The sequence below is a fragment of the Agelaius tricolor genome, unplaced genomic scaffold, assembly GCF_023055355.1.
Source record: "Agelaius tricolor isolate 1412-34295 unplaced genomic scaffold, bAgeTri1.0.p SCAF_30, whole genome shotgun sequence".
Lineage (NCBI taxonomy): Eukaryota > Metazoa > Chordata > Aves > Passeriformes > Icteridae > Agelaius > Agelaius tricolor.
This window is the reverse complement of record NW_027269290.1, coordinates 7,256,680-7,381,182: the sequence shown is the minus strand read 5'-3', so window position 1 is coordinate 7,381,182 and position 124,503 is coordinate 7,256,680. Positions and strand designations below refer to the sequence as shown.

Below are 124,503 nucleotides of genomic sequence, written 5' to 3'. Positions count from 1 at the left end.
AGTGCTGGCTTGTGTTACTGCCTGTGGGGGCTGCTCAGGGCTTCAGTGAGATGGGGCACAGGAAAAACAGCAACTACAGAGAGGGGATCCTGAGAAAACAAACACTTCCATAGAAAAACCTGCTGGTGGATTAAATTAACTGCATGTCTGCTGTAGGCTGTGAGACAATTAGTGAAGGTATCTAGATACACACATATCCCTCTCATTGCCACATCTCCATCTTAAAGCTTTAAGCTAAAAAGAGCAGGAGTTGTTTATTTCCATATTTTCGGATCACACTCTCCTTATTCCCTTCCCCTCTTTGTGTCCATGGAAATTCTCCCACTTGCCCCTCCCCTGAGGCTCATTCATGGCTCTGATGGCAAAGTGCAGCCCTTCCCTGGGGCTGCTCAGCACCCCCCAGAGCCCCTTCCTCCTCCTCCTCACAGCCAGCAGCCTTTCTGCACACCAGCCCCACTGTTCTGAACCCACCAGTATCTGTGTCAGTGGAAAGAATGACCTGAGCTATAAATGTGCCCAAGCCAGCCCAATATCTTCATTAAGAGGATTGGAGCAGCATTAATAGGAAACCATAGATTCTCTTATCCTACGTGCCAAGGCCCAGATGGATTTAAGCTGCTCATTTTTTGGAACTTTTTTGGGGGTTGGTTAGGTAAGAAGAGCCTCTCTCATGGAAGAATACTGGTTAAGAACCTGGCTGAAAATTGAATTTGATATTGCAGAACAGTGGAGCAATTCATGCTGCACTGTCAGAGTGGGGTTGGTCTGAATCCACTCACACCTGCAAGTGACCCAGCAGAGGTACTGTGTGTATATATATATATATATATTTATATTTATATATTTTTATATTTATATATTTATATAGTCATATATTTATATATTTTTATATATTTATATATATACATGCAGAGATTTGCAGGACTATAACACAACCTTACACCTTTACATGTGAGGATACCCAGGCAAGGTTTGGTTTCACTTAAAAGAAGAGCAAAGAGAGGACAGAGACAGCACAGCAGAAGGGCCAGAGAAGTTGCCAGAAAATTTGAGACTGTTCTATTTCAGTTAAAGCATTTATATCTAATGATATTCTTGTCCATCCTCGTGCCTAGAAGAATGCAACACAACAATGAACCCAGCCCTTCCTTCTGGAAGTGCTTCAGCCCCTGACTCGGAGCTGCCTCATCCACAGCAGAGCAGCTGTGGGGCTGCCACCAGAAAAATAACAATAAATCCATCCCCCCTTTTTCCTCTTCACTCGAGCTACTGGAAAGGAGTCTGTGGTAGCCACAGCCATGTTCATTATTGATTTTATAGCATTTTTGGGATTATCTTGGCTGGTGAGGCCAGGAGCTCTCCCTGGGTCACAAAGAGCCCCAGGCCACAGAGGGGCTGCCAGGACAGGGTGGGAAGGATTTGTTCCTTTTTCCTGCAGCACAGCTGGGGAGTTGGGGATGTGCTGGGGTGAGGCCTCTCCACCATTTTGTGCTGCTCTCCTGCACGGAGCTGCCTGCTGGAATGTGAGTGCTGAGAGCACACAGCAAGACTCCACATGCCCAGGACATTGTCTTGACTCATTGCATAATTTTGTTTTGCCTTATGGGAACTTGGTGATCTGTTCCCAGGAGAGAAAATGGTTCCTTTTTGTTTGATGACTGCAATCTTCTCCAGCTGGGAACAAAGGGCTGCAAGAGACCTGGAGCACAAAGCCCAGCTGCTGCTGTTGCAGGTATCATGACATACAATCGTGTTGATAAAATAGTGATGTTTATTTGGCACTGAAATAAAGCAAATCCCATAGCTCCTGGTATGAAAATTCCTCTGCACATCCTCTGTGTGCTCTGCAGACTCTGCTGGAGGAGCTGCTGCCTCAGCCAGCAGGATGTCCCTTCACAAGGTACAGTTTATCAGCCAAAAGATGTCTTAATTTGATTAAAAAAATGATCCAGATAGAGGTAAATATAGGCAGAGAGAAGTAAAAATAAAAATAATAATTTCTAGAAAACACCACAGTGCAGAGGCTGGGGCAGTTTGTGTGCCTGAAGGAGCAGGATCAGTGCTCGGTGTGCTGTGCCAGAGTGAACACTTTGGATGATCAGTGACAGACAGGTAACACCAGACTGCACATCCTGCCTCATGAGTTATCCTGCATTATCACCTCTGCAGCTGCAGAGCTGGGCAGTTTCCCAGCCAAGAGCATGGAAAAAGATGTGCAGCCGCTTTCCCGTCAGCTGCCTACCCCAGCGTGCTGCCACACGCCTCAGCACGGGCTGGGAGAAACTCAGGAGGAAAGCAAACCACCAAAGCCTGCAGAGGGCTGGGCAGACTCATCTGCTTGGCATGTGTGTCGGTGCTGGGAGCGCAGCAGAGGCTGTGGCAGAGGCAGCAGGGGCAGCTGCCTGCCCTGAGAGCTGCAGAGGTGATAATGCAGGCAGGACTGGACCCTGCTCCAGGCTGAGGCTCCCAGGCTCAGCAGTCCTCACCCAGCTGCTCTGCCACATTGCTCCGTTTTTAAATACCTGCCCCAGGACCCCTCCTGCAGCTTGAGCATCTCGAGTGTCCTCCCAGCGTGCCAGGCAAGGAAGGGCAAACCCTGGCCAGGCACTGCCAGCCCTGCCCTGGTGTCCCCCTGCCCAGCAGCCCCCACAAGCACAGCCAGCCCAGAGCATCCTGCCCTTTTCCCTGTGGGACAGAGGTGTGGACAGCAGGAATGCAGGAACTTTTGTGCTGGCCTGGCTGAGGAGAGATCAAAGATGCTGCAGAGCTTGCCCTGGAGTTCAGCCCAATATCTGCCTGTGCCTCTTCCTGGCTGCTCCCAAAACTGTCCTACCACTGCATGCTTTACACAGCAGGAATAACAGGGGTGTTTTACTCCAGGAGCTGCTGTCCCCTGATTTACACATCAGGACTGGTCAGGTACCACTGAGGGAACCCCTCTCACCCAGCACAGAGAGCTCTGAGTGTCACATCTGGTACTCTGCTTATTGCCAGGAAGATTTTCTTATGTGCTGACAAACTCCTGCATGTTTCCTCTGAGTGGAATTCCACGCTGAATGAAGCCTGAAATATTTACCTTGCACTCGCTATCCAGCAAGGCAAACTTGCCCAGAAAAACAGTGAATTGTTTTGTCTCTGTGTGTGAATATCTCCAAGATTGCGTCCAGTTCCAGCCTCTTGGCCCAGGACTGAGCTGTGGGTGTAAGTCAGCCTTCCCAAAGCCAGGGCTCAGTATTTTCCACAGTGTTCAGGGTGAGAAAGGAAATTCCCATTTTTTTTTCTGGTTCATTGAAACTGAAAGGTGAAGCACTGTATGATCCTTGAAACCAAGATTCACCACTGAGTCACGGTTCTCCACCTATGAGGAAAATAAATAAGACGCGAGGCTGGAGGGCAGGAGCCTGCAGAGGGACCAGGGAGAAGCTGCTGAGCCCCTTCCCAGGGGTAGGTGTGACCCAGAGCGGGGATGGCGCCAGGGAAGAGGGAGGTTTTTAGTTTTTATGCTTTTCAGAGAAAAAACTGTGTGCCTGTGGCTTTAATCAGAGCTCAGTTTATGGTTTGGCCTCATCATTGCCTGGATATGGATTTATACAGATGGATGGACGTAGGAGAAGAGCAAACGTACTCAGGTTGTGGTAGGGGAGGTTTAGATTGGATATTTGGGAGAATTTCTTCACAGAATGGATGGACAGGCATTGGAGCAGGCTGCCCGGGGAAGCAGGGAGCCAGTGGCCCTGGAAGTGCTCAGAACCCTGCGGATGTGGTGCCGAGGGCCACGCTCTGGGGGTGGACCCAGCAGCGCTGGGTTAATGTTTTAATGTTTGGACTCGATGATCTTCGAGGTCTTTTCCAGCCTTCATCATGCCGTGATTCCACCACTCAGCTGAGTATGCTTTGAACTGCGAAAAAGCCCAGGAACCTAAAGCTTTCTTCCCAATATATTTCATTTAAAAGGCAAAGATACTCCGCTTAAAAGCAAACTTCCTTTCCTAAACACTCCATTTACCAGGGGGGAAAAATAATCCCGTTTGGAAGTTTCCTAAATATTCCGTTTGACAGGAAAAGGGCCGTGGCAGAAGGGCGGGGGTGCGGGGAGCTCCACTTGTCCCCGAGCGGGGTTCGGGGGCATCTGCGGGAGCGGCGCGGGGCGGTGCGGGCGGTGCGGCTGCGCGGAGCGCACCTGGGCAGGTGAGAGGCGGGGCAGGTGAGGGCCGGGCCGGGCCAGGTGAGGCGGGGCCAGGTGAGGGCCGGGCCAGGTGAGGCGGGGCGGGCGCTGGGCGAGCGCGGCTGCCGCTGCCCGAGCGCCGCTGCCCCACGCGCGGGCCCCGCGGGGCGGCCCCGAGCCCCCGCGGGACGGACCCGCCCCAGCCGCACGGACGGACGGACTGACGGACGCACAGACGGACGGGGTGAGCCGTGCGGGGATCGGGCGGTACCGGCTCCGGAGCTGCTCGGCCCAGGAGCCGCCGGGCGCGGCCCCGTCCCGCGTGGGGCTGCGGGCGGAGCGGGGCCGGTGCGGGGCTCGGAGCGGGGCCGGAGCGGGGCTCGGTGCGGGGCTCGGGCACCGCGGGGCTCCGTGCGGGCTCCGCAGGCTGCAGCGCCCGGCCCCGGGGCGAGGGCGGCGGTGCGGGGGCGCCGTGCGGGCCCGGGCGCAGCCGGGAGGGCAGAGCCCGCTGCGAACGCCAGTTCAGCGCTCCTTGCCCCCGGCTCCGCGGGCAGCGCCGGGCTCGCCCCGGGCTACGCCTTCCTATGGCTGTAAAGCGAGGCCTAAAGTTAGGGCAAGGCTGGTGTGTTCCCCCCACCCCCTGTAGTGGTCGGATCGCAGCTGTTACACCCCAAATCCCCACGCTTTGTGTTACAACTCGCGCCCCTTCCAATTTCAGGGGCTGCCCGGCTATGGCGGGGGCTGAGGTGACCAGATTGGCGTGTGCAAACTGGGAATCAAAGAGTTGATCGTGTTCGGGTGTGCTGGGGACAGCAGGGGGGCGGGAGGCAGGAGATGTACGGAGCTGTGAAATGCGGGAGCCCCAGGTTCCCGGTGCAGGGAGGTGATTCAGCATCGGATGGCAATTCAGCCTGTTTCTCTGCGGGAAGGTTTGCCTTTGAAAAAGTGAATACAGGTCCATGAAATCCAGGATAATGCAGTCAAGTAAAGGTAACGAGCAAGGAGAGGGGTCTGGGGGTTCGCAAGAGTGAACCCCGAGAAGACCCTTCCATCTTCAGAGGTTTTAATGGATGAGGTGGAGCAGGAACACTGAGTATATTTGGATCTGCAGGCGAGGAGCGAAAGCATCCGCGCAGCAGAGCTGAGTTGAGCTTCAGGATGGTTTTCCTGGTGCTCTGTGGGCTGTTGAACTGTCTGGGACCTCACCAGGGCCCCGAGTGTCACCACAGCTGACCAGGGCTGTCCCTGACCTTGGTCACTCCTCTGCAGCCCTCCGGGGAGTGCCTGCAGGCTGTCTGCTCCTTCCTGACTTGGAGTGGCTCTTGTTGGGCCGAATGTCTCCAAGGAGAAATACTAATCATTAGGGTACAGGCAGTAATTACCTCACTGACCAGAGCTGCATTAGCAGCACAGGGATGTGCTAATTATCCCTACCCAGCACCCAGATTGAGTGGGAATAAAGGGAGCTGGACAGCCCCTGGGTTTGTGCACTGAGGAGCCTCTGCCTTGGCAGAGCCGTGAATGTCCCCAGCCAATTCCCAGGTGTCTGGCATTAGTGGAACCCACTGTGAGTGTGCCCAGCATTCCCAGGTGTCTGGCATTAGTGGAACCCACCATGGATGTGCCCAGCATTCCCAGGTGCCTGGCGTTAGTGGAACCCACAGTGGATGTGCCCAGCCATCCCCCAGGTGTCTGGCATTAGTGGAACCCACTGTGGATGTGCCCAGCATTCCCAGGTGTCTGGCATTAGTGGAACCCACTGTGGATGTGCCCAGCATTCTCCAGGTGTCTGGCATTAGTGGAACCCACCATGGATGTGCCCAGCCACTCCCCAGGTGCCTGGCATTAGTGGAACCCACCATGGATGTGCCCAGCATTCCCAGGTGTCTGGCATTAGTGGAACCCACCATGGATGTGCCCAGCATTCCCAGGTGCCTGGCATTAGTGGAACCCACTGTGGATGTGCCCAGCATTCCCAGGTGTCTGGCATTAGTGGAACCCACTGGATCGAAGTTGAAGGCTGGGAGAGGCTGACTCACCGTCTGAGCCCAGCAATGGGATTCAAGTTGATTTGCTCTCGGTTATTGTGTCAACAAGTCATTGGTGATAAAAGGTCATAAAGCATTGTAGTCCTGAGTGCTGGCAGACGCTGTCTGCGGGCCTGGGGACAATCCCTGCCAGCACCCACCTTGTCACCCGCCTCCTCTGCGGGGACAGAGGCACAAATCTCTCCTGTTCTGGGGATTTGAATTTACTCCGTGTCTTGCAAAGGTGTGTGCACAGCACATGTTATTAGCAGGGACTGCTTCTAACGTTAAGTGAGGTGTAACGTTAAAAGAAATGGTGGAAAGAAGCAGCGCTAAGGATTGTTCAAAATGTCACTTTTTTTTCCTTTTCAAGAGGAATCAGTATCTGATTTTGGTCTCAATTCCAAGTCCAGGGTTAACCTGGACTCTGTGTCTTTGCAAGCATGCTTCTGAAGGTTTAATTCTGACGGCATTTTCAACATGGAGAACTACACAGCAGAGTTTCAGGAACACTAAAATAATTTTGATGATTGCTTCCTGATCCTTTGCAGCTCCTGGGAAACAGTCTGGTAATGTGCCCACACATTTTCAAACTATTATTTAAAAATGGTTTGCAGTTGAAGCCGAACATTTTCTTTGCAGAAAAGATAAACAGATAAACTGAGTTGTGTTTGGATTAATTTTGTGTGAGCGCTTGCCTCTGAATGGGATCTGCAGGTATTTGAACAAATAAAACCTGTTCCTGGACTAGTTCTTGGATAGGATTTTTTTTTAATCTTCTCCATCTCTGCTACCAGACACATTTTGCAATTCCTCCAGCAATATTCAGGGCTCATGGCAAAGGTTTTACATGTCCTGTAACTGCTTTATTAATGGGAATATTTGTAATTTCTCACCTCTGTTTCGGGATTTACAAAGGAATATGGGAGATGCACCCTCTGAGCACACACGTAGCGCAGAAATCCCCTCCCAAAATCTACAGATACTGAATGTTGCCTCTTCTTTGAGAGGGACACACGTTAGTTTTGTTTGTTTGGCTTTGTTCTACACAAGGAAAATATTGTTGGCTGGCTGCAATTGTATGAGCAGCACAGGGCTACTTAAGAAAAACATTAAGTAAACAGCAGTCGATTTTTAGCAGCAGTGCAGGCAGACCTGCAGTTCATGTCCTTCTGGATAAACATCCTGGTTATTACAGGTCACTGCTGTTTGCCAGTGATTATGCTGCATTCAGGGCATTCATGGAAAAGTCATAAAATGACTTTGAGAGTCTATGGCTGTGGTAGAACAGCCCCTGTGCCTCAGTTAAAGCCTCCCAGTTGTGGGGAGCCTTTCTCCTCCTTGCTGAGAGTCTGACAGGACTGCAGGAGCAGAGATCAGATCAGCCCCTTCTCCAAGGTGTATGTGGAGGCTTTGGAAACTCTGCTGCCTGTTCTTGCTGTGGCTTGTTGGTGCCTTTATCTCCTGCTCAGGGTTCACAGCCCAGCTCTGCTCAGAGCTCGCACTCCATGTGCTCGTGGAGCACAAATAATGCCCTGGAACACTGAATGTGAGCTGCTGTCCCTGTGACAGCTCTGGGCCCCCTCGGGGAGGTGTGTGTGACTCTCCCTGGCAGAGGAGTCACCCAGCTGAACCTGAATTGGTGCTCTCAGGGTGAGCACCATAAAAACAGCAGCACTTACACAGCACAGGGCCCTTTCTCGTTACGTGAACTCCGTTTCTTTGAAGCCAGTGAGGCTCAAATAACCTCCAGCAGTGGCTCTGCTGTCCCCCTCGCAGAGCATGGCCCTCCACCCGCGCAGGGTGCGGCTGAAGCCGTGGCTGGTGGCCCAGGTGGACAGCGGGATGTACCCTGGGCTGATCTGGCTGAACCGCGAGGCCAAGCGCTTCCAGATCCCCTGGAAGCACGCGACCCGGCACAGCCCCCAGCACGAGGAGGAGAACACCATCTTCAAGGTGAGGCGGGGCGAGCTTGGCCATCCCACAGCTCTGGAACGCACACAAAGGGCTGGATTGTTGGCCCGGGAGCTGGACAGGCGGCTCGGGAGCTGTTTGCAGGCACATTTTATTTATCTGACCTCAGAAAAGCCACTTTGTGCACCTGGATGCCAAGCTTGGCACTGCCTGCGATGGTGTTGAGTTCTTTAACCCTTTCCCACCACCAAAGGCAGGCTGCTGTGTGATCCTTGGTCTCTGGAAGATGACTGCTGTTGGCTTCATCTGCTCAGGCTGGGATGTGGTCACTGGCTTGTCCTTGGCAGCAAACCATGAAATGCTGTTACATAAGCCTTAAGAGGTCCACCACAAGCTCATCACAAGCACTCATCGCTGCTCTCTCTAATATTCTTATCCCAAGGGATTCACTGTAACTCCCTGCACTCCTTTGAGGAATTTCTGACCTTTGTCTTGGAGGCATCTTGGACCAATGATCAGATTTTGGGGTGGGAGAGGGAGAGGCCAGCCGGATGTCTGTGGCTGTCCTTCCACTCCATTTTAACCGAGTCCATTCCTTCTGCACGGGCTCCCTGTCAAAAATGACTTCTGGTGTTCAATCTGAGACCCACAAAACCTCTAACCCAGAACTGTGAACATTCTTTTGGAATTTGGATTTACATATTTTTTTTTATCCCACTTTCTTTTAAGAGAAAAACTATTAAAGTGGGAATTTCCTTTTTTGTTATCACGAGAGCTCTGCCTAAGACTTGTGCAAGAGAAGGATTTTACGGTGGATTTGTTTGGAGGTTTGGTTTCTGATAAATGCTGCTCTGTGGAGAGGGCTGGACTGAGCTGGCTGTACTTTGTCCCCAGGCATGGGCCGTGGAAACGGGAAAGTACCAGGAAGGAGTGGACGAGCCAGACCCTGCAAAGTGGAAAGCCCAGCTCCGATGTGCACTTAACAAGAGCCGGGAGTTTAATTTGATGTACGATGGCACCAAGGAGGTGCCCATGAACCCAATAAAAATTTATGAAGTGTGTGACATCCCTCAGTCCCAGGGATCAATCATTAATCCAGGTGAGGGCCTTGCTGACACGGGCTGGCTCCTGGGCAGGCACTGCTCCAAGGGAGCTCCTTCTCTCTCTGCATTAACTCTGTAGCTGCCCTTGTGCAGCAGGAGCAGCTCCCAGGTGAAGCCTGTACTTAAACTACAAGGACTTTAAACCATCCTTTAGTCCTGAAATTAAAAAAGCTGCACACAGTTGTAGGTTTTCCTGCTAAACAGTCTAATATTGGCAATACTGTGTCTTACCTCATCAATACTTAACCTTCACTTTCTAGAATTATATATTAAACTGAAATTAGCATGTTGTATGGATCAGATTTATCCTTTTGTCCTGAAATTTGAAAAACACACAAAATAATATCAAACATGAAGATGATCTTTTCCCAGTGTTTCATGCTGATCATCCACCCACAAGAATGTGCTTGTTTGCAGGTTCCACTGGCTCAGCTCCGTGGGATGAAAAGGATAATGATCTTGATGATGAAGAGGAGGAAGAATTGAATCAATCTCAGCATGTCCCAATTCAAGAGACGTTTCCATTTCTTAATATCAATGGTTGGTGGTACAGACTGATGTATTAGTGAAGGTATTTGTTTGTAAGTTGCTCCATGCTTGAAGTAAAATCTTGATTTATTGAGGAGCTGTTGTCTTTTTGTAGATTCTCCGATGGCTCCAGCCAGTGCAGAAAACTGCAGCCCTGAAACTGTGTGGCCAAAGAATGAACCTCTGGATATGGAAATGCCCCCAACGGCGCTGCAGCACGACTTCTTCAGCAGCCCTGAGCTCTGGATCAGCTCCCTGCCAAGTACGTGCGTGGGCTTGTAACAGTGCTTCTGCTTTTGTGCTTTAAAACCCCACAGAAAATAGTGTTTTGCCTTTTTTCCTGTGGCTGTTTGTGAGTGAGTGACGAGAACTTGTGCAGTTTAAATAGAACTGTGTGTGGTTTAAACATCCCTGTGAGGGCAGCGGGGCTTGTGTGGTGTCTCTGTGCTGCTGCTCCAGGAAAAGGCACACTGATGGTTTCTCTCTCAGTGACAGACCTAGAAATCAAGTTTGAATATCGAGGAAAGGAGACTGGGCCCACAACGACCGTGAGCAACCCTCAGGGCTGCAGACTTTTCTACGGGGAGCTGGGCCCTATGCCAGACCAGGAGGAGCTCTTTGGGCCCATCAGTTTGGAGCAGGTCAAGTTCCCAGGGACGGAGCAGATCACCAACGAAAGGCAGAAGATCTTCACGAGCCGGCTGCTGGATGTTATGGACAGGGGACTGATCCTGGAGGTCAGTGGCCACGCTATCTACGCCGTGCGCCTCTGCCAGTGCAAGGTGTACTGGTCTGGGCCCTGTGCCCCCTCCTCCACCACCCCAAACCTCATTGAGAGGCAAAAGAAGGTCAAGCTCTTCTGTCTGGAAACCTTCCTAAGCGGTAGGTGCCTTCTGCTTCTGGAGAGCAGCTTTGGACACTGGGCACGGCACTGTTGGAAAGGGTGGGCTGCACTGGGCTCTGCCTGGGTGCACCAGGCGTGGACAGCGGGTCAGGGCCACTGCTCCCCTGACTTCAGGGCAGCTTGGAGCGGGTGTGTGGCAGGAGAAGGGCACTGTACACTCATTTAATGCCCTGAGAGACATCAGAGGCCTTGCTTTTAAAGAAAGCACTTCACGTGCAAGGGGTGAGCTGTAACTGTGTGAGAGGTGGCAGAGGACTGTGCAGGTAAGATCGGGGTGATGCAATGAGGTGGGATGTCATGGGTGTTTCCAGCCTAAAGAGGACAACCCTGCAGTTCTCTGCTTTTCCTCCTAGAGCTGATTGCCCATCAGAAGGGACAAATTGAGAAACAGCCACCATACGAGATCTACTTCTGCTTTGGAGAAGAGTGGCCCGATGGAAAACCCAGGGAGAGGAAGCTGATCGTGGTGCAGGTAGGGCACTGGGGTGACGTGTGCCAGCCTTGTTTGGTTTGGGATCAATTCCCATGGATACTGAGACCTGTTACTTTCTGCTGTGGCTCCTGACACCAGGGAAACTCCAGTGACTGGTGGTTTGGGAGAGCAAATACAAATGTGACAGTGCTGAATAGCATTGGTGTGTGAGTGCATTTTAGGGCATTGTGGAAACCATCTCTGCATCCAGGACAGGGGCTCCTGCAGAGCAGCAGGGATATTCCACATGCCTTCAGGCTAAAAAAGGGACTTTTTCACCAGGTCATCCCCGTTGTGGCACGGATGATCTACGAGATGTTCTCCGGGGACTTCACGCGCTCCTTCGACAGCGGCAGCGTGCGGCTGCAGATCTCCACGCCCGACATCAAGGACAACATCGTGGCACACCTGAAGCAGCTCTACCGCCTGCTGCAGAACCACCAGGAGGGCTGGCCCATGCAGGCCCCGGCCATGCACATGGCACAGCCCCTCCCAGCACAGTGACCCACCCTGGCTTCTGGCCTTGTACATATGCAGGAGTGCTTCTTAACCTGTGCCTTGCCTCAGCCTGAATGAATAACATCTGTAAATCTCGTCATCATCTACAATTTCAGCAATTTTTGTGGTGCTTTTGTTTTGGAAGTGGCTCAAAACAGAGGGGATTACAGGAATGCTTCTAACTCCTTCACCCTTTTCAGCTGTTTGCTTAAACGACTCCTCTGTATACATCAGATATCAATTCTGTAATATTTTTTAATCTGCTATAATACAATGTATATAAACACTTGATCATTGGAAGGGGAGAAAGAAAATAATCTGTGCTCTATTAAATCTGCCTGGACAATATGACCTTGTCTCATTTTTTTCTCTTTAATGGGGCTGTAACAGCAACCTCGAAGGCTGATATTCCTTTTAGTGGGGAGGGGGGGTTACAGGGATGCCTGGCCACAGGCATTGTACATGCATACATAACAGAATGGGGTTGGAAACAATCTCCGGAGGTTCTCTAGTCTGCTGGGGGCTGATTGTTCAGATCTGTACAACCCTGAGCACTCAGTGATGGTACAGAGCTGTCAGCAGCTCCTGGCATGGTTTGGTGCTGTCCCTGCAGTGCCTGCTTTGTGCCCGGGCTTTGGGCATTGTCCCTGTGCCCTGCTTTGTGCCCGGACTGCGGGCGCTGTCCCTGTGCCCTGCTTTGGGCCCCGGCCCGGCTCCCAGCCCTTTTCCCGGTCCTTTCCCCGGCCATGGCACAGCCCCGGCCCTTTTCCCGGTCCTTCCCCGGGCTGTGCCACTGTCCCCGCCCGGCTCCCAGCCCTTCTCCTGGTCCTTCCCCCGGCCATGGCGCAGCCCAGGCCTGCCCCGGCCCTTCTCCCGGTCCCTCCCCAGGCCGTGTCGCGGCGGTCCCGCCCCGCAGGAGGCGGCCCCGCCGGGGCCGGGCCGATCTCGGGCCCGCCCCGGAACCGCGGCGGGTTCCGCTGATGGCGCCGGGCCCCGGGGCGCTGCCGGTGCCGCTGCTGGTGGCGGCGGCCCGGGAGGCGCAGGGGCCCGGCCGGAGGCGGCGGCTGCCCGCGGCCCGGGCGCTGCAGGCGGCCGGGGAGGTGCTGGCGGTGGCGGCGGGGCTGAAGCCGGCGCTGCTGTGGGACTGCGGCCCCGCGGGCCCGGCCGAGCTGCGGCGCTACCTGGGCCGGCTGCGGGAGGCCGGGCTGGCCGCGGAGCGCCTGCACGTGCTGGCCATGGGCGGCTCGGCGCTGGTGCTGCGGCCGGGGCTGGCCCGGGACCGGCCCGTGCCGCTCGTGGATGTGTCGGCGGCGCGGCGGGGCCCGGCGCTCTGCAGCCCCGGCGAGGCCCAGGCCGTGCGCCGCCACCTCGCCGCCCTCCTGGGCCACCTGCGGGACGCCGAGGCCGCCGGAGCCGAGCCCGTGACCGCCAGCGAGGTCGTCCCCAGCGGCTGGAACCTGTGCACCGTGGCCGGGCTGCTGCTGGGCTACCCCGCCGTGTACACCTTCACCGAGGGCGCTGAGAACTGCCTGGCGCTGACCCCGCTGAGGGTGTTCACGGCCCGGGCCTCCTGCCCCCGCATCAAGGATGGGCTCAGGGTGCAGATCTGCTCCTTCAGCGTCCCCGAGAGCCTGTGCGCCCAGCTCAGGGACGCGCTGGATGCCTGGTGCCAGCAGCTCAAGGAGGCTTTCGGTGCTCAGAGCGATTTTGTAGATCTCTGCATTTCCAGCGAGGTCGTGTCTCTTCCAGCGGTGGCCTTGTAAAACACGAGCGTACTCAGACTTTTTAGCCTTCCTCACTGCATCAGGGACCAAGGCAGAAGATCCAGTTCCCTGTGCGTGTTGTCCCCTGTGTCTCTCATGGTCCTTGAGCACTGAAGGCTGAATTGTGACAGTCACTGCAGGCCGGTGGCAAAACCAAGTACATTTTCTTTTAAAAAGAACCAAGTGTGCTCCCAGATGCTCTGCTGCCTCAGTCCTGCCTGCCTGCACATCACACCCTGCAAAGTCAGTGTGTATTCATTTGCAGTGGGCAGCTGAAGGTTAATAAATGATTGGAACACCACAGTGCTTTGAATTAGTGAAGTTTATTGTAGGCTCCGTGTGTGTTTACTACGTGTATATTACGTGCATATTTCAGGTATATTTACTTCCATGGGGGGTGGTGTCATTGTGTCTGAGCCTGCACATGAATGATGGGCAAGTGCTGCTGTAAAACCTGCACGGTGCAGCTGCAAAAGGGACTTCAAACCCCTGTCTCTGGTGAATTCACGTGGTGCTGGCAGTGATGGGGAAGCAGGTGTGGCTGTGGGGATGCTCGGCCACAAGGGAGGCTGGAGCAGTGGGATAGAGCAGTGGGTGTGAGGTGGGAGTGTTGCTCAGGACACGTCAGGGGGCTGTGCTGAGGAGCCCCCCTGAGCTGGGTTCCTTTGTCAGGTAAAAGTAGAGACAGCCTGGGATCGAGTACCTCCCATTTAGGGGGGCAATAAATACAGGAGGGGACCTCGGGGACATAAACCCCAGGCAGGCTGGATGCTACGGGCACAGGATGCCCTGTCCCTCTCACCCTGTGCGAGCACAGGGGCTTTGTCCCTCAGTGCCTCGGGGCTGGGCAGGGCAGCCTTTGGCAGGAACAGAGCAACCACAGCAGCGAGGGACAGGGTGATGTGCTGTGCTCATGGGAGCTGGCTGGAGTGAAACCAGCTTGGGATACAAACCCAATGTGCACACACAAAACAGCAGAAGGTGAGGTGAGGTCAGCTTGCTTTTGGTGAAGCAGAGGTCAGTTCCTGCAGTGAAGTCAGTCATCAAGGAGCTCCTTCACAGCCTGTAAGTCGCCAGGAAGGCGGCGATGGCCACTGCTGCCACTGCCACCAGGAGAGGGATCCAGGGGCCGCGCTGTCTCTGCCAGGAGAAGCTTGTGTTACTGGGAGCGTGCTGGGGGATGCCACTTCCCATGGCTGTCCCAGCAGACGTGCCCTCTGCAGGGCACAGAGGAGGGGACGCGTCCCAGGGCAGTGCACAGGGCACAGAGGAGGGGACGCGTCCCAGGGCAGTGCACAGGGCACAGAGGACGGGACGCGTCCCAGGGCAGTGCACAGGGCACAGAGGAGGGGACGCGTCCCAGGGCAGTGCACAGGGCACAGAGGAGGGGACGTGTCCTAGGGCAGTGCACAGGGCACAGAGGAGGGGACGTGTCCCAGGCTGGTGTGCAGGGCACAGAGGAGGGGACGTGTCCTAGGGCAGTGCACAGGGCACAGAGGAGGGGACGTGTCCCAGGCCGGTGCACAGGGCACAGAGGAGGGGATGTGTCCCAGGGCAGTGCACAGGGCACAGAGGAGGGGATGTGTCCCAGGCCGGTGCACAGGGCACAGAGGAGGGGATGTGTCCCAGGCCAATGCACAGGGCACAGAGGAGGGGATGTGTCCCAGGGCAGTGCACAGGGCACAGAGGAGGGGATGTGTCCCAGGGCAGTGCACAGGGCACAGAGGAGGGGACGCGTCCCAGGCCGGTGCGCAGGGCACAGAGGAGGGGACGCGTCCCAGGCCGGTGCGCAGGGCACAGAGGAGGGGACGTGTCCCAGGCCGGTGCGCAGCGCTGGGGCCGGGGCAGGAGCTCCCACCTGGGCCTGGCTGCCGTGGGAGCGGTTCAGCTCGTCGCGGCACTGGCGCAGCCGGGTCAGGCACCACTGGTACTCCTGGCTCAGCGCCTCCAGCTCCGAGCGCAGCTCCGAGCACTGTGAGCACAGCGAGGGGCTCCCAGCAGGAGGGGTCCCCTGGGCTCTGTGCGCCCCCAGAGCGGCTGGGCTGCTGCAGTGGCTGCAGCGCTTCGCCCGCAGCTGGGCAGGGCTCTGCCGAGCATCCTCGGGTACCTGCAGGGACAGGGCACAGCTCACAGTCACTGCAGTGTGTGCCCCAGGTACCTGCAGGGACAGGGCACAGCTCAGAGTCACTGCAGTGTGCTGCTGGGTGCCCCAGGTCCCTGCAGGGACAGGCACAGCTCAGAGTCACTGCAGTGTGCTGCTGGGTGCCCTGGGTCCCTGCAGACACAGGCACAGCTCACAGTCACTGCAGTGTGCTGCTGGGTGCCTCAGATACCTGCAGGGACAGGGCACAGCTCAGAGTCACTGCAGTGTGCTGCTGGGTGCCTCAGGTCCCTGCAGGGACAGGCACAGCTCACAGTCACTGCAGTGTGCTGCTGGGTGCCCTGGGTACCTGCAGGGACAGGGCACAGCTCACAGTCACTGCAGTGTGCTGCTGGGTGCCTCAGATACCTGCAGGGACAGGGCACAGCTCAGAGTCACTGCAGTGTGCTGCTGGGTGCCTCAGGTCCCTGCAGGGACAGGCACAGCTCACAGTCACTGCTGGGGCACTGCCAGCTTCCCACACCTGCCTGCTTTGCTGCCAGCAGTCACAGCACAGCTCTTTTCCTATGTGCCTCACAGCTCTGCTACACCAAATTATATATTTTTTTTTAATAAGTCCTTTTTAATAGATCCTTGCTGGCTGAACACTGCTATAAGAATTGAGGGGCTGTTGGTTGGCAGAAGGCTGGTTTGATGGCAAAGTGTGTGTAAAAGGCTTTGGTTTTTTTGGGTTTTTTGCAGCCCAGTTGTACAGGCATTGCTTCTGTTACCAGAGCCTTCCTGTTATTTTTATTGTTGTTATTATTGCAAGCATTTTCTTTTCCTCCCTGTGTGCAGGGCCCTCATCAGGGGTTTGGGCAGGAGTGGGATCAGGATAAAACTTAGGGCAGGTAATCCTTACAGGAACCAAGCCTGGGCTACCTGCAGGAGCTTTGGTGTGTGGTGTTTCTGCTGAGTGACTTCCTCACCTCGTTCTCCTTTGCTGTGAGCTGGGATGTCCTTTTCTGCATCTCATCCTTCAGACTTTCTGTTCCCTCCTCCTCCTCCTCGGGCTGCTCTGACAGAACGTTTTGTTTTTCCTTGGCAGGAGTGAGAGGTGGGGTCTGTGTGGTGAAAACCTGGTCTAGAAAAGAGTCAGGCCTCTGATGAGAAACAGCTCCAGGCTCTGGGCTGGCTTTAGCTCTTGTTTACTCAGCACACTTTAGGGGTAATATTTGTGTGCTATGCACAAAGCAGAAGACACAGAAGCTGAGTTTGTTATCACTGTCTTTGCTGTAGCTACAATTTCATCACCTAAAGAGCAATATTTCTAAGCAGTTGCCAGAAATGGAGGGGAGGGAGAGTTAAAATACCTTTGTTATTGCTTTCTTTTTGTCAAGTACAGCTGTAATTGCAATTATAAACTGGAATGTGTTTTGTTTGGAAAAAATATGGCGGAGCCACTGAAGTAAAATTTGCAGTGAAATCCATTTATTTTTTTGAAGTGCTTGCCATCATAAATACGCTTATGTTTTAATGTTAGCTAGTAAAACAATTCATTCTGTGTAGCTTTAAAATAACCTTTTATTCTAGACACTGCAGCCTTTTCCTAGAGTCAGGGCTAGTGCTCCTGTGGCCAGGGAGTGCTACGTGGGGGTTACAAAGTTTGCTGACCTGTCCTTTGCACCATCACCTCCTGGCTCTTCTGTTGGTTGTTCTGGTTGTGGATCACGTCTGGGAACCCAAAAAGCATCATTATTGTCTACAGCACTAAAGGACGTCTCTAACTTTGTGCATTTCTGTGTTACTTACTCTGCAAATGGCTGATTGTTGCCTCCAGTGTTTCTTTCTGCTCTTGTTCTTTTTGCAATTTATCTGAAATAAGGATAGAAGATCAAGGTTGGTGTAAATCTCTGTGTATATTTATGCAAGGATGGTATTTTCTGTTCTCCACATGTTTAGAGCGGGGCAGACGTTGTTGGCTGCCCTGGACTTTCTTCTCTGAAGGGATGTGATTTTTAGCTCTTTATTGCCCTTTCTTTTTTGGCAGCTTTTTCTCTCGTGCCTCGTGTTCAAGTTATTTATGGTTTATTTTAAAGCTGCTCATGCAAGACCCGTTACGAGATTAGAACTGCAACCCGCTTTCTCTTCCCTAATTATGTTTGAAAATAGCCATATGTGAGTTCAAAATGACGTGTGTGAGTTTCCTTGCTGTGTCTGAAGTGCTGCTTTAGGGCACCACCAGCTCCTCTGTCTGCCCTCACCACCCAGCACCGGGGGCGATGCCCTGCCAAGGGTGACAAGTCCTGCTCCAAGCTGAGGACACATCTTAGCTTTTTATTTCTTTTCAGGGCTCCCATCACATCCTTTCCTCTAGCAAAATCACTCCTCTGAACTCTTTAATCCAGCCAGGACAACTTTTGGAGGGCTGTGGCAGTCAGCAGCCTCGGCGGCACGCTGAGATGCGCGGTGCGCTGGAATGAGCGTGGCGTGCACGCTGCTGCGAGCCCTGCCCCTGCGGAACGCTTCGGGAGCGCTTTCCTGGTCCCTGGCGGTTCCCGGAGGGCGCAGCTCCAGCCCTGGTACCTCGGATGTGGCGGATGAGGCCGGCCTGGCGGTCGTTGTCGCTGCGCAGGGCGCTGGCTCTCTGCAGCAGCTCCGTGCGCTCGTCCCGCAGCGCCCGCAGCTCCCGGCTCTGCCGCTCGCTCTGCGCGTCCGCTCGCTGCGCCGGACAGACAGACACAGACAGACAGACGGACAGACAGACAGCGGGCCGGCTTGGCAGGGCATCACAGCTCACCTCGTGCTGCCCCCACACCGCCTCCCGCCGCCCAGGCTGCTCCAGCCCCAGTGCCCAGCCGGGCCCGTAGGATTGTTCCTCTACATCTCTATTACTGATGAGGATCTTACTCTTCCAGTACATTAATTACAGTCGACTTCCAATCCTTAGAATCTGGTTTAATCCCACAGAAGAGTAATAAACATAATCCTATTCATACCGACCCTACGCATCCTCCTAACTTCACTACACTTTTGACTCGCCCAAATAACCCCCGACTCAGAAAAACTATCCCCATACAAATGTGGATTCAACCCCCCTGGGATGCAGGGGCAGCCACGGCTGCTCTGGGCACCCGGCAGCAGCAAAATCCCAGAGCAAGGTGCTCCTGCAGGGAGCCCACATACCTGGAGCTTGCTCTGTAAAGCCTGGAAGCTGTTCCTGAGCTCGGTGTGTGCCGTGGTCTCCTGGGTCAGTTCAGCCTTGAGTGTGGCATGCTGCTCCTTCCAGAGGGCGAGGTCCTCTCGCATCTCCGCCAGGCTTCTCTGGAGAGCAGAGAGGGACCCAGGGCTGGCTGTGACCCTGGTGTGCCTGTGACCCTGGTGTCTGTGTGACCCTGGTGTCCCTGTGACCCAGGTGTGCCTGTGACCCAGGTGTGGCTGTGACCCAGCTGTGCCTGTGACCCAGCTGTGCCTGTGACCCAGGTGTCTGTGTGACCCTGGTGTCTGTGTGACCCAGCTGTACCTGTGGCCCAGCTGTGCCTGTGACCCAGGTGTGCCTGTGACCCTGGTGTCTGTGTGACCCAGCTGTGCCTGTGACCCTGGTGTCTGTGTGACCCTGGTGTCTGTGTGACCCAGGTGTGCCTGTGACCCAAGTGTGGCTGTGACCCTGGTGTCTGTGTGACCCAGGTGTGGCTGTGACCCAGCTGTGCCTGTGACCCAGGTGTGCCTGTGACCCTGGTGTCTGTGTGACCCAGCTGTGCCTGTGACCCAGGGGTGCCTGTGACCCAGGTGTGCCTGTGACCCTGGTGTCTGTGTGACCCTGGTGTCTGTGTGACCCAGGTGTGCCTGTGACCCAGGTGTGCCTGTGACCCTGGTGCCTGTGGCCCAGCTGTGCCTGTGACCCAGGTGTGGCTGTGACCCAGCTGTGCCTGTGACCCGGGCCCCGAGGACGCTGCCAGCCTGCCCTGGTGACCCAGCCGGGCTGTGCTGGGCAGCGCTGGCTCCCCCAGCAGCAGCAGCACACAGAAACCCGTGTGGGGCTGATGCCATCTGATGGACAGAGCCAAGCAGGGCAGTCAGGGCTCCCTCTGGAGCACTGTGCTGCCAGCAGGCTTGAGGCGCCCTGTGGTACTCGGGATAAAGCTCACTTGTCTTTCTGCAAATATGTTATCCTGTGGGTCAAAGCAATTTGCTGCCTCTTGGGGAAAACCTATTTTCATATAAATGAGTAACTGCAGAAAAAACCAGCTCTGGAGACCTCGTGCCCTGGTGTCTGTTGGTGTGAGCAGGGCAGGGAATGGCCCAGAGGGATGGTGGGAGGGAAGGGTTTGCAATTCAAGCTGACAAACCCGAGTACATTTCCCCAGCTGTGAGCTGTCTGTAACCTGATGTGCGGCTTTTGGAGTGAGTACAGGTTGCACTAAAGCTGCTTTGGGCTTTGCTGAGTACCTAAAACTTCATAATTTTTTATCTTTGCTGCTAATGGCAAGCCTGTCATCAGCTTTCCCTGACATGGGGGTTTTCTTTGTCACAGCTGGGCTGAATTAAAGCCAGGCCAGGTGTAAGACATACTGCTCACCTGAGAGTTCTGCAGCTGCTGCTCTGCTAGGAGTTTTTCCTCCAGCATCTTCTGAAGAGCCTCTTTTGCCTTCTGCTCATAGGTCTGCTTCTGGTCCTCCATCTCAATCAGGATCTTCTTCACACACTCCTTTGAGTAACTCTTTAGAGAAAGAAAGAGCTTGAGGTGCTTATCTGTCAGATTCCCACCTTGCTGAACCTGGGTGTCAGCAAACCCAGAGTGTGCCAATGCTGCTGCTGATGTGCTGTGAAGCATTGCTTCAGCAAAGAGTTAAAGTCCTTTTTGGATAGGTATCTCATCAAATTGATGAAGAAACTGAGGCCCGGCCCAGTGGCAAGGCTTGGTTTTTGTTCTCCTGCCTTTCCTCACCCGTGTTTGTCAGTGAATCAGACATTACCTGGCTGCAGGCCTGCAGCTGATTTTCCAGCACCCGTAGTTTACACCTCAGTTTGTCCTCGTTCAGCTGACCCTGGGGAAAAGCAGTTGGAGCGAGATGTGAAATCATGAACTGCACAATGTGCCCCCAATGTTTTGTTGGGCTGTGTTCTGATTCGTGTTCTCCCTTCATCTGAAATCAGATCAACGTCTCTGCAGTGCTGAGAGCTCAAATAAACCTTCCCAGCCTCAGAATAAATGGGATATGGGGAAATGAAACTTTTGTGCATTGAAAACCTGTCCTGAGGCAGTTTCTCTGGTTACTGAGTGCAGGTGCTGGCAGTGACATGACAAGTTAGGAGCGAGGGGATTTTGGGCCATTCTGGCTGGCTTTGGCAGAAATGCAGCTGCTGCCTGTCCCCACTGTTCTCTGGCTGTGCTCCTGCCTCGAGCTCCAGCTGCTGGAACAGTCCTGTCTGCCTGTTTTCCTTAGAAAATGGGTTGGGTCTGTGTTGCAACATCTGCAGTTGGGCAGGGGGATCGAGGGCACGGCGATGATTCATTTTCCTCACTGTCATCAGCTCCTCTCGGTGTTAGTCAGGCGGCTCAGGCCTTGTGGAAGCAGACTGCATGCAAATTCACATAACATTGCTAGAAAAGAGTTCACGTGGGCTGGTTCCCACCACCAATGCTGAGAACACCAATATCCTCTCTGCCCACTGCCGTCTGAAGTCACGACTCTGACAAGAAACTCCTCGGTGTTGCAGGAACAGCTGACAGAGCCAAGCCAAAGCAGAGTCCCTGCTGTCTCAGCACTGGTTAAATTTGCACAGAAGCACAGTTACAGTCCCAAAGACTCCATCTTCCCAGTTCAGTGGTTGGTGCAAAGAGCTAAAGGCTCTTAGTACGTTGGTGGAATTTTGAAAAGCAATTTTAGATGTGCAATATTCTGCCTGGTTTTCCTCAGCTCTCCTCCTCTGCTGTCTGCACAGGTTCCAGCTGTGCACAGATGTGGCTGTGCCGTCCATCATCCATCCATCCATCCATCCATCCATCCATCCCTCATCCATCCATCCATCCATCCATCCATCCATCCATCCATCCATCCTCCATCCATCCATCCATCCATCATCCATCCATCCATCATCCATCCATCCATCCATCCATCATCCATCCATCCATCCATCCATCCATCATCCATCCATCCATCCATCCATCATCCATCATCCATCCATCATCCATCCATCCATCCATCATCCATCCATCATCCATCCATCATCCATCCATCCATCCATCCATCATCCATCCATCATCCATCCATCCATCATCCATCCATCCATCCATCCATCCATCCATCCATCCATCATCCATCCATCCATCCATCCATCCATCATCCATCCATCCATCCATCCATCCATCCATCCATCATCCATCCATCCATCCATCATCCATCCATCCATCCATCCATCCATCATCCATCCATCCATCCTCCATCCATCATCCATCATCCATCCTCCATCCATCCATCCATCATCCATCCATCCATCCATCCATCCATCCATCCATCCATCATCCATCCATCCATCCATCCATCATCCATCCATCATCCATCCATCATCCATCCATCCATCCATCATCCATCCATCCATCATCCATCCATCCATCCATCCATCCATCCATCCCTCCATCCATCCCTCCATCCATCATCCATCCATCCATCCATCCATCCATCATCCATCCATCCATCCATCCATCCATCATCCATCCCTCCATCCCTCCCTCCCTTTGCCAGCCCCACCTGCCTCATGGAATCCCTTCCCAGCAGCAGCATCTGCCTGTTGGCTCCAGCACCAAGGGGATTGTCAGGCTGCTGAAAAGCTGACTTTTAGGCCAATGAAAAGCTGATTTTAGGCCAATGAAAAGCTCATTTTTAGGCCGATGAAAAGCTGATTTTAGGCCAATGAAAAGCTGATTTTAGGCCAATGAAAAGCTGATTTTTAGGTTGATGAAAAGCTGATTTTAGGCTGAGGAACAGCGGTGTGCAGCAAAGTCTCCCCTGTCCTGCAGCAGGGGCAGCGAGCAGCAAGGAGCACCCACCTGTTGATGTTCTGAGGTTTCGTGGCCACTTCCTGCGCCTGTGGCTGGGTGTTTTTTCCTGCTCACGTTATATTGGAGGAGTGAGCAAAGGCGGAAGTTTCTCACCACAGGATGTGTCTAACACAAGGTTTTGTCCCCCCTCACCCAATCACTCACTTCTCTGCCCCAACAGAAATTTCAAATCACTTTTTTTTTTAAATGCCACAACAGCATGAATTGTTTGATTTAAGGACCCTATAAGAAAGCCTCATCTATTACATAAAATGTATCATCTTAATTTTGCATCCCCATAGAAGTTAAAAAGGGCCTTTTGTGCTGTTTGTCCCACCCTCCCTGAGCAGAGGGGCAGGGGAGCCAGGGGAGGTGACGGGGGATCCTGCAGCTCTCTGGTACCTGCCAGGATTTCTCTGAAGCCTGGAGCAGGGTGGACAGGAGCTCCTGTAAAATCACCATCTTCTGCTTGAGCAGCAGCTCACGGTGCAGGGCCTCCTGTGGGACAGGGACACGGTCAGTGGGGCCAGAGCTGGGGGCACAGCCCAGAGCCCCCAGCCCAGGGCTGGCCCTGCCTGGGGCTCCAGGTCTTTGTTGGCTTTTTTGGCCATGTTAAAATTGGGCTTTTAACACCCCTTCATGTAGCAATATTAATAATTTTAATAAGTATTATTCTTGATGAAATCCAGCTGTCCCAGTGGGTGCTGGGCACTGTTTGGTACCTACCTTCAGGTAGTTGGAGAGCTGCACCATTTCCTGAAAGGGAAAGGGCAGATGTTTAAAAATAGAATTGTTTCAGTTTATAAACATGGCACGAACTTGCTACAAAAAACTAAATATCTTTCAATAAAAGTGAATTAACAGCCTATATTTGGGTGGAGAAGGAGAGCCTGCTGGGGTCCATTGGGTTAGTTTTCCCAGAGAAGTGGAAATATTTCCCCAGCAGTTTACCTTTCAGGAGTTCCATCACCTGTGCTTTGCTTACCTTATTTAAAACCGCTATTCCCCAGCTGAAATGGAAAACAGACAGTGTTACTGAGGAGCCAGGGAGGGTCCCCAGCTGCGCCGTGTCTGTGCAGCCTTTGCGGGGAGCGCTCCGGGCACAGCCGGGGAGGGGCAGAGCTGCTCACTCCGTCTGCTGGCTCGAGTCCGTCAGTGCCGAGCTGCGGCTGCCCAGGGTCTGCGTCCCCGTGGAGGCCAAGGGCCAGGCTGGGGCCGATGCCCCTGCGGGGCTGTGGGCGTCCTCCTTCGGCGAGGGCGCCCGTCGCTGTCCCGGCGGGCTGTCCCCAGCCTCGGCCGCCAGGTTTCTCCTGCGGAGGAACTCGGCCTGCCGGGGGCTGGCGGCTGGCGCCGGTGTCCCCCGGCCGGGGGTGACGCTGGCCCTGCAGCGGGTGACATTGAGCCTGCCCCGCCGCCGCTCCCGCGCCTCCTGCCGCCGCTCGCTCCTCTCCTCGTAGCTCTCCGCCCTCCTGGGCATGCTGGCCCTGTGCCCTCGGGGGCTCTGCCCTGTGAAACCGGCCCAGAACGCGGGGGATCAGTGGAAATCTGCCACTTCTAGGGTTCGTGGGTGTGGGGTGTCAGGCAGTGCTTCTGGAGCGCCAGTTACATCCAGGGTACTTCCATGCTGTTTAGTTTGTATAAAATCTGCTCTGTAATTCTTTACACTGTCCTGGTGGTAGCTGTGGGGTGCTCAGAGCTCATTCCTGGTGCTTTCTTTTACTCTAGGGGCCTCCTTTGAAGGCAAGCAGCATTTTTGGGGTGGTCCCTGGGCGGGGAAGATGCCCACGAGCCCCAGCCAGGACACTGCATCAAAAGCTGATAATTTTTCAACTCATTTGGCTCCATTTTTGTGTGTTCTGTTCAGCCTCCACTCATCCATCTCTTCCCACCAGGAAAAGCTCAGTCCTCTCCCACCTGTGCTGCCCCTGGCTTGCCCAGCCCGTCCCAGGGCTGTAAAAGCCTCAGCTCACCAAAAATGCACTGAAAAGCAGCATAAAGCTTAATGAAACACAGCCCATTACTCACCCCGGGCTGAGCAAACCCTGGAGGCTTTTTTGACAAGCTAGTGCTCTATTTCCTCCTTCTGTTACCCCAAATTACCCTCTGTAATTAAACCTGTCCTCTATCTTTGCTTTCCAAGCTGTTACACCTCTTGCTTCAAGGGAAACCAGGAAAACCCCTCTGCTTCTTGCTGGTTCACGTCACAGTTCCCCAGTGCAGGTTGTGTAGGCTGAAATTGGGGTGAAAAAAGGGGGAAAAGGTGCCTGGTGCTGCCCTGGAGCCGGGCGCTGTGGGTGCTGCACACTTACCTGGTGCCAGGCTCCCGTGCTGCCCCTCGGGTGCCGTGCCCAGCCGGGTGCCACAGGGCAGGAGCACGCCCCAGCTGCCCTCCTCATGCCCAGCAGCTCATGCTGTGCTCTCCTGCTCTCTCTGTGCAACAGGAAACGCTGCAGCTGCGGCCGAGCCCCGGTTCCTGTCTGTGCCCGCAGCCTGGCTCAGCGGGGTCGGGCTTATCTCAGGAGCCCCGAGGGTCCAGCCCGGCCCCAAGCAGAGCCTGCGGCTCCGTTATCTCCTGGGGCATCTCCCCGTGCTGCTCTGTGACACTCAGGGCGAGCTGGAGCTGCCGGTGGCACTCGGGGACGGAGTTTCCCTGAGCGGCTTTGGGGAAGTACAGTAATGCTATTATTGTAAGGCCTCCTGCAGGTTGGAAAGAGGACAAAAAAGTGTGTTTTGGCAGCTGGGGAGAGGTCAGGAATGGCAGAAATTCATTAAGGTCTTTAGAGAAGTGGAAGCTTGGTTAATGCAAATCGGGAGGAGGTCGGTTTAGCCAGCTGGGCACTGATAAGGGTGCCCTGCCCTGATAAGGGCTGTGCACGTGGAGGAGGAACACCCAGAACAGCAGAGATCTCAAAGAACACTGGATTTATTTTTACAAAGACCGGCATGGAAGGGATGTGTGACAGAAATCTCCAGATTCAGAGACTCTCTCGTGGCTTTGGGTGGTTTGTGCTGCCTGGCCCAAAGCCTGGTCCTGGGCCAGGGCTCAGCTCAGCTGCCTCGGTGGCTCTCCAGAGGGAGCAGTGTCTGCAGGTTGAGCAGGAGCCTGCTGCTGGGCAGGGCACTGGCAGCAGATTCTGCTGCAGCCCTTCTCTGAGCCGCTCCCTGGCTGCAAAAGCCATTGACAAGAGCCCATTGCTAAAAAGGACATTTTTGTGCTGCCTTACAGAGTCCTGCAGTGTCCTGCCCCAGGCTGCCAGGGCGTCAGCACAGGGATGCCCCAGGCTGTGGAGAGGGCACCGAGCAGCAGCTGGGTTCAGAGCCAGGCCCGTCCTGAGCAGCTGGGTTCAGAGCCAGACCTGTCCTGAGCAGCTGGGTTCAGAGCCAGGCCCGTCCTGAGCAGCTGGGTTCAGAACCAGACCTGTCCTGGGCAGCTGGGTTCAGAGCCAGGCCCATCCTGAGCAGCTGGGTTCAGAGCCAGACCCGTCCTGGGCAGCTGGGTTCAGAGCCAGGCCCATCCTGAGCAGCTGGGTTCAGAGCCAGACCCATCCTGAGCAGCTGGGTTCAGAGCCAGGCCCGTCCTGAGCAGCTGGGTTCAGAGCCAGGCCCGTCCTGATTGGCTCCAGGTGTGCCAGCACGGCCCAGGTGTGTCAGGACAGCCCCAGGTGTGCCAGCACAGCCCAGGTGTGTCAGGACAGCCCCAGGTGTGTCAGGACAGCCCCAGGTGTCCCAGGTGTCCCAGCACGGCCCAGGTGTCCCAGCACGGCCCAGGTGTCCCAGCACAGCCCCAGGTGTCCCAGCACGGCCCAGGTGTCCCAGGTGTCCCAGCACAGCCCAGGTGTCCCAGCACAGCCCTAGGGGTCCCAGCACGGCCCAGGTGTCCCAGGTGTCCCAGCACGGCCCCAGGTGTCCCAGCACGGCCCAGGTGTCCCAGGTGTCCCAGCACTACGTTCTCTGGACGTTCTCCAGGCGGTAGCTGCGGCGCAGCAGCGATTCCAGGAGCTCGGGGGCGAGGCTGTGCAGGAGCAGCGTGCTGCCGATGGCCGGGCCGGGGTAGTGCAGCTCCCGGCGGCGCAGGGCTCCGGCTCGGATGATCTCCAGGGCACACTCCTCCTTGGGGGCCGGGCTGTCCGGGATGACGCGGGACACGGCCCGCACGGCGCTCTCTGGCACGGGACAGGGACGGGTCAGGGGCACTCAGCACCATCGGCGTTGGGGCGTCTGGGGCACCCCAAACCCACTGACCCAAACCCACAGACCCGAACCCACAGACTCTGGGATCAAACCTGCTTAACAAGGCGTAGAACAGTGAAAATAACAATTATAAATGTCCTTCCCTTCCCTTTGCTTTCCAGCTCTTGAGAGGTCACAGGACCTCCCCTGAGTTCACGGAGCCTGGCAGAGTCCAAGGCCTCAGCGCACACTTTTTGAAGGGCTGGGGTCCTGTTTCCACAGCTGCAGAGGGAGGGGAGGCTGGCACCAGAGACAGGGGCTGGGCTCAGCTGGAATGGGGTCCTGGCAGGGCTGAGCTTACCTGTGTTGATGTAGCCCAGGATGCAGAGCGTGATGGAAACGTTGACCTTGTCTATGATGAGCTCCTGCCTCAAGGAGCTGAAAAATCCATCTAGGGCGAACTTGGTTGCAGAATAGGAGGCGGTAAAAGGGCCAGCAATTTTACCTGGAGCAGAGACAGGGCTGGGGTTTGGGTGCTGGGCAGGCACCAGGCTGCACAGCTCTCCCTTCCTCTTGCCCTGCCAGTAGCTCCAGTGCTAGGATTTTGGAATAAACTGTCATGAATGCCTGGGAGATAAAGCACACTCAGGAATGTTCAAAATGTGACGTATGGCACAAAGGGCTTTCCAGAGCAGCTTCTGTATCGCTGCAGAGATGCCCACATATTGCAAATGTGTGTTCAGTGTGCGGCCATGGCTGTGGAATCACCTGCACTGCAGCGTGGGAAGGTGATCAGAGGGTGCCAAGAGCCCGACAGGACAGAGGATAAATTTCCCAGAGGATTTGAGTTGTGCAGAGTTAACAATGTGCTGACCCTGAGCGCCAGCCCTGCTTGTGGTCCCTGCTCTGCCTTTTGGAGCGGAGCCTCCGCAGGGATCGTGGCAGGCAGAGGAGGGGCTGTGGGCAGGAGCTCACCCGCTATGGACGAGACCACCACGATGCTGCCCTCGCTCTCCTTCAGCAGGGGCAGGGCAGCCGTGGCCAGGGCCACGTAGCTCACAAAGTTGGTCTCCAGGAGGCTGCGCACGTGCCCCACGTCCCCGCTGAAGTAGGTGAAGCCGCTCTGGCCGATGTGGTTCAGGATGAGCATGTCCAGGCCACCTGCGGGCGGAGCAGCTGTGCCACCAGCCACACAGGCAGCGCCTCCTGGGGGCTGGGCTGCACGGGGCTGAGCAGGGAGCACCTACCCCAGGTGTTCTCAGCCTCCCTGAGCACCTCCTCGGGCAGGCTGGGGCTGGCCATGGAGCCGCTGATGTAGCGGGCGGAGGCAGCGCCGAGCTCCAGGCACCGCTCCACAACCTGGAGAGAACGGGCTCCAATGGACTCCCCTGCAGGGAAGCACCAGCCCAGGCTGCTCCTGTCCTGGGCCAGGCAGGGCTGCTGCTGGGGGAGCCCAGGGGAGGATGTGCAGGTACCAGGTGTGCCCATAGCACTGGGGGAGCCCTTGGGAGGATGTGCAGGTACCAGGTGTGCCCAGGGTGGTACTGGGGGAGCCCAGGGGAGGATGTGCAGGTACCAGGTGTGCCCATAGCACTGGGGGAGCCCAGGGGTGGATGTGCAGGTACCAGGTGTGCCCAGGGTGGTGCTGGGGGAGCCTTTGGGAGGATGTGCAGGTACCAGGTGTGCCCATAGCACTGGGGGAGCCCAGGGGAGGATGTGCAGGTACCAGGTGTGCCCAGGGTGGCACTGGGGGAGCCCTGGGGTGGATGTGCAGGTACCAGGTGTGCCCATAGCACTGGGGGAGCCCAGGGGTGGATGTGCAGGTACCAGGTGTGCCCAGGGTGGTGCTGGGGGAGCCCAGGGGTGGATGTGCAGGTACCAGGTGTGCCCATAGCACTGGGGGAGCCCAGGGGTGAATGTGCAGGTACCAGGTGTGCCCATAGCACTGGGGGAGCCCAGGGGTGAATGTGCAGGTACCAGGTGTGCCCAGGGTGGTACTGGGGGAGCCCAGGGGTGAATGTGCAGGTACCAGGTGTGCCCAGGGTGGTACTGGGGGAGCCCAGGGGAGGATGTGCAGGTACCAGGTGTGCCCAGGGTGGTGCTGGGGGAGCCCAGGGGTGGATGTGCAGGTACCAGGTGTGCCCATAGTACTGGGGGAACCCAGGGGTGGATGTGCAGGTACCAGGTGTGCCCGTGTGCCCAGGCTGGGGTGAATATCACATCCAGCCCAGCACACCCCCCTGCCCATTTACTTTCTGCAGCTTGGCCTCTGTCCGTGCCGTGAGCAGCAGGTGTGCCTCCATCCGTGCCAGGTGATACGCCATCTGCTCCCCGATGCCGCTGCTGGCTCCCGTCACGATCACCCGCTTGCCCCGCAGCATCTCTGCCGAGGAGGGTCCAGAGCTCAGCCCTGGCACAGCCCTGGCTGCCCCTCTGCTCGTGGGCACCTCCCTGTCCCTGCGGCTCCTCCCTGTCCCTGCAGCTCCCCTGTGTCCCTGCAGCTCCTCCCTGTCCCTGCAGCTCCCCTGTGTCCCTGCCAGCCTCGTCAGACCCCGCTGCTGCAGTCTGACCCCAGTCCCAGCGGGGTGGGGAGGCCTGAGCTCTGCACTCCTGCCCAGGGAGCGGAGAGAGCTGGCCAATAAAAGGATTGAATATTTAAAGTGGGAAAACTGCTCGTTTCCCAAATAAGTAATTCACAGGGGTCAGACACTGTGTCCCAGCAGAGCCGGTGTAGCTCCGTGAGCTTTCCCCAGCTCTGACCCCTTCCCTGGGGCGTTCTGACCTCCCCTCCCGGCCCTCCCTGGCTGTGCCAGCCCCGTCCAGGTCCCTGTGCTCGGCACACGCCGCCCCTCTGGTGGCGCTTTTGGAGCCTGCTTCTCCCAGGACTTACCTTCGCTGAAGTTCTCGGGTGCTGAGTAAAAATAAAAGGCCAGTGCTGCTCCCAGCAAAGGGATGAGAATCTTCAGCAGCAGCCCCATCCCTCTGCAGAGGAGAGGCAGGAACGAGACGAGCCCCGCGGGGAGGTGAAGATGGCTGGAGCTGGCAGATGGGGCTGGGACGTTTTGAGCTGGCTCTTATCTCACACAAGTTTGCTGATGGACCTTTTCTTTGCCCTGCTGGTGATTCAGCAAACATTAACCTAATGAAGCGTGTGGCTTTGGACTTTAGGCTGTCCCTTTGCACCCTTGGCCTGCCAGGAGTGCCCGGTGTGCTCTTGGAGAGAGCAGAAGGGAAGGCACTGAGCAGTGGTGGCTGGGACAGCAGTGTCCCCTCAGAGCAGACATCCCTGGGACCAGTGGACGTCCCTCTCTGCACCACTGCACCAGGAGCACCCCTTCCCTTCCTCTCTGGCTGCACGAGGATTTACTGAGCAGCGCTCCTGTACGCGCTCACGGCCAGATCTGGGGAGAGCTGGGCTGGCAAAGGTTCCATTTTCCAGCCACTGCTGCTGATTCTGGGTTATCCTCTGGGATATCACCATGGGGGTAACATTGGCAGTTTGCTGGGTGGCTCTTACCCCTAAAATGTATCCCTGTGGAGGAATCCACGGGTTGCAAAAGGCAGCAAAAGAGCCAAGTGGATGAATAGGAAACACCTTCAGCTTTCCCAGGGCTGTGGTTCTGCTCAGCGTCTGCTGGTGGGTGGCAAATGGGTTTGAGGGTGATTTTCTGGGTGTTTAAAGGGCAGAACCCACTCTGTGTGTGCTGGTTTGTGTGGGTAAGGAGAAATTAGGAAGGAATTGTTCCCTGTGAGGGTGGGCAGGCCCTGGCACAGGGTGCCCAGAGCAGCCGTGGCTGCCCCTGGATCCCTGGCAGTGCCCAGTGGAGCCGTGCCCATGAACAGCTGAGAAAGGCCCCGCCAGCACACGCAGAGCTGTCCGGTCAATACACTTTATTTAATAATTAGCTCAGTAATTAGCGTTGCGCGGCCGGGCGGGGCCCGCAGGACACGGAGCCGCCAGTGCTGGTCCCGCTCTGTCCCGGCGGGCGCCGCCAGCGCATCGCGAACCGGGGCGGGGCGGTGGCGGCCAGGAACGGAGGAACGGGGCTGGCTGGGACCCTCCCGGTGACCAGGGGACCCTCCCGGGGCCGGGACCGTCCCGGTGACCAGAGACTGTCCCGGGGCCAGGACTCTCCCGGTGACCAGAGACCCTCCCGGTGACAGGGAACCCTCCTGGGGGTAGGGATCCTCCCGGTGCCAGGACCCCCCGGTGACGGGGACCCTCCGGGGGTCGGGACTCCGCCGGGCCGGGGCCGTCCCGGGGTACGGGGCCCTGCCGGGGTTCCCGGGCCGGGGCTCAGTGGGGCGGGCGGGGCGCGGCGGGCAGGCGGTAGCGGCTCCGCACCAGGTAATCGAGCAGCTCGGCGGCGCAGTCCCGCAGCAGCAGCGGCAGCCGCGTGGAGCTGTAGCGGTAGTAGAGCTCCCTCCGGCGCAGCGCTGCGCCCTTGAGGATCTCCAGCGCGCACTCGTCCCGCGGCGCCGGCCGCTCCTGCAGCACCTCCGCGGCCGCGCGCACGGCGCGATCTGCGCGCCCCCGCGTCAGCGCCCGGCACCCCCGGGATGGGGCAGAGAGGGGGCACCGGGGATGGGGGAGAGCGGGGACCCCCGGGGATGCAGAGAGAGCGGGGACCCCCGGGGAATGCAGAGAGAGTGGGGACCCCCGGGGATGGGGGAGAGCGGGGACCCCCGGGGATGGGGGAGAGTAGGGATCTCTGGAAGATGTGCGGCCAGTGGGGACCCCCGGGGATGGGGGGGAGTGGGGATCTCTGGAAGATGTGCAGCCAGTGGGGACCCCCGGGGATGGGGGGCCAGTGGGCACCCGAGGGGCTGTTGGGCTGTGCCAGCTGTAAGCAGTGCCCAGATTTACGTGGCACAGGGCAGTAAAAGGCTTTTGAGGCTGTTTTTTGGGGGCAGACAGGTGGGATCCCCCTGCAGCAGGGGTGACAGGCTGGGGTGGGGCAGAGATGGCAGGGGAAGGAGCCAGGGTGGGGATGCTGAGCCCTGAGCAGGGCTGGCCAAGCTCTGCTCTCACCTGTGTCGATGAAGCCGAGGATGCAGAGCGTGATGGAAACATTTATGCTCTGAATGGTGAACTCCTGCCTCAGGGAGCTGAAAAATCCATCCAGGGCAAACTTAGTCGCAGAGTAGGGGACGGTAAAGGGGAACCCGACTTTACCTGGGCACAGAGTGAAGTTCTGTGTTAGCACACGAGGCTGCTCTGCCTGAGCTGCTCTTCTGCGCTCCCTTAGAGACAGGATTTTACCAGGGAAGTGTCATCCTGGCACCTGAACAGCAGCCTTACAAATATTCTTGCTGGCTTCCAGCTCTTAAGGCCAAAGCTGTGCCTCACATCTCTGCTCAGGGCATGGGCAGCCCACAGGAATCACAAAACCCTCAGAGGGGAGAGATGGAGCAAAGCTGAAACTCTTGTCCCTGGCCTGAGCTGCTCACCAGAGCACTGACCAACACAGCACTGTGGGGTTAAACTGCAGAGCTGGCCAAAAACCAAACGGGGACGATTGGATTGAGCAGAAAACAAATTCCATCAAGAGAACCCCAGACCCATCTGGATTTGGGTGTTGGGGCTGGTTTTGGTGGGGTTTGTGCCTGGTGTCTCTGTGTGCTGCTCCTGGCCCATGTCGCCAGCCTGGTGGCACTGCCCACTCACCTGCCATGGATGAAACCACCACGATGCTGCCCTCGCTCTCCTTCAGCATGGGCAGGGCTGACGTGGCCATGGCCACGTAGCTGAGGAAGTTGATTTCCAGGAGCTTCCGGACGTGCTCAACGTCCCCATCAAAGAAGCCAAAGTAGGATGCACCAACATGGTTCAGAATCAGCATGTCAAGGCCTCCTGCAGGCAGAAAAATGGGCATTAGTGCTGGGGGGAAAGGGCTGCAAGCAGCAAAACAACATTTTCTGGGAGCAGAATAAGTGCAATCCAAGGAAATCAGGTTTTTGGGTCAGAGCTGTTATCTCCGGAGAAGGGATACAGCCTGGATGGTGGCTGCCAGTAACTATTTTGTTGTGATATGTTGTTTTAGTTCAAAACACAAATGCCATGTCCCAAGGGAGATCATCCATGAGGTGTCTGGGGGCTGGGGAGGCAGAGGGAGAGGGGAGCTCCCCACGGAGCTGCTGCATTTCTGAGCCGTGACCCTTGGCCGCAGTGGCCAGGGCTGTGGATGCCCTGGACTCTGGCACTGGGCTGATGAAACCCAGGGCTGTGGCACTGCACCAGGATGCCAGGAGGCCACAGAGCTGAAACCCAGAGCGCAGTTCAGTTTGAGAGGCAGCAGTGCGGGCAGAGGAGCGGGGCCGCGAAGGGCAGAGTGAGGGGAGGATTTTCCTGTCTCTCCCTTTTTGCACGTGGCAAACAGCACGGCCTGGATGCTGGCAGTGTGCAGAGCAGGCTCAGACGTACCCAGTGCTGTCTGTGCCTCCCTCACCACGTGCTGGGCGAAGGCCGTGTCCTCCATGGAGCCGCTGACGAAGCGCGCGGAGGCTGCTCCCAGCTCCAGGCAGCGCCGCACCACCTGCACGGCAGCGGGGCTCAGCAGCCTGCCCAGGGCTCTGGGGACCCATCCCTGCTCTGGGAGCCCCTCCCTGCTCTGGGGACCCCTCCCTGCTCTGAGGACACCTCCTTGCTCTGGGAGCCCCCTCCCTGCTCTTGGGGACCCCATCCCTGCTCTGGAACCCCCTCCTTGCTCTGAGGACCCCATCCCTGCTCTGGGAGCCCCCTCCTTGCTCTGGAACCCCATCCCTGCCCCAGAGCCCCCTCCCTGCCCTGGAGCCCACAGGCTCTCAGGTGTGGGTGTGGGAGCTCCCTGTGATGTGTCCCCACCTAAAACCAGCGGTTTGGGCTTTTGGGAGTGTGTTTGGAGCCTTGTGATCTTCAAAGGGAGCCTGGGAAATGATTCCTTGGGTGAGTGCGTTACCCGAGGCAGTCTGGCTCCTCCTGCATGCAGGCTGGGCTGGAATTGCAGGGGCAGCAGCAGGGGCAGGAGCAGGGGCAGGAGAAGGGGCAGGAGCAGGGGCCTGCCGTGGAATGAGGGTGTGTGGGGATGTGTGTGCAGCTCAGACACTGCGGCGTGGAGTGTGGGGAGCTGTGTGTGCAGGAGGGACTGCCAGGTGTGCAGGAGGGACTGCCAGGTGTGTGTGTGTGCAGGAGGGACTGCCAGGTGTGCAGGAGCTGCCAGGGCACAGGGGTCTGCCATTGTGACCTGTGCCTGTCCCCATGCCCGGGTGTGACCTGTGCCTGCCCCCATGTCCAGCTGGGACCTGTTCCTGTCCCCGTGCCCATGTGTGACCCGTGCCTGTCCCCGTGCCCATGTGTGACCTGTGCCTGTCCCCGTGCCCATGTGTGGCCCATGCCTGTCCCCGTGCCCATGTGTGACCTGTGCCTGTCACCGTGCCCATGTGTGACCTGTGCCTGTCCCCATGCCCAGCTGTGACCCGTGCCTGTCCCTGTGCCCATGTGTGACCCGTGCCTGTCCCCGTGCCCATGTGTGACCCGTGCCTGTCCCCGTGCCCATGTGTGACCCGTGCCTGTCCCCGTGCCCATGTGTGACCCATGCCTCTCCCCGTGCCCATGTGTGACCCGTGCCTGTTCCCATGCCCAGCTGTGACCCATGCCTCTCCCCGTGCCCATGTGTGACCCGTGCCTGTCCCTGTGCCCATGTGTGACCCATGCCTGTCCCCATGCCCATGTGTGACCCGTGCCTGTTCCCGTGCCCATGTGTGACCCGTGCCTGTCCCCGTGCCCATGTGTGACCTGTGCCTGTCCCCGTGCCCATGTGTGGCCCATGCCTGTCCCCGTGCCCATGTGTGACCTGTGCCTGTCACCGTGCCCATGTGTGACCTGTGCCTGTCCCCATGCCCAGCTGTGACCCGTGCCTGTCCCTGTGCCCATGTGTGACCCGTGCCTGTCCCCGTGCCCATGTGTGACCCGTGCCTGTCCCCGTGCCCATGTGTGACCCGTGCCTGTCCCTGTGCCCATGTGTGACCCGTGCCATGGCTGTTCCCATGGCTGTGCTGGCCTCTGGGCGAGCCCTGCCACGAGCCCCAGCCCTGCCCATTTACAGTCTGCAGCCTGGGCTGTGTCCGTGCCGTGAGGAGGACGTGGGTGCCCATCCGTGCCAGGTGATACGCCATCTGCTCCCCGATGCCCGTGCTGGCTCCCGTCACGATCACCCGCTTGCCCCGCAGCATCTCTGCCACACAGACACAGCCCCTGCAGTTAGCCTCAGGCCAGTAGAAAACCCTTACAACTGAGAAATAAAAAACCCCTGGGTGCCCTTCAGATCAGCAGGTAACTGGAAGGGAAATGAGTGTAAAGCATCCAGCCCCCGCAGGGCTCTCTCATCCCATGGAAAAAGCTGCGGAGCTGCTGCAGCTCCCCGAGGAATGCAGGGACACAGGGACAGCTCTGGACTCTTCCAGCAGCTTTTCCCACAAGCCAGGACACAGTTTATCAACACCCCAAGTATTCTGTAACAAAAGCAACCCACTGAGTGCGTGCTCCAACCTTTAGCACGTACAAGCCCCATTTATAAACTCTTTTCCTGAACTCAGGAAAATGGAGCACTCAGTGCCCTCTCCCCCTCACCCCCTGCCTCACCTGCTCCCTCAGGAGGTTTTTCTGCACAGTCCTTGCTCAGTTTGGTTTTAAATCTTTGTTAAAGCCCCTTTCAGTATCCACCACCACACAAAGGCTCGGCCTTGGTCCGAGCTCTGACTGATTTCTATGCAAAACACCCAAATGTGGCTTTTTGTCGTTTTTTCCTTAAAGCCAGAGTCACTTTGGATACTTACCCGGTTTGAAAGCGTCCCTCGCAGAATAGAACCAGAAGGCCAAAACCAATCCCAGGAAGGGAATGAGAATCTTTTGCAACCGACCCATCCCACTGCGGAGTCAGGAAATACAGCAGGAGAGAGAAGGAAGGAACAAAAATCCCTCAGCAGAGCTGCCCCTGAGGGAAGCAGCGGTGTCACCCTTTAAAAACCCGTCAGTGCAGGAGCCGCGGCTTCCAAAGCCCTGGGAAAGCACGGGTGGGGGGATGGACGAGCCAAGCAAAGCCTTTGCTTTGCTCCCTGCAGCTCGGCCTGGCCCCAGCGGGGCTGTTTGGGTCCTGCCCGGCTCTTTTCATATTTCCTGTCCTACATTAAAATGCAGAATTTTGCACAACACCCTGGAAGAGGTGTGTCTTTGCTGAGCAGCATCAAGTTTCACTCGGAGAACATCAGAGGGAGCCCAGTGCAGGTGGTTCAGCTCTGCCCCTCATTCCTGCGGGCCCTGGGCACGGATGTGGGCACGGGGACACCCCCAGCTGGTGCTGGGCTCCCAGGGCAGGGCTGCCCCTGGGCTGGCAGCAGGGACTGGGCAGCTTCTGCACCCCAAACAGCCCCAGGAAAGGCTGAAGGGTTTTCTGATCCCGGCTGCTGCAAGCCTTGGAGGGGCAGAGCCCAGAGCTGTGCCCAGAAATGTGCCCAGAGCCCAGAGCTGTGCCCAGAAATGTGCCCAGAGCCCAGGGCTATGCCCAGAGCTGTGCCAGAGCCCAGAGCTGTGCCCAGGCTGTGCCCAGGGCTGTGCCCAGAAATGTGCCCAGAGCCCAGGGCTATGCCCAGAGCTGTGCCCAGGCTGTGCCCAGGGCTGTGCCCAGGCTGTGCCCAGGGCTGTGCCCGAGCCCTGCTGCTCCTGGCTCACCTCTCTGTGATCACCCCGGCTGGATTCCCCCACAGGTCCCTCCTGTGCCCAGAGCTGGGGCGGTGCTCCCGGGGATGCTCCTGCCCCCTGCCCCTCCTGTCCCACCAGACACCGGAGAGGGGAGTGGGAGCGCCGGGAGCCCTGCAGGGAGCTCCTTGCAGGGCACGGCTGGGCTCGGGCAGGTTTGTGCAGGCAGCTCCAAGGCTCAAAAACACTTGGCAGGAATTTGGATTCCACTTCTTCTTTTTTTTTTTTTTTTTCCTTTTTTGAGTGATATTTGACTTTTTTCAAGTCATTTTCACATCTTGGTCAAATGCAGAGGATTTTTCTTTTCCCTTTTTTTCCCCCTCTTGCTTTCCTTTATCTCATAGACATTAAAATATTATTTTTCCTCCCCAGCTGTGCCAGTGCCCTTTGCATGGACAGAGCTCTGATTCCTTTCTTTGCACGCAGGGCCATCACAATGCTGCCCTCAGTTTCTTTTCCCCCTGCACATCCTGCAGACCCCGTGGCTGCCAGGCTGCACCACTGGAAATGCACTCCCAGTCCCAAGGGAGATGAGAGGCTTGGAGGATGGCTTTGGTTTGCTTTGACATCACATTTCTGCACACTGCTGGCTTAGAAAAAACCCTGTGATGTTTAAGTCGTTTCCAAGCCCTGATTTTGTGTTTATTCCCTGTGTGACCAAATTGGGAATTGCTGCCTTGGAATTCCATTGTTGGAACAGGAGCCTTGGCCGCTGCCCATGTTCCCAGTGCCCTTGGAGCTGGGAGGCTGAGGCTGATATTCTTATCTGCACCCCTAAATTTAGCCTGGCGGCCCCTGGAGTGTCCATGTGCACACTCCAATGGCACTGAAGGCATCCAGCCCCTGCCTTTGGAGTGGCTGAGCTGGGAGGCGAGGGCGTCACCCCTGGGATGGGGCTGGGTGACAGCTCCAGGCTGCAATCAGATCTTTGAAAGGTGGCCACAGACAAAGACTCACCAGATTTTGTGCCAGATGCATTTTTTCCTGAGAATTTAATGTACCAGGGAAGTGCCACGTTCACAGGTTGGAATAAACCACATTCAGAATAACAGAATAACAGAACAACAGAAGTCTCAGAACAACAGAAATCAACCTCCTGGGAGCCCAGCAATGTAACTCAGCCTGGGGCAATGTGTGGCTCTCCCCGAGAGTTTCCTCCTCAGGATCTGGGTTCAACTCAGCCTTAAATGCTCTCCCCAGCTGCTCACTGGTCCCATCTGGTTTCTCTCTGCTCTATCCCAGTGTTTATAATTAAACAATTTTGCAATTGGCACTTTGCAGGGGCTGTGGCCATGGCCCCGTGTGCTCCGGGCTGTGGGGTGCTGTGGGATGGTCTGGGATGCTGTGGGGTGCTATAGGATGCTGTGGGATGCTGTGGGGTGAAATCAGGCATTAACACTGCTCTATTCCCCCTGTGCAGAGTCTCAGGCCCCTGCAGTGCCCAGGGCCGGGGCAGCAGCCCGGGCTGGCCCCAGCCTGGCCCAGAGGGGTGAGCAGGGTGCAGTGCCCAGCCCGGGGGCAGGGGCAGGGGCAGGGCAGGGGCAGGGCTGTGCTTTAGCTGTCTAATCCCCTTAGCTGTCTTAGGAGCGGCTATTTTGACTGTTCCCAACCCTCTTTGCTTTAAGCTCATCACCCCGGGGCTGGAGCCCTGGGAAGAGGAGAAGCAGCAGCAAACCCTCGGTTCTGGGGGGGCACAGCCCGGCCGGGCTCAGCTGGAGCCCCCCTTGGGAGCTCCCTGTCCTCCCTTCTCCTCCCTTCTCCTCCCTTCCCCAGGGCCCCTTTCCGCGGGGCAGGGTGAGAACAGCCAGGGCTGGCCGGGGAGAGGTGATCCTGGGCACTGAGGGTGATGGACACAGCTCTGGGATGGGCTGGGACTGTCCCCTCAATGTGATCTGTGTGAGGTGACAGGACACGGCTCTGGGATGGGCTGGGGGTGTCCCGTCCCTGTGATCTGTGTGAGGTGACAGGACACAGCTCTGGGATGGCCTGGGGGTGTCCCCTCGATGTGATCTGTGTGAGGTGACAGGACACAGCTCTGGGCTGTCCAGGACTATCCCCTGGCTGTGATCTGTGTGAGCTGACAGGACACAGCTCTGGGCTGTCCAGGACTGTCCCCTCGATGTGATCTCTGTGATCTGACAGGACACAGCTCTGGGCTGTCCAGGACTGTCCCCTGGCTGTGATCTGTTTTAGGTGACAGGACACAGCTCTGGGCTGTCCAGAACTGTCCCCTCAATGTGATCTGTGTGAGCTGACAGGACACAGCTCTGGGCTGTCCAGGACTATCCCCTGGCTGTGATCTGTGTGAGCTGACAGGACACAGCTCTGGGCTGTCCAGAACTGTCCCCTCAATGTGATCCTGTGATCTGACAGGACACAGCTCTGGGCTGTCCAGGACTGTCCCCTGGCTGTGATCTGTTTTAGGTGACAGGACACAGCTCTGGGCTGTCCAGGACTATCCCCTGGCTGTGATCTGTGTGAGCTGACAGGACACAGCTCTGGGCTGTCCAGAACTGTCCCCTCAATGTGATCCTGTGATCTGGCAGGACACAGCAGCCCCGGGAGCGCCTCCATCCCCGCCTGCCACAGCCACAGCCCCCAGCTCCCTGTCCTCACACCAGGTGTGCCCCAGGGAATTCCAGCCCAGCCCTGCCTGCCCACAGCCCTGCTGGAAATGTAAAACCTCTCCAAAAGCTGGGATGGGCAGGGCAATGGAGCTCCTCAGCTGATGGATCCCTTCAGGCCCGAATTCTTGAGTTTTCCCATGAAACTTCCATCGTATCAGTGAGGGGGGGATTGTTCAACCCTGCCAGAGAAGGGCAAGTTCAGCCTTGCCAAAGGACATTTAGTTACAGACTAAATCCAGTTGGTTACAGGCTAAATGAGGTAATTCTCAAACAATGTTTTTTTAAAAAACCCTATAATTTTAATGAGGAAAAAGTACTTTAAATTTGAAAGCTTGAGCAGATTTTTTGGGCAGGTACTGGGTAGGATTCTTTCTCTGCTCTGTGCTGCTGGGTTTATTTTGGTAACAGAAATATTTGTCAACAAAATGAATTGTGGGTTGTGTGTTGTGAAAATGAAATAGTGAACTTCAGCCGTATTCTGGTATTTTCAGGTCCTGCCCTTATGTAGGAGCTGTGCACAGGGCACTGAGGTCTGGCAGGGCCTTTTCATTTTCCATAATCCAGCGTTTGGCTCAAGTGTTTTCCTGTGAGCTGGAGAGCGGCACACACAGATGCTGGTGCATCTCCCAGTTTCCATGAGCTGTGTGTCCTGCGACTCCTCCTGCCCTGCCCTGCCCTGAGGGTGTCTTTGAGCTGATAAGGAGATTTTCTGCCCTGGTCAGGACTGGCAGGGCCTGTTTGCCTGCCCTCCCCCTGCAGTGTGCCTGGGATCACTCAGCTCTGGCTGGCTGGAGACTTTGACTGACATGACACGGCCCCAAATGCAAGAGATTCTTGCTAAGCCCCAGAACATTTTTTAAATAGGTGAAAGTCCTCTAATGATCCTGGCAGCGCTCTGAGTGGAGCCTGAAGCCTGGAACAGTTTCCACACCCTGCAGGCTGTGCCATCTCCGTGTTTTTCCATCTGTGACACCCTGTGGCTCTGGGTCCAGCGTTGCCCTGCACACTCGGGTGTGTGTGGCGGCTTTGTGAAAGATCCCAGGAAGGTGGAAGGGTTTTGGTTTTAGGATTTTCAGCTGGAGCCTGCTGGAGGGCTGCCAGGGCAAGAACGGGGCTTTGGTTTATTTTAAAGCAGTTCTGTGCCCACGTGGCCGTGGCAGAGGCAGATGTGTGCCATTGAACCCAGGTAACCCCTGGAGCCCAGCCCCAGCTCGGGGCATGTGGCACCTGTGTGAAACAAATGCCACCTCCTCCCCAGCTGGCCCCTGGGGAAGGAGCAGAGGGACAGGCAGACAGACAGGCAGAGAGACAGGCAGACAGATGGACAGACAGACAGACAGACAGATGGACAGGCAGACAGACAGGCAGACAGACAGGCAGACCAGCCCCCAGAGCCACCTCTCTGGGTTTATCTCCTCCATTCTCCCCCGTGTCCCCCCTGCCCTGCAAAAGGAGCCAGAGGTGAGAGCAAACCCTCTGCAAACCAGCACGAGAAGGCTCTGAAAATAACAGCAGCAAGAGAGAGCACCGGTACCATATAAAATATTTATTGATCTTGCAAAATGGTGTAAAACGCGTCCGTAAGAAAAATAAGAAACCACGCTGTGCATGGTGCACAGGTTTATACCAACAAAAGGTATTTTTCCCCACTGCTGCACAGCAGCAAATAAAGCCCTTCACTTGTGGCGAGTCTCAGACGTGCAGCCTCCTCCGGCCGAGCCTTCCCTCGGTGCTGGAACCCCCCTGGTGGAGTCTCTGTGCCGCGGGCCAGCCTAGGACGCGTGCTGCCGGGTCACCAGGGCCCTCTGCAGTGCTGCCTGTGCCTTGCCCTTGGCCTGCGCCAAATCCTCCCTTTTCTGCAGCTGCTGCTGCTGCTCCCGGGCTGCCACGGGCTTGTTCTTGTCCTCCTCGTCCTCCAGGCTGGCCTGGGAGCTGAAGGGGCTGCACACGGCCTCCACCAGCCCGATGACCACCCCGAAGAAGGCCAGCACGCTGCCCAGCATGTACAGCTTGACCATCTTCCTGTTGGGCTTCTGGCTCAGCATTTCCTTGGCGAAGGGGATCAGCTCGTGCATGGTTTCCATCTCACTTCGGCAGCAGCGGGGTCTGATGTGGCTTCTGGAAGAGAAGGGAGAGGGACGTGAGTTAAATCCAGCTGCTATGGGGGCAGAGCTCTCCAGCTCCCCACAGACCCGTGGCTATGCTTTAAATGGGGATGGGGGATTTTTGCTGAAGGTTTGCTTCAGGAAAACGCAGCCACCCTGTCCCTGCGGTGCCTCAGGACAGATCCAGAGCCACCCTGCCCAGGACAGGTCCAGGGCCACCCTGCCCAGGACAGAGCCAGGGCCACCTTCCCCAGGACAGAGCCAGGGCCATCCTGCCCAGGACAGAGCCACCCTGCCCAGGACAGAGCCAGGGCCACCTTCCCCAGGACAGAGCCAGGGCCACCCTGCCCAGGACAGAGCCAGGGCCACCCTGCCCAGGACAGAGCCACCCTGCCCAGGCTGCGGTGGGGGGCACACACTGCTGGTCCCACGCATTTTGTGCAGCATCCTGTCCCATCCCATCCCATCCCCATCGCATGCATCCCCTCCCAGCCCTTACCGGTGGTGTTCTGCGGGCTGTGCGGTGCAGTGAGGCTGTGCTGTGCTGTGCTGTGCTGTGCTGTGCAGTGAGCGGTGCAGTGAGCGGTGCAGTGAGCGGTGCAGTGAGCGGTGCAGTGAGCGGTGCTGTCGCTGATGTCGCTGCTGTCGTTGCTGTCGCTGTCGCAGCCGCTCCGCTGCCGCCGCTGCCCGGGGCCGCCGCCGCCGCCTTTTATCGCCGCTGGGGCGGGCGGGGCGGGGGCCGGGCCGGGAGCGGGGCCCGGAGCTGGGGCCAGCCCGGCCCCCCCGCGCCTGGCAGCTCCTGCCCCTAATCCGGCCAGACGGAAAAAAAAAAACCTTTTAGTTTTTTTTTTAAACCCTTTCCTCCCCCACTTCGTAAATTCTTTTATTCTTTCTTTTCCCCATTCCATTTCTTTCTCCTTCCATTTCTCCTTATGTTTTCCCATCCCTCCTTCCATTTCTCCTTTTTCTCTTAAAAAGCTTATGTTTTTCCTTCCTCAAACAAACCCCCGAGACTGTCTCAGTCTAATCCCCGAACCAGAGATCTGATGCCTGACTTGCTGTGCAGCCCTGTACCTGCTTCTGCAATAAATATTTCATACACTCACAGAGGCTTTGCTGATTGCCTGGGAGGCAGGGAGAGGGTCTGCGTCCACAGCTCCCAAAACAGGGCAGGATTTGGGTCAGGGCTTGGGGCTGTGCGTGGCCAATTCACCAAAATGTCCCTGCCTGGCTGCCAGTGGCCAATTCACCAAAATGTCCCTGCCTGGCTGCCAGTGGCCAATTCCCAAAATGTCCCTGCCTGGCTGCCAGTGGCCAATTCACTGAAATGTCCCTGCCTGGCTGCCACACTGCGGGCAAGGGGGTGAGAAAATGCCCCAGGGACGCAGCGGGCCGGTGTCACCCAGCCGAGGTGTGACCGTGCCACCAGACTGAGGTGTGACAGGGTCACCTGGGCTGAGGAGTGACATGCTTGTGGAAAGGGAACGGTGAGCAGGTGACTCTGCAGGTGTGACAGCCCCTGACTTCCTGGGAGTGAGAGAACTTGGGGAAGCTCCAAAGAGAGAGAAGGTACATCGACTTCAGATCCACTCCTGGCTTTTCCTGCCCTTGGTGTCAATCTGTGTCACCCCCTTTGTGTCCCCCTTTGTGTCCCCCTTTGTGTCCCCCTTTGGGTCACTCTCCGTGTCACCTGCAGGACGGTGCTGTTGCCATCCTGGGCTGCAGCCAGGCTGTGTTGCACCAGTAACCCCCGGCATTACTGATGATGCAAGAACGATTGCATCATCATCATCATCACCCCCATCGTCTGCTGCGGCTGCAGCTCCAGCAGAGCAGACACTGCAGGAGCCCCCTGGGTTCCATGCACATCTCAGCTGAGCCCAGAGAGCTGCTAAAGCCACAAGAACTTGTAGGGATCTCCAGCAGGTGATGGACTCTGGGTCAGATTTCTGGGCAGATCCGTGTGGCTGAGGATGGGAATTGCTCTGCTAGGCTGTGTGTAGAAATTAAAATATCAGCTGATGTTGTAGCAGCAGTTTTGGGGAGAGGTTGGTGCGTGAGGAAGGAGGTAAAGCTCATGTCCTTCCTGCCTTCCTCCCCTCCTCCTCCTCAGCGCTGATGCCCCCACACTGCCTGGTTCCCTGCACAGGAGATTGTGGGCACTGCTGGCCACCCCAAAAAGGAGCACAGGCCTTGCATTCGCGGGGTTTCCCCTGGCTCTGAGCTGTGCCGGGTGTGGGGCAGTGACTCAGCCCCGGCTCCTCACATCCCGCACGTCCCGAGGCTGCCCCAGCCCCCGCAGTGCTCCAAGGAAACGCTCCTGGTGAAAACTTGGGGGTTTTTTGGGTTTTTTTTTGCAAGTTTTGAGTCTGCTTAGGAAATTGTATTGCAAGACTGGCTGTAAAAGTTGCTAAAGACTCGTCTATCCCTCCTCAGCGTCTGGGGTTTTCTACTTTAAATAAAGGGTCCTTATCTTCTCTGCCAACTTGGCAGCCGAGGTTGCAGCTGATCGCTGACTTCGGGCTGTGTTTTTTCTCTTCTGCAACACTCAAAGAAATGGCTTTTGGAGAAAAGATGGCCGGAGGGGACAGCGGCCAGACAGGGGAAGCTGAAGGTCACGGCTGATCCCGCGGCTCTTTGGGGTCCCTGTGCTGCCCTCGGGCTCCAGGTCGGGGTCGGGGCTGCCCCGGCCCTGCCCAGCCCCGGCGGCAGCAGCTGAGCCGCTCCGGGCGCTGACACAAAGGGCGCTCTCACTGTGACTTCTCACCTACAAAACGGAGTTTTGGTTGTTTTTGGGTTGGTTTTTTTTTTCCAGGCAGGGTTTTTGTTGCCTGCTGAACCTGATGTTTGCAAGTCGTTTCCTGAGGGCTGAGAAGGGAATTTTTGTTTGTAAAATACGGATGGAGATGTCCACGGATTCCCAAAGCACTGAGAGCTGACAGAGCTCAGGATAATTTTGAGCATTAACCAATCTGCTGATAATCATCTCTGGGAAACACTTCCCATGGCAGCACTCAGATTGTGTTGATCTAATTTAACAACATTTAATTCGATTTTGGTCTAGATTTCAGTAACAAAGTCTATCCAAGCTCGTTGTGTGGACATTTAAATTGAATTAAGTGTGGCTAAAACGATTAATGATTAACACCAAATTAGACTAATTTTAGCCGTTCTAAATCTTATTTAGGAGAGTCTGCATGAGGATGCTGTCAGGTTTAATCGCAACTTTGATTAAACCGGGCTTTGTGGCCGGGGGAGCCGCACGAGTTTAACGTCATCGGGGGGGAAGAGCTGGGCCTGAACTTCCCGAGCAGCGTCAGCAGCCGCGGCTTAACCTGAATCGGCTGGGAGGGGAGGCTGGGATGGGGCAGATCGGGGATGGGGCTCGGGAGGGGAGGCTGGGATGGGGCAGATCCAGGGATGAGGCTCCAGAGGGGAGGCTGGAATGGGGCAGCTCCAGGGATGAGGCTCCTGCAGCTCCGGGGATGAGGATCCTGCAGCTCCGGGGATGCTGCTCCGGAGCCCCGGCGGGGAGATCCGCCTGGAATTGCCCTGGAGGAGGGAGCAGGGGATGCTGAGCTGCCGCACCGAGCTGCTGCTGCCTCTGCCAGAGCTGAGCATCCTCCTGGCACCGCTGGCTGGGCACGGGTGAATTTGGTACCACGGGGTGCCCTTGGTACCAGGGGTGCCCTCAGAACCAGGGGGTGACTTTGGTACCATGGGATGGCCTTGGTACCGTGGGGTGCCCTCAGTACCAGGGATGCCCTCAGTGCACAGGATGCCCTCAGTGCACAGGATGCCCTTGGTACCAGGGCGATGCTCTGGGAGCGCTCCGGGAGCGCTGCCCGGGCCGGGCTGGGCACAGAGTGAGCCCCGCTCCCAGCCCCACGGAGCCTTTCAGGGGCTCAGGTTTCACTGCCCTGGGCTGGCACAGTCCCTGCTGGCAGGGGCAGGGGCACAGCTCCGGTTTCACTGCCCTGGGCTGGCACAATCCCTGCTGGCAGGGGCAGGGGCACAGCTCCGGTTTCACTGCCCCGGGCTGGCACAGTCCCTGCTGGCAGGGGCAGGGGCAGGGGCTCGGCAGGCGCTGGCCATGCTGCAGGTGCGTGCTGGGGGCTCTGGGAGGAGCAGAGCTGCCCTGAAAGGGGCTGGGAGGGAAGGGGAGCTGCCCCTGCTGCCAGAACAGCCCCATAGCAGGCCCAGGACATTGCCAGGGTGTCTGATCTGCTCGGGCACAGCACAAAGTGGTGTCACCTTGAAACACTCAAGGGAATAAGGACAGAAAAAGGAAAGGAAAGCCTAAAGCCCAGCAAGGTGTGTTAAGGATCGGTCCTATTGCATATGAATAAAATAATGCAGGTTTGGTTCCATAGCCCAGCTGTGCCAGAGGAGGCTCCCCCAGGCTGTGATGGACACGGGGTGCAGACAGCTCTGGCCATGTGGCCGGGCCATGGTGACCTGGTCACTGTGCTGACCTGCTCTGCTGTGGGGCCTGAGGGGCCATGGCTGCCCTGGGCAGGTCACAGGGACACAGCCATGGGGACCCTGCTGCTGGTGCCCAGCACTGTTGTGTGCCCCTGGTGCCCAGCGCTGCCCTGTCCCTGTGCCCTGGGTACCCAGTACTGCCCTGTCCCTTACCCTGGTGCCCCTGGTGCCCCTGGTGCCCAGCACTGCCCTGTCCCTGTGCCCCTGGTGCCCAGCGCTGCCCTGTCCCTGTGCCCTGGGTACCCAGTACTGCCCTGTCCCTTACCCTGGTGCCAGCTCCTTCAGCACCAGAACTGCACAGAGCTGTTGCCTCATCTCCCACACGCCCGTGAGTGGGCAAGGGTCGGGCACTGCTGGACTTTGTCTGTGGTGAGTGTGAGCTCCATGGGCTGTGCCCACCCTTCAGCCCAGCCAGGGAGGGCAGCACAGGTGGGAGCAGCCTCTGTTCTACCTGGGCAGCTCAAAGCTGGCAGGCAGGACCAGCAAACAGCGCGTCCTTCATGGGACATCTGTGCTTTAAGGGGCTCCTAAACGTCCCTAAATGTCAGTTTAAACTTCTGCCCTGGGTGTTGCAGGGAGAGGCTTTCGGGGGATTTGCTGGCTGGCACCAGGGGTGCAGAGACCAAAAGCCAAAACCCCCCAGAGGGCAGCTGGATGCTTTCTTAATAGAATATTTTCCTCTTTGGAAAACGGGGACGTGACAAAAATAACGCTGTTCCCCTGCAAGGATAATTTTATCAAGGTCCCGGTGGGAAGGGGGCACAGTGCCAGCCTGTGCCCTGCCAGCTCTGCACCGTGTCCCTCGTGCCTGGGGGGCTGTGCAGCCCTGCGCCCTGCTCCATGGGGGACACTGGGGACACTGGGGACACTGGGGACACTGGAGATACTGAGGACATTGGGGACATTGGGGACATTGGGGACACTGGGGACATTGGGGGCACTGGGGATGCTGGGGATACTGGGGACATTGGGGACATTGGGGACACTGGAGGAACTGGGGATACTGGGGACACTGGGGACACTGGGGACATTGGGGACACTGGGGATAATGGGGGCACTGGGGATACTGGGGATACTGGGGATACTGGGGATTCTGGGGGTACTGGGGATACTGGGGACACTGGGGACACTGGGGACATTGGGGACATTGGGGATACTGGGGACATTGGGGGCACTGGGGATGCTGGGGATACTGGGGACATTGGGGACACTGGGGACATTGGGGACACTGGGGGAACTGGGGATACTGGGGATACTGGGGACACTGGGGACATTGGGGACACTGGGGGAACTGGGGATACTGGGGACGCTGGGGACATTGGGGACACTGGGGACACTGGGGATAATGGGGGCACTGGGGATACTGGGGATACTGGGGATTCTGGGGGTACTGGGGATAATGGGGGCACTGGGGATACTGGGGGAACTGGGGATACTGGGGGAACTGGGGCATTCTGTGCCCACCCATCGTGGGTCAGGCCACAGGGAATCCCATGAGGTGGGGAAAGGAGCAGGGGGGAAAAGGAAAACCCAATTTAAGGGTAAATCCTGAGCCTTTGCTGTGCTGCACAGTGGTGTGGAGGGGATTTGGGAGATTGCTGTGCTCCTGGGCTGGGCTGGGTGAGGAGCAGAGCCCTGTGCTGGCCACAGCTGTGCCCACAGCTGGCACTGCTGCAGCTGCACAGGCGGCTGGGCTCACAGGCTTGCTGCACTTAGGAGCCAGCTCCCAGAGTTACTGGAATTTAAACCTAAAGTAGGTCAGTGGCATTTTGGTTCAAAGTGTTATTTGCTTACAGAGCAGGTTTTCAGAACAGGAATTGGAATTTCATCAGGAATTCCTGAAATGCTTTTAAAGGAGATCATGGTAATTAGCAAAGGCAGTGATTTAAATCCTCTCTGCTGGAATAAAGAGGTGGTTTCCTGGTCAGGTTTGAATTAAAATGGGAAATGAAAAGATTAGGTGGAGGAAAACCTCTTTTATTACTGATATCATTAATCTTCCAGCTGAGAGGGTTATCAGAAAGCCACAACATGAGACATTAACTTCTCACCCCTGACAAAACCCTCCCAAGTTTTCCTCTTCCCAAGCAGCTTCAGTGCTTCCAGCCCCATGTCCTGTGCCCCTTGCAGGCTGTTCCCACAAAAAGGGAAGCAGGCACCTGACAGGGCTCAGGCTGTGCCTGCCCAGGCTTTCATCCCAGCTCTGGGCAGGCAGGGGCTGGAAGGGGCTGGGAGTCCGGGCTCTGCCCTCCCCAGTGCCAGGATCCTGCTCGGCAGAAGCAAATTATCCCTGTGCCTGGTTTTTTCCATTGTAAAGCAGCTCCTCGTGTGCTTTCAGGAATTGTGCTTCAGACATTTGTTAATCCTTCAATGAAAAATGTAACAGCAGCATTAATATTCAGTTTCTGTGTGCTTGAACTATAAAACCACCCTCAGGCAGCATCCTTTTCCTCGGTGGAGGTTTTGCATTTCAAGGGATTAAATGTTCTTTATGCAGCGCTGTGTCGCTGATTTCGGTTCCTTTCCTGTTTCTGTCGGCGCGGGGAGCAGCAGGGGTGCTGATCTCCTCCTGCAGGAGAGGTTTTCAGAGCTGATCTGCTCCTGCAGGAGAGGTTTGCGGTGCTGATCTGCTCCTGCAGGAGAGGTTTTCGGTGCTGATCTGCTCCTGCAGGAGAGGTTTGCGGTGCTGATCTGCTCCTGCAGGAGAGGTTTTCAATGCTGATCTGCTCCTGCAGGAGAGGTTTTCAGAGCTGATCTGCTCCTGCAGGGGAGGTTTGCGGTGCTGATCTCCTCCTGCAGGAGAGGATTTTGGAGCTGATCTGCTCCTGCATGGGAAGGTTTGCGGTTTTCCTCAGCAGTGTCCCCTGCAGCCCGGGGCAGGGGCTGTCCCATGACTCAGAGCCGATTTCCTGCAGCAGTTCGTAATGGTGTTTGTTTTCCAGGGAATGTCTGGCCCAGCCCTCGCAGGGCTGTGGGCACAGCTCAGCACAGGCTGGAGAGGAGCTCGGGCCCTGTGAGCATCCCCCTGTCTGTCCCACCCACGCCAGGCTGCTCCGGCGCTTGCATTTATTTGCTGTGGTGCATTTTCACCAGCAGTTCCAATCTCCACCTGTATCAGGTTCCCTGCCCGCCGCCCAGGACAGCTCTGGAGCTGTTCCAGGTCTGGTTGCCACCAGAACCTGGACCTGCCACCAAAGCTTTCAGGGACCCCCGGTCCACAGCTGATTTTTCCCTCTCCCATTTTCACTGGTTTGCAGTCGATATTCCATCAAGGAGCCTTTTCCCCGGTGTGGATGCTGTCTGACCCTGGGGAGGTGGAGCTGCAGGTGATGCTGTGCCTTGCTGGGGCTCTCGGGGCTCGGAGGGAGCCCTTGGCAGCCCCGAGGTGCTGTGCGGGCTTGGCTGTGCGGGGCTCGCTCCCGGTAGCTCGGGGCACGTCCCATCCCTCCCTCCCTCTCTCTTTAGACACTCCGGGGCTTGTTCTCGCTTCCTTGCTGCCTCCGGGCGGGGCTGGGCACCAGGAATGCGGCGTTACCGCATTGCTGAGCACGCCCAGGTGTGCCCAGGTGTGCCACACCTCAGCCCAGCTCGCACACTCCGTAGCCCGAGGGAGGATATTTTTCAGTTTTTATTGGTTTTTATTCCCCAGCTCTGTGTGCAGCCCTGCTGGGAGCTGCTGGGCCTCAGCCTGGCATGCCCGCGTCCCTCGGGGTGGGGATGGGACTGGGGACAGCAGCACAACAGGAGGAGGGACCTGGAGTCACCTGGTGGGTCCTGCTGAGCCCTCCGCCGCTGTGGGAGAGGAGCTTTGGGCTTCTTTCACCGGAGTGCATGGAAAGGGCTGGGTTTTGCTGAGGATGAAAAGCAGTTTTAGATGGAATTCAGCGCTGGGGGGTGGTGGCTGCGCTGTGAGCTGCCCTCGCTCAGCAGCCCGCACTTCAAACAGGGGCTTAGAAGTTCAGAAATGCCATAGTACAGTATAACAATAGTAAAGTTATGTTCCCATTGGCATTTAAAGGCTGGAGCTGAGGTGCTGGGAGCGGTCCTGCCCTGCCAGCGTGGGCACAGCGTGCCAGCCCTGCTGCAGCAGCCCCAGACGGGTTAAACGGAGCCGAGCCGGGTTAAACTGAGCCCATTTGGGTTAAATAGAGCTCATTTGGGTTAAACGGACCCCATTCGGGTTAAACGGAGCCCATTCAGGTTAAACGGAGCCCATTCGGGTTAAACGGAGCCCATTCGGGTTAAACGGAGCCCATTCGGGTTTTCCCCGCCCGGCGCCCGCCCGGCGCTGAGCTCGCTCCCAGGGTGTGGATGTCTGGGGCTCCCTGAATCACTCCTTTGTCATCGCTGCACCCACAGCACCTCTCTGCAGGTGAGGCAGGGCGCGTTTAAAGCCTGCGAGGAGCGGCCGGCGCTCAGAGCTCCGGCGGCTGTCGGGGGACACGGGGACAGGGCAGGTGAGGTTTCTGTGTGCTGGCAGCGTTTCCTCCCTGGGCTGTGCCACGGGGCTCCTCTCCCTGCGGGAGACACTCACAGGAGGTTTTTTATGGATTTCTGCTTCTCCTGGAACGTGAGCTCGGGCCACAGCGCCAGTTTGGGTCTGGGATTGGGGCTGGGGCGCCCAGAGGGTGCCGGGGGCTGCAGGGGGCTGTGTGTGCACGCTCCATCCCCTCCGGCCCCCATCCCACCCGGCGCCGGCGGGGCTGGGCCAGGGGCTCATTGCACTGGAGGCAAATTCAGTTTCAGCGTCTGATTTTCCTCTTCGTTACTCTTGATTTCCCCCCCATGCTATTCTGTGTAGGTTAATTAAAAGTTTCTCCCTGTGAAGTGAGAAGGGAGGAGGACCCGGAGCGAGCTTTTGAACTGACATTTTCTGCTCTTTTCAGTCTCGCTGCAAACCCTTCCCCAGCTGTGTCTGCGGCCGAATGGAGCCTGGCTGCCGGCTGTGGCCATGGGCAGTGCTCGTCCTGCTGGGTAAGGCTCGCCCTGTGCTCCCAAAGAGCAGGGGAACAGTGCAGAGCAACGCTGCTGATGGCAGCTGAGTGCAGAGCAACGCTGCTGATGGCAGCTGTGCAGTAACAGCAGAGCCTGGGCTGGATTGCAGTGCTGGGGGGTGGCAGGAGGCTGCTCTCAGTGCTGAACTGCAGGGCCAGGGGACACCAATCTGGGCTGCCCATGAAACCAGGGGACACCAACCTGGGCTGCCCATGGGACCAGGGGACACCTCCAGGGCTGCTCAGTTCCATGGGCAAGGCACAGAGCATCCCTGCAGCCCAAAACCTGGGGCCAGGGCAACGAAGTGTTTTGGAAGTAACTCTTAGTACAAAGCACTGTTATTAAAAACTAAAGGTTTCACCTCAGGGTGAAACATCCTTCTCTTTGTTGGCACGTGTCCTGGGGAGGATGTCCCGGGCATGGCTGGTTTGGTGCAGTGAGCAGCTCCTGCTTCTGAGGCTGCTCGGTGTCTCTGCCCCCTGTCTGTCTGAGGGGCTGTTGGTGTCTGTGCCCCCTGTCTGTCTGTCTGTCTGAGGGGCTGGTTGCTCTCTGTGCCCCCTGTCTGTCTGTCCGAGGGGCTGGTTGGTGTCTGTCTGTCTGTCTGAGGGGCTGGTTGCTCTCTGTGCCCCCTGTCTGTCTGTCTGAGGGGCTGGTCGCTCTCTGTGCTGTCTGTCTGTCTGTCCGAGGGGCTGGTCGCTCTCTGTGCTCCCTGTCTGTCTGTCTGTCTGTCCGAGGGGCTGGTCGCTCTCTGTGCTCCCTGTCTGTCTGTCTGTCTGTCTGAGGGGCTGGTTGTTCTCTGTGCTGTCTGTCTTTCTGTCCGAGGGGCTGGTTGCTGTCTGTGCTGTCTGTCTGTCTGTCTGAGGGGCTGGTTGTTCTCTGTGCTGTCTGTCTTTCTGTCCGAGGGGCTGGTTGCTGTCTGTGCTCCCTGTCTGTCTGTCTGTCTGTCCGAGGGGCTGGTCGCTCTCTGTGCCCCCCGGCACTGCCCTGAGCCCTGTTCCCGTTGTTGCAGCTGCCCCGCAGCCCCTGGCAGCACAGAGCTCCTGTTCCCAGGGAGGAGCCTGCTACCCTGCCCCCGGGGACCTGCTGCTGGGACGGGCCCCTCGCCTCAGCGCCTCCTCCACCTGCGGCCTCAGCAAGCCCGAGACGTACTGCACCCCCCACGGGCAGGTACAGCCCCCTCCCCTCACCCGGGGCTGCCCCGGGGCCGGGAGAGCCTTTCCCCCCCTTCCTGCCCTGTCCTCCCCATCCCCAGGGCGTGGGAGAGCCATCCGTCCATCCGTCCGTCCTTCCTCCCTCCCTTCCATCCTCCCTTCCGTCCTCCCTTCCATCCTCCCCACCCTGCAGGGATGCTCCAGCCTGGAGGGGGCTCTGAGCTGTCCCGATTGGGATGAGCTTTAAGGTCCTTTCCAAGCCCAATCTTCCCGTGGGGCTGGGATTTGTCCCCTCCCAGCCGTGCTGGGGCAGTGTCCCTGGAGCCTTCCTCTGCCATCCCCCAAGGTGAGCTGGGCACTGAGGCAGCCACAGGGCACGGGCAGCGAGGCTCTGGCATGGAGCACTGGGGGCAAAACATCCCCAGCCCTCCTGTCCCTGGGCATTGTAGTTATAAACTGAACTCATATTTTTGTGTGTCATAAACGGGAACATTCCAGCTTGGAAAAGCTGCTGAAGTTGTTTCCAATCCCTGGTTGTGTGAGGGCAGGGGGGATGATGCTGCATCCAGCTGCAGATTCCCACTCTGCTGCTGGGCCAGAGGGAGAGCTTAGTTTAGGGATAAATCTGCCCGAGCACAGGGCTGGGAGCTGCAGACTGGTGTGTCCCTGGTGTGAGCACCTCCTGTAGCCTTCCTGTGGCTGCTGTTAACCCCAAAAGTGCCTTGGGAGGAGCCCCAAGGGTTCAGTGCAGGACAGACAGAAAGCTCTTGGAAGAGATGCTCCAGAGGAAAGGAGTGGCAGCTCCCCAGTGGGGCAGAGCTTTCTGCACTGAGCCCAGCTCCTGTGACTCAGCCTTGTGGTTTTCATCCCCTGCAAACTGGAGGCCAGGACGTGGCTGTGAGCGGGTTTGTTGTAGAGCCAGTGGTGTCCTGGCAGGGCTGGACACATTTCCACTCATCCCTGAGCTCAGGGAAGGGCAGCTCCTGTCCCAGAGGGGTGTGAGCATCCAATCCTCCTGCATGCTGGGCTGGCTGCAGCACCTCTCCTCCCCCAGGTCCTTTTCCTGCTGACAGTCTCAGTCAGGCATTTCCTCCACTCCCTTCTTATGGAGCTCTGCTGCTGCTCCCAGGGATCAGCATTTGTGCTCACAAATAAGCCCCAACTGCTTCCTGTGGCTTAATTAATTCTTCCTTCCAAATTTCTGCTTATAGATGAGAAAAATGCTCAAAAATGAGCCTCTGAAATCTTCATTTAGCAATGGCTTTTGGCAGTGACTTCTATTTGAAAAGGGGGCACGGGGGCCTCGTGCTTGGGGAGTGGGTGAGGACAAACCCTGATTAATCTGCTCACCCTAAAAGCAGCTGGAAAGGGCTGGGTGCCCCCTTTGCCTGGCCCTGGGAGCTGTTGCAAAGGGCATCACTGTGACCCTCTGCATCATCTGAAGAGAGGCCTGGGGCTCTGTGCTGCCCCTGGAGCAGGAGTGGCCTGGCTGCAGGAGCAGGGCTGCACTCGTCTCTTCCAGGCTACAAACCCCAAAACTCTTTGGTTGTCGTGTCCCTCGTCCCTCGCCTTACAAGTAGCAGGGTTAAAGGGGATGTGAGCAGTTAACATTGTGCTGAGCTGGATTCTGCAGCTCTGGCTCTGGGAATGGGCTCTGCTCTTGCTGACATTTTGCTCCTTTCCTTTATTGAAATGAGAGAGCCAGAGTTACTGATAGCAAATCCCCTGATTTCTGTTCTGCAGCTGTAATTGCTGATGGAGGTATTTGATTATACCAGCTCTTAACTTGGGAGAAATCCCCACGGGTTCAGCATTTCCTAATTCTTCCCTCCCTTTCTCTACTTCCCTAATTTAAGCAAAACTGAACTCGATTTCCCTATTCCCATCCTATAAAAAGCAAACCCGTTCAATTTATAGACTCCTAGGGCTCTTTTTTGGTGACAAGCCCTGCTCTGGTTCAGTTGCCAAATAGGCACAGATCTGGGGGTGGTTTTGCAAGCTCAGCAGAGGGCAGGGGACCAGGGGTTGCTCCTGCCGGCCCCAGGGCCCAATTTTGCAACTCTGGTGGTCACTGATCAGCCGCAGCCTCTGCTCCATTGTCTGCCCGGCCCCAGATCCCTCTAACCTTTATTCTTTGCCCTCCCGATTGCTCCATGCCTGGCCGGGGTTCAGCCGGTGAAACCCGAGCAGGGCGCTCAGCATTGCCCATTGCAGCCCGGGCAGGGAAATGGCCCGGCTGGAAACCACCCGGGCTGGGAGCTGCTGCTGGAGCCAGCAGGGCAGGGAGACTGGGAACGGACCGGGAACACAGCCAGGCTGGGCTTGGGGCAGGAGGGGCTGAGGGACGCTCGGTGGGACAGCATGAGATGGACTGAGGGAGGCTCAGCCTCAGTTAGCACTTCATTTAACTACAGAGCAGAATATACATAAATATAGCTGATATATATATATATCAGAATGCATGAGAAATATCAGAATGCATGAGAAATATCAGAATACATGTAAATATATCTGATATATACCAGAATATATGTAAATATATCAGAATACACGAAAAATATCAGAATACATGAAAATATATCTTATATATACCAGAATATATGTAAATACATCAGAATACATGAAAATATATCTTATATATATCAGAAGTCATGAAAAATATCAGAATATATGTAAATATATCAGAATACATGAAAAATATCAGAATACATGAAAAATACCAGAATATATGTAAATATATCTGATATATATATCAGAATACATGAGAAATATCAGAATACATGAAAATATATCTGATATATACCAGAATATATGTAAATATATCAGAATACATAAAAAGTACCAGAATATACGAAAAATACCAGAATATATGTAAATATATCTGATATATATATCAGAATATATGTAAATGTATCAGAATACATGAAAAATACCAGAATATACGAAAAATATCAGAATGCATGTAAATATATCTGATACATATATCAGAATACACATAAATGTATCAGAATACATGAAAAATACCAGAATATATGAAAAATATCAGAATGCATGTAAATATATCTGATATATATGTAAATATAAATGTGTGCACAGCACTGAGGAGCACAGAGCAGCCCCCACTGGTACCTGCAGCCACGGGCAGGCTCAGAGTGGCTTTCACAGACACCCTGAGCATCCCTTGGGATCCTGTGCCAGAGGACAGGGGAGGAGGCAGGGCAGGAGCAGAGCTGTGTCCCTGTGCTGCTGCTCCTGGAGGCTGCGAGTCCTCACCCTCCCGCCCTGGGACACTTCTGATGTTTAAAATGTTGTGGGATGTTTATGTTTGAAATGTTGTTTGCATGGGATGTTCTGCCTGTCTCACCTGAGCTCTGTGATTGCTGGGTGGGTGTGCAGGGTGGGCAGTGCCCTTTACCAGCTCTGGTGACACAGAGCCATCCAGGGGGGCAGAGGAGAGCTTCCAGAGGAACCAGGTCCTCTCCAGGGAGATGTGAGCCCTCTGGGGCTCCTGCACAGCACAGGGGCCCTGCTGCTGATGGATGGGGGCAGCTGCCTGGCAGGGCTGCTCTGGAGCCTCAGCACCGACTCCTCGTTGGCTGCTTCCAAAAATACCGACCAATATCTGCTGGGAGGGACGTGCCAGACAGCTCTGCAGCTGTGCTGCTGCTGGGCCACCTGCCTGAGTCCCTCAGGGAGCTGGGAGCCCACGCCAGGGGCTGCAGCAGGGAGAGCTGTGCCTCCCACTCTGCCTCCTGCACACCCAGCTCTGCACAGAGCCATGGGATGGATCTGGGCATCCCACCAGGCTGGATGGACCAAAGCTCTGCTCTGCTCTGGGCTTCTCTTTGCCCAGGCAGGGTTTGCCCTGCACGGCCTGTGCTCCTGAGGGGCTGGAGGTGAGCAGCGAGCCCAGGCTGCTGCTCAGTGCTGATCTCAGCAGGCACTCAGGCACTCCCTGCTGCAGGGATGTGCCCCCACCTGCCCAGGACCAGCCCATTCCCATGGCTGCTCCCTCCTCCCTTCTCTGCATCTCATTTTCCTGGCCTGGGGGCTGCAGATTGGCACATGCTGGGAGACATCTCCTCGCTGCCTGGCACCGTGTGGGGTGTGGGATAAGCTGTGCAGCCTGGGGTTTGCAGCCTGTCAGATCATCCTGGCAGGTTTTAGAGGAGGTTTTGCTGATGTGAGAACAGATGGGGTGAGGAAAGCAGCACCCACGAGAGCTTGCTTTTGAGTGAGGGAAAGGAACTGCATTTCCTTAAGCCGCATCCCTGGGAGGTTTGTCCAACTCCTGCCTTCACCCCAAATCTGCTGCCCCCCTGACTCTGGGGTAAATCCAAACTGGGGGCAGAGCCCTCTCTCTGTGGTTTGAGCAAAACCTCAGAGCTCATTTCCAACCAGCCAAAGTGACACTGATGTCATGGCACAGAGAGCCTCAGGCCCAGGCTGGGATTTTGGGGATTTTGGGGGGTCCTGTGTGGGGCTGGGAACTGCACTCAGTGATCCCTTTGAACTCCCTGATTCTATGCTAGATCTGTGCTCCCAAACTGAATCCCAGTCCAGTTTAGGGCACACCAGTTGCTCACTGGGAAGTTTAACCATGATGGCAGAGCCATGGGAGCTTCTGCTGCCTTTTCCCATGGCCAGGGGATGGATTTGTGCCCTGCTCCAGGAGCCTGGCACAGCCGTGTCCTGCAGAAAACAGCGCTGGAACTGAGTAGTGTCCTGGGGCTGGAATAGGGAATGACAGAACCTGGCTCTGCAGGGGCCTTTGCCCACCCCATTGTTCGATAACCCCAAACCTCTGTGTGTGTACAAATTCCCAGTGCTCTCCAGAGCGTTCCCAGACAGAACTGGGATGGTGATTGGTGTCCCTATGGAATATTGGTGTGCAAGGGCTCCGTGCCAGGGGCTGCCTGCACAGTGCTCTGTGCCCTGGGGCAGAGCTGGGACCCCCACGGCTGGGAGGGGTCTCTGCTCCACGCCTGCACAGCTCAGCTTCCCTCTCTGCTGATGACAAGGGCAGTTTATTTTGGGCTCCGCTCCTGTGCCAGGAGGTTTTTATTTCAAGGGCTCTCTGCTCATGTTAGAATGGCAGCAGGAGCTCCTGAAATATCCTTGGTCAGGGGCCACCAGGTTAAACTGTGAGAGGTTGGCTGCCCTGCATGAGCAGGGAGGCTGCTCAGGAGCTGGGTCACAAGGCCAGGGCAGGAGGAGAGCAGCATGGACCTGCCATGCTCAGCCACTTGCAGGTTGTTCTTTGTGGACTTTTCCCGCTTTCCATTTATGTCTGAGACGTGACTCTATTAATTCTGAGCACGGGAGTTTTCCCTCTCACACAGCTGTGCTGTGAATTATCTTTCAGAAGTCTGGAATGAATTTCCCTTCATCCCAGAGCCTCCATAACCCTGATTTTGGGTGACTGGAGCAGCCTGGAGGCACAGAGGGTGAGAAGTGATTTCCTTGCAGACCCAGACCCCCTTTTAGCTCCCTCCCCACTGGTTCCCAGCAGAGCCTGGCAGGGAAGGGTGGCTGTGCTGGGAGCCAGCACTGATCTGCCCAGAGCAGATCCCATGTGCACAGGGGCCTCAGGGCGAGGGGAGAGACCAGGATCTGACTCCATGGTTCAGAAGGTTTGATTTATTATTTTATTATATATATTACATTAAAACCATACTAAAAGAATAGGAGAAAGGATTTCATCAGAAGGCTGGCTAAGAATAGAATAGGAAGGAAAGATAACAAAGGTTTGTGGCTTGGACAGAGTCCGAGCCAGTTTGGCTGTGATTGGCCATTAATTAGAAACAACCACATGAGCCCAATCCCAGATGCACCTGTTGCATTCCACAGCAGCAGATAACCATTGTTTGCATTGTGTTCCTGAGGCCTCTCAGCTTCTCAGGAGGAGCAATCCCAAGGAAAGGATTTTCCATAGGAGATGTCTGTGGCAGATCCCCAGAGCTGCCCTGCCTCTGGTCACTCCGTGTGCCCCTGGCAGCTCCCAGGCATCCCCTGAGCCTGCTCAGGAAAGGAAATGGTGAAGGCCTGGGGCAGGGATGTGCTGCTGCTGGAGCTCTCCTCACCTTGGGCCGTCATTTTTGGTAATTCCCTCTGTCCCAAGGAACTTTGAGCCACATAGTCACAGCCCGTAAGGGCAAATCCTGCTGTTGTGCAATGCAGGGCTTTCACAACTCACTCCAAGGATGTGGCATGGATTTGGTTTCCAGTGTTAATTTTAGTCTTAATTAAAAAAACTTAGTGGGGGGGAAAAAAAGAAAAAAGGAGATTTTTGCAGCCAGCACAGCCCTGGGCTGCCTGGGAAGGGTTTGTCTCACACCCTGAAGCTCCATTTTGATTTAGCACCACATCTGAGCGGGGCTGCAGCTGCACGAGGCTGCTGGAGAGCGCTGCTGTCCCTGGCTGTGTGAATGAGCTCATAAGTATGCACGAGTCACTCCTAATGCATAATTTAGCCGAGATTAACCTTTCCCCTTGCAGGAAACCTTCCTTTCTCGTTTGCTGAGCACAGTCAGGACTGGTGGGAAGTTTAATCACCGCTGGCAATTGTTCACTAGATTATTTCTGTGGATAATTCCTGCAGCTCCCTGACAATTTGCTGCTTGTGGCCATTATCTGAAACGAGCTCTGCCTAGTCCTGATTAAATTATTTGTGATTCTCACTGGTAGAGCCAGGGAAATTGCATGATTATATATTTTCAGTGCTATGTTTGCTTACTTTGTGATATTGTTATCAATACTGGAGTTTGCCAACTCCTGTGCTGGGGTATTTATAGACAGAGAACATAAAGATTGTGGAAAATACAGAAATAGATGGGTTCCAAGTGAGGATCTCACTGTGCACCCAGCTGGGGAAGGCTCCCAGGCCTGGGACAGAGCAGCCCCAGGTCTGGGCTGTGTGAGGAATGAAACCACTGATTAATTTTTGCAAACCACAAATTAATTGTTAAAGGGGAAACCATTAATGGTGGTGTCCCTGTGTCCCAGTGGCTGCCACCCTGCTGCCCTCCTGAGCCCAGGCCTGGGTCTGGGTCCCTTCCCCAGCCTGTGAAGGGCCCTCTTTAGGGTTCGGGTGGGATTTGGCTCCTCAGTTTTAAGCATCCTGAGGAAGGTTTCAGCACAGGGGTGCCTGTGCAGTGCTGTTTGTCACTTGTCACCCCCTGGCCTTGCTCAGACCCTGAAAGCTGATTCCCCTCTGGGGTCCCAGCATTCCCATGCCTCCAGAGCCACTGCAGCCCCTGCCAGCCCTGCAGAGGGTGTCTCATTGCCTTCCCTGTGCCAGCTGAGCCCCTGCCAGGCCCAGACCCCAGGGTGACATTTCTGAGCCATCAGGGCTGGCTCCTGCCATCCCTGGCACGCTCTGCTCCATCCTCCCTAATCCCTGTGGATGTGACAGACGTGTCCCACTGCTCCATTTGGGAGGCTCCTCTGCTGCTCAGGCCATGACACCTCAAACTCCCAGGGGGTTTGGGCTGGAGGATGCGGTTTGGTTTGGATGCAGTTCCAGTGCCCTGTCATGGGACACCTCCACTGCCCCAGGCTGCTCCAAGCCCTATCCAGCCCGGCCTTGGGCACTGCCAGGGCTGGGGCAGCCTCAGTTTCTCTGGATAACCTGTTTTCCACCAGGCTGGAGGTGCTGAGCCCTTCATTTCATGCCCTGAGCAGCATCTTCCCCCTCCCAGTGGTCTCTGCAATCCCTGGCTCCTCTCCAAGTGCTTCAGCTGGGGCTTTTCTGTGTCCCCAGGGAAGCTGCTGTGGGCTCTGCCACCATCTCCCTGATTCCCCATCTCCCTAATTCCAAATTCCCCATCTCCTAATTCCCCATCTCCTAATTCCCTAATTCCCCATTTCCTAAAATTCTCCATCTCCCTGATTCCCCATCTCCCCAATTCCTGATCTCCTAATCCCCAGTTCCCCATCTCCCTGATTCCCCATCTCCTAATTCCCAATTCTCCATCTCCTAATTCCCAATTCCCCATTTCCTAAAATTCCCCATCTCCCCAATTCCTGATCTCCTATTTCCCTAATTCCCCATTTCCTAAAATTCTCCATCTCCCCAATTCCTGATCTCTTAATCCCCAATTCCCCATCTCCTAATTCCCAATTCCCCATTTCCTAAAATTCCCCATCTCCTAATTCCCAATCTCCTAATTCCCAATTCCCCATTTCCCCAGCCCTGCCCTTCCCACCTTGGCCCCCCCTGGCTGTCTCCATCCCAGTTTCCTGGTGGTCCCTGCCCACCCCGAGCCTCGGCTGCTGTCCAGCCCTTCCCTGTCCCGGCTCTTGCTCAATCTCTGCCGTTCTGAGCCGGCCCCGCGGTGGTGGCTGGCGGTGCCTGCAGGGAGCGTTGCCTGGTTGGTGACAATTTGGGTATTGTTTGCTCCCGGGGGACGCCTTTCTCCTGCTCCCTGTGCTGAGTCTCTGTTTACTCCCTGGGTTACTTGCTCAAGTGAAGGGCTGAACTTTGAGCCACTCGACTTCCACCCCCTGGCTTCTCACCCACTGTGAGCTCCTGATCCACTCCCGGGGGAGAGCCCAGGGGGCTGAGCATGGCCCGAGCCCTCGGATAGGAGAGAAAGGCCCTGCTGGTCACCAGACAGCCCCTGGGCTGTGTGGAAAGGGCAAACCGGTGCTGAAAGGCTGCAAAGGGCTTTCTGTCCAGTGTTGGCCTTGTGAAAACCGGGGCGGTTGCTTAAAAAACCGCAATTTTGATGGTTCGCCAAAAATCTGTGTTAGTCAAAGGTGTTTCGGGTTTAGTTTTTAGTCCATAAAACCTTAAGCTGTGGCTTTCAACAAGGTGTGGAGGCCTTAGTGCCTGAGTGTCATCAGTCTTGCTGATCTGTGGTCCTTCAGCTCTCTCTCACTGAGCTGATGCTCCTTGGTCCGTAACACACCCACCCTGCCTTTCCTCCCCACCCCCGAGGCCTCTCCAGGGGCTGCTGGGGTGGTCACTGTCCTTTCTTTGCAGTGGAGCATGAAGTGCTGCAGGTGTGACTCGAGGCTGCCCCACAGCCACAGCGGGCACCGCGTGGAGAACGTGCTGTCCTCGGCCGGCCGCGCGCGCTGGTGGCAGTCCCAGAACGGTGAGGGCACAAACTGCTGCCAACAACCCCCCCCGAGGGGAGGAGGGCACGGTGCTGAGCTCTGGGGGTGGGGAGGAACGGAGGAAATGGCTGCTCTTGTCCCCAGCATGTCCCTGTGACGGTGCCCTCTGTGCCCGCAGGTGTGGAGCGCGTGTCCCTGCAGCTGGACCTGGAGCAGCTGTTCCAGCTGCACAGCGTGGTGCTGCACTTCAGGGTGGGTGTGAGGGGGCAGCTCCTCTGCTGGTGAGCTGTCACTGCCCGGTGCCAGTCCCGGTGCAGCCCCGGTGCCAGCCCGTGTGTCTGTCCCTGCCCGCAGGCGCCGCCCGCAGCGATGCTGATCGAGCGTTCCCTGGACGCGGGCAGGACCTGGCAGGTGCTGCAGTACCTGGCCTCCGACTGCGCCACCGCCTTCCCCCACGTGCCCCGCGGCTCCCCCGAGGGCTGGCAGGATCCCCGGTGCCAGGAGCTGCGGGGGCACCCCGTGCACGGGGGCACGGTGGGTACTGGGGGCTTGTGGCAGGGAGCCCTGCTGGGGCTGCGTGGGCAGGGCTGCAGGGAGAGGGGGTGGCCTGGGAGCCTGGCACACCTGGTGAGGGGTGGAACCCTGGCACACCTGGTGAGGGGTGGAGGGTGGAACCCTGGCACACCTGGTGAGGGATGGAGGATGGAAATCTGGCACACCTGGTGAGGGGTGGGGGAGATGGAACCCTGGCACACCTGGTGAGGGCAGCCCTTGGGAAGATCCCTGCTCCTCTGCAGGGACGCCTTTGCTGCTCTGTGACAGGCAGGGGTTGTGTCCTGTGCAGCTCTAAACGCTGTCCCTGTGTTTAGCGACATTGGGCAGAGGCAAGTCCAGTGCACACAGTGCCAGGAGCAGAGAGCAGCTCGAGTTTCTGCTTTCTAACCTGCTTTCTTTCCCTCTAAGGTGAAATTCAGTGTCCAAGACCTGGGGTCTACAATCAGCTCCTCCTACAGCCAGGCCATAGGGAGTAAGTGATGGGCTCCTCCAGGGCTGGGAAGGGAGAGGGGAATGAGGCTCCTCGTGGTTCTCCCTGCAGCGTTGGGAAGTGCTGAGCTGGGGTAACCCCTGGGGGACCCTGAGCTGCACCTCTGGGCTGTCAAGGAGCAGCATTTGGTCTTTGCTGATGGCTCAGCTGCTGCTCTTTGTGCCACGTCCTCCTTCCCTTGCTCACTCATCCCCTGTCCCCCACAGGGCTGGGGCCCTTCACCAACCTGCGCATCAACTTCACCGAGCTGCCCCATGTCCCCCGCCAGGGCTACCACTCACCCAGCACCTTCTATGCTGTGACAGAGCTGCAGGTGCTGGGCAGCTGCTTCTGCCACGGCCACGCTGAGCACTGCAGCCCTGCAGGGGAGCAGCAGGGCACGGTGAGCTGGCCATGGGCTGCCAGGGGGCTGGGTACCCTGGGATGGCTCTGCCATGGGCTGCCAGGGGGCTGGGTACCCTGGGATGGCTCTGCCATGGGCTGCCAGGGGCATGGACACCCTGGGATGGCTCTACCATGGGCCTGGGCACCCTGGGATGGCTCTGCCATGGGCTGCCAGGGGCATGGACACCCTGGGATGGCTCTGCCATGGGCTGCCAGGGGCATGGACATTGCTGGGATGGCTCCACTGCCTGCCTGGGGTGCTCCTTGGGACACCTCGGCCACAGTGACCAGGAATGGGCTGTGGGAGGCTCTTTGCTGGCCATGAACGGGTGAGGCTCCGTGCTGAGGGGCTGCCCCAGGGTGTGTGACCCCATGTCTGTGCAGCAGGTGCCCGGGCACTGCGTGTGCCAGCACAACACGGCGGGGCCGCACTGCGAGCGCTGCGCTGCCCTGTTCAACGCCCAGCCCTGGGCCCCTGCTGAGGACAGCGACCCCCACGCCTGCCAGCGTACGGCCAGTGCTGCCCCCGGCCCAAATCCCCCTGCCCCAAGCCCCACCCAGCCCAAATGCCCCACTCCAAACCCCACCTGGCCCAAATCCCCCTGCCCCAAGCCCCACCCGGCCCAAATGCCCCACTCCAAACCCCACCCGGCCCAAACCCCACCTGGGCCAAATCCCCTTGGCCCAAATTCACCCGGCCCAAATGCCCCCCACCTGGCCCAAACCCCACCTGGCCCAAATCCCACCTGCCCCAAATGCCCCCACCTGGCCCAAACCCCACCTGGCCCAAATGCCCCACTCTAAACCCCACCTGGGCCAAATCCCCCTGCCCCAAACCCCACCTGGCCAAATCCCCCTGCCCCAAATCCCCCCACCCCAAGCCCCACCTGGCCCTAATCCCCCCGCCCCAAACCCCACCTGCCCCAAATCCCACCCGGCCGCAGCTCCCAGCCCTTCCTGGGGCTCTGCAGGGCTGTGCTGACATGGTGTCTCAGCACCTTTGCCTCTCCCGGCTGCAGCAGTGCCCTGGTGCCACTGCGGGGCTGTCACGGCTGTCCCTGTGTCACAAGGGAGCCTTGGGCACCCTCTAGTGCCACCACTGCTGCTGCTGGGGGGTGTGCACGGTGCTGGCTCCAACGGAGCCGTTTGCTGGGGTTTTTCAGGGTGTGACTGCAATGGTCACTCGTCCTCGTGCCACTTTGACCCCGAGCTGTACCAGGCCAGCGGTGGGGCCAGCGGGGGCGTGTGTGACAGCTGCCAGCACAACACCGAGGGCAACAACTGCGAACGCTGCCAAAGCGGCTTCTTCCGCAACCCGCGGCGGGAGCTGAGCCACCCCGAGGCCTGTCTGCGTGAGTGCCCCCCCAAAAACCCCCCAGCACCTTCCCCAGGACCTGCCCCCTCAGCTGGGCCCTTTCCTGCCTGTTTGCAGCCTGTGAGTGTGACCCCGATGGCGCCGTGCCCGGCTCTGTGTGTGACCCGGGGACAGGGCGCTGTGTCTGCAAGGACAACGTGCAGGGCGACCGCTGCCACCTCTGCAAGCCTGGCTTTGCCCAGCTGGCCGGTGCCAACCCCGCTGGGTGCCGCAGTGAGTACCCCTGGGACACCCGTGCCCCCGGGGTGCCCCCTCTGAAAGGGAGCTGTGTCCTGCCCAGCTGTGGTTTGGGGTTCTCGAGCCAAGGGCCCGTTTTGTACGGGTTTAGAAAAGCTTTGGGGGTGGTTTCAGGTGTGAGTTTAGCAAAAAGCTCAGGGCAGGTGGGATTTGCGGGATGCAGCTGTGTCCTGAGTGCCCCCAGGGCTCAGGGGGTGATGCAGGTGCAGCTCTCCTGTTTGGGGGTGCAGATCTCCTGTTTGGGGGATGCTGTCAGAGCTGGGTTCAATTCTCCTGTTTGGGGGATGCTCTCAGAGCCAGGTGCAGCTCTCCTGTATCTCCTGTTTGGGGGATGCCCTCAGAGCCAGGTGCAGCTCTCCTGAGCTCAGGTGGGCAGCAAGGGAGGCGAGCCCCCCTTGGGTGTCTGGGAGCTCCTCCCAAGGCTGCTCCTCACCCACGCCCTCCCTGTTTCAGGGTGCACCTGCAATGCCCTGGGCACACGGCAGGACACCGTGCCCTGCGATGGCGACACCGGGAGCTGCTCCTGCCTGCCCAACGTGGTGGGCAGCGACTGCGGGCAGTGCGCGGCCGGGCACTGGGGCCTGGGCAGCGGGCAGGGCTGCCAGCCCTGTGCCTGCCACCCCCGCGGCTCCCGCAGCCCCCAGTGCAACCAGGTACCCCCAGCCCGCTGGCAGCCTCCTCCTGGGGGCTCCTCTTCCTGCTGCAGCTTTTCCTCTCCATTCCCTCGGTTCTCTCCTTTCCCCTTGCTGCTCGGAGGGGCTCTTGGGGATTGAGCTGCCCAGACCAGGGTGACGCTGCCATGGCTGTGTCCCCTCACTGTGACCTGTCAGAGCATCAAACCCACCTTCTGGGGGGCTCCTTTGTCCTGTCCCATCCATAGGAACCTTCACAAAAAGTGCTGTGTGCTCCCCAGTGCATCCCACTCCTATTTTGCTTCTCCTAATTCTTAGAAAACACCACGACAGACTATTCAGGAAAATGAAAGAAAGTGGTAATTATTGAGGCAAGATTAAGTCGCTTTAACAAGCCTGATATTTATCAAGGAAGTCCTAATAAGACATCTTCATCCAGGCGAGGGAAGTTAATTATGCTCATTTGTCAATGAAAAGCATGTGTACCACTTCAGGCTTAAGAGGCAACTGGGAAAATTAAAGTTAAATGTAAAAAACCCCAAACCATGACAAATTCTAAGAGCCTGAGATAGGTTCCAAATGAGCTCAGCGTGGGGAGGAGACCTGGGATGGCAAAGCAGCTGCTCGTGGGCGATTGCTTTGTTTTTGAAACAAGGCTGAGCATCCTCCTGGTGGTGCTGGGGCCGTTTGGAGCCTGTTTGCATCCTGTGCCAGAGCTGCAGCCTGGCAGGGGCACCTCGGGCACGGCCTGGGCACAGACTGAGAGAGGAAATGGTCCATGGCTGGTTTTGGTGGTCAGGAGCAGCTGGGGGAGAGCTGTGCCCAGTGTCCCTGACGTGCTGCCCTCTCAGTTCACAGGACAGTGCCCGTGCAGGGACGGCTTCACAGGACAGACGTGCTCGGCCGTGGGGCAGCAGCAGTGCCCGCCCCGGCACTACAGGGATGCACGGGGAGGGTGCACAGGTACTGCTTGGGCTCGCTGCTCCCTGGCTCAGAGCACGGATTTACCCACCAGTGCCCTCCTGGGCGAGTCCTGGGCCCCCTGGGCTGGCCCTGCAGGGTCAGGGGCTGTGCCAGCTCCGGGGCTGGGGGCTCTGCCCATTCCTCTGCCTGTGCCAGCAGGAGGGGACGGATGTCAGCTTGGGTTGGGACTCATTAACCCTAATTAAGGGGCTGATTTTATACGGCTATAAAGTTATTCACCACCACCTCCTGTCTCCCTCCCCCTTCCCTGTCCCAGAGTGTGACTGTGACTTCCAGGGCACGGAGGAGAGGGGCTGTGAGCCGGCCACGGGTCGGTGCCTGTGCCGCACCGGGGTCACCGGGCAGCGCTGCGACCGCTGCCAGCGCGGGCACTGCAGCTCCCAGCCCGGCTGCCAGCCCTGCCACCCCTGCTTCCACAGCCTGGATGGGGACATCCAGCTCCTGCACCGGCGCCAGGCCGGCCTGGCCAACACCACAGCGCGGCTGCCCGCGGGCACGGGCGGCTCCCAGCTCGGCCCCCGCCTCTCGCGGGCACAGGACAACCTGCAGCAGGCCCTGGGCATCCTCGGGCACCCCCCTGGCACCCAGCAGGGCCTGGCCCAGGCGGGCAGCGCGCTCGCTGCCATCAGGTGAGGGGTGGGAGCTGCCTGTGGGGCACAGCCCTGATCCACGGGGAGCTGCTGGGGTTCCTCTGGGAGCTGCTTGCACGCTTCTGCTTTGATTCTGTCCCTGCTGTGCCTGGCTCTGCTCACGAGCAGCAGCAGAGCAGCACTTCCACCTGTCTGTGCCCGTCCCGCTCCCACGTCTGTCTGTCCCCTGTGCAATGTCCCCAAGGCAGGAGGAGCGTGGGCAGCCTGCGTGGTGGCACTCGGGGCTGCGTGGTGGCACTCAGGGCTGCGTGGTGGCACTCAGGGCTGCGTGGTGGCACTCTCAGGGCTGCATGGTGGCACTCAGGGCTGCGTGGTGGCACTCTCAGGGCTGCATGGTGGCACTCAGGGCTGTGTGGTGGCACTCAGGGCTGCATGGTGGCATTCCCAGGGCACATCCATCGTTCCTGGTCCCTGCTGTGGAGGGGCTGCAGCCCAGCTCCTCTCTGCAAACCTGCAAGGCCCTGGTGTGTCCTTGGCTGTCTCTGGGCTCGCAAGTGCCCCTTTGCCAGGTGCTGGCAGTGCCCAGCACAAGTGGCCCTCTCAGCCCTGCTCTCTGCCTTTCTCTCTCCCAAATTCCCATTTTGTTCCTGTTCTCTGCCAGGGAGCAGGTCCGAGGCATAAATCCCGACCTTCATTTCCTGGATGACACTGCCTCTCTGTCGAGGGAGCTGGAGGCCCTCAACAGCAGCTTGTTTGTCACCAGCTCCCAGTACCAGAGCAAGAAGACCCAGTTTGAAACCAGCCTCAGCACGGATCTGTCAGGTACAGCTCTGCAGCTGCAACATCTCTTAATTTGCAGTCATTAATTTACCTCAGCCTGACTGCCTGGGGTTTTTCCCTGGCTGGTGGATGAGAGGGGGATTTTAACCCGCTGTCAGCCTCAGATCAAACACATCTCCTCTCCAGTGAGGGCTGCTTCCCACGCAGCCCGGCCCGTGGCTTGGGCTTTCACACTGCTGGGGGATTTGCTCTGGGTTTTGGGGCTCCAGCTCATTGTGTGTTCCTGTGCCCCCCAGCACCACCTCTGCTGCCAGGCAGGGGTGGGAGGGGACATCCCTGCTGGGAGGGCATCACTGCATCCACGAGGCAGCAGAGAATGGAGGCTGACACAGATGGAAGGGATGGAGGGTGGGGAAGGGAGCCAGGCTGCTGTCAGCCCCTGGGGAGGAGAAGAGCTCACTAAGCCCTGTGATGATGCTGGTGCTTGCTGCCATGAGTCCTGCTCCAGCTCCTTCCCTCCAGGGCCTCACTGCTGTCCCCTCCCTGCCACAGCACCCAGCTTGGGGATGTGCCAGCTGTGCCCAGTGGCACCAGGACCGCTCACTCTGCACCTTTCTGTCCTCTCAGAGCTCCGTGTCCTGGCCACCCTCCTTCCAGCCTGTGCTGGAGGGGAACGATGGGGCTGCTCAGGAGCTGAGCAGAGCCTCTGAAATCTGTCCTGCCCTGCCCAAGGCCAGCATCAGCGGGTGTGCCTTGACTGGCTGCAGTTTAGTTTCAGCCCTGAGCTCAGTTTCGACTCCAGCCCTGAGTTCAGTCCTTCAGGAGACCTCTGAGGGAATGGCTGGAAGGTGTTTGGAACCAAAAGGAGTTTTTGTGATGCCTTGGTGACTAAGCCTGCACCCTGTCCTGTGCAGGAATCCAGTGCAGGGCAGAGGCAGTGCCTCCCCGAAGGGCTGTGCTGCACCTGTGAGTCATTTGTGCCTTTTGTCACCTCAATTCCCACAGGAGCCCTGCAGACGATCCGCTCTGCCCACCGCAGCTCCAGCAGCGCGGGCAGCCTGGCTGGGGGAGCCCAGGGGCTGCTGGCCCAGGCCAGGCAGAGCCGCCTCAGCGCCATGGGGCTGCAGGGGGACCTGGCTGGGGACACGGCCCGGCTGCTGGCCCTGAAGGGTGACCTGGCCTCGGGCCCCGACCTCACCCCTGTCATCAACCAGGTGAGGATGCCAGGCGGGTTTTGGACTTGCCCACGGGTGTGTCTGGTTCTCGAGGGGGCCCTGCAGAGCTCAGGAGGCTCATCCTGCAGCCCTGCTCCTCTCCTCAGGCACGGCAGGACCAAGCTGTGTCCAGGCAGACTCAGCTGGAGAACTGGCCGAGCATCCCCTGCCCAAGGATCACAGATCCCACAGCTCTGCCCTCCACCCCCTCCCTTCCTGTCCTTTTCCCTGCAGGGACTCTCTCACGTCACTTCTCGTATCTCCAAGACCCCCTTAATTTCTGGCTGAGGTTTCTCCTATTTCTCCTTCACTGCTCTGTTATTGCCATGGAGACCCATTTCGGTGTCGGTTGCTGTGGAGACCACCAGCCTCCCCTCTCTGCTGCTGGGGGCACCAGCACGTTCCGAGCCACCAGCCTGGCCTGGCTGGGCACGTGGAGGTGCCCTGCTGCCCTGTGAGCCTGGGGGCAGCTCTGCCAGCTGCCAGAGTTAGAGCTGCTGCTGCTGCTCCCGGGGGCTGCTCGTGCAGCTCTCCCCAAAGCAAACAGGGCAGAGGGGTGGCTCTGCAGGGAGGTTTGCTCCACACAGATGTGCTCTTACTCATCGGGAGCCACTGGGGCTTGGCTCCTGTTTCTGCTGCAGCTGGGGCTGGTGATGCCATGCTGACCAGGTGCCACTGGCTCAGGTGGGGGCAGCCGGCTCTGCCTGCCCTTCTCTGACTGGCACATCTCCAGCGCTTTGGGCTGTGCCACCTGGGTCACTGCCAGCCTGCTGGGCTCCCTCCCGTGCCCACACAGCTCCTGGAGCACGGGCTCAGCAGGTCCCAGCCGCCTTGGCAGGGTGTGCCATCCCTGTGGGGCTGTGTTTGCCTCCCCACGGGCACCGAGGTGCGTCCAGCTGGGCACTGCCCAACCCCAGCTCTTCTCTCCCTGCCCAGGTGTGCGGAGGGGCCCGGGTGGAGCTGTGCACCCCTGCCCGCTGCCAGGGGCTGCTGTGCCCTCGGGACAACAGCTCTGTCTGTGGGGCTGGCCAGCCCTGCCACGGCCTCTTCCCGCTGGCTAGCGGGGCCCTGGCTGCGGCCGGCCGGGCGGCCAAGGAGTTCAGCAGCCTGAGCGCCCGGCTGCGGGACACGGCACAGCTGGTGAGTGTGGGCACTGCCCGTGCCCTGCTTGGAGCTCTGCTTACCACAGCACAGAGAGGAACACCTACCTCAGACTCTGCTCAGGGCTTCACCCCGTGGGCAGCTTCAGAAATCCAGGGATTTTGGAGCGATAGGCTCCCTGCTGTGTGTGGGTCCTGCCTCCCCAGCTGAAGGCACTGGACACAGCACAAGGGAACCTCTCTCCCTCCTGGGTTGGGATCAGTGTGGCAGAAGGGCTGGGAATATGGAAAACTCTCAGATTCTGCATGTTTGATGCATTCAATACAGACAGAGAGGGTTCATGGGTTAGGGCTCTTGCAGCTTGTTTCTGTACCTTGCAAAGAGAAAGTGAGGTTTCAAAGTGATTCAAAATTCATTTCAAAGGTGTTTTTAAAAGCTGAGTGGTGCTACCTCTCTTTGAGAGCTTCCTTTGTGGACACAACCCTTAGTCATTAACCTTTAGAGCCCTTTGAAGCTCTGGCACAGTGAGAACAGGGTATTGCTGCATCTTTATAGCATTATAGCATCGTGCCCGGCCCAGGCCAGAGCTGTGGGCTCTGGGGGGAGCAGAGGCCCCAGCAGTGATTTATTTCTGTGTGCAGATCCAGAGGACAGAGCTGTCGGCCAGTGAGATCCAGAGCAGCACGCGGCGGCTGGCGGAGCAGCTGGGGCTCAGCAGGACACAGCTCCAGGGGGATGTGAGGCGTGCACGGCAGCTCCTGCAGCGCCTGCGCGCCTTCCTGGCAGGTACCAGGGCTGGGCAGGGCTGGGCAGGGCTGCAGCCTCCTCCTGCATGGCAGGTACCAGGGCTGGGCTGCAGCCTGCCCTCTGCATGGCACAGCTGCTGTTTAGAGTGATCACAGAATCACTGGGTTCAGCACAGACCTCCAAGGTCACAGTCCCAGCTGTGTCACCAGCCCAGAGCACTGAGTGCCACGTCTGGGTGTCCCCTGGGCGCTCCAGGGATGGGGTTTGCAGCCAGCAGTGACCTGATGCACTGAGGTTTTCTGGCCACGCTCACTGATGCAGACAGACAGACAGATGACCCTTCTCTGGAGCAGGCTGTTAATCAGATGAGCATTCCTTATTGTCCTACAAACTGATGGGGTGACTTATTGTTCACAGACAGATTGTAATAACATAATGAGCCTCCTGAGCATTAGCTGAATAAGAAAATCAGGTCATTTGATGCTGCCTGGTGTTAATGATGAGTGAAGATATTTCTGAGCTAATCGCGGGGCTAATGTCCCTTGGGCTCTGCCTGCTTCTGATTTATTAACTTGTATTTGTGAAATGAAAAAAGGCTTGTCTTGAAACACACCCTCATCTGCTCAGTGAGGGCTGCCTGACTGCTGTGGGCTCAGCCATGGTGTTAGCATTGCCAAACTCAAGACATCACTTCAGCTTTTTCCTGAAAGTTCTGCTGGTGTGAATGAGAAGTGCATGGAATTCAAGGAGATGGGTTCAGAAGGGATGCTGGAGGCTGTCTGGAATGAGGAGATGTGTGTGAGACGTGCATGGGTGTCTGCCCTCCTCCTCCCTTGCGTTCGCACTCCCACCTTCCTTCCGCTGTCTGTCTGCAGACAAGGACACGGATCCTGCCTCCATCCAGGAGATCAGTGAGTCAGTTCTGTCCCTGCGCCTCCCCACGGACGCTGCTGCAGTCCGGAGGAGGATGAGCGAGATCCAGAGGCTGGCGGTGGAGCTGCAGTGCCCCGAGGACATCCTTGCCCAGACGGCCGAGGACATCGCCAGGGCCAAGAGGCTGCAGCAGGAGGCAGAGCAGGCCAGGTGGGTGGGGGTTCAAGGCTATTCCCAGCCAAGGGTCCCTTGCCTGGGCTGCAACTGGTGGTTCTCAGCTGGGCTCAAATCTTGCTCTGCCCGAGCTGTCCTGACTTGCGCAATCTGAAGTTTTAGGCTGGGATCTTCTGTGTCCATCCTAAAAGAATGAGTCTGCAATCTCCAGACACCTCCCGGGGCCCCAGTGCAAATAAATCTCCCCAGAATAGATCCTGTTACAGATTCCAGGACAAGAAGGGCTTTATGGAAAGCAGGGGAGGCTTTGCTCTTATCTCGAGTGCCTGCGCTGGGAGATGACAGCGTTGCCCTGGTATTAGCTGATATTGGTGACCTACATCCTAATTGCACAAGAGAGCATGGGTAGAGTTAATGGGCTATTTGTTTTCTAGGTGAAAGTTGGGACAATTATTCCACGGTCCCTTAAAAAGTAATTACAGGGTGTCCTTGCCAATTTGGAGCATCTGCTTTGTCACAAGTTGACTTGTAGCAATACCCCAGCGAGAAGGTCAGCGGGATAAATCTGTAAACTCCTTGGCAGTGTCTGACACCTGCTTAACCTGCTGGAAGTGATGAGACAGGGGAGCCTGGCTTTCTCCAGGGCTCTGTCACCCAGCCTGAGCAGTCCCACTGTGAGCACAAAACTGTTCATCGGGGCTGCTTCTATGGTTATTGCTTTCCCTTTGACACCTTGTCGTACACCATGAAATAAACATTTCAGACTAGTTTGAAGGAAGGCATTTATCTCCCCTTCTTAGTTTGTCTCCTCTGCTTGAGGCTGTGAAGTGGAACTGATGTTCCTCTCACAAGGAAACCCAGTGGAGTCCAGATGTGTGGGTTTTAGGGATGGGACATTGTTACCTTCCCATCAGCAATCCTCTCCTGCTTCCCAAGCTCCTGATTTTACCTCTGTGCCCTGGACTCCCATTCTTTGCCCTTTTCCACCCTCACTCCTGGCTGCTTCCCACCTCTCCCCAGGAACCGGGCGAACGCTGTGGAGGGCAGCGTGGAGGAGGTGCTGGGGAACCTGCAGCGAGCCAACACGGTGCTGCTGGAGGCCCAGGGGGCCCTCAGGGGCTCGGGCTCCTCGCTGCGCTTCATCCAGGAGCGTGTGGAGGAGGTGAGGGATCCCGGCGGCCTCCCTGCGCCCCGTCCTTCAGCCAGCAGGGCTGGCACGGGGAGCCTTTGGGTGTGACTCATCCTAACAGGGCTCCCTGTGCCTGCAGATCGAGGCCGTGCTCGGGCCAGCTGAGAAGAACGTGGTGGCCATGGGGGCCGGGCTGGCCGGGCTGGCCGGGCGGCTCTCACAGCTGCAGCGCAGCACAGAGCAGAACCGCCTGCGGGCCGGGGACACGCGGGACACGGCGGGGACAGCGGCACAGCAGGCCAGCAGGGCCCAGCAGGTACAGCAGGGCACCAGGGCCCAGCAGGTACCGGGTCACAGCAGGGCCCAGCAGGTACAGCAGTGCCCAGCAGGTACAGCAGGCCAGCAGGGCCCAGCAGGTACAGCAGGGCACCAGGGCCCAGCAGGTACAGCAGGGCACCAGGCCCAGCAGGTACAGCAGGGCCCAGCAGGTACAGCAGGTACAGCAGGGCCCAGCAGGTACAGCAGGGCACCGGGGCCCAGCAGGTACCGGGTCACAGCAGGGTCCAGCAGGTACAGCAGGCCAGCAGGGCCCAGCAGGGCACCAGGGCCCAGCAGGTACTGGCTCAGAGCAGGCCAGCAGGGCCCAGCAGGTACAGCAGGGCACCAGGGCCCAGCAGGTACCAGTTCAGAGCAGGTACCAGCTCAGAGCAGGGTCCAGCAGTGCCCAGCAGGTACCAGTTCAGAGCAGGTACCAGCTCAGAGCAGGGCTCAGCAGGTACCAGGTCACAGCAGGGCTCAGCAGGTACCAGCTCACGGTGTGCCCACAGCCAGCTGTGCCATGGGTGATGCCAGGACACGTTCCTGTGCAGTTATGGCTGCTGAGCTGTCACACCACAGCATGGTCCTGCTGCTGAGCCTCTCCAGAGCCATTCCCAACCCTGAGGCCATTTCTGGTCTGTCCTGCCTGAGGCAGAGCAGCTCGTGGAGCTGTCTGTCAGTCTGTGAGTGCATCACACGCTTGGTAACAGACAAAGCTCTGGTGCAGAGCTTTAATCCATTTAACATCCAAACAGGATCCAGCACTGGGAATGCCCCTGTGCCCAGCCTGCTGGGTGTTAGCTGCAGTGTTTTTGCCTTTCCCCAGGCCCTTGCCCAGGTGAAGGAGCTGTACTCAGAGCTGCAGAGCCGGCTGGGGCAGGGCCCCGCGCTGGGCGAGCGGGGCCAGAGGGTGCAGAGCATCAGCCAGGAGGCACAGGCGCTCTTCCAGGAGACCGTGGGCATCATGCTCAGGATGGAAAGTAAGGCTCTCCCAAACTCAGTGTCATCGTGCCCTGGGGAAGGGCTTGGACTGCAGTGGTGTAATGAGGGACACTGTGACCGTGTGCACAGGGGTCTGAGGGTGAGGGGAGAGATGAGGATCTGACTCTATGGTTCAGAAGGCTGATTTATTATTTTATGATATATATTACATTAAAACTATACTAAAAGAATAGAAGAAAGGATTTCATCAGAAGGCTGGCTAGGAATAGAAAAAGAAGGAATGATAACAAAAGTTTGTGGCTCAGACAGAGTCCGAGCCAGCTGGGCTGCAATTGGCCATTAATTAGAAACAACCCCATGAGCCCAATCCCAGATGCACCTGTTGCATTCCACAGCAGCAGATAACCATTGGTTACATTTTGTTCCTGAGGCCTCTCAGCTTCTCAGGAGGAAAAATCCTAAGGAAAGGATTTTCCATAAAATGTGTCTGTGACAGGAGACAGGAGACACTTTGGGCAGTGAGAGGGTGGGATGTGGGCTGGAGCTGGTGCTGCTGTGCCAGGAAATTGAGGGTTTTCAAGGGTGCCACCATGAAGGGGAGCCCTGCCTGCAGTGCCACTGTGCTCCCATTTTCCTCCACATGCTCATTTCCATTTTTTGGCATTCAGAACTCAAGGGAGTGGTGTTTGGGGGCTGTTCAGAGGGTGGGGAGCAGAGGGAGTGCAGAATGTTGGTTTTCTTGCCCTGTCAGAGCTGTGCAGGAGCGAGGCGGAGGCTCAGCCCAACCCCACCACGTAACCCTTCCCTTCCCTGGCCTCTCTCCTCAGCTCTGGAGTCAGAAATTCAGGAAGGCAACAAGGCTCTGGTGTCCAGGGTGTCGCGGCTGTCAGGGCTGGAGGAGAGGGTGGGCAGGATCCGGGACAGCATCAAGAGGAAAGTCGCCTACTACGAGAGCTGCTCCTGAGCAGCCTGGGCATCGCTGCCTCCTCTGCACACACCGACTGCTGTGCTCATCCCACTTTCCAGCTGGAGCTCTCCTGTGCCCAATTCCCTATTTTTAGCAAGTTAATTTTCCGTACCTCTGGAAAAATAGCTGCACTGAACTGAAGGAGCACCCCCATGGAGGGGGTTGGACTGGCCAGAGCTGCCCCGTGGTTGGAGGAAAAAGGGGGAGAGACCTCAGGCTCCCATGGCAAATAAACACAGCCCCAGGTTGTTATTTCCAGAGGGCTTTATAAACTGGGAAGTTATTTTTTTTTCTTCTTTTTGCCAATTCAAGCTCTTTAAGCTGAATTTCACTGTTCAAATTAAAGCCCTCCTGTGGGGTCTTCTAAAGCTTTTTGTCTGTGCTGCAGTTAATTCTTCAAACATGCCACGGCTTCAGTACTTCCCTCTGAGATCTTCCTTCAAATAAGCAGATCAGAGAAGTGGAGAATTTTATCTCCCTCTGTACAACATACCTACATTTATGCAAATTAGACAAACACAGGCTCACAGTCAAAGGTGAAGTCAGATGTCTTGTTTGATTTTCTGCCACAGTCTGCTTATTTTCCACAGAACATTGTGCCAGAAAAACAGCAGTGGGGGCAGGTCTGGGATGCACAGGGAAAGCTTTAAGAGGGACTTAACAGCCCATTTCCATGTTGGATTTCTATGAATAACCAAGAGGCCCTTTACAAAACAAATCTCAGCTTTATTAAGCAAGTGTTCATTGTGCAATGACAGCCTTGGAAGGGGAGCTCAGACCGTGCTGTGGCATTGTCACACACAGGGAGGTTTCTAGCAGGTTCTCTCTCCTGTTGCAGCTGCACTGAGGGCTGGGCAGCTGAACTCCGGAGTGCCAAGGCCTGGACTGACCAGGCCCGAGGAGAGGAGAGGGTGAGGGCTGTAGAAACAAGGGAGCTGCCCCGGGAGGGAAGCTCTGCATGGCTTTGGTTTGTGGGGCTGATGCTGTGCAGGGCCTTGGTGCATTGACAGCTAAACAGGGTGCAGGGAACACAAGCTGATGATGCCCTAAGAGAATGGACACTGGGTGTGGGAGCAGGAGCCTCAGACCTTCCCTCGCCTCCTCCCGGCTGGAACGATCCAGAAACAGCCCGAGCTGCCTGCAGGGACGGATCCTGGCGCTGCTGTGCCCCTGACCCAGCTGGTCACTGCTCTCCAGAGCTGCTGGCAGGGCACAGCCTCCTTTCTGCTCACACGGCCGGCTCTGAGGTGCAGAAAGGAGTCAAAGAGCCCTTCTGGTCCTGCAAGAGAGAGAATTCCAGGTGAGGACTGGGCTTTGTGTCCCTAATGAGCCGCGCCGGGGCAGGGGCAGCTCGGGGCAGGGGCAGCTCGGGTCCCCTTGTGGCTCTCACAAAGGGCTGTCACAGCTCTGACTGCTGGAATTGGCCTCTCCGGAGGCTGCAGTGGCTCCAGCTGCGTTTGTCTGTGCTGTTAATCCTCTGTGCTGATCAAACAGCCTCATCAGCAGAGACTGGCACAGGACATGGGAGGAGGGAGCTCTCTTGATGTGGCTTTAGAGGAGAGCTGTGCCAGCAGGAGCTCACCTTGGGGACATTGCTCAGAGCAGAGCAAAGCTGCTCACTGCTCACACAGAGAGCGGTGCAGATGACGGCAGGGCTGAGCCAAGCTGTGGTCAAGCAGGATCCAACTGCATTGTTTTACTCTGCTTTACAAAATGAGCCTCTCTGGGCCCTGCTCACAAAGACATTCAAGCCTGCCTGGGCCAAACCTGGCAAAGAGAGGAGCTGCCCGTGCTGAGCCCTTTGCTCATGGCCCCAGCTGAGACCTGGCTGAACAGCCCAATCCCAGCTGAGGGACAGGTTTGCATTGGTGTTTTTCCCGTTAATTAATAACATTAAATGTTATTAAAAGCTCAATAACTTTTTCCCATGAATCAGTGCAGAGTTTGGTGTGACAAACCCAAGCTTGGCTCCTCTCTCAGGTTCCTGGGCAGCCTCGTTGGGATGTACAAGGTGGATTGAGAGTCAGGGGCCTGGCCCTGGTGGGAGCTGAGAGCTGAGTCATGGCTGGAGAGGTGCTTGGTGAAAGGCTTTTTCTCTTGCAAAAACCCTGCCTTTGTTTATTTCGTGTACAGTCACTGTGCTATTTCTGCCTTTCCCTTTTGCCTGTCCTAATTGGATTAATTAGGAGCAGCTGAGGATTGGATTGCAGGGCACTCACCTCTGCCCACGTGGCTGCCTCCATCACATGATCAAACAAACTCCAGTTTGCCCAGTGCCACAGTGAGACGAGTGTTTACTGGTTTTCACTGGAACAAGAACCTCTGACTTGAAATGGCTGAAAGGGAATAGAAAGAAGAGGAATTGCAATTATTTAGGATCGTTCTGTAGGGGAGTTGTGGTGCCAATGTACAGAACATCAGCTGTCAGAGCAGGGTGGGTGCAGTCCCTGCAGCCAAGGCAGGGTCTGGTCTCCCTGAGCCACTCCTGTGGAAATGCAGCTGTGCTCCAGTGCATGAGGGCTGTGCCACCCAGCCTGGGCACCCTGCTCACCCGTGCTGGGACACCCAGCAGAGCCTGGGCTGGGCACAGCTTCCAGCCAAACAGAGCACTGGCTCATCCCTCCCCTTCTCCTCCACTCCTGCGTCTCCATTCCCATTGCATTTGCTGGGAGTTCATGCAAGGACCTGGATACTTACTGGGATTTTGAAGACTTTTTGAGCAGCACTGTCTCGGAGCAGGAGGATGCCTTGGTCCTCTCATGGCCCACACAGGAGGGGCTGCAGCCACAGGAGCTCCTGCCCGGGGGGCTGTGGCTGTCTGGCAGGGCCAGGCTGCTGTCCCTGGGCAGGGCTCCCTCCTCTGGGGGGCTGGGGGTGCCCCTGGGCAGGGCTCCCTCCTCTGGGGGGCTGGGGGTGTCCCTGGGCAGGGCTCCCTCCTCTGGGGGGCTGGGGGTGCCCCTGGGCAGGGGTCCCTCCTCTGGGGGGCTGGGGGTGTCTGGCAGGGCCAGGCTGGGGGTGTCTGGCAGGGCCAGGCTGCTGTCCCCAAGCAGGGGTCCCTCCTCTGGGGTGTTTGGCAGCTTTTCCTCCCCCATTTCCATGTCCTGCTGGAGCTGAGGGGGCCTGGGTGGGTTTGGGTGCCCCTGAGAGGGGCCCTGAGCTGTGTCCTTGTTGTCGCTGGGCGCTGCTGGCGGGGGGGTCCCCGTGGGGCTGCTGGGCCTGGGGGGCTCGGAGGTCTCTGGGGCAGGGACAGAGCCCTCGGCTGCCCCGTGGCCGCTCATGTGCAGCTTCCTCATGTGGTGCACGACGGCCGCGGCGTTGAAGGCTTGCTGGGGAGGGAGACAAAAGCCCTGTGAGCAGCTGGGGATGCCAGGACATGCTGTCCCCCCCTGAGTGACACCAGAGCTGTCAGCACTGGCTGTTTGGGATGGGCACATTCCTGCCACAAACACCACCTTTCATGGGCTGCAGGCTGCTGGTGTGTTTGGGGCTCACAGCTGCTGCCAGCCCAGGAACACAGCTGGAAATGACCCCTTGGCCTCTGCTCCATGGTTGTGGTGAATCTCACCGGGGGAATATTGCTCCCATCACCCTGCAAACATGGACTGCAGGCAACCCCAGCTTTGGAGGATCCCAGGGTTTGGGTGCTCACCCTGCCAGTGAAGCCCTGCTCAGTGCTGGCTGACAGCCACTGGTGTTTGCTGGTGAAATGGCTCGGGGCTCCAGCAGCAGCCACTTACCCTCCACTTGCTCTTTGCAAAGTTTTTCTGGATCTGAGCGCTGACAGATGGGTAGATGTCACGGTGAAGGGCTGTATTTCCATTAATCCTGCAGATGGAAGAGAAGAAAATGGGCTCGTAGGCAGATGGCATTTGTAAGGCATTCCACATTCTGCAGGCACCGAACTGCTTTGTACGTTCAATCAGCAATAATTAAACCCAAAGGAAAAACAGCAACAAAATGTAACACAAACACACACTTCAAAGCCTGGGAAAGCTCAGGGTGGGATTTCTCCTCTGCCTCTGTTTGTGGAGGCAAATATGCACAAATTGCATCTTTAATTATTCATGGTTTGCTTTCTGTGCACACAAGAAGGAGCCAGCCCGGCGGTGCGGGGGAGGCGGTGATGATAATGACGATAACGATGTTAATGACGTTAATGACGTTAATGACGGGGTGGGGGACACTCCTGTGGTGGGGACGCTCCCGTTCCCTGCTCCCACAGAGCACAATGAGCACGCAGGGTGACCCCAGGGCACCCCCAGCTCACCACGGGTGCCTCAGGGCCTCCTCGCAGGTGAACCTCGCGCTCGGGTTCTTCTCCAGGAGGTGCCGGATGAAGTCCTTGGCTGTTTGGGAAAGGGGAAAAGCAGACAGGGGTTATTGCCTCGTTATTGGCTCCTTCTTCCAGAGCTGATCCCGGCAGAACACGGGGAATGAACAGCACAGAGGCCAGCCCCGAGGAGAAGGGGCCTGTGTGGCTGCACCAGGGGATGTTCAGGGGATTTTGGGAAATATTCCTTCACTGAAAGAGTGGTTGGGCACTGGGAGGGGCTGGCCAGGGCAGCAGTGGAGTCACCATCCTGGAAGCGCTCAGAAAATGAGAGATGGCACTTGGTGATGTGGCTTGGTGGGATTCAGCCAAAGGCTGGACTTGTAGACCTTTTCCAACCTTAATAATTCTGTGATTACTCCAGTAAAGGAAGATTCTTATAGTGACAGGCTCCAGATGAAAAAATATCAACTCTGGGTGTACCAAACATCACTCTTAGATTGTGTGAATTGCAGTTGAATTCTGCAATTCAACTCAAACTCAACTCAAAATAAACTCGACTCTAATTCAAAAATAACTCTAGAAACCATGAAGTGAAACTGAGCAGGTTTAGAAGTTGCCCTGAAGAGCTCTTACATCTCCCCCCTTTTTTTTTCCCTTTGTTTTTTTCTCAGGAAGGATTGTGATGTTTGTTATTAAACCCCAGCACACCCCCTGCTAGGTTTGTTTGTTTGTATAAAAGATTGATGTTGAAATAAGCCGTGAGGATGCTGCCTGCAGTGAGCTCCACCAGCAGCTTGGGCTGGTGAAGTGGTGGCTGACAGGACAGAGGAAAAAAATGGGGAAAAAACCCCAGAGCTTCTGTTCTTACAGAATCCCAGAATCCCAGGATGGTTTGGGTTGGAAGGAGCCTCAAAGCTGATCCGGTGCCATCCCTTCATTACCTGACTCGGAGATATCATCCCAAAACGGAGACTCAAACTCGTAGTAGCCTTCCTTGATCTTCTCGAAGAGTTTGGACTCGGTTTCCTCGTAGAAAGGAGGGTACCCACAGAGCCTGGGGCAGAGCAGAGACACAGGGGCCCTTCAGTGCCAGCTCAGAGTGGGCACAGGCTCCTCCACACACAGCCCAGAGTGGGCCCCCAAGCCAGGAGTGACAGTGACAGTGACGATGAGGAGCTGCTCTGTCCCCTCCCTGCTCAGGGGATCAGCAAAGCTGCACAAAAGGGTTAAAAACTCCCCTGCAGCAGCAGCGAGAGGACAAAGCCGCAGCTGGTACCGAGCTGAGAGTGTGGGAGGAAACGAAACAAAAAGTCCCCAGGAAGATGGAATGGTTTTTGTAGGGAACTGGAGAAAAACAAAGCAGAGGATGAGGCACAGGCAGAGCAAATGGGATTCCTGTCATCTCCTCTCTCATGCTCAATTCCCCACATCCCCTTAATTTCTGGGTTTGGGAGGAATTCGGTGCAGTGCTCCAGAGAGAAAGGAGAGGGCTGGCCTTGTCCTCGCTCTGCAGAGCTGGGAGAGTTCCCAAACCCAGGGCAAAGGAAAAGGCAAAGGCAAAGGAGCGAGTTCCCAAACCCAGGGCAAAGGAAAAGGAGCAGGAGTGAGTTCCCAAAGCCAGAGCAAAGGCAAAGGCAAAGGAGTGAGTTCCCAAACCCAGGGCAAAGGAAAAGGAGCAGGAGTGAGTTCCCAAAGCCAGGGAGAAGGAAAAGGAGCAGGAGTGAGTTCCCAAACCCAGGGCAAAGGAAAAGGAGCAGGCTGCTGCTGCCTGCTGGTACTCACAGGATGTAGGTGATGACCCCAATGGACCAGCAGTCCACGGCTTTGCTGTAGGGCTTCTGGGCCAGCACCTCGGGGGCTGCAGGACAGCAAAGCAAAGGGCAGCTCTGAGCAATAATGGATTATCCAGCACTGGGGGAAGCAGGAGGTTCAGCCAGGAACAGCCCCATCTCCCAGCTGAATTGGTCTGCTGCTTTTGGATCTTTTTTATGCCATTACATAGAAAGAACCACAGACAGTCTCTGCCTGCATGCTGAGGTTTAACCACAGAGCTGATCCAGCCAGTGCAGTCTGGTGGGAATTAAATAAAATCCCATTGCATTAAAATATTTTTTTTTTCTTTTCAATAAATATATTGCCCTTAAAATTACCCTTTTCTTTGCATTTTTAAAACATAGAGATTTTTCAGCCCCTACATTCATTTAGAGGGTCTGTGCAGGGCATTTGTGAGCCCCATGTTGTTACCAATGTATTGATGTGTGTCTGTCCCTCCTGCAGGCATGTCCTGGATGTGCACAGCCCTTTCTCCAGGAGCTCCACCACCACTCCTGCCCCTGGCTCACCCACGTATCCTGGGGTCCCACAGGCCGTGGACATGATCCCGTTCTGCTCCATTTTTGACAGGCCGAAATCCGTGATCATGATTTTGGAGTTCTCCTCAGGGGTGAGGTACAGCAGGTTCTCAGGCTGGGGACACGTTTGGGGCAGGAAAATGGAAAAGAGGAGTGTGGTTACCAATCGTTGTGGTGGTGTTGTGAGGCCCCCAGGATGAGGTGAGAGATGAGAATTGACTCCAAGTTCTCAGAAGGCTGATTTATTATTGTATAATATTATATTGAAAGAAAATTACACACTAAAACTATACTAAAAAAAAAGAAAAAAAATCAGAGAGCTAAAAAAGAAATGATATTAAAAAACTCGTGACTGACCAGAGTCCCGACACAGCTAAACTAGAATTAATCATTAATTAAAATCAATTCACATGGAACCAATCAAAAATACACCTGTTGGTAAGCAACCCCCAAACCACCATCAAATAATTATTGTTTACATTTCTTTTCTGAGGCTTCTCAGGAGAACAATCCTGGCAAAGGGATTTTTCATAAAGCATGGCAGCGATGGAGGAGCAGGAGGGGCTGGGGCAGAGCAGGAGAGGTGCACAGGCAGGGCTCACCTTGAGGTCCCGGTGCACGATGCCGTTCTCATGCAGGTATTTGACCGCTGTCAGCACCTGGTGGATCACCAGGCTGGCGTCCTTCTCCGTGTACACTCCCCTCTCCAGGATCCTGTCAAACAGCTCTCCCCCCGACACCCTGTGGAGAGAAAAGGACTGCAGTAAACACAAACAGAGCTTCTGCGTGAGCTCAGCTGAGTTTCTGCTCCTTCCTCAGCAGCTTTTGGGAGGCTGAGGCTGATGGGAGCTCCTGGGTGCAATGCCAGGCTGCCAGTGGGGATTGCTGGCACACCTGGGCACTCTGGGGGAGCTCTGAGGCAAGTCCTGCTGGGCCAGTGTCACAGACATCTCTTATGGAAAATCCTTTCCTTGGGATTGTTCCTCCTGAGAAGCTGAGAGGCCTCAGGAACACAATGCAAACAATGGTTCTCTGCTGCTGTGGAATGCAACAGGTGCATCTGGGATTGGGTTCATGGGGTTGTTTCTAATTAATGGCCAATCACAGCCCAGCTGGCTCAGACAGAGAGCCGAGCCACAAGCCTTTGTTATCATTCCTTCCTATTCTATTCTTAGCCAGCCTTCTGATGAAATCCTTTCTTCTATTCTTTTAGTACAGTTTTAATGTAATATATATCATAAAATAATAAATCAGCCTTGTGAACCATGGAGTCAGATCCTCGTCCCTTCCCTCACCCTCAGACCCCTGTGCACACCATCACAGGGCTGGTACCCAGGTACCCAGCCCTGCCTCAGGCTCCCCTCAGCAGTGGTGGAGGGTTTTGTTCTGCACTGAACCTGCAGTCAAGCAGCAGCACAGGGTGCTCAGAGCTGTTCCCTGCTGCTGACACGGTGCCCATTCCATTTCTAGAAACCCTGCGTGGCACAGCTTTAGTTAGAAATACTTCTGTCTCTGCCCTGCTCAACTGTCAGGAGTTAATTTGCATCAATGGATCCAAACCATGGTTCAGAAGGGGATGTGGGGAGTGCCCAGGTTGGTGCTGACACCCCACACATGCCCTGCTCCTGCCCTGTCCCTCTGTGTGGCCCCAAAGAATGGCTCTGCTGGTACTCACAGCTGCATGACCAGGTAGAAGTGGGTTGTGCTCTCATAAATATCCTCCAAAGTCACAATGTTTTCATGCTTTATCCTGCAAAGGGAAACGTGGGTCAGAAACAAATCCTGGTGAGGGCAGAGGGGGGAAAACCCAGCAGTCGTCTTGCTTTAATCACCAGGGAGAGTTCACTGGGGGTTCTGGGGCTGCTGTCCCTCCCCCTGCACGGCGCAGGATCACTGATGCCCATCCCATTCCTTTTGGAGCACCAGGCCCCATCAGTGGGGGCCAGACCCTTCATTGAAAGCCCCCAGCACAGCAGGAAGGCTCCTTGGAGTGTCACACTCACTTTTTCAGCACTGCTATTTCATTCTCCAGGCTGCTGTCCCTGTTGAGAGGAGACTTCTTGATGCATTTCAGAGCAAAGAGCTTGCCAGTGCTCTTCTGCTTCACCAGGAAAACTTCTGAGAAGGCACCTCTGCAGAGAGGGGGAGAGGCTGCACGTCAGGGGCACAGGGGGGACTGGCAGAGAGGGGAAACAGCACAGAAAACACTGTGGTGGAACTTCGTGTGGGTGCTGATTCTAAAGCTGGCACTGTACTGGAGCAGCCCCAAACTCAGGGTGCTCAAGGCAAGGTTATGCAATGTGAATAAAACCCCACAATTTTTTTTCTGTAGACAAAATGTTAATTGTGCACAGTGCAGGAGGGAGCTGCGGTTTGGGCTGTGCCACCCAGCGTTCTGCAGGTCCAAAATGCAAAGCAGCAGGAGAAGCCCAGTTAATCTTTAAATTCAGGCTCTGCTTGTTCTCCTGCTGCTGTCCCCGTGTCCCCATGGGGACAAAGTGACAGTGAGTGTCTGCTCCCCCCCAGCAGCAGCAGCAGGTATTTATAACCTGCCTAAAACCCCAATCCAGCTTTGTCCTGGAGCTGAGCACGAGGCTGGGGCAGTGACAGTGACACTGGGCCAGTCCCCACTAATCCTCATCAAACCTTAATGATCCAGCTCCTTAATTGGGGGCCTTAAATGGGACTTGCTGTGAGTCTCAGGGCAAGGAAGGGCAGTGCTCTGGAGCCTGGGGGAAAGTGAAAACAACTTTGAGGTGGTTTTAAGTCCCAGATCTTCATTTCAATTCTTCAGAGAGCTGGAGCGATGCACGTGGGAAAAATCCCAATTTCTAATGCTAAATTTTCCTATTAAAGCAATAGTAGGAAATGAACAACCTACAAATCAGCTGCTGGGGCATCTGTTCTACATCTCTGTCCCAAACAGTTTATAATAATTATGCTCCTTATTAAAAATGATGAATCAACAAGTGGGCTAGGAGAGAACAAAGCTTTTTCTAACCTCATTCCCTTAGCGAAAGCTGCTGGATAATTCAATTAATCTCTGAGGCTGACAAGGCTCAGAATTTGGAGGAGCTGCTTCTTTGGGAGCTTTCTCGTGGGCTCAGAAGTCACAGAAAATTTGTCCATGACAGAACTTGCTGGTGGAGGTAATTCAATTCCTCCCCCACAACCTTGGCAATGTTTTGTTGTCTCATCCCCATGAATAGGCAAATGAAGCTGTTAACGCACAGGGAAGGATTGTACAACTCCAACATCCTTGTTTTTGTTTCATTCCCCAACTGAGTCAGGGCTCCTGAGCTAAATATACAACTTGTTATTGTCGAGCTCTGCCGTGCCAGCCCTGACCTTGCTGCGGGAGTGGGGCAAAAACCTTCCCTGCAAGAGAGGCCCCTTCAGGATCAGAGGGGCTGCAGGGAGGGCAGGGGCACCTGCAGGGAGGGCAGAGGCACCTGGAGGGAGGGCAGGGGGCATCTGGAGGGCAGGGGCACCTGCAGGGAGGGCAGGGGGCACCTGCAGGGAGGCCAGGGGCTGGGGGCTCTGCTGCTGTTTGGGGAGGGCGAGCCAGGAGCAGCAGCAGCAGCAGCCTGGGCACCCCTGACCTGCTCCTGCCTGTCCCAGAGCAGCCAGTCCGGGGACTCTGAGCAGGGCCAGGAGGGAGCCAGGAGGGGCTGGGGCTGCTCCTGCCCAGGGACACAGGGACAGCAGCCTCTGCTGGTACTCACGAGCCCAGGGCCTCCATGAAGATGAAGGTTTTGCGGATGTTGCTCGTCTGCTTCTTCCAGGAGCCGCTGCCTTCCTCCTCCTTGCGCCCCATCTCCTCCAGAGTGGAAGCAGGAACGCTGGGAGGAAGAGGAGGAGGAGGAGGAGAGGTCACTGGCAGTCTGTGCTTGCAGGGAGCTCAGGACCCCCCAGTCACAGCTGGGGTCAGAGCTGGCCAAGGCCTGGGAGCTGTGAAATGCCCCCCAAACCCTCAGAACTCATCATGGGATGGAGTCTGGGGACTGGAGGGACACTGGAACCTGAGAGAGGGACCTGGAGACAGGGGAAAAACTGATATAAAAGTGACCCTGGGCAGCAGGGAGCATCCCTGGGATTGGGGAGCATCCCTGGGTGTGTGGGGAGCATCCCTGGGATTGGGGAGCATCCCCTGCCCAGGGCAGGAGGGGAGCCAAGGGCTGTGGGACACAGCTGAGCCTTCAGAAGGCAAAGCAAAAGCTCTCCTGGATGTTTTTTACCCCATTTGGAAAAGGCAGAAGTATTCAAGCAGAGAAGAAGCTGAAAGGTCTTTTTTCATGAGAGGCTGCTTAGATATTGGATTCTTCCTGAACCTACTTTATCTCCTTAATTAGCACGTTTGCAGGGTTTTCAGCTCCTTGACACAATTTTTAAAGGTTAATTTAACATTATTGAAACCAAGATTGACTCAATTGTAAACAGCTGAAGCTTTCAGTCCATAAAATAACCAAAGGCCTCATGAACTTGACCTTTATTTACCTCTTGGTTTCTGATGCCTGTGTAAGTCACAGACACCAGCTCCTTCGAGCCCAGCCTTGCTGTTTGGAATCAGAGGTCAAAAGTCCTTCACAAAAACGCTGATCAATCAGTAGAAAACTTTCTGCCAATTATTTTAAGTCCCTAAATAATGTTTTCTTTGCAGTCACCTGCCCATTCCAAATCTACAGATCTGGAATATCACAGAAAAAGAATTTGTGGGCAGAGACATTCAGCTGGTGATAGCAGGTGAGTTTTATCCACTCTAAATAAATATCAGGGCTGGCAGGGTGGTGCTCAGTGACAGGGAAAACTGAGAGGAGCCCTCCATTCCTGTCCCTGGCTGCTGCCAGCCACAGAATATGAGGTGAAAAAAGAGAATAAAATCCCCAAGTAGGTCAGCCTGGCCCTGGGGACCAGTGGCATTTTGGGCTCTGTGCTGGAGCACGTCCTGGTTGGGATGGGACAGAGGGAACAGGGCAGGGAGAGCCTCCTGCCCTAGGCAGAGGTGACAGTGCCCAGCCCTGGGACAGGGCTGATGGACACTCACTCCTGACAATTCGGCCCATCCAAGCCCAGGGCTTCAATCCTGGCTGATTTCAGCTCCATTCCTGGAGTATTTTGATGTTGAATTCCTTGTGAATTCAACAAGTTCCCTGTTTTAAAGGGAGTTTTGCTCCCAGGGGAAGGCAGGGTCATGGTGTGCTCGCTGTCTGTGAACCATGGGCTGGTGTCAGAGCTGCTCCTGCTGGCCCTGGTGTGGGGCAGCTGTGCTGGGGACAGGCTGCAGGAGCAGCTCTCAGCCCTGCACGTGGGGCTGATCTCCTGCTTGCTCAGGTTCCCTGTGCCATCAGCAGCAAATCATCTCAGCCATCTCCTGCCTGGCCTCACCTCTCTGCTGTTCTGGCAGCAAAAGGAGGGAATGTCTGGGCTCCTGAGGTGGAAGGCTGCCCATGGCAGGGGGTGCAAGGGAATGGTCCCTTTAAGGTCCCCAACCATCCTGGATCCCAGCAGGGCTCAGGTGATGGAGCCTTGCCCACTCTGCTCCTTCCCTGGGCACTTTCCTCTCTTGGTACCAGGGCAGGAGTTTGCCCAGGGGTGGGTGCAGAACGCAGGGGCCTCTCAGCCCAGCCAGGATGATGGGCTCAGCAGGATGGGGATTCCCTGGGAGCTCACCTTTGTCTCAGTCTGCCTGAGTCACCTGTTGCACTTTGCAGCAGTTGGGCACAATGCAATGCTTGATGTAGTTCTTGTTTGTCTTTTGTTATTTATTCAAGCTCTGCGCAACAATCCCAAAATCCCAGATTGGTTTGGGTGGGAAGGGACCTTAAATCCAATCCAGTGCCACCCCTGCCATGGCAGGGACGCCTTCCACTGTCCCAGGCTGCTCCAGCCTGGCCTTGGGCACTGCCAGGGATCCAGGGGCAGCCCCAGCTGCTCTGGCACCCTGCGCCCTTCCCAGTGCCCAGCCCTGGGTTTATGGATGGACTCCCTCAGCTGGAGAAGCTTCCCCCAGCAGTGGGACCGTGGCAGAAGCTGGGCAAACCCCTGGTGCTGGGACTGGCAGATTCCTGCCCTGCTCTGTGCCCCCCTGCCCACCCCAGCCCTGCTGTGCCCTCCTTCCCTGCCAGCTCCACCTGACCCCGTCCAGCTGGGCCTGGGGACAGATCCCAGCCCCAGCCCTGGGATGCACACAGAGGGCAGCCAGGAGCACCTGGAATTCCCATGATTTATACAATTATTTCAATAATTCACATGATTTTAACCCCTGATCCCACGAGGGGCTGTGGTGCCCTTGTGCCCATTCACCTCCTGGCACTGCAAGCACTCTGGTGTGCCACGGTTTCATAATGAGATTGAAAAGCTCATTAACTCATGCAGGTGAGACCCTCTGGAGCTGAGAGGGAAAAGCTCATTAACTCATGCAGGTGAGAGCCTCTGGAGCTGAGAGTGAAGTGCAGAACTCAGCTTTGATTTACAGAGCTTCCCCTTCCCCATCATAACAAAAACAGCAACAAGCAGGGCTGCACCCGAGTTTATACCCTGGACAGAAGATAATAAACAAGTGTGATACCAGAAGATAATAAACAAGTGTGATACCAGAAGATAATAAACAAGTGTTATCAGATATCAGTGTCTGACCTCTGGCTCTCCTCCAGCCTGAGCCAAGCTCTGCTCTGCTCTGCCTGATCCAGCTCGACACTGCTCAGGGTGCAAGGGGTGTTATCATGACCTTGCTTAAATCTTTCTGAGGAAATCTGTCCTGCTCCCCCATCCCACAGCAACAAACCCATCTGCAGCCAGCCCCTGCTCCTGAATGGATGCTCTGCATTGGCAGGATGATTGTAAGTCATGATTAATGGTCTCGTGACAAACTTCCATGGGCAGGGGGAGCAGACATGCAGCTTTCAGGGCTTTGCCTTTGTAATTAGAAGTTTATAGGGGAAAAAGGGGAATACAAATTCAAAGGGCTTTGATTTAAAAAAAAAAATACAGCAAAGCAAGCAAATCTGCATGTGAATGAACAAATGAATGAATGAATGAATGAATGAATGAAGTGCCAGGGCAGCCTCCGTGTTCAGGGACAAAAGAACAAGAAACCAAAGCCACGAGCTCACCATTAAAAACAAACCCATGTCAGAGCTCTGGATCCCCCCTCCACAGCATCCATTCCAACTTGGGGAACACTTGCAAAATCTCCATTTTCATTGGAAATATCCCAGATAATACTACGGATGGAAAATGTCAGAGACAGCTTTCTATGAAATCACTGAACACAACACGAGTGCTGGAGGATACTACAGAGGAGCAGTCCTCCGGTGTTTCCCTGCTACAGGATAAATCCAATTTAAATCAAAGCAGGTGAGCAGGGACCCCACCTGCTTCCCTGAGAGAGCAGGAACAGCAAATGGCTCGTAAGGAAAGAAAATTCTGCTTACCCAGGTCAGCACAGACAGAGCTGCTCCTGTTGGCTGCTCGCGCTCGGCGCCGTCTGCGAGGATTAGAGCTGGGAGGAGGAGGAGGAGGAGGAGGAGGAGATGGAGCTGAGATGGTAACCAGGGAGTCACCAGGGAGTCACCAGGGGCACGGGGACAGTGCAGCAGGGCTGGAGCCCGGTGCCACCAGGCTCAGGGCTGGAGCTCAGTGCCACCAGGCTCAGGGCAGTGCCACCAGGCTCAGGGCAGTGCCACCAAGCTCAGGGCAGTGCCACCAGGCTCCGGGCAGTGCCACCAGGCTCCGGGCAGTGCCAGCAGGCTCAGGGCTGGGGCTGGGTGTGCAGCAGCCACTCCTGCTAGCACTGAAACATCCCTGATGCAAATCCAGGCTTCCTTCCTCACCCAAACAACTCCTCAGGGCTGGAAACCGCTCCCATTGCCTTGGCACAGGCTGGCACTCCTGTGGCACTGCCCTGGCTGTCCCAGCAGCAGCTCCAGCACGGGCAGGGGATGCTCCTCACCATCCCTGAATGGCACAAACCCTGGAGAACAATCAATGGGCAGAGGTGAATTGCCATGCCCCAAATTTGGGGCTGTTTTACCCCAAACAATGCCTCTGTTTTGAATTTCAAAACCTCCCTGTGAGTGTCTGCTCAAGCACAGCACATATGAATAGAGGAAATATTAGTAATTCTTTGAATCTTTTCTATGGTGTGGGATTTTTAGAGCTGGCAATAACAACTTTACTGACTGCATTCTCAGTTGATTTACACTGCCATCTAGAATATGCATGGAAAAAGTCCATATCATGGTGGAGTTTAGTTTTATGTCAGGAATAAATCAGCTCTGAGGCAATACTTGAAAATCACATTCTTTTTCCCTATATTTTCCCTCAGAAGCCTGGTTCTAAGGCAAAGGCTCTGGGGTGCTGTTCCTGTCTCTGCTGGTCAGGCTCCATCCCAGGTCAGGAGTCCTGGCTGTGGCTCTGAACGTGCAGCTTCCCTTCAGTGCAAAGTTTGGGTGGAATTTCCATGGATTTTACCTTGAAAGCCTTGCAAGGCCTCAGTCCCACAGCAGGGGAGACACCAGAGCCAGAGGCGTGGGAGAGGCTTTATTAGGGGGTTAATTGGGTTTGTTAGGGGGATATAACGACCTGCTGGCTGTGGAGTGTGGGCTGGAGATGGTTTAGCAACAGGGGCATCTTGGACTGGTCTCCTGTGCATTGTTTCTACTTGATGACCAATCATGGTCCAGCTGCGTTGGGGCTGTGAGCAGTCCCAGGTTTTTATTATTCATTCCTTTCCAGCTTTCTGATGTCTCCTTGCTCTTTTAGGATAGTTCTAATATCTCATTTTCTTTTAATATAATAGAGAACATAGAATAATATTTCAGCCTTCTGAAAGGTGGAGTCAAGATTCTCGTCTCCTCCCTTGTCCTGGGGACCCTCAAACACCACCACAATCAGCGGCCGAGCGCGTTTGTGCGAGCCTCTCAGTAACCCTGGGCTGGTCCTGAGTCAGCAGAAACCGGGGGGGGGGCAGCCCTGACACGGCCGAGAGCCGGGAGACACTGTCTGTGCCCCGAGGGTACTGAGGGCACCTGGACTGGCAGGGAGACACTCTCTGTGTGTGCCCCGAGGGTACTGAGGGCACCTGGGCTGGGGGGAGACACTCTCTGTGTGTGCCCCGAGGGTACTGAGGGCACCTGGGCTGGGGGGAGACACTCTCTGTGTGTGCCCTGAGGGTGCTGAGGGCACCTGGGCTGGGGGCAGACACTCTCTGTGTGTGCCCTGAGGGTACTGAGGGCACCTGGGTTGGGGGCACACACTCTCTGTGCCCTGAGGGTACTGAGGGCACCTGGGCTGGGGGCAGACACTCTCTGTGTGTGCCCTGAGGGTACTGAGGGCACCTGGGTTGGGGGCACACACTCTCTGTGCCCTGAGGGTACTGAGGGCACCTGGGCTGGGGGCAGACACTCTCTGTGCCCCGAGGGTGCTGAGGGCACCTGGGCTGGTGCCTTTGCAGCAGAATAGACACCAGAGACATCGGTAGATGATAAAGGGCCGACTCTTAGCAGGGGTTAATCCAGGGCTTTATTAAGAGTCCCAAAGGAGCTCCTGCCCCTCAGGGGGCTCCTGCCAAGCCCCAGGGAGATGTGCCAAGGTTGCATTTAAAGGGAGGTGGAAACCAAAAGTAGATAACATCCTACCAACCATTAAGTGACCCTAAGGGATGGATGCTGGGGGATAAACATAGAGGACAGCGTATGGGGCAAGGTTTGGGGGCTGACCCCTGGCCTCTGGCTCATCACTCAACACTTGGACTGAAACTTCTGGATGGAGGGGATGGGAGGCTGAGTGATTGACAGAGAGCCAGGGTGGGCGTTTGGGGATGATCTCATCCCGGGAGAGGGATAACACAGGTAAAGGGAGGGGGGTACAGTTTGGGATAAACCATTTGGGAAAAATATGGGGATACAAAACAAAATTACTTCAAAGTATTACAAAGTATAAAAATGCACTACTGCAGGTTTGGGCAGCACCAAATAAAATAAAATGATTTAAAAATAGAAAAATTAAAAATAAAAATTAAATAAAATTAAAATAATAAAATTAATTTAAAATAAATGAAAAACAAAATAAAAACTGTAAAGTGCTGCAAAATGCCGTAAAAGTTCCATAAAAGGTAGTGCCGTAATGCAAGACCCTCATACACCACCACAATCAGCAGCTTGAGTTGGTCTGGACAGCACCAAATAAAATAAAATAAAAAGCTTTAAAAAGAGAAAAATTTAAAAAATGAATTAAATTAAAAATAAAATTAAAAAATAAAATAAAAAGCTTTAAAAAGAGAAAAAATTAAAAATTAATTAAATTAAAAATAAAATTTAAAAATAAAATAAAAAGCTTTAAAAAGAGAAAAATTAAAAAATAAATAAAATTTTAAAAAATAAAAATCTTTGAAAATAGAAAAATTAAAACTAAAAATTAAATTAAATTAAAAAAATAAAAAAACTTTAAAAATAGAAAAATTAAAAATAAAAATTAAATAAAACATAAAATTAAAAAATAAAATAAAAAGCTTTAAAAAGAGAAAAATTTAAAAAATGAATTAAATTAAAAATAAAATGAAAAAATAAAATAAAAAGCTTTAAAAAGAGAAAAATTTAAAAAATAAATTAAATTAAAAATAAAATGAAAAAATAAAATAAAAAGCTTTAAAAAGAGAAAAATTAAAAAAATAAATTAAATTTAAAATAAAATTAAAAAATAAAATAAAAAGGTTTAAAAAGAGAAAAATTTAAAAAAAATTTTAAAAAACCTAAAAAATAAAATAAAAAGCTTTAAAAAGAGAAAAAATTTAAAAAATTAAATAAAAAATAAAATTTAAAAAAAATTTTAAAAAGCTTTAAAAATAGAAAAATTTAAAAAATAAATAAAATAAAACATAAATTTAAAAAATTTTAAAAAGCTTTAAAAATAGAAAAAATAAAAATAAAAACCCCATAAAATAAAAAAATAAAATATAAAGCTTTAAAAAGAAAAAATTAAAAAAAAATTAAATAAAAAAGTAAAAAAAATTAATTAAAAATAAATGAAAACCAAAATAAAACCCGCAAAGTGCTGTAAAGTACTGTAAAAGTTCCATAAAAGGTAGTGCCGTAAAGCGCGACTGTCGCAAAAGGTGTCGTGAAACCCGACTGTCGCAAAAGGTGCCGTAAAGCGAGACTGTCGTAAAAGGGGCCGTAAAGCAGAACTGTCGTAAAAGGTGCCGTAAAGCGCGACTGTCGTAAAAGGTGTCGTAAAGCGCGACTGTCGTAAAAGGTGCCGTAAAGCGCGACTGTCGTAAAAGGGGCCGTAAAGCGCGACTGTCGTAAAAGGGGCCGTAAAGCGCGACTGTCGTAAAAGGTGCCGTAAAGCGCGACTGTCGTAAAAGGTGCCGTAAAGCGCGACTGTCGCAAAAGGTGCCGTAAAGCAGAACTGTCGTAAAAGGGGCCGTAAAGCGCGACTGTCGTAAAAGGTGCCGTAAAGCAGAACTGTCGTAAAAGGCGCCGTAAAGCGCGACTGTCGTAAAAGGTGCCGTAAAGCGCGACTGTCGTAAAAGGTGCCGTAAAGCAGAACTGTCGTAAAAGGTGCCGTAAAGCAGAACTGTCGTAAAAGGTGCCGTAAAGCACGACTGTCGTAAAAGGTGCCGTAAAGCAGAACTGTCGCAAAAGGTGCCGTAAAGCAGAACTGTCGCAAAAGGTGCCGTAAAGCGCGACTGTCGTAAAAGGTGCCGTAAAGCGCGACTGTCGTAAAAGGTGCCGTAAAGCAGAACTGTCGTAAAAGGTGTCGTAAAGCGCGACTGTCGTAAAAGGTGCCGTAAAGCAGAACTGTCGTAAAAGGTGCCGTAAAGCAGAACTGTCGTAAAAGGTGCCGTAAAGCAGAACTGTCGCAAAAGGTGCCGTAAAGCAGAACTGTCGTAAAAGGTGCCGTAAAGCAGAACTGTCGTAAAAGGTGCCGTAAAGCGCGACTGTCGTAAAAGGTGCCGTAAAGCGCGACTGTCGTAAAAGGTGTCGTAAAGCGCGACTGTCGTAAAAGGTGCCGTAAAGCAGAACTGTCGTAAAAGGTGCCGTAAAGCAGAACTGTCGCAAAAGGTGCCGTAAAGCAGAACTGTCGTAAAAGGGGGCGTAAAGCAGAACTGTCGTAAAAGGTGCCGTAAAGCAGAACTGTCGTAAAAGGTGCCGTAAAGCAGAACTGTCGCAAAAGGTGCCGTAAAGCGCGACTGTCGTAAACCGCTACTGTCGCAAAAGGCTTCATAAATCGCGACTGTCGTAAAATGCTGTAAAGTGTGCCGTAAAGCGCGACTGTCGTAAAGTACCGCAAGAGGCGTTAAGAAAACCTCATAGAATGGATTTTAAGGAATTTCCCCAATGACCGTTCAGCCGTGTTTAGCAGACACTTTTGGGACAGAGGTGTTTAAAGCACTTTAATAGCATCTCCTGCCGGCCATGGCTGCCGTGGAGCTGCTCCCAGCCTCCAGGGCGTGGCTTGAGCCGTGTTTGCCGCACGGGGGGTGCCCGCAGCAGCCGCCCCGCCCCCCCTGCGACTCCGCCCCTCGCCGCCGCGAGTCTCCAGCGGGACACGCCCCCCCCCTCCCCGTCGGACCGCGCAGCTCCGGCACCCGCGGTGCTGCTCGCCCGTGCCGCCCCGCCCCCTTTAGCCCCTCCCACCAGCCCCGCCTTTGCCGTCCCGCCGCTCCCGGCTACCGCGGGCCCCGCCCCTCAATCCCGCCCACCGCCGTCACCGCGGCCCCGCCCCCCGCTCCCGCCGCTCCCCCCCCGCTGCCAGTGCGGCCGCTCCTGCCCCCCCCACGTCCCCCTCGCCCCCTTTGCCGACCCAGCGGGGGCCGGTGCTGGCCCAAGTCCCGTCGCTGCTGCATCTTTGCCGTTCCCCGCGGCTCCCGGGTCTGCGGTGCCGAGCGCGCCGGGCGCGGCCGCGCTGCGCCCCCAGCGCCCCCTGTGCGCGTTGCCGCGGGAGCCCGCCCCCCCCCCCCGGCGTTCCAAGCGCACGCAGCGCACCCCGAGCTGCCCACGGGCCCCGCCGCAGGGCAAACGCCCACGGCTGACCCTGTCCCTGCCGGCGCTTCCGCGCCATCCCCCGGTCCCGGCACGGCCCCCGCTTGCGCTGGGACCGGGGCGCCCCGGCCCGCCCAGCCCCCCCCGTGCCGGCGCCGCGGCGCCTACACCGGGGTCTGCAGCCTCTGCCGTGCCTGCCGCCGCTCCAGCGCCGCCTCTGCCGTGCCTGCGGCCGCTCCAGCGCCGCCTCTGCCGTGCCTGCCGCCGCTCCAGCGCCGCCTCCCGCCAGCACCGCCCCTGCCCGCCGGGCCGGCAGCCAGCCCAGCCCCCAGCGGCTGCACGCCCTGGCCGCGCCGCCGCCTGCCCCCCCCCCCCCCCCCCCCCCCCCCCCCCCCGGCAGCCTCCCGCCGCCTCCACGCCGCTCCTCCCGCCGCCCCGGGATCATCTCCCGCTGGCGAGGTCGCCCCGCCGCCGCCCGTGGTCGCCCTCTCGCTCCTGCCGCCGCCGCTCCATGGCGGCCCGAGCCGCGCCTTCCCCACCGCGGCCCCCCGCTTCAGAGCTCCCGGATGGCGCAGCTCCGCCGCCTCCTGCAACCACGGCCGTCCCGGCGTTCCCTGCCGCAAGCCGCTGCCCCGTTCCCGTTCCCGCGGCTCCGCCGCCCCCCCGCGCGCCGCCCCCCCGCGCGCCGCCCCCCCGCGCGCCGCCCCCCCGCGCGCCGCCCCCCCGCGCGCCGCCCCCCCGCGCGCCGCCCCCCCCGCGCGCCGCCCCCCCGCGCGCCGCCCCCCCGCGCGCCGCCCCCCCGCGCGCCGCCCCCCCGCGCGCCGCCCCCCCGCGCGCCGCCCCCCCGCGCGCCGCCCCCCCGCGCGCCGCCCCCCCGCGCGCCGCCCCCCCGCGCGCCGCCCCCCCGCGCGCCGCCCCCCCGCGCGCCGCCCTAGTGACGGAACCCACGCATGCGCAGTTGCTACAACCCCCGCACCAGCGATATCACTCCGCGCCTCATTCTATCCCGCGGCTCGCCGCCACCCCCCCCCCCCCCACTGCTTTCGCCGGCGCTTCGGTACAGCCCGGTCCCGGTTCCGAGCCGCTGCGTGCCGCTGTCCGGCCACAGCCGCCATCCCTGTGCCCTGTCACGCCGCTTCCGCCTCCACCGGGTCCATACACGGCACCACAGCAGGCGAAAACTGCAGCGCTTTGCACGTATCCTTCCGCGTCTGTCCCTCTGCCGGGCACCGAGAGATCCCTCCGCAGCGCGGGACCCTGCACACCCGATACCTGGTATCCCTCCGCGTTTTCGCCTCCACGCTCCTAGCACCGAGGGGGACTACTTTGTGTCACGATTCGTCTGCACAGCCACATCCGTGCACACAAACCGTGCGACGAGGAGGAGGAGGAGGCTGGAATATGACAGCTGCTTTAATAAATACAGGACAGACAGAGAATTATTTTGCCCCTGCAAATGCCAGCCCTTTGATCCCAACACAACAGAATTTCGAAAAAGAACTGTTCCCAAATAGCTCCAGAGTCCCCCAGTGTCTGGGACAGATTTCTCGACCCAAAAGGAGACATAAACCCTGGAAATTCGCCAGCATAAATACCAAAATTAGAAAACTCACAAAAATCTTTTGATAATTTTCAACTAACAGACTGGTGTGAAAAACGCCAATCACTTGTTTTTAAAATTTTTAAAAGTTCAATAGTAATAAAATGATTATTAAAATAGTAATAAAATTAGAGTAATAATAATTTGGACAATTTGAATTAGGACAATATGAGACAACAAAAACAAAGAGTTACGGACATCGGGGTACCTTTTTCTGGGCAGCACGAGCCCGAAAAAGGACACCCGTTAACAAAGGATTAACCTTAAAAGCAATAGCCTGTTGCATTGTCATACACTTCATACATGGTGCATAAATTCCATTCAAGCACAGGATTCTGTCTGCTCATCATCAGCTTCTTCCTTCTAATCCTTACAGTGCCTTTGAGGCAGGAAGAAGTTTGTTTCTTCTGTTAAGAGGGCAATACATTCTTTTTCTCTGAAAGATCCAGGTGTCCTGTGGCTGCTATCTCTCTGCAAGTCCTTTCTTTAAAAAAAGTATCTTACATAGCATCGTCTCTATTTTAACAGTTTTTGTAACCTATAACTATATTTAACACAGTACTTAAGAGAGTTAATACAGCATTACTTTCTAACACAACATATATAATATTCATTCTAATATTTCCAAAAAGCCAATCATAAAATACATGCATTTTTCACAATCCCCACTCTAATGCTTTGTAAATCCTTTGGCTTGAGCAATATTTCTTATCTACTTGCATCTTCTGGACTATGCTGGCAAAATAAAACAGGGGATTACACAAGGAAGAAATATAAAAAGAGTTGTAACATATAAAATGAAAGATCTTAATTTCTTCTAATACATTACCCCACCAGCTAGGTTTTAACATTGTTTTCTAATTTTTGGACCAGTACCTGGGTTATTATATGCATATATATATTTTTCTTCTTTGATTTCTTTTGCTTTTTCTAGAATGACTTTTCTGTGGTCATGAATTTTCAACAATCTGATATATTAAACTTTCCACAAACAGCCCCTTCTTTGGCCAATAAATAGTCTAAAGCCAACCTATTCTGATACCCTACAGTTTTTGTTTGGCTAAGCTGACTTTATATTAACTCCAATGCCTGGGCAGCTCCATTTGCTATCATTTCCATAACTGCTTGGAATCTTGTAATACGACTCAATAGATAATTTGGGGTCAATACAGAGTTCAATTGCTGTGCTGGTTTTACCTCTTCGTTTATTATTTGTTTTTTTTACCAAATCTTGAACTGTATCTTCAAATCCATCTCTTTCCTTTTGGACATTCAATTCCAAATCTATTACCACTTTTTCCTAAATTTCTTGTAATCCAATAATTTACTCTGTTTTGCCTACAGGTTCTTAATTTGGATGGGTTATAACAGTGGCTGTTGACATAGGTGTGTGTAATAAAAGAGGAACTTTGGTTCCTTTCCATGTGATGCTTTCTGTAGCATTTGTGACACGATCTTGCTGGTATCCCGAAAGGGAAAAGAGAACAAATGAGTGCCAGAAACAGGTCCCAGTATGACCCAGGGCTTGCCAGCCTGGGCTGTTGTCACAGGCATCTCTTATGGAAAATCCTTTCCTTGGGATTGTTCCTCCTGAGAAGCTGAGAGGCCTCAGGAACACAATGCAAACAATGGTTCTCTGCTGCTGTGGGATGCAACAGGTGCATCTGGGATTGGGCTCATGGGGTTGTTTCTAATTCATGGCCAATCACAGTCAGCTGTCTGGACTGTCTCAGTCAGTCACAAGCCTTTGTTATCATTCCTTCTTTTTCTATTCTTAGCTAGAAATCCTTTCTTCTATTCTCTTAGTATAGCTTTAATGTAATATATAAAATAAAATAACAAATCAGCCTTCCTGAACACGGAGTCAACCTTCTCCCTGTCCCTTCCCTCAGCCTGGGCCCCTCAAGAGCGGGAGCTGCGGGCCGGGCCAGCAGAGAGCACTGCAGCACAGCCCATGGAGCTCCTGGCCCTGGCAGCCACGGAAAGCGGCAGGAAAAGCTCCTGGTTAAAGCAAAGGTGTGAGAACACCAGTGGTGCCCTCGGGAGTCCGAGCAGGGGAAGTTATTGTGGCAGAGCTCCTTGAAATCGAGCGCGTTCCGGTCACACGTTCCTCTCAGGCTGGGAGCGTGATTTGCCTCTCTCTTTGCCCTAAACCAGGGGCTCTGCAAAGCAGGGAGGCTCCTTCATCCATGGCCTGGCTTTAATGAGCTGAGATGGGCCTGGATCCTTTGGGCCGACATTGCCTCAATGGGAAAGAGCTGCTCTTCTCTCCAGGCTTCATTTTTAAACTTCAGTGGATAAACTGGTGAATGAGTTACCCAAGGAGCTCAGTCTCAGGTTCTCCACGTTCTCCTTGACCTGGGAATTCTGCTCCTGGAGACTACACAGTAACCATTCCTTTAAAAAAATGGCAAAGAATCATGTAATTAGCTGCTGATTAGCATTACTGTTAATTACCCTGTTCAGTGGCACATTTACTGCACAGCTTCATTATCTGTCCCTAAATAATTCCATCCATCCCTTGTATCTCCATCGTTTCCATACAAACCTGCTTTTCTGGGACACATCCCACCCCCTGCCCAAAGCACCATCCTAAAACTGATCCCCAGCCAGGTTTGAGGCTTTTGGGGCTGCATTTCTCCCCTACCCAAAGCACCACCCCAAAACTGATCCCCAGCCAGGCTTTGAGGCTTTGGGGTTTGAGGCTGTTTATCCCCTTGCCCAAATCACCATCCCCAAACTGACCCCCAGCCAGGCTTTGAGGCTTTGGGGTTTGAGGCTGTTTATCCCCTTGCCCAAAGCACCATCCCAAACTGACCCCCAGCCAGGCTTTGAGGCTTTGGGGCTGTTTATCCCCTGCCCAAAGCACCACCCCAAAACTGACCCCCAGCCAGGTTTGGGGCTGCATTTCTCCAGCCTGGGCAGTGTTTTCTCTGAGAGCCCCCTGAGGAGAAGCTTTGGGGCACCCGTGGCCACCCTGGCTGGAATTGCAGCCTCACAGCCCCTGCCAACAGAGCCCTTCCTGTGCTGACAGCTCACACCCAGAGCTGGCTAAGGGGAAGCCAATTAGGGACCTAAAAGGGCCTTTCATTAGCCCATTGAAAAACTCAGCGCTAATTATGCAGGTCTGAATGGATGTTTACTCAAGGGGTTAATTATGCATCCCTGATGAGCAAAACTTCATTTGGTGCATCTGGGGAGGACTCTGTGCTGCTCTCTCTGCTCAAACCCTTCACAGGTTTTGGGGCTGCTCTGCCCCTCCCTGGGGGAACTGGAGTTCCCAGGGCTGAGTCCAAGTCCTGCTGCAGCCAGAGTGGCCATGAGAGCCCACAAACCTCAGTGTGGCTGCAAAATGCTTCCTCCCCGAGCACAGGATTGGGCACAGGATGGCTTTGGCAGTAGGGAGGACAAGGGAGGCTTTCCTGGCACCTGTGGGGACCCTGCAGGGCCTGGGCTGGCTCTGTGCTCACCCCCAGCCCCTGCAGCCCATGAAATCCCATTTATCAGGGCTTTCCTGGGATCTGGGGGGGATCCTGCTGGCTCTGTGCTCACCCCCAGCCCCTGCAGCCCATGAAATCCCATTTATCAGGGCTTTCCTGGTACCTGTGGGGACCCTGCTGGTTCTGAGCTGGCTCTGTGCTCACCCCCAGCCCCCTGCAGCCCACCCTGCCCATGAAATCCTGTTTGCCAGCACAAGCTCATTGGAACATGAACAATCTCAGAGCCTCGGTGTTTGTTTGCTCCCCTGCTCGTGCTGCACAAACCCACCCTCACTCTTCCCCTCAGGAAAAACCAATTAAAAGAGGAGGAAGAGAAACCCAGACCGTTTTCCCGAGGCCACAGAATTTCTCAGATATCATTTCAAGGTGTTTATTGCAGCCTTTCATCCCCCTCCTGGCTGCTGGGGCTGCATTCCCTGCCTGGCAACAGATGGGATACCAATTTATTTTTAGCAGTTTGTTTGCTTTGGTTGAACCCTCCACCACCACCCTGCTTCGAAGGCCTCGGGGGCTGGCAAGGTGGGGGCTCAGCACAGGAGCTCCTGGGGTGGGACCTTCCCAGCTTTGGGGTGTTCGTTCCCATCCTGGGCTGCTCAGAACCTGCAGTGCCACTGAGCTCTGAAATGTTAATTGAATTTCACAGGAGGGTTCTCAGCCTGACTTCTCCATCAGTCCCATGGAAGTCACAGGGATGCCCCAGACAGCCCCAGAACAGGCACAGCCAGCCCTGAGTGCACAGTCCCTGCACAGGATTCAGCTCTTTTTGCTAAAATCACCCTTCCAGGCACAGGGAGCTGCTCTGGACCCCTCCTTCTGTGCCTCCCCACAAATGGCTTTTAATAATTAAGTGGAACGGAGGAGCTCTGATTGGATTCCTCACTCAGAGGGTTAATTGAGTGTTCCTAAATAAGTTACAAAATGTGTTCCTTTGGACTCAGTTCCTTTTGCTTTATCCAAACTAAAATACACTGTTCTCCAGAGAGTTCTTTTTTGAGAATTGACTGGAGATAATTATTTCAGATAATTAAGATCACTGAGCAAAGTAATTTAATTTTCTTCCCTGCCTCTCCCTCCGTCCAAGAAATGTAAATGTCTGTGGAGCAGCAGATCAATACAAGAACCTTTCCAAAGGTTACCTTGGCCAAGGGTGTTCTTGAGCTGGGAGAGACCAGCATGGAGTGAACTCCAGCAGAGATGTTTGGAAAAGTACTGAGATTTCCAATTAAATTATTCCCCCACCAAGATTGTGTTTGTTTTTGGATTTGTGTGTTTTGGACTTGTTGGGGTTTTTTGTTTTTTTGTTTTGTTTTTTTTTTTAATTCTTCGTGTTGGCCAAGGGCAGAGCAGGAACAAGGAGCTGAAGCTCTGTGGCCCCAGGATTTTATTGAAATCTGCTCTGGGCAGAGGCAGCAGGGGAGGGAGATGCAGAGGATGAGGAAAGGTGAATTGTGCTCAGATCAGGAATTCCCTGCAGCAAAGCCTTGGCAAAGCTGTGCTGGGACAGCAGCACAGAAATGGGGCTTGGGGCTTGTGGAGGACTGGATAAGCTGCATGAGAAAATGGATTTGAGGCTTTTACTTTCCTTTTCTGCCTGGTTTTCTGCCTTTTCACCTTCTCTGAAACCTGGCACAGAGAGCAGGGGTGGTTAGGGGGGCCTGGCCTCCCGGTGCCCAAGTGTTTGTGCGGGGAGCTGCTGATATTGGTACAAAAACATCTTTCCTGTCCCCTTGCCCTGTGACCGTGGCTCTCAGGAGAAAGTGCTCAGCCTCTCATCCCAGAGAAACAAAGAACAGCCATGCTCAGTCTTAAGCAGCTTTTGGGATTTCAGCTTGACCCAGCGCTGAGTCCTGGCTGTGCCCTGAGCTCAGAGCTGCTCCCAGCTGGGCCAGGCCTGCCCGAGCTGGGGCTGCAGGACCAGCCCTGCCCAGGGGCAGGGACCCTGCTGAGGAGCGGGTCTGAGTGCTGGATACCAAATACAAAATAATAGATACCGAATATTAAATGCTAGATACTAAATACTGAGTACTGGATACTAAGTGCTAGATACTAAATACTGAGTACTAGATACTAGATATTAAATGCTAGATACTAAATACTGAGTACTAGATGCTAAAATACTAGATACTAAATGGTAAATACTGCATACTAAATGCTAAATACTGGATACCAAATACTGAATACTAGATAACAGACACTAAATACTAAATACTAGGTATCAAATACTGGATATTAGATGCTAAATACTGGATACTAAATATTAGATACAGGATTCTGGATACTAAATATGGAATACTAGGTGCTAAATGCAATATACTAGATAACAGATACTGAATACTAGATACTAAATGCTAAATACTGGATACTAAATATTAAATATATTTATATATATTTAATATATATACGAAATACTGAATACTATATATGAAATACTGAATACTCGATATTAAAGTCTAAATACTAGATATTAAATGCTAGATAACAGATACTAAATACCAGATACCAAATACTGGATACTCAATGCTAAACACTAGATACTAAATGGTGAACCCTAAACCATGGGGTGTGTGTCCATGGGAAAGCCTCCCAAGCCAATCCTCCTTTCAGCTCCAGGAGGGAGCATCCGGGCAGCATCCCTGGGCAGCATCCCTGGGCAGCATCCTGGGTACCATCCCTGGGCAGCATCCCTGGGCAGCATCCTGGGCACCATCCTGGGTACCATCCCTGGGCTTCTCTGGGCACCATCCCTGGGCAGCATCCCTGGGCAGCATCCCTGGGCAGCATCCCTGGGCAGCATCCTGGGCACCATCCTGGGCAGCATCCCTGGGCACCATCCCTGGGCACCATCCCTGGGCAGCATCCCTGCCCCTGGGCAGCATCCCTGCCCCTGGGCTTCCCTGGGCACCATCCCTGGGCACCATCCCTGCCCCTGGGCAGCATCCTGGGCAGCATCCTGGGTACCATCCCTGGGCACCATCCCTGGGCAGCATCCCTGCCCCTGGGCTTCCCTGGCCCTGTTTGAGTGCCCAGGCCCCCTGGCAGTGCCCCCCGGCTCCCCTGGCACCCCGAGGTTCTGGGAGCAGCCCTCAGGGGGACTGGGGGCTCTGGGGGAGGGCAGGGGGCTCACAGCCCCCCAGGCTCCCTGAGTGCCTGCAGGGTGTGGGAGCAGCAGCCTGGCAGCTCCCTGGAGCTGAACCTGGGGTGTTTCAGCCCAAATCCGCTTGCTAATGGCTGCACACTTGTATGAAAGCTTCCCGCGGTGTGTTCATTACCATTTGTGTTTTACAAGGGCCACTCACCCTCAGCACAAACACTTCAGTGCCTGCCAGTGCTCCTTTGAAGCTGCTGGGGAGGGGAGCGCCCAAGATCTGCTGTCTTAATTAGAACAAGAGGTTACAGGGATGCTAATGCCTGATCTTGCAGGGCTGACAGAGAGGATTAAAGGTGCTGCAATCAGGTGCCTGTAAAGCAGAGGCTTCTGGATGCTGGTTTGGTTTTTTTTTTTTCCCTGAGCTCACATTCATGGATTGTGGCTTCCCTTTCTTGGCTGAGGGAGCTCCTTGGTGCTGAGCCGTGCCTGGGACAGGGATGGGAGCAGCCAGGAGGGTCTGGATCCCCCAGGAATTGGTGCTGGGCCTTCCAGGCTGTGACAAGTTACACTCAACCTGTCTCAAGGTGGTAAAAATCTTGCAGCAATTAATTAACTTATTGTATTTCTGATGTTGGCTGTGCCTCCCTGGCACCCAGAGGATCTCAGCTCTTTGATCAGGGGGGTGATTTATTGGACAATTACACATCCCCACACCATCACTCATGCTGGGAAGAGGTGCTGTGATCTCATCAGCCTGGGCAAACGTGACATGGAAGGACTTTTATCAAGTGGAGGGGGGTGATGGATGGAGGAGCCAGGGAAGTATTGATTGGAGCCAATATTTTATTTTCTACATTAATATTGTGCAGACAGTGGCAGACAGAGACCCTGCATGGTCCTGGTGCTCCCTCCATGATGAGGAATTACCCTCCTGAGCAGCTCTGTGCAGTGAGGGATGGTGCTCTGGGACCTTCAGCGACTTCTCAGGGAAATGTTTGTTCTTTAATTATGAAAAGGCAGAACACACCATTGTATTTCCTGTGCTATCAGGCAGAGGCAGCGTGAGGGGAATGCTCTGGGGATGTGGAGCTCCCTGTGAGCGCTGCTGGGCTTTGGGGTGGCCCAGGAGCTGCTCAGCTGCTCCTGGCTGGGGCTGCTGGGGTCCCTCAGGTGGGCACAGCCAGGCCAGCCTGGGGCTGGGGGTCTCTCCAGGAGCACCAAATCCCAGGAGCTCCTGTGGGTTCCTGCAGGGGCTCCAAAGGCAGCAGTGGCTGGGGCCAGCCTCGTGTGGATGAACATCCCTGGGGCTGTGAAAGATCAGGAGAGAGCTTTAGTCCTGGTTTAATGCACCATTCCAGGATTTGGGTTCTCCTTGGCTTCTCCTCCCGTTTCAAGGTGGTCCCTGGGAGTTTGGCAGAGCTTTGCTGGGTGTGACTGATGTGCTCCCCCTGCTCTCTGTTCTGCTCTGTTCAAATAAATCCTGCATTTATTACCCAGAGTTCTGCCCACATTCACCAGGGCCAGATGGTGAGAAGGACTTGTGGTTGCAGAATTGCCATCCTCCACTTCTCCCCAACAGGAAGGGGGGGATTCATCTTGGACTAAAAGTCTTTGGCTCTTGGTGGCTCCGGAGTCATCAGGAGGCACCCAGGAATGAGACTGAGCCCCTGGCTTGTGCTGACTCATGAAAAGCTGAAGAACCTGCAGGATTTGGGGCTGGTTGGGCTCAGGCAGCTTTGTCCGAGGTCCAGACAGGGAAGATTTTCACCCAGAGGGATGGGGGTGAGTTTGAGGCGTTTGAATGACAAACGAGGGAGGGTTTCTCGCAGCCCTGCTCTGTTTGTCCGTCCAGGGAGGGTTTGGCAGCCCCTGCAGGGGGGTCCCTGTCCAGCCCAGGGTCGCTGTATTCTCGCCGCTCCCCACTGGAGGTCACTGGAACATTGGTTACCATTGTCCCCCAGAACAAAGGAGCTGCCAAAGTGACGTCTGGCGAAATGAATGGTTGAAAATTTCGGAGATTTTTATCAGTTTCACGTATGAAAATAAATCTCCAAATTGCTCATAATCCCTGTGTGTAATGGGTATTTTATAAACACTTCTTATGCCCCGAGGAGACATCAACAGAGGCTTTATTTTACAGAAGTATGACTCAACTGCCAGGAATTTTGAGCAAAGCTCCTCTAATGGGTTCTCTGTGCCCCAGCTCTCTTTGTCATACCCTGATGGATGTGTCAGAAGTTCTAAAACACAACTGAAGCCACTCCGTGGTTCCAGCAGGAAACCTGAAAGTTGCCATCACCATCGTTGTGTTTGTGCTGCTAGAAATGCTGGGGAGAGGAGGAGCAGCTGGAGCTTTGCAAAGCTCATTTTATAAAAATTCGTTCTGACCATTTATTGTATTATTTTATTAAATATTATATTGTTTTTATACTTATAATATTATAATATTTTTATAATTTTATAAAAATTTTCTAATATTTAATAAATAGTATTTAATAATAGAATAAAATATATTAACTATTATATTATTATGTTTTATTCTATTATTAAACACTATTTATTAAATATTATTTTTCTTCCCCCCTCTGTCCTGGTGCAGGCAGCTGTCCCTGCCCACTCAGGTTTTTGGGAATCCTGCTCAGATCCATCCCTCCTGTGTCAGAACCAGCCCCCCTGGCAGGAGCAGCCTCGGTGCTGATGAAGGAACAGGAGCTAATTATCAGCAATAAGAAAAGTTTGGCAACTCGTCACAGACTCATCAGTGCAAACCAAAGCTGCTTCTCAACCTGTCTATCAAAGTGCAGTTGCTGTTAATGATAGACTGAATAATAATTAGTATTAACTGAAAGGATCCCTTTCTATTTCCCTGTGATATTTAAAGCCAAGCAGCAGACTCCTGGCTTTGGGTGAGATCCAGCTCCAATATAGCTCTGGGATTTACATTGCAGGCTTCAGATGGAAAGTGAGTTTGTGGGATTTGTGTCAGCTCATGGCAAACCCGGTGCCATGTGCTGGAAATGATTCCTGGGGTGCACCCAGAGCTCAGACAGAGCCTGGGCCCGTGGGAGGAGCTGGGGATTTCCATGGCAGATGTGGGTGATCCTGGGAATGTGCTCCAACAGCCAGGATCCTGCACCAGCAGGGCTCAGACACATCCAGGGAGCAGGAACGGGGATCAGACACATCCCCAGAGCAGGAACAGGGATCAGACACATCCCCAGAGCAGGAACAGGGCTCAGACACATCCAGGGAGCAGGAACAGGGATCAGACACATCCAGGGAGCAGGAACAGGGCTCAGACACATCCAGGGAGCAGGAACAGGGATCAGACACATCCAGGGAGCAGGAACGGGGCTCAGACACATCCAGGGAGCAGGAACAGGGCTCAGACACATCCAGGGAGCAGGAACAGGGATCAGACACATCCAGGGAGCAGGAACAGGGATCAGACACATCCCCAGAGCAGGAACAGGGCTCAGACACATCCAGGGTGCCAGGATCCTGCAGGAACAGGGCACTAAAGGGATGAGAACCTCCTTGGCTTTGAACTCTCCATGCTGGGAAGATGCAGGATCTGTGTCAGCACCGAGGTTGGAACCTTCCCACAGGGCAGGAGATGCTCTCTCTGTTCCCAATAGGACAGGAGATGCTCTCTCTGTGCTCTCACAGGGCAGGAGATGCTCTCTCTGTGCTCTCACAGGGCAGGAGATGCTCTCTCTGTGCTCTCACAGGGCAGGAGATGCTCTCTCTGTGCTGTCTCTGGTGTTCAGCCCTGCAGGTGAAGGTGCTGCCCTCTCTGGAAGGGACAAGGGAGGTGGTTTGCTGTGAGCTGCCAATATCAGGTTATCCCAAAACGTGCCCCAAACCCGCCCTGGATTTGTGCAGGAGGTTTGAAGTGCCCTGCTGGGCTGTGCAGGTGTCTGGGGCAGCCTGGAGAGGAGCCTGGCCTGGCTCTGGAGCACGGCTTCATTTCAAAGCTCATCCCGAAATGTTTGCTCTAAAGCCCTGGAGCCCCAAGAAAAGAAGATGCAAATAACTCGACTCTTTTCCCATGGAAGCAATTAAGGAGCTGTGTTAATAAGAAATGAAGTTGTTTGTAAATTTTAATGGTTTAAAAGATGCCCCAGGGAAATCACAGACAAATAGGAGCCGTTTGGCACAGACCCTTTCCAGCCCAGCTCCACCTCCGTGGTGGATGTGATCAATTAAAAATTATCAGGAGGAAATGACACATTCTCTTTCACTTAATGCCTTTGGCCAGAAGCATTTTCCAACACAATGGTTTGGGCTAGGAGGGGAGTCTTGCTTTGTTTCCTCCCCATTTCATCCAAAAATAGCCCCAAAGGAAAAAGAAAAAACCACCAAAATACAACCAAAGAAACAACCACTACCAGACCCCAAAGACAATCCCATGAAAATGTCTAAAAATATGGGGTTTCTTTAAATTCTGTGGCTGCAAAGCCCATCCCAGCACCCTGAGGCCCAAGCCCAGCTCTCTGGACCGGTGTTTGGGGCAGGGGGGGCTGAGCAGGGCTGAGCTGGGGCAGGGATTGGGGCAGGGACTGGGGCAGGGATTGGGGCAGGGACTGGGGCAAGGATTGGGGCAGGGATTGGGGCAGGGATTGCTGCTTTGGGACTGCTTTAGGGCAGGGATTTCTGCCCAGGGCTGGTTTGGGCTGGTTTGGGGCTGTTTTGGGGCAGTAAGAGCTGACCAGGAGCTGGTTTGGGGCAGGGATTCCTTGCCAGGGCTGCTCTGGGCCTGGTTTGGGGCAGGGATTTCTGCCCAGGGCTGGTTTGGGGCAGTAAGAGCTGCTCAGGGCTGCTCTGGGGCAGGGATTTCTGGCCAGGGCTGGTTTGGGGCAGGGATTTCTGGCCAGGGCTGGTTTGGGGCAGGGATTTCTGGCCAGGGCTGGTTTGGGGCAGGGATTTCTGCCCAGGGCTGGTTTGGGGCAGGGATTTCTGGCCAGGGCAGCTTTGGGGCAGTGACCTGGTGGCCCCTGGCACACTGAGGGTGGCACTGAGGGGTCCCCGGGGGTTCCCTGGCTGCCCCAGGAGCCGAGCCCAGCCCAGCCCAGCCCAGCCCAGCCCAGCCCAGCATCCCCAGCCCAGCCCAGCATCCCCAGCCCAGCCCAGCCCAGCCCAGCATCCCCAGCCCAGCCCAGCATCCCCAGCCCAGCCCAGCATCCCCAGCCCAGCATCCCCGCTCTGCTGTGTAGCCCCTCCTGTGATCAGTGCAATTTGTTTCCCCCGGAATTCCTGTAGGGCCTGACAAGACACCGAAGTTCTGGGGAGTGACACAAAGGCCTCCTTTGCATATTAAAGACTCCGAGCTGTCACTTGGCTGAATTTGGGAGACACATCCGCGCTGTGAGTGTCATTAGCGCCGAGATGGAGCCAGGGCTCATTAGGGGCGTGCTGTGACTGAGGGAGGACGGGGAAGTGGAGCTGAGCCTCCTCCCCAAGCCTGTCGAGGCTCATTTTCCCTCTCTCCATCTCCAGCTCTCTCAATCCCTTGATAATAAATGCAGCTCACATAGGAACTACCCCCCGGACTGATTTCTCTCCACTGCAAGAAGTGATTTAAAAGAAGACGAAAAAAGACATTGAATGTGTTCATTATTGATAATCTTAAAGATTTACTGCAGGCTTTCAGAAAAGCTGCTGCCTTAAAGCAAACTGCTTTTATCTCCTTTTTGTTTGCTTAGTTGGCTTTTGTGGGTTTTGTGTCTTTTCCTTCGTGTAGGTAGGAGCCTGAATTATTTTCTCTTTTGCTGGGGGGAGTTTGGCAGCCCCTGGAGCAGGGGAAGCTCCGTGGGAGCTGCAGGAGGAGGTTCCAGGCTGCTGCAGGGCTGTGCCCACTGAGAACAGCAGGGCTGCCCCTTTTGGGGGAGATTTGGGGGAGATTTGGGGGCAGCTCCGCGCCCAGAGCTCTGCACGGAGCTGGGACCCCACCCGTGGGCACCGGGGCTCTTTAGAGCAGTTTGGAATAGAAATTAATGGCAAATATTTGGAAAACAAGCAAAAAGCCCCACTTGGAGCAGATTTCTCCAGGATTTGCCAGCAATTGCAGCTGTTTCCAGTCTCTTCCTCCCGAGCCTGGGCTCTGCTCCCCTGCCTTGGGGTCCAACTGTTCTGCATCAGCGCTGGAGGGGAGCTGGAGGAGCCAGGGGGGCTGGACTGGGGTGGGATCAGCTCACAGGGCTCTGGTGGGAAGGGAGGGGTGTCAGGAGCTCCAGCTGGGCCTGTGCAGAGCTCACTGAGCATTTCAGAGCCACCAGCTCCGGCCCACAAGGCCAGAGTGGCCTGGCTTGGATGTGACGGATCCTTTCACCCCAGCCCTGCCATGGCAGGGACACCTTCCCTGTCCAGGGACACCTTCACTGCTCCAGGGACACCTCCCAATGCCCCAGGGACACCTCCCAATGCCCCAGGCTGCTCCTCAATGCCCAGCCTGGCCTTGGGCACTGCCAGGGATCCAGGGCCAGCCCCAGCTGCTCTGGGCACCCGTGCCAGGGCTGCCCACCCTGCCAGGGAAGGATTTCCTGCCAATGTCCAACCTGACGTTGCCTATTTCAGTTTGAGCCCACGGCTCCCGCTCCTCCCTCAGCTCCTGGGGAGGAATCCCCTCCTCGTTTCCTCTGAGGATGACCTGGGAAGGGAGAGCACAAACCTGCAGGTCCCTGAGGCTGGGGGATGCTGGAGCAGAGCTGAGGGAGCTCTGGATTTGGGTTTTCCCTCAGTGCTGGGCCAGGGTGTGCTCACTCCCACCTCTCCTGCAGCTCCCCTGGTGCCCTTTGCTCCTGGAGCAGCCGCTTTAATTAAGCCATGTTTTTAATTAATGACCAATCCCAGCCCAGCTGTGTCGGACTCTCTGGTCAGTCGCAGGATTTTATTATTACTTCTATTAATTCCTTTCTAGCCTTCTGATGTCTCCTTTTTCTTTCTTTAGTATAGTTTTAATATATCACATGATATGATATATGATATATGATATATGATATATGATATATGATATGTGATATGTGATATGTGATATGTGATATGTGATATATGATATATGATATATGATATATGATATATGATATGTGATATATGATATGTGATATATGATATGATAGTCCCAGGTTCACTGGACAGAAAACACCAGAACACAGGGTGATCACAAACACTTCCCCTGCTCACACAGCAAAGCCCCAGCCCTGTCATCAGCTCTGGGGTTCAGCAGCATCATCCTTCGCCAATCAGAATAATTAAACAGCCTCATTATTTTAAATATTCATGGAGTCCAGATTCCATGTTTGGCTTTCTTGGTCAATTTGGTTCTTGCTAATCTGGGGGAAGGAAAGAATGTTCTCTAGTGCTTAATTTGCATTAAAAACACTATAATTTGTAAGTAAATTGGAAAGCTTTTAAGTGAAGAGGGAACATCAGTGACTTGACAGTCAAAGCTCTCCTTTGTTTTTCAAGCACAATGTTCCAGAAAGATGCTCTTCCTTTCTTGGAATTACATGGCAGCAAAATGAAGCCTTGTAATTGTTCATTAATCCACGGTCATTAGGAGACCCGGGGAAGGAGGCACCAGAACTGGAAACCGAATCCAAAGCCGGCGCTGCTCCACCAGAAATTCTGAATTTCTCAGGTTCCTGAGGGGGGAAATGGCCAGGAGAGCTGAGGCCGGGAGGGGCAGGGGCGCTGCTGCCTCTGCCCTGGGTTTTCCAAGGAAAGGCTCTCCCTGTGCTGGGCCAGCCCTGCCCTGCAGCCCCTGCGGGCTCTGCCGACCCTGGGCTGACCCCGGGCAGCTGAGGAGGGCAGGGGGGCACTGAGACCCCAGGCTGGGTCTAAAGGGTGGAAAGGGGGCACTGAGACCCCAGGCTGGGTCTAAAGGATGGAAAGGGGGCACTGAGACCCCAGACTGGGTCTAAAGGATGGAAAGGGGGCACTGAGACCCCAGGCTGGGTCTAAAGGGTGGAAAGGGGGCACTGAGACCCCAGGCTGGCTGCAAAGGATGGAAAGGGGGCACTGAGGCTCTGAAGGATGCAAAGATCTGTCCCCAACAGGGCCCTTTCCTTACCAGAGCAGCGGGCACAAGGAGCCCAACTGAACTGCTTTGGGCTCAGGAGATGCCCAAGGGGCCAGGCTCCACTTCTCTTCCTTTTTTTTTTTTTTTGGAGCATCTGATTGTGTGGATATTCCTTTAAACCCCTTTTCTCTCTTGTATTTAAGATGTTGCTTTCTTTGTTGCTTCCACCTCTTTATTTAGGAGGAGGAGGAGGGGAGAGGAGGGATAAAGGCAGCAGAGGAGCTGATTTCAATGCAAATCTATTGTTCATAATTGCAGTTTTAAAATCTTCTCAACCTTCAGCTGAACAATGATAAAAGAATAATGGCTGTGAATTATTAGCTGTTCCACTTACCTTCAAAATAGTTCTTACACTGTTGTGATACTTGGCTATATTTATTACTGTACTTCTTTTCCTTTTGTAATGAGCTTGTGCTTCCTGTGGCCTTAATTTTCTTTTTGGTCCTCTGCTCATTCTGCATCTGTATTTTTGTGAGGGATATACAGGGCTAAAATCAATTAAAAGTCCCTTCCATGCTTCCACAGTAATTAGATCATTTCCCCATTACTCTGTTTCCAGGCCTGCCTGGTTGAAGTAACAAATATGAAGATAAAAATGGAGGCAGGCAGTGAAATTGGAGAGTTTTTATTGCTCTGCTGGAGGTGTTTGCACACGGGTGGGCTCTATCCTGAGCTCAGAAGTTCCTTGTGGCACTGAAATCCAGATTCCTGCCAGCTGTGGCTGTCACACCATGAGCACAGAGAGCAGCTGGACTGGGGCAGTGGTTTATCCCCTTTGTGCAGCATTTCACCCCCTTCATCCTGTGTTTCCTGCACAGAAATGGCCTCAGGTATGGGATGAAGGGAATCCATCCCCAGGAATTCTCACCTTATGTACGCAAATATCTGAGTCTGGAAAAACTCTCAATGCAGAGGGAATTCTTCATTTTTATTTGATTTCTTTTTTTTTTTCCTTTTTTTTTTGAAGCATTTTGAGATTTAAAGGCAGCTATGAAAACCTCTCAGGAGGAAAAGGAGAGATTTGAATTGCAGTAAATAATAAGAGAGAGAGAGCTGAGGCTCCTAAATCTCCTCAGAGCCCCCAAGGCCCAGGCTTTGCTGCCCCCAGGCCGGGTGTTGGAGGTGTTAAACGCCTTTCCCTGAAGTGGTGGCTGCGTTTGTCTGCTGTGGGCGTGGATCTGCCTGCCCTGCCCAAAGGGCCAATTCATGGCCCTGGTTCCTGCACGGGAAGGGGCACAGGTGGCCGAGTGCTGGGGGCATGGCTGAGGTGCCAACATCTCATCCTGCTGATTCCCTGAGCTGGGTGACAGCCCCTGAGGGGCTGCTGGCCCTGAGCAGGTGTCACTGGACAGTTTATGGAGATCCCTTGGCCGGGAGTTTTCTCTGAGAAGAAAAGCAGTGGAAACAATAATGATCTGATTGCTTGGAATGTGCTCTGGGGGCTGCATCTTTGATTGGAGCATCTTTGATTGGATCCATGTGGATTGTTGTTAATTAATGACCAATCCCAGTCCAGCTGTGTCAGACTCTGGTCAGTCATGGGTTATTATTATCATTCTTGTCCAGCCTTCTGATGTCTCCTTTCTCTTTCTTTAGAATAGAATAGAATAGAATAGAATAGAATAGAATAGAATAGAATAGAATAGAATAGAAGAATGGAATGGAATGGAATGGAATGGAATGGAATGGAATGGAATAGAATAATAGAATGGAATGGAACAGAATGGAATAGAATAGAATAATAGAATAATAGAATAATAGAATGGAATAGAATGGAATGGAATGGAATGGAATAGAATAGAATAATAGAATGGAATGGAATGGAATGGAATAGAATAGAATAGAATAATAAAATGGAATGGAATGGAATAGAATAGAATAATAGAATGGAATGGAATGGAATAGAATAGAATAGAATAGAATAGAATAGAATAGAATAGAATAGAATAGAATAGAATGGAATAGAATGGAATGGAATAGAATAGAATGGCCTTCTGAGAACTTGGAGTCAATTCTTAGCTCTCACCTCGTCCTGCAGGGACGTGCAGAACAAGCAGGGAGTGCCAGCCCTGGGCCCTGGTACAGAGACACCTGAGAGCAGAACAGGCACAATGAGAGAATCCAGCCACACTGAGAGAATTCAGCCACACTGAGAGAATTCAGCCACAATGAGAGAATCCAGCCACACGAGGCGATTCCCTCTCGGTGTGGTAAAGAAACCTGGAGCCTGCTCCATGTAAACCATGGAATTATGGCGCAGGATTTTCAGCGCTGTCTGGTTTAGGGCTGGGAATTACCCCTTTCCTCCCCTAAAAAAGGCACCGTGGGTTTCCTTCTGGAAGTACAAGAGCAGGAGAGAGCAGAGGCTTCCCGACGTTCTTGAGAATGCCACTGAGGACAGAGCTGTGTCATTAATGAGTCATTAGCGGCACTAATAACTCGAGAGGGGCATTAATTAAGGACAGAGCTAATGGCACGCAGGTGGAGGGAGCTCTCTGGGGCACTCTCAGTGCCCCCAAAGGAGCAGGAGCAGGAGCAGGAGCAGTCTCCATCTCAGTCTCATCCCCATCCCCATCCCCAGGGCAGCCCAGGCTGCTCAGGGATGGCCAGGGATGAATCCACCCCTGGCTGCAGCAGGATCCTCCCCTGAGCCCCCGTGCTCGGCTTTTCTCCTGGCTAAACCCTCAAATAAACCAGCCCGGGATGGGCTCGGCCTGGGGAGAGGAGGAGAACCCGACTCACCCTGAGGGAGGATCCCCCAGGATCCCCCAGGAAAGCCCAGGAAAGCCCAGGATCCCCCAGGAAAGCCCTGCACCTCTGCTGGCGCCTGCTCTCCAGGGCTGCTGAGCATCCCCGCATCCTGAGGACAAACAGGACCTGTCAGGGATGTGATCGCTGCTCCTCGGCTGCCTGAGGAGTGTTAGAACCTATTGCTTGTGACAATGCACCTCAATTAGCTCTGAAAATCAGCACTACACGCTCTGTGAAAGCCGAGGAGTGGGGTGGATTCCTCGGAGGACTGAGCTGCTCGATTTCAGCTTAAGGATGATGTTTCTCCACAAGGGAGTCACCAGTCACAATAATTACATTGCTGTCTTCTCATAATATGATTTATTTAGATGTTGCCGTATGAATTAATTCTCTCTAATTGCTGCTCTTCTCACTGTAAATCAAGGTTTCTTGCTTTCTGGAGAGTAGTGAACATGATCCTACACTGAAGTAATTAGTCCAATTAGAAAGGAAAGCAGATGTGGAAAACCAATTACTTTCAGGAATATGTCTGCTCCTCTGTAGTCCAAACGCTGTTCAATCAAAATGTAACAGCAGTTTAATAAAACATTGTTTTATTCATAAACTCCATCCAGCGGTGAGGCTCCACCTGCTCTTCTGGAGGAGCCACTTTGGAGCAGCTTTGAGGCTGGGGAGCTGCTCCTGCTCCACAAGCTCCAGGGAGAGAACAAAGTGGTCAGCACACGATTATACCCTGATCCACGTAATTGAGGAGCTGCTGTTACAAAGAGGAGGCAGAGGAGGAATGGCTGTGAGCTCTGTGTGAGTACAGCAGGGACTGTTCCGATTACAGCAGCCAGGTTCCCGCAGACCCTCCTGCCCAGAGGAGCTGTTAGATCAGAGCTTGAGCCCAGCCTGCAGGGCTGGGAGGAGCTGCCTGTGTCTCACTGAGCCAGGGGGCTCTGCAGAGCTTTGCTCTGACAGATTGCACGGGCAGGCAGGAGTTGGTGGGGCCAGGAGAGGCTCCCCCGTGCCTGTCCTGGTCCGGAGGCAGCGTTGGGTACCAGAGGATGCTCTCTGTTAGCAGAGAGAGGGAATCAAGCCCCGAGTGTGCTCTCTGTCATTAACCCTGCAGTGATGATGATGGTGAGGGAGCTGTGCCAGCCCCGAGGGCCAGAGGGGGCACACACGGCTCCTGTGTCACCAAACCACGGCCCAGAGGCCTCCTGGGGTTTGTTTTCTGAGTTCTTCATGAAACACCTGCAGAGGAGCTTTGCATTGGAGATTCACCCATCTATTTTCCTCTATCTGCTGCATGGAAGACAAGTGTTCTCATAATTGGGCCATTAAAGGAGGTGTTGAAATGTTACTAATTGTCAAAGGCAATTAAGTATGGCAACATGTCACAGGTAAATTAACGAGGCTCCAGGTGTTTCCAGCAAATTGCAGTTCTGTGGGTGTGAAACACTTCCAGTCTTTGCTGCTTGTCTGTGGAGTTTTGGTGTGCCCTGATTTGGGGTTTGGCATTCACTAAAAGGCTCCTTTTGCTGTTGAAAAGTGCAAGAAGAACACTCAGAGCTCCTGCAGCCACTTCTGATGGCAGGCAGGGATCCCTGTTGTCCCTTCTTCCTCACAGGGACACCTGCAGTGAGATGCCACTGAGGATCTGAGGGTTTGAACCCCAAACTGAACCCCGTGGGTGTTTGTTCCTTGTCCTGCTCCCCATCCCCTCCCAGAACTCCACATTTGGGGTGCTCCCATTCCCACCCAGAGCTCCACATTTGGGGTGCCCCATCCCCTCCCAGAGCTCCACATTTGGGGTGCCCCATTCCCACCCAGAGCTCCACATTTGGGGTGCTCTCATCCCCACCCAGAGCCCCCACACTTGTTCTGCTCCCTGTTCCACCCAGAGCTCCACATTTGGGGTGCTCCCATTCCCTCCCAGAGCTCCACATTTGGGGTGCTCCCTTATTTCCACCCAGAGCTCCCACACTTGTTCTGCTCCCTGTTCCACCCAGAGCTCCACATTTGGGGTGCCCCATCCCCACCCAGAGCCCCCACACTTGTTCTGCTCCCTGTTCCACCCAGAGCTCCACATTTGGGGTGCTCCATCCCCACCCAGAGCTCCACATTTGGGGTGCCCTGCAGCTGTGGCAGCGCTGCCACCCCGCTGGCACCGTGCCCTCCCTGTGTCCCTGCTGGGGATGCTCGCAGAGGGTGGCACTGTCACCAGGCTGTCATTACCCAGCCTTTGTTCCTGTTCTGCTCCCAGGCACGGCCTGGGATTGTGTGCATGTGCACAGCCTGTTGGAGGCAGGCTGGAACCCTAATTGTATATTATTAAAATATTATGATTTTTTCCCCCCCTTCCAAGCTGCGGCACCTCCCCATGCCTGGTGCAGCTGGCTCCCACTGGCACTTGCAAGGTTGTCCTCCAGGTGCTGCATCAGAAATCTTTTGACACAGTGTCAGTAATTAAGTGTACAATTAAGAGAATGTCTGCAATTAAGTTCAATCAGTCAGTCAATCAAATCTACATTTGTAAAGGGTTTCTAAAGGGCCTCTCATCCAAACCTCCCCTCTGCTTCTGAGCTGGGCTAAGTTAACACCAGGCAAGGCAGCGCTTGTGTGGAGCAGCTCGAGGGGCTGCAAGGTTTATAGTGGAATGCTGTTCGAGGCCTGGCTGCCTCCTCAATCAAAACTGGCTTTAAGTGAGGCACTGAGGCACAACACGGAAATGTAACCACTAAAAAAGCTGAAAACTCGTGGCTTTTCCAGCAGCGTGTCTCCCTGGGCTTAGCAGTGCAATTCCTCACCTTGTTTCCTCTGGGGAATACTCAGGAAGGACAGATATTCTGCTGGAACCAGCCAGCCTGGTTTGGTGCTGTTCCAGGCATCCTTCAGCTCCTGACAGTTCAGATTTTCCCTGCAGTGGGTGAGCACTCACTGCTGTTGTGCTGCAGGCAGTGAGCCCAGAGTGGGAACTGCTCTGCTCGGGGTTATTTGGGTTAATATTTGTGTGGTTCTTTGTGTTATTACTTGTGTGATTGTTTTCCTCCAACAGAGCAGGGATACCTGTGCCTGAAGGCTTTCCTGCACCTCAGCTCAGCCAAGGGCCTGCACACACACCCTCCCAAGGAAGGGTGCCCCAAGTCCAGCCCTGTCTGGGATTCTCCAGCCCTCCCTCACCGAGCTGCAGTGGCAGAAACTGTTCAGGGTTTGGTGTCCCCAGGGAGCAGCAGCAGAGGGCACTGGGGGTCAGGGTGATCTACCCTGTGCTCAGCCTGAAAAATCTGAGCTCTCCCTCAACTTCCGTCTTATTTACATTAATTTTATTACAAAATAAATGGGCCTAAAATATTAACGGAGTTTTCACAGGTTCTGAAGGTGGTGTGGCAGGGGATTTGGAGGGAAGGAGGCACAAATGGGGATTCTGTAGGGAGAGATTTTTGAGGGAATGCACTGGTGCAAGTGCCCTGAAGCAGAAGAGGGCATTGGGATGAGGTGCCCCAGGTGAGGGCACTGGGATGAGGTGCCCCAGGTGAGGGCACTGGGATGAGGTGCCCCAGGTGAGGACATTGGGGATGAGGTGCCCCAGGTGAGGGCACTGGGATGAGGTGCCCCAGGTGAGGACATTGGGGTGAGGTGCCCCAGGTGAGGGCATTGGGATGAGGTGCCCCAGGTGAGGGCACTGGGGATGAGGTGCCCCAGGTGAGGGCACTGGGGATGAGGTGCCCCAGGTGAGGACATTGGGATGAGGTGCCCCAGGAGCTCCCTGGAGCTGGAGCAGCCCCTGCTGCTGGCACCTGTTGGCTGCTGGGCCCTGCTGTCCCCTGAGAGGAGCCCTCCCCTGTGTGAGCTGCCAGCTCTGTAGCACCAGCTGCTCTCCAAGGCCTGGCAGTACTCGGGCTCTAGACTGCAGACATTGCTCCCAAGAGTGACTGGAGGGTTTTTCCTGTCTCTGGTGCTACATCAGTGTGAGCAGCAAGCCGTGGTTGCTTTGATAACGAGCTTGCATTTACACAGCACCTGTCAGCTTGAAGGGAGCTCTGCTAACTCAGCCCGAGCTGACAGAGCCTTGTCCAGGCCCTGCACAGCTCTGCCAGCCTGGTGCTGGCTCATTGTGTGCCTTGCTTCCATGGGTGGAAAGCTGTTACCCAAAGTGTCCTTCACACAGGGAAAAAAGAACAAATGGATGAGGAATATGTGATTTGTGGTGCTGTAAATGTTCCCCAGCATGCCTTTAATACCCAGATTTATTTGTGCCTTCATGCCCTGGCCTTCTCTGCCCTGCAGAGGGAGGCTGGGGAGCTCAGGGGAGGAAGGAAGGGTGGGAAGGCCAAGGGGCTCCAATGGATCTTCAGCAGAAGCACAGAACTCTGCCCTCCACACCTGGGGCAAGGCAGGACCCCTTGTTTTATTGATTTTAGTTGGTAAATACACAGAGCTGTGTGTTTTTCATCCACTTGTGCTTGACACGTGAGACTTACCTGGTGCACTTGAACTCCTTGTTTTGCTGGAAGGATAACAAAGGAAAAATCCTCCAAATTCTTCCCAGTGTCCTTGTCAGCCAGCACCAGAGCTGCAAAGAACGGCTTGCTGAGCTCTCAGAGGCTCTGAGGGAAAGCCCTCCAGGAAAAGGAGGTGTTAAGGGCTGGGTTGGACTCTCTGAACAGCCTGGGACGGTGGAAGGGGTTGGACAGCCTTGAAGATCCCTTCCAAACCAAAATGTTCTTTGAAAAGCTCCCAGGTCTGCTTTTGGTGGTGATTAATTTCCAGAGATGAAGGATTAGATGGACAAGAAAGCACAGAAAACTGCACCAGGGCAGGGCTGGCCAGAGTCCCACTGCAAACCTCCCGTGCTCTGGGCTGCAGCTGGAACGGTTTGGTTTGAACTCGAGGGTGAGCTCAACACTGAGCAGGGAAACCTGGTTTGAGACATTCCACCAGGAATGGCTCTGGGAATCAACACCAGGGATTGACACTGCCGAGAGGGAGAGCTCAGCACCAGGGCAGGGGGAGCTGGTGGCTGTGAGCTGAGCTCCTGTGCTTGTAGGAAAAACCACCAGCAAGGGGCTCCTGAGCGCTCTTCCAAACAGAGAGAAGGGGCAGGCAGCTGAGAAATAACACAGGACAAATTCCTGAAATCTGCTACTAAATCTATCAAGGCAAATAATACATCCTGATGGGAGCGAGACATTATTTGTTTTTTTGTTTTAAATTTGCCAGATCTCATTTTTTTTTGCATTTGTCTCAGGGAGGTGAGGACTTTGAAAAGGCAATTACAACTGGTGAATGATTAGCGTTAGATGTGACACATTTATGCATCAAATATGTTTAACTGCATTAACCTTCAAGGAATTTACACTGACACCTTGAAAGATCTATCCTGTGCTCAGCCTGAAAAATCTGAGTTCTCCCTCAACTTCCATCTTATTTACATTAATTTTATTACAAAATAAATGGGTCTAAAATATTAATGGAGCTTTTACAGGTTCTGAAGGTGGTGTGGCAGGGGATTTGGAGGGAAGCAGGCACAACTGGGGATTCTGTAGGGAGAGATTTTTGAGGGAATGCACTGGTGCAAGTGCACTGAAGCAAGGTTAGTTTCTGGCTTCTTCCCTGGCTGTCCCATCCTGGAGGGAAGATGACTGAAAGGGATGAGGTTACACAGCTCATTTATCCACTTTAGGGTTTAATTTCCTGCTAATAAGGTATTTAAGCCTTCCAGAAAGCAGCTTGTGGTCTTTGTAGACTTTTAATCTTTACACATTATGCAGAAAGGAAGTACATTCTGGCAGAGGGTGCTTACTGGGGATTTTCTGGAGGTGCTCAGGTTACTGCAGAGCTCCTCGTGCTGCTCCTCTCCTCTCCTCTCCATTTGCAGCATGGTCTCTGCTGGAGCATCCCCATCTCCACTCTGCAGGGGCAGCAGCTCCTCGGTGCTGGCTCAGCTCCATGCCTCTTGTGCTTCACTCCACTGAAATCTGGTTAGCTACGAGACAGACTCCGGTGGAATGAAGGACAACAGAACCCATGGATGTCCTTCCTTGCTGCCCTCGAGACAGACTCTGGTGGAATGAAGGACAACAGAGCCCATGGATGTCCTTCCCCATGGCCCTAAGGACAGACTCTGGTGGAATGAAGGACAACAGAACCCATGGATGTCCTTCCCCATGGCCCTAAGGACAGACTCTGGTGGAATGAAGGACAACAGAACCCATGGATGTCCTTCCCCATGGCCCTAAGGACAGACTCTGGTGGAATGAAGGACAACAGAAGCCATGGATGTCCTTCCCCATGGCCCTAAGGACAGACTCTGGTGGAATGAAGGACAACAGAGCCCATGGATGTCCTTCCTCATGGCCCTAAGGACAGACTCCGGTGGAATGAAGGACAACAGAGCCCATGGATGTCCTTCCCCATGGCCCTAAGGACAGACTCTGGTGGAATGAAGGACAACAGAGCCCATGGATGTCCTTCCTCATGGCCCTAAGGACAGACTCTGGTGGAATGAAGGACAACAGAGCCCATGGATGTCCTTCCTTCCTCGCTGCCCTGGGAGCAGGGACAGGGTTTGGAGCTCGGGCCCTTAGGGAAGCCCTGGGGGCAGGTGGGTGTGGAGGTGTGAGCTCGGTGCTTGCAGGGGCTCTCTGGGCTGAAATCCTCGCTTTCCTTCCCCCCACACATCCCTGGTGTTCACCTCTGGATTTAGCCTGAACACAGCAGCCTCTTGGAACACTTTGTCTCTCCATCTACTCAAGGCCCTCCAGCCACCAGGAGCTTCTGCAAATTAAATGCTCAAGGCGGTTTTGTTGTCTTTTATGGTTTTACAAGGGAGGTGCGACCAGATAATGGCCAGGGTCCCTTCTGGCCTTAAACCCTGAATTTGCAAACCCAAGGAATGCCTGGAGGTGATTTTCCTCAAGTGCTGGAGGTTTTTAAAGACCTCTGGCCATCCTGGGAGTGTGTAAGGTACTGCTTCCCTTTAGCCGAGATAGGGGAGAGATAATCCCATTAATGCCGGCCCCACAGGATGTGGGAATTGGGGTTTGCTCCCCTGGTGAGGCTCGGGGAGAGCAGGGAACTCATCCCTGTCCCAGCCAGCAGCCCCTGTCTCTTCTGGGAGATGGATCCTGGATTTCATGGGATTGCCCAGGGGCACCATCAAGTTTTGAATAGTTAAAAACCCTCTAAAAGGTGTGCAGCCTCTTCCTGAGAGCTTCCCATCTGTGAAAGAGACAAAAATAATGAAAATTAAAACTATTAGGAATATTCCCCCATCAAAGTCCAGCCCATCCCTTCATCTGTGCAGTAAAGATATTTCTGAGATTCCTGCAAAGGAATCTGATTATAGGTTTGAATATTTTACCTTATAGATATGTCCTGGTTTTATCTATAAAATTAATAAATCAGAATATAATGCATATCCTTAGCATTGCATCTTGCTTCTCCTCTAAAGAACCACAATCACCAAAACAAATCTACATCAAAACACACAAATCCCACGAATGAAATGGAAATTCCCCACATCCCAGCGAGGAATTGCAAATGGTGTTTCCAGTTTGGGTGGCTTTGCCAAATGAAGGTCCCAGCTCCTTCCTCCTCAGTTCCTGGGAAACCCGGGGCTCTCATGAGGGTCCAGCTCTGACTTTTGGCAATTCTCCCATGCACTTGGGCAGCTTCAAACTTCCAATTTTAATTGGCTTGCACTTCACAGCTTGGGAAAAGAGAGGTTAGGGCGCAAAACTTGCCTTGAAGGCGAATTGAAACGTTTGCCTGCACTTGAATTTAAAAAAAAACCAAAACCAACCAAAAACCCAGCCCGCAAACCCCAGTGCGGAGGTGCTGATGGACGATTCAGCAGAACAAATAGTTGGGGGTGTTTCTCTCTGGCTGTTCAGCTCAGAGCTGCTCGGGGCCTCTCCCCGGCTGTGTCAGGACTTGTCGGGAGCTTTGGGTAAGCCCTGAGAAAGGGTGGCCTAGGCAGGAACCCATCAACCGAAATTCCTCAGTGCAATCCTGCCTGGTTTGAAACGCCTTTTATCAGGCAAGTTGGGACGGGCTGAGCCCTCAATGCCTCTGCTCAGCTGCGGGGCATTAACCCCTCGGAGCCCAGCGCAGGGAGCAGCCCCGATCATTAAACCCAGGAGCTCATCAGCGAAATCGTACATTAAATCAATGCTAATAAAAACCTGAAATACCAGCTCCACCTCCAACGGCTCCCCCCACTCCTGAACAGCCAATTTGAAGTGTGGGGAGATGGGTTTTTTAAATTTTAATGAGATACCCTTTGATTTTTGCTTCTTGCTGGGGAGAAGTGTTGGGGGTCAGGCTGCAGCTTCGCCTGAACAGCAGCGAAGGTCTGGTGCATCCTCAGAAGGGGCAAACCTTCAGCTAAAGGTCAGGCAAAATTGTGCTGGACTTCCCTGAACTTTAAAGTGAGCAAACATTCTCTGTTCGTTTGTCTGTGGGGGAGCCAAGGCAGATGCTCTGAGCGTTGGCTGCGCTGAAAGGGCAGGGATGGCGCCTTCACCCCAGGGATGGCAAACTCTGGAAATTCAGTGCCGTGCCCTGAACGCTCTGAGAAGTGCCAGGAGCCCCCCATCCTGGAGAGAAAATACAAAATAATTTCTGTCCCTGTGTAGGGGCTCAGCTCTGACCTCCGAATTCAAGAGGCAGCCCCAGCCCCATCCAGGTGTGCCCAGCAAGAGCCTTTGGGCTGCTCCTGCTCATTCAGGGGGTTCCATTCTTTCCTGCCTTTCCTCAGGCATTGCCCTCACACTTCCCCAAATGTTTTCCTTGCAATTGGCTGCTATTTCTTTCAAAAAAGGAAATTTCTCTTGGTTTTTGAGGAAGTTTTACCCCGTAAGAATCAGTTATATTTGAAATTGGCTTTACCCCTTGCATTGCACGTGGAGAGGAACCCGATTGTTCAGCAGCACCGAGGTCAAAGCTCCTGATTCTCTCTTGGGAAAGTGAGAGAAGGCCTTTGGACACTTTTGCTGGAGCTCAACAGCCAACACAAACAAGAGATCCACAGAAAGGGGCACGTGCAGCCTGAGCCCCCTGGTCCCTCCGATCCCAGAGAGCAGGAGGGAGCTCACCCAAAGTAAGCTTCAGCATCCCATAAAATCATATCACAATGACTTTGGGACCTCAGAGACCTTGGCAAACTCAAACTAAAGCAGATTAAAATTGTCTCCATAAAGGCAAATTACCAAGCGTGACTGTTTTCCAAATATTTCACTTCTTCGGATACCACTGGATAGGGAACAATTTAAAGTGATTCACATAGAAAATCAAGAGAAGAATCAACCGATTGAAAAGAAGTTAAATCCTTACAAATGGTGGCCTGGACAGCTCAGGTCTGGTATTTGTTGCACCAGTGCAAGTCCAGAGCAAGTGCACAGGTCGTGATTGAACCTGAGTGTTCTCAAACAGCACCAGCCTCCACATTCCTGCTGCTTTGGGAAACATCTTCCCATGTACCATCAACTGCTGCTTTCAATATCTGTGCTACCACTTCAAATATCCCCAGGAACTGCTTAAGAAGGTCTCATTTTTCCTTTCAGAAACCACATCCTGGCCTCTCCCGCCCCACGGCCGAGGGCAGCTCCTTGGTGTTCGTAGGGAACGAGCTGCACTCCTGCCACAGGAGCAGGTTCATTAGGACAGCTCGTTAGAGCATCCTGCGCCTGTCTCCCCCCGTCCCCATCCCTGCCCAGGTGGCTCCCGGGCACGCCCCTGCCCCAGGTGTCCCCGAGCCCTCCGGAGCCGTGGCTGGAGGGGTCGCTCACTCACCTGGCTCTGCTGGGCAGGTCCCAATCCCATCCCGCAGCCGCTGCGCTGAACTCCAGCCAAAACAACAAAGCCAGGTTGGGGACAGGAGAGGCTGCACTGGGGCAGTGGGCGAACGAGGGGCTGGGGGCTCGGGCTGTGTTTGGAGCAGAGCCGGGGGCGGGGGCCCGGCACGGCGCGGTCCCGTCCCGGCCCCTCCCGGCGGCCGCAGGTGCCGCTTTATCCCCGCGCTCACCTGCGGCCGCAGCCAATGGAGCTCCCGGCTCCTCCCTGCCCGGCCCGGCCCGCCCCGCGCTCCCAAACCTCCCAAACGGCCCCAAAACTCCCCAGCCTGCCCTGCTGCTCCTCAGCCTGTGCTCCCGGGTCTTGCTCATAAACCCAGCCTTAATCCCAAGTGTAGGAGAACGTTTTCAACGTGTCCACTTTAATTCCTGCCCCATCAATTGCCTGTTTTTAAACTCACCTCTCCATACAAGAAATATCTCATTTTACTTTTGCAAAGCTGTTAAAGAAATGGGAATTGTGTTGGCTTTTGCGTGCCCCATGAGTGGTGAGATAGGGACTGTGATGTAAGCCCTGTAAACTCATCATTCAGGTGGCAGAACCTGCCTTTGGGGTAGAAACCTGTAAAGAATTCAGAGAGAACTCTGGGAAGTGCAGGGATGCTCTGGCCAAGGGCCTCCACACGCTGGTTTTCATTTCCATTCTAAAGGAATCCCGTTTACAGTGGGACTCGCTCTGTGTGTTCTGTGCATCTCTGGAGCCTCTTCCTTTCCTTGCCCCTTTATCTCTGCCCTCCTTCGACAGGAGGTGCCCATTCCTGGCTGGCACTGGGGCTGCCCTGCAGGGTGGGCACTGCAGGGTGGGCACTGCAGGGTTTCCTCCCAGGCTCGAGGTGCCCATGCTTTGCATTCAGCCAAAACCTCCTGGGAGGCAGAGTTCTGGATCCTCTAGGTCTGCTCACCTGCACAAAGGGAAATATTCCAGTTGGTTTGCCCTTCCAGTGAAGGAGGGTGTAAATAACTAAATAACAAAAAAATTAAACCTCACTGCTCTTTTTGTTTTCTTTCTGTAGTGCTCACAGCATGCTCCCGTTCTTCCACGCTGTTTCCCACTGCACACAAGTCGTGATTTCCCTTGTGTTTATTGGGTAAATGGGAGTTTCCAAAGCCAGGCTGCTTTAGCAGGGACACAGGTCTCAAGGTTTGCTGCTTTAATTTGGGCTGTACTGACTTGCCCTGAGCAGCAGTTTCCAGCACGAGTGCCCACAGTCAGGAATTAAAATCTCTGATTTTTGCCCACATGTTTCAAGCACAGAGGTGAGCACATCACTCTATAAATGTGGCTCCTGCAGTACCTTCAGAGAAAAGGAAGTCAGTGTTTTTCATGTGACAAACAAGAACTGAAGGTTATCAGTGTTCATTGCCTGCTTTTATTTTCTCAGGGCTCTGTGAAACCAAGAGCCAAACCTGCCACAATTTTCACTCTGCACAGTTTGAAGCCGGGACTGTTGTTCTTTCAGATACAAATCTGTCCTTTTATTTGTTTTATCTCCTACTGGAAAATAACAAATACCTTTAAAGTTTACAGCTGCTACTGTCAAGGACAGACAGGGAGGGACTGGCTGGGGCACAGGGAGCTGCAGGAATGTCCTGTTGTTCCATAATACCCAATTATGTCAACTACCCCTTCCTTTAAACTTTCAACACGTCCCCGTTAGGTGGGAAAAGCTGCCAGCACATCATAAAAGTGCTGCTGCAAAGCCCAGCCCTGCTGA

The 124,503-nt window shown here is 55.0% G+C and overlaps 8 protein-coding genes across 13 annotated transcripts; 3 read left to right on the top strand and 5 right to left on the bottom strand.

Annotated features, from left to right (window-relative positions):
- The first annotated feature begins 3,308 nt into the window (after positions 1 to 3,308).
- IRF6 (interferon regulatory factor 6) lies at positions 3,309 to 11,959 on the top strand. Of its 2 annotated transcripts, none has more exons than XM_071450239.1 (8): positions 3,309 to 3,444; positions 7,972 to 8,148; positions 9,001 to 9,205; positions 9,627 to 9,749; positions 9,853 to 9,999; positions 10,227 to 10,619; positions 10,995 to 11,113; positions 11,396 to 11,959. In XM_071450239.1, exons 1-8 carry the CDS (start codon positions 3,361 to 3,363, stop codon positions 11,615 to 11,617), a joined length of 1,470 nt encoding a protein of 489 aa, XP_071306340.1. In that variant the 5' UTR covers positions 3,309 to 3,360; the 3' UTR covers positions 11,618 to 11,959. The 2 variants fall into 2 exon arrangements, with proteins under 2 accessions (XP_071306340.1, XP_071306341.1); XM_071450240.1 differs by lacking the exon at positions 3,309 to 3,444 and adding an exon at positions 4,258 to 4,409.
- Positions 11,960 to 12,545: 586 nt separating this feature from the next.
- CUNH1orf74 (chromosome unknown C1orf74 homolog) lies at positions 12,546 to 13,675 on the top strand. The gene has a single exon (XM_071450338.1). It carries the CDS (start codon positions 12,592 to 12,594, stop codon positions 13,372 to 13,374), a length of 783 nt encoding a protein of 260 aa, XP_071306439.1. The 5' UTR covers positions 12,546 to 12,591; the 3' UTR covers positions 13,375 to 13,675.
- Positions 13,676 to 13,678: 3 nt separating this feature from the next.
- TRAF3IP3 (TRAF3 interacting protein 3) lies at positions 13,679 to 25,253 on the bottom strand. Of its 2 annotated transcripts, XM_071450334.1 has the most exons (14): positions 24,806 to 25,253; positions 23,627 to 24,002; positions 23,482 to 23,506; positions 23,223 to 23,252; positions 22,899 to 22,994; positions 20,431 to 20,502; positions 20,034 to 20,174; positions 18,641 to 18,778; positions 18,041 to 18,176; positions 17,267 to 17,329; positions 17,129 to 17,188; positions 16,444 to 16,598; positions 15,233 to 15,481; positions 13,679 to 14,514 (listed from the first exon to the last, which is right to left on the bottom strand). In XM_071450334.1, exons 2-14 carry the CDS (start codon positions 23,971 to 23,973, stop codon positions 14,431 to 14,433), a joined length of 1,596 nt encoding a protein of 531 aa, XP_071306435.1. In that variant the 5' UTR covers positions 23,974 to 24,002; positions 24,806 to 25,253; the 3' UTR covers positions 13,679 to 14,430. The 2 variants fall into 2 exon arrangements, with proteins under 2 accessions (XP_071306435.1, XP_071306437.1); XM_071450336.1 differs by lacking the exon at positions 15,233 to 15,481 and having other exon boundaries at positions 24,806 to 25,251.
- Positions 25,254 to 25,403: 150 nt separating this feature from the next.
- LOC139601359 (11-beta-hydroxysteroid dehydrogenase 1-like) lies at positions 25,404 to 29,644 on the bottom strand. The gene is made up of 6 exons (XM_071450339.1): positions 29,557 to 29,644; positions 28,919 to 29,049; positions 27,914 to 28,025; positions 27,642 to 27,827; positions 27,028 to 27,171; positions 25,404 to 26,659 (listed from the first exon to the last, which is right to left on the bottom strand). The coding sequence occupies exons 1-6, from the start codon at positions 29,642 to 29,644 to the stop codon at positions 26,439 to 26,441; spliced, it is 882 nt and encodes a 293-aa protein (XP_071306440.1). The 3' UTR covers positions 25,404 to 26,438.
- A 941-nt stretch (positions 29,645 to 30,585) lies between these two features.
- Positions 30,586 to 35,698, bottom strand: LOC139601357 (11-beta-hydroxysteroid dehydrogenase 1-like). Its single transcript, XM_071450337.1, has 6 exons — positions 35,481 to 35,698; positions 34,749 to 34,879; positions 33,091 to 33,202; positions 32,335 to 32,520; positions 31,699 to 31,842; positions 30,586 to 31,190 (listed from the first exon to the last, which is right to left on the bottom strand). The coding sequence occupies exons 1-6, from the start codon at positions 35,566 to 35,568 to the stop codon at positions 30,964 to 30,966; spliced, it is 888 nt and encodes a 295-aa protein (XP_071306438.1). The 5' UTR covers positions 35,569 to 35,698; the 3' UTR covers positions 30,586 to 30,963.
- A 4,859-nt stretch (positions 35,699 to 40,557) lies between these two features.
- Positions 40,558 to 41,828, bottom strand: G0S2 (G0/G1 switch 2). 2 transcript variants are annotated; one of them, XM_071450341.1, is made up of 3 exons: positions 41,721 to 41,814; positions 41,631 to 41,681; positions 40,558 to 41,144 (listed from the first exon to the last, which is right to left on the bottom strand). In XM_071450341.1, the coding sequence occupies exon 3, from the start codon at positions 41,108 to 41,110 to the stop codon at positions 40,799 to 40,801; it is 312 nt and encodes a 103-aa protein (XP_071306442.1). In that variant the 5' UTR covers positions 41,111 to 41,144; positions 41,631 to 41,681; positions 41,721 to 41,814; the 3' UTR covers positions 40,558 to 40,798. The 2 variants fall into 2 exon arrangements, with proteins under 2 accessions (XP_071306442.1, XP_071306441.1); XM_071450340.1 differs by having other exon boundaries at positions 41,631 to 41,828.
- An 8,713-nt stretch (positions 41,829 to 50,541) lies between these two features.
- On the top strand, positions 50,542 to 74,697 carry LAMB3 (laminin subunit beta 3). Its single transcript, XM_071450330.1, has 22 exons — positions 50,542 to 50,590; positions 51,621 to 51,778; positions 60,749 to 60,863; positions 61,004 to 61,077; positions 61,180 to 61,359; positions 61,789 to 61,852; positions 62,077 to 62,252; positions 62,642 to 62,762; positions 63,418 to 63,606; positions 63,687 to 63,842; positions 64,320 to 64,519; positions 65,350 to 65,461; positions 65,739 to 66,111; positions 66,734 to 66,894; positions 67,858 to 68,066; positions 69,003 to 69,206; positions 69,809 to 69,953; positions 70,790 to 70,997; positions 71,982 to 72,123; positions 72,230 to 72,406; positions 73,235 to 73,388; positions 74,178 to 74,697. The coding sequence occupies exons 1-22, from the start codon at positions 50,542 to 50,544 to the stop codon at positions 74,312 to 74,314; spliced, it is 3,504 nt and encodes a 1,167-aa protein (XP_071306431.1). The 3' UTR covers positions 74,315 to 74,697.
- A 325-nt stretch (positions 74,698 to 75,022) lies between these two features.
- Positions 75,023 to 94,274, bottom strand: CAMK1G (calcium/calmodulin dependent protein kinase IG). 3 transcript variants are annotated; one of them, XM_071450331.1, is made up of 15 exons: positions 94,096 to 94,274; positions 88,774 to 88,913; positions 88,375 to 88,479; positions 84,667 to 84,783; positions 82,945 to 83,073; positions 82,617 to 82,691; positions 81,544 to 81,682; positions 80,933 to 81,056; positions 80,373 to 80,448; positions 79,532 to 79,644; positions 78,585 to 78,663; positions 78,055 to 78,142; positions 77,015 to 77,643; positions 76,537 to 76,653; positions 75,023 to 75,596 (listed from the first exon to the last, which is right to left on the bottom strand). In XM_071450331.1, the coding sequence occupies exons 4-14, from the start codon at positions 84,756 to 84,758 to the stop codon at positions 76,560 to 76,562; spliced, it is 1,638 nt and encodes a 545-aa protein (XP_071306432.1). In that variant the 5' UTR covers positions 84,759 to 84,783; positions 88,375 to 88,479; positions 88,774 to 88,913; positions 94,096 to 94,274; the 3' UTR covers positions 75,023 to 75,596; positions 76,537 to 76,559. The 3 variants fall into 3 exon arrangements, with proteins under 3 accessions (XP_071306432.1, XP_071306433.1, XP_071306434.1); XM_071450332.1 differs by having other exon boundaries at positions 88,375 to 88,442; XM_071450333.1 differs by lacking the exons at positions 88,774 to 88,913; positions 94,096 to 94,274 and having other exon boundaries at positions 77,015 to 77,262; positions 77,326 to 77,643.
- Between the last annotated feature and the right edge of the window lie 30,229 nt (positions 94,275 to 124,503).

Excerpts from the sequence above, each read along its gene's own strand:
- IRF6 (XM_071450239.1), top strand. The coding sequence starts at position 3,361 with ATGAGGAAAATAAATAAGACGCGAGGCTGGAGGGCAGGAGCCTGCAGA. Across the intron at positions 9,206-9,626 it reads GGGATCAATCATTAATCCAG|GTTCCACTGGCTCAGCTCCG; the intron begins GTGAGGGCCTTG and ends GCTTGTTTGCAG. Across the intron at positions 10,000-10,226 it reads CTGGATCAGCTCCCTGCCAA|TGACAGACCTAGAAATCAAG; the intron begins GTACGTGCGTGG and ends TTTCTCTCTCAG.
- CUNH1orf74 (XM_071450338.1), top strand. The coding sequence starts at position 12,592 with ATGGCGCCGGGCCCCGGGGCGCTGCCGGTGCCGCTGCTGGTGGCGGCG.
- TRAF3IP3 (XM_071450334.1), bottom strand. The coding sequence starts at position 23,973 with ATGCCCAGGAGGGCGGAGAGCTACGAGGAGAGGAGCGAGCGGCGGCAG. Across the intron at positions 22,995-23,222 it reads AGCTCTCCAACTACCTGAAG|GAGGCCCTGCACCGTGAGCT; the intron begins GTAGGTACCAAA and ends CCTGTCCCACAG. Across the intron at positions 14,515-15,232 it reads CCCACGGCAGCCAGGCCCAG|AGACAGCGCGGCCCCTGGAT; the intron begins GTGGGAGCTCCT and ends TTCTCCTGGCAG.
- LOC139601359 (XM_071450339.1), bottom strand. The coding sequence starts at position 29,644 with ATGGGGCTGCTGCTGAAGATTCTCATCCCTTTGCTGGGAGCAGCACTG. Across the intron at positions 28,026-28,918 it reads CAGAGGCCAAGCTGCAGAAA|GTTGTGGAGCGGTGCCTGGA; the intron begins GTAAATGGGCAG and ends CGTTCTCTCCAG. Across the intron at positions 27,172-27,641 it reads GGTGGTCTCGTCCATAGCGG|GTAAAATTGCTGGCCCTTTT; the intron begins GTGAGCTCCTGC and ends TCTCTGCTCCAG.
- LOC139601357 (XM_071450337.1), bottom strand. The coding sequence starts at position 35,568 with ATGGGTCGGTTGCAAAAGATTCTCATTCCCTTCCTGGGATTGGTTTTG. Across the intron at positions 33,203-34,748 it reads CACAGCCCAGGCTGCAGACT|GTGGTGCGGCGCTGCCTGGA; the intron begins GTAAATGGGCAG and ends GCTGCCGTGCAG. Across the intron at positions 31,191-31,698 it reads CCTCGGCTTCATCGACACAG|ATCGCGCCGTGCGCGCGGCC; the intron begins GTGAGAGCAGAG and ends GGGGGCGCGCAG.
- G0S2 (XM_071450340.1), bottom strand. The coding sequence starts at position 41,110 with ATGGAAACCATGCACGAGCTGATCCCCTTCGCCAAGGAAATGCTGAGC.
- LAMB3 (XM_071450330.1), top strand. The coding sequence starts at position 50,542 with ATGGAGCCTGGCTGCCGGCTGTGGCCATGGGCAGTGCTCGTCCTGCTG. Across the intron at positions 61,853-62,076 it reads CTACAGCCAGGCCATAGGGA|GGCTGGGGCCCTTCACCAAC; the intron begins GTAAGTGATGGG and ends TGTCCCCCACAG. Across the intron at positions 63,607-63,686 it reads CCACCCCGAGGCCTGTCTGC|CCTGTGAGTGTGACCCCGAT; the intron begins GTGAGTGCCCCC and ends GCCTGTTTGCAG.
- CAMK1G (XM_071450331.1), bottom strand. The coding sequence starts at position 84,758 with ATGGGGCGCAAGGAGGAGGAAGGCAGCGGCTCCTGGAAGAAGCAGACG. Across the intron at positions 79,645-80,372 it reads GGGGTCATCACCTACATCCT|GCTCTGTGGGTACCCTCCTT; the intron begins GTGAGTACCAGC and ends GCTCTGCCCCAG. Across the intron at positions 77,644-78,054 it reads TTGCAAAGAGCAAGTGGAGG|CAAGCCTTCAACGCCGCGGC; the intron begins GTAAGTGGCTGC and ends CTCCCTCCCCAG.